At 51.5% G+C, this 139,818-nt stretch overlaps 5 protein-coding genes, 1 long non-coding RNA gene and 1 pseudogene across 6 annotated transcripts; 5 read left to right on the forward strand and 2 right to left on the reverse strand.

Annotated features, from left to right (window-relative positions):
* The first annotated feature begins 684 nt into the window (after positions 1-684).
* LOC135273086 (germinal-center associated nuclear protein-like) lies at positions 685-5,286 on the forward strand. Its single transcript, XM_064372008.1, has 4 exons — positions 685-763; positions 2,292-3,601; positions 4,154-4,377; positions 5,269-5,286. Exons 2-4 carry the CDS (start codon positions 2,383-2,385, stop codon positions 5,284-5,286), a joined length of 1,461 nt encoding a protein of 486 aa, XP_064228078.1. The 5' UTR covers positions 685-763; positions 2,292-2,382.
* Positions 5,287-6,665: 1,379 nt separating this feature from the next.
* LOC135273094 (uncharacterized) lies at positions 6,666-8,486 on the reverse strand. Its single transcript, XR_010340955.1, has 3 exons — positions 8,468-8,486; positions 7,893-8,095; positions 6,666-6,800 (listed from the first exon to the last, which is right to left on the reverse strand). It is a non-coding gene; the product is annotated as an uncharacterized LOC135273094 (long non-coding RNA).
* A 7,323-nt stretch (positions 8,487-15,809) lies between these two features.
* On the reverse strand, positions 15,810-28,152 carry LOC135273087 (germinal-center associated nuclear protein-like). Its single transcript, XM_064372009.1, has 7 exons — positions 27,994-28,152; positions 25,673-25,751; positions 25,174-25,318; positions 22,242-22,423; positions 18,888-19,027; positions 16,725-16,922; positions 15,810-15,833 (listed from the first exon to the last, which is right to left on the reverse strand). Exons 1-7 carry the CDS (start codon positions 28,150-28,152, stop codon positions 15,810-15,812), a joined length of 927 nt encoding a protein of 308 aa, XP_064228079.1.
* On the forward strand, positions 27,663-55,149 carry LOC135273093 (germinal-center associated nuclear protein-like). Its single transcript, XM_064372015.1, has 15 exons — positions 27,663-27,813; positions 28,180-28,293; positions 29,193-29,345; positions 32,309-32,506; positions 33,354-33,422; positions 33,676-33,810; positions 37,447-37,600; positions 42,971-43,229; positions 43,446-43,543; positions 44,972-45,362; positions 46,458-46,715; positions 47,241-47,370; positions 48,968-49,174; positions 53,005-53,155; positions 54,856-55,149. The coding sequence occupies exons 2-15, from the start codon at positions 28,241-28,243 to the stop codon at positions 55,012-55,014; spliced, it is 2,415 nt and encodes an 804-aa protein (XP_064228085.1). The 5' UTR covers positions 27,663-27,813; positions 28,180-28,240; the 3' UTR covers positions 55,015-55,149.
* Positions 55,150-62,001: 6,852 nt separating this feature from the next.
* LOC135273073 (lanosterol synthase-like) lies at positions 62,002-97,832 on the forward strand. The gene is made up of 21 exons (XM_064371995.1): positions 62,002-62,106; positions 62,915-63,053; positions 65,502-65,610; positions 67,168-67,289; positions 69,084-69,180; positions 70,399-70,534; positions 71,102-71,210; positions 71,563-71,681; positions 72,975-73,072; positions 74,093-74,120; positions 76,917-76,973; positions 77,718-77,789; positions 79,009-79,059; positions 79,760-79,909; positions 80,534-80,630; positions 81,353-81,458; positions 93,195-93,260; positions 93,724-93,804; positions 94,817-94,987; positions 96,700-96,778; positions 97,434-97,832. The coding sequence occupies exons 1-21, from the start codon at positions 62,017-62,019 to the stop codon at positions 97,563-97,565; spliced, it is 2,109 nt and encodes a 702-aa protein (XP_064228065.1). The 5' UTR covers positions 62,002-62,016; the 3' UTR covers positions 97,566-97,832.
* On the forward strand, positions 95,181-96,687 carry LOC135273083 (uncharacterized; annotated as a pseudogene).
* A 7,477-nt stretch (positions 97,833-105,309) lies between the features above and the next one.
* LOC135273088 (formimidoyltransferase-cyclodeaminase-like) lies at positions 105,310-116,847 on the forward strand. Its single transcript, XM_064372010.1, has 10 exons — positions 105,310-105,392; positions 106,450-106,633; positions 107,643-107,771; positions 109,666-109,754; positions 109,916-110,095; positions 111,258-111,389; positions 111,540-111,671; positions 115,791-115,852; positions 116,246-116,375; positions 116,602-116,847. Exons 1-10 carry the CDS (start codon positions 105,339-105,341, stop codon positions 116,845-116,847), a joined length of 1,338 nt encoding a protein of 445 aa, XP_064228080.1. The 5' UTR covers positions 105,310-105,338.
* The last annotated feature ends 22,971 nt before the right edge of the window (positions 116,848-139,818 follow it).

The raw sequence follows: 139,818 nt of genomic DNA on the forward strand, positions 1-139,818 counted from the left end.
GGGGCAGATGCCGAGGGGCCTAGGCCTTGGTAGGTGCCGGAGTCCAGGGCCTCTGAACAGGGGTAGGTGCCGGGGTTTAGGTCTCTGTACAGGGGCAGGTGCTGGTGGCCTGGGTCTGTGGACAGGGGAAGGTGCCGGGGGGGGGCTGGGTGTCTGGACAGTGGTAGGTGTCGGAGGGGCTGGGTGTCTGGATAGTGGTAGGTGCCGGGGGGCCTGGGTCTCTGGACAGGGGTAGGTGCCGCGGGGGGCCTGGGTCTCTGCACAGGGGTATATGCCGGGGTCCTGGGTCTCTGCACAGGGGTAGGTGCCGGGGGGCCCGGGTCTCTACCCGGGGCGGGGGCGCCGTTCCCCGAGACGGGGCGGCTGGGCGGTGCGCGCGAGCGCGGCGAGGTGGGGAGGGACAGGGCGGGAGACAGGTGAGCGTGTGGGGCGGACCCACGCGGATGACTGCGACGCTCCCGTTTGGGAGAGTAGGAACCCGCCCGCACGTACCGGGCTCGAGACCCGGCAAAGGGCGCGAGGCGAGGCGGACCCGCCCCACCGGAAACTCCGCCACCTGGCAGGGTGCCGAGGGCGGAACCCGATCGCGGCGGAACCCGGTAGTACTGCGCGAGCCGGAAATCGGTCCGCCGCGTTTTCGGTCCGCCGCGTTTTCCGTCCGCGGTGCGCAGTGGCAGTGTCGCGGCCGCCGGCTGGGCTTGCGCCTCTCGTCCTTTCGGGGGGTCCGGGAGCTGCGCGGGCCTCGGGGTCCAGCGGCGAGACGGTGATCGAGGGTGTTGGGCCGGCCCAGGGCCCTCCCCGTCATCTCTAAGGGAGCGCTCCGTCGTCGGTGGCCTCGGCGAGCCCGGCGCAGGACCGCGGCCTCCGCCTTTCGGTCTGCGCTGGGCGGAATCTTAGGCTTCCGGGCACGCCGTCCCCGCCGGGGTCCGCAGCTCCGTGGCGGCGCCTCACCCTTCGGCCGGCTGCGGGGTCGCCGGGGCGGTAAAGGAGTGCGCGAGGACGCGCTTGGCGCGCAGCCGCCCCGAGGGAAGCCGGTTGGGAGGAGGCCCCGAAACGCTAACGTTCTGGCTGCGTTACGGTCCGGTTCTCCGGCTGTAGAGAGTGCAGGCGGTCGGGAGAAATCCATCTCTTAAGTCGTAAGGAGGAACAGCGTTCATTTTCTTACTGCCAGTGGAGGTTTTTCATGAATTTACCAACTCAGTCATTCGGCCATTTTTTTTTTTTTTTTTTTTTTTAATCTTAAGGGATCACGCTTTATTTTATTTTATTTTATTTTTTATTGCATTTTAGGTTTTGGGGTACATGTGAATAACATGGAAGGTTGTTGCACAGGTGCACACGTGGCAGTATGATTTGCTGCCTCCCTCCCCTTCACCTGTATCTGGCATTTCTCCCCATGCTATCCCTCCCCAACTCCCCACCCCCCCACTATCCCCCCTCCCCTCCAACAGACCCCCGTGTATAGTGCTCCCCTCCCTGTGTCCATGTGTTCTCCTTGTTCAACACCCGCCTATGAGTGAGAACATGTGGTGTTTGATTTTGTGTTCTTGTGTCAGTTTGCTGAGAATGATGGTTTCCAGGTTCATCCATGTCCCTACGAAGGATGTGAACTCCTCCTTTTTAATGGCTGCATAATATTCCATGGTGTATATGTGCCACATTTTTCCTGTCCAGTCTATCATCGATGGGCATTTGGGCTGGTTCCAGGTCTTTGCTATTGTAAACTGTGCTGCAATGAACATTCGTGTGCATGTGTCCTTATAGTAGAACGATTTATAATCCTTTGGATATATGCCCAGTAATGCGATTGCTGGGTCAAATGGAATTTCTATTTCTAGGTCCTTGAGGAATCGCCACACTGTTTTCCACAGTGGTTGAACTAATTTACACTCCCACCAACAGTGTAAAAGTGTTCCTATTTCTCCACATCCTCTCCAGCATCTGTTTTCTCCAGATTTTTTAATGATCGCCATTCTAACTGGCGTGAGATGGTATCTCAATGTAGTTTTGATTTGCATTTCTCTGATGACCAGTGATGATGAGCATTTTTTCATATGTTTGTTGGCCTCATGTATGTCTTCTTTAGGATCACGCTTTAAACCTCTGTAACAAAGTAATTATTTGTACCGGTCTCTACGCCATTCTCTAACAAAAGAACCCGTTGGCTCTCAGAAAATAATAGTCCTTTGTCTGCCTTTGGAATAGTTATCCTTATATGACTGTGTTCAAAAATTCCTTTCTTAATTTTGTAGCAGAACGTAGCTGTGATGATCTGAATTTTTGTCTTTCAGCTTGTTATGAAGACGAAGGGGAGGCTGTTTCAGAACGCCAATTAGTTTTGTACACGTAATACTTATTACCTTCTAATAATTGGATCAGAAGATGAACCCAACTAATCCTTTCAGTGGGCAGCAGCCTAGTGCTTTTTCGGCGTCTTCTGGTAGTTGCGTAACAACATTCCCATCCAAGGCGCCGTTTCGATTTGGTCAGCCTCTTTTTGGACAAAACAGTACCTTATGTGGGAAGAGCTCAGGATTTTCCCAGGTATCCAGCTTTCCAGCATCTTCTGGAGTGAGTCACTCCTCTTCAGCGCAAACATTAGGGTTCACCCAAACCTCAACTGTTGGACTCTTTTCTGGACTTGACCACACATCCACCTTTGTAGCTACCTCTGGGCCTTCAAGTTCATCTGTGCTGGGAAACCCAGGATTTAGTTTTAAATCACCCACCGGTGTTGGGGCTTTCCCAAGCACTTCTACTTTTGGACAAGAAACTGGAGAAATAGTGAGTTCTGGTTTTGGGAAAACGGAATTCGGTTTTAAACCTCTGGAAAACGCAATGTTCAAACCAATACTGGGGGCTGCTGCTGAGCCAGAGAAAACCCAGAGCCAAATTGCTTCCGGGTTTTTCACATTTTCCCACCCAATTAGTGCCCCTGGAGGCCTGACCCCTTTCTCTTTTCCTCAAGTAACAAGTAGTTCAGCTACCAATTCAAATTTTACCTTTTCAAAACCAGTTAGTAGCAATAATTCATTATCTGCTTTTACCCCTGCTTTGTCAAACCAAAATGTAGAGGAAGAGAAGAGAGGACCTAAGTCAGTGTTTGGAAGTTCTAATAATAGCTTCAGTAGCTTCCCTGTGTCGTCATCTGCAGTTTTGGGTGAACCCTTCCAGGTCAGCAAAGCAGGTGTCAGGCAGGGGTGTGAAGAAGCTGTTTCCCAGGTGGAACCACCTCCCAGCCTAATGAAAGGCCTGAAAAGGAAGAAGGACCAGGATCGCTCCCCAAGGAGACATGGCCATGAGACAGCAGAAGATTCTGATCCTCTGTCCAGGGGGGATCATCCTCCAGATAAACGACCTGTCCGCCTGAATAGACCCCGGGGAGGTACTTTGTTTGGTCGGACAATACAGGATGTTTTCAAAAGCAATGAAGAAGTAGGTCGCCTGGGCAACAAGGAGTCCAAAAAGGAAATTGGCTTTGTTGAGTCTGCAGAAAGTGACCACGTGGCTACCCAAGGAGGGAGCCAGTCTCTACTGGCACCTTCCCGGATTGCAGGTTTGAATAAAGAGGAAGAAACTGAAAGTAGAGAAAAAAAAGGAGGTGAGTTCTGAAAATGTGGAACATAGTGTAAATCCTGCTGGCAGTTTCCCAGTAAGTTTCTCTGGGTGTTAGCTTGATTTTTCAGATAAATCTCCTCTAAACATTAGGGATTCTAGGCTGGGCGCGGTGGCTTATGCTTATAATCTCAGCACCTTGGGAGGCTGAGGTGGGTGGATCACAAGGTCAAGAGTTCGAGACCAGCCCGGCCAACATGGTGAAACCCCTCTTCTACTAAAAATACCAAAATTAGCCGGATGTGGTGGCGGGCCCCTGTAATCCCAGCTACTCTGGAGGCTGAGGCAGGGAGAATCACTTGAACCCAGGAGGCAAAGGTTGCAGTGAGCCAAGATCGCACCACTGCACTCCAGCTTGGTCAACAGGGCGAGACTTTGTCTCAAAAAAAACAAAACAAAAAAACACATTAGGGATTCTACATGTCATATGGAGCAGGTCTTACACCTGTGAACATCTTTGCTTTTACACAGGTGGTGCCTCCTGTTGTTAGAAAGTGTTATATCTGATGGTTTAAGTGTCTGTTCTCTGAACCCCTAGATTCTTTAAGAGGAACTCCTGTGCGTCAGAGTAAAAGAAGCGAGAGCACAGATAGTCTTGGGGGCTTGGCTCCCTCTGAAGTCACAGCGATCCAGTGCAAGAACGTCCCTGACTACCTGAACGACAGGACCGTCCTGGAGAACCATTTTGGCAAAATTGCTAAAGTGCAGCGCATCTTTACCAGGCGCAGCAAAAAGCTCGCAGTGGTGCATTTCTTTGATCATGTGAGTATTTCTGTATCGCCATTTGTTACCCTAGATTTGAGCCACGTCACTGTAAAACTTGTTTTTCTTTTTGGGGGGGCCATCATGGTCTATCAGTTATTTGTTTAATATAGGGAAATTACTCAAATATCTTATTTTTTTTTTTTTTGAGACGGAGTTTCCCTATTGCCTAGGCTGGAGTGTAATGGTACAATCTTGGCTCACTGAAACCACTGCCTCCCGGGTTCAAGAAATTCTCCTGCCTCAGCCTCCCGAGCAGCTGTGATTACAGGCATGCACCACCATGTCCTGCTAGTTTTGTATTTTTTTTTTTTAGTAGAAATGGGGTTTCTCCGTGTTGGTCAGGCTAGTCTCAGACTCTGACCTTAGGTGATCTGCCCACCTTGGCCTCCCAAAGTGCTGGGATTACGGGTGTGAGCCACCACACCCAGCCTCAAATACCTTATTCTTTTTTTGACATGGGGTCTTGCACTGTTGCCCAGGCTGGAGTGCAGTGGCAAGATCTTGGCTCACTGCACCCTCCACCTCCCAGGTTCAAGTGATTTGCCTTTCTCAGCCTCCTGAGTAGCTGGGATTACAGGCACCTGCCACCATGCCTGGCTAATTTATTTGTAGTAGAGACAGTGTTTCACTATATTGATTAGGCTAGTCTTGAACACCTGACCTTGAGATCCACTCACCTCAACCTCCCAAAGTGCTGAGGTTACAGGCGTGAGTCACCGTGTCTAGCCCCTCATTTGTTTTTAAAGTCATTTTTTGCCTGTTGCAATGTGCTCATTTTCCCAGCTGAACATTAAATAGTTGATGACCTAATATGTAAATACACTGCCTTTATAAGCAATTCATTGGTACGGACAAAGCTGAACACCCTCATCTCTCCTGTTACCCAAGAGCAGTCCAGTTACCTAGTGTGGTGTGTGTTTTTCTAGACGTTTTTATGAGTATCTACAAGGAGACTAAGAGGTGGTTGGTTTTGTGTGTTTTCTGTGATAAATGGCATCTTGTGTGTTATTCTGCAGCTCCCTTTTACGCTTCATTGTGACTTGGAAAACTTGGTTTCTGTGTATGTAATTAGCTGGTGAAAATCATCTCACTAAATGCCAGAGGCCAAGTTTGTGAGTTCTGTGAGGCAAAGTTGTTAATTCGAAAAAAAGAGCGGAGCAAATAGATGCTTGTGAGACAGATAAGGGAGACGACTGCGGCCACAGCCGAAGGCTCTGCAGGCAGCAGGTGGGGGATGGGGGTATCACTAGTGTACGGAGGACAGGCGCCCCTGGTGCCTTACACGTCTGTAATCCTAGCTACTCAGGAAGCTGAGGCAGGAGACTCGATAGAACCCAGGAGGCGGAGGTTGCAGTGAGCCGAGATCGAGCCACTGCATTCCAGCCTGAGCAACAAGGAGAGACTCCATCTCAAAAAAGAAAAAAAAAAGATGACAATACTACCCAAAACAATCTACAGATTCAATGCAATCTCTATCAAAATCCCAACAGCACTTTTTGCAGAAATAGAAAAACTCATCCTAAAATTCAGATATCTCAGGAGACCCCAAATAACAAAACCATCTTGAATGAGAAGAATAGATGGAGGGGAAATTTTTTTTTTTTTTGAGACAAAGTCTCGCTCTGTTGCCCAAGCTTGAGTGCAATGGTGCGATCTCGGCTCATGGCAACTTCCGCCTCCTGGGTTCAAGCGATTCTCCTGCTTCAGCCTCCCAAGAAGCTGGGATTACAGGGACCTGCCATCACATCCGGCTACTTTTTTTATTTTTAGTAGAGACAGGGTTTCACCAGGTTGGTCAGGCTGGCTCAAACTCCTGACCTTGTGATCCTCCCACCTTGGCCTCCCAAAGTACTGGGATTACAGGTGAGAGCCACCACACCCGGTTTTTTTTTTTTTTTTGAGACAGAGTCTTGCTCTGTCACCCAGACTGGAGTGCAGTGACACTATCTTGGCTCACTGCAACCCTCGGCCTCCTGAGTTCAAGCGATTCTCCTGCCTCAGCCTCCCAAGTAGCTGGGAGTACAGGTGCCCACCACCACGCCTGGCTAATTTTCGTATTTTTAGTAGAGATGGGGGTTTCACCATATTGGCCAGGCTGGTCTTGAACTCCTGACCTCAGGTGATCCACCTGCCTCGGCCTCCCAAAGCACTAGGAATACAGGCATGAGCCACCGGAAAATCTCCATGACACTGTATTTGGCAATGACTTATTGCATCGTGACTCCAAAACACAGGCAACTTTAGTAGAGGAAACTTCTAGAGGACTGGGCGCAGCTCCCCACCACGAGTAGCAGGAGGGGAGCACCAGATGCCACTCACCCCAGAGCAGCAGCCGCGTAGGCAGCGCCTGCAGAGCCGACTTCCTCACAGTCCCCCTGCAGAGCCTCCTGGATGAGCTCATCCAGCACCTGCTCCAGGTCCTGTGGAGAGACCAGCATGGGGTTGAAGGGAACGTCCCACCCAGGGCAGAAATCCTGGGTAACGTTGTCACTGACAGTCTGCAGGTATCTGGTGACAAAAGCACATGACCCCTGACACAGGGTCAGCTAGGCTGCTGCAGGAAAAGTGTCCCCTGGCAAACGGAAAGCGAATGGCCACAGAGCACCCTGGCCCAGACATCTCCAATCTACATCGAGCAGCCTCCGCTTCTGTGGCCACTCTTATGCTCCCACTCAGGACTCCACGATCCCAAGAGGGGCTGGCGCCCAGTGCCTGCCCCTAAGCAGCCAGAGTGGCACAAGCCAGTTCCACAACCATAGAGTTAACAGGCTCTACTCCACAGTAAGGCACTGGTCAGGGGCCATGCCCACCCTGCAGCCACACACATCAAGGGGCACACTCACCCCAGGCCAGGCCCATCAGGGTGCACAGTCACACAGGCCACACACACCAACAAAAACACATCCACCCCAAGGCCACGCCTATCAGACGACACAGCCACCCCAAGCCATGCCCACAGGGGACACACCCACCCAGGCCACACCCATCAGTAGGGACACCCACTCCCAAGTAACACCCGAAGTGGACAAGATCACACCTAACAGTGGGGACACACAACCCCCAGACATGACCACCAGGAAGACACACCCACTCTCAGGCCAGGCATATCGGGGCAGCACCTACCAGGAAGATACATCCACTCCAGGCCACACCCATCGGGGGGACACCCACCCTCAGCCATGTCCATGAGGGACACACCCACCCCCCGCCGGGGGCACACCCACACCTAGGCCATGCCCATGAAGGCATACAATGCTGCCCATGATCCTGTCAGGAATAGACAGGTGCTGAGTTCAGACACACAGGGGCTCAGGCCAGTGCTGAGTGGAAGCTCCCAAGATGAAGATGGGACTCCAGGCTGGGCCTGGATGGCGGGCCCCAGACCTGCCACCCGAGGCTGGCTGACTCTAGCAAGACCCCTCCCTGGACTCTCTGGAGACCAGGCACCACAGCCCACCCCCCAGAGTGGAGACCAAGGACACTAGTGCACAATGACCTAGAAGAGTCCCTACCTCATCAGAGTACACGGGCATGGGCTCTGGAGGCGGCAGCTCAGGCTGCACAGGGGGCTGGAAGAGGCCTGGCGCCGCGGACATGTTCAGTGCCAGGATGGGAGGCAGAGGCACTGGCGAGGGCGCAGGGGCAGGGAGAGGCTGCGGGAGACCGGGCAGGGGCGCATCTGGCTCTGCGCCACACTCCTCTCCTCTCCCTCCACCTGGAAGGAAACACGCAGGAGGAAACGGCGCTGCAGACACAGGGCGCCTGGCACCACGGAGACCAAGGTCTGTGCAGGGACAGCCCCAGGCCACCCACAGTGACCCTGAGAACTGGCCTGCCCTCCTGAAGAGCAGCCACATGGGACACACACCACAGGGGACACGTCCACCTTCAGGTGAAAGACAAGCCCCAGGAGGTGAGGGAGCCCGGAGCCAGGCTTCACGGCCCCTCGGTGCACTCCCAGTGAGCTCTGAGCATGAGGGAGCACCACAGCCCTGGGCCCAAGACAAGACAGATGCTCAGGCTCCTGGGAGGCGTCCTGGCAGGAAAAAGCAGCTAGTCCCCTCACTACGACTGCGGCTTCACTCACCTGCTGTGTCCGAGCCGGGTTTCTGGGTGCCGACGGGCAGCTCTGTGGCCAGGCTCTCCCCAACGTACTTGTTCTGGGAGTTGAAGCTGCACACAGGGGTGTGACGAGGGACGGGGGGCAATGGCCCTCCATTGACAATTTCCCCAATGGACACCGTCAGCTTCCTGCTAATAAACACCGACTTCCTGGTCTTGGATAATCCCTCTGGTTCCAGGAAAGCAGACCGGTTCAGCTCCACACAGCTACCCAGACCACAAGAAGACACCAGAGGGCCGTCACCAGGGAAGAAGGCAGCTTTGCCCTCAGTGCCCCGCCGAGTGCTGCAAGCTGTCAGGCGTGCCACAGCCATGTGTAAAGGACAGAAAGCAGAGGCCCAGGTCCCATGGCCACCCGTCCTGGAGCCTCTGTGGTCCCCGGAACCACTGGGCCCAGCGAGTTAACAGACACACGCTGACTCACTCCTGCCTCCTGGCTGGCTCACCCAAAGCCGCCTGTTTTGTGAGGGCAGACCGGGAAGGAGGAGGCAGGCCGGGGGCAGGTGAGGAGGTGCAGGAGGCAGGGTGGGGACCCAGCAGTGGGTGTGGAGGGTAAGCTGCCGGTGTCTGACAGTGGGTCTCTGAGTCTCATCCTGGTCTTAAAAGACACTCTGCTCAGTAGCAGAGAAGACTCTGGCCTGGCCTGCAGTGCCTCCATCCCAGCTGTCAGAGGTTGCCTGCCGCCAGCTGGCAAAGGCACTCAAGGCAAACAAGAAGCCCTAACTTTTATCTTTAGGTTCGCTGACAACTCATGAAAAGGACTGATTTTCGAGTCAACAAAGAACTTGGTCTGAGCCCTCAATGGGCTGACAGCCAGGGTGCTGGGAACACCCCCAGCTATTCTGAGCCTCGTGTGTTCACCTGTACGGGAGAGGAACACACCTTCTCCAAGCGGGGCAGGCAGGCAGCCCCCCACGGCCCTGTATCAGAATTCGAAAGGAAACAGGAGAGAGGGGCCCGCAGTTCCACGCTCAGCTCTCACCCGTCAGAAATGGTGAGGCCGTGGCAGGTGAGGAAGTCAGTCGCCTCTTCGCAGCCTTGGAACAGCAGCATGCGCACCACGCCATCCAGGGGAAAGATGGCAGATCGCTGTGTGCTCACCGTGTACGCGAAGTTGAGCGCCCGGATGGCATCCTTGCGGATCTGAAAGAAGCAGCCAATCACTGCGGTCTCAGAGAAAGGCCCAATCAGACAAATGCAGTCAGCCTGTGACCACAGGAACGGCCAGCGTGGGGACACGGGCTCCTCCTGGGGCTCAGCCCACCAGAAGGCGCTCTGGCAACATAGAATGACCCAAGCTTAGAGATCGCAGGTGGGCTGCTCAGTGGCGATGCTCAGGAATGCATGCCAAGTAAACACTCTCACAGAGAAGGATAGGCTGGGAAGTTTTTATTTATAAGAAAAATCAGGAAACAAACTGTCCACCAACAAGGCCAGGTGAATTCAGCTATGCAGCATCCACCGACATGAAGGTGCTGCAGAGGACCCCGGAGACTATGGAATGCCAGGAAGAAATGAATCATGGCATTATAACAAAAGCCTTAAAAAAAAAAGAGGCCAGGTGTGGTGGCTCACGCCTATAATCCCAGCACTTTGGGAGGCCAAGGTAGGAGGATCGCTTGAGCCCAGGACTTCAAGACCAGCCTGGGCAACATAGCTACATCCTATTCTCCACAAAAAATAATTTTTTTTAATTAGTGGGGTATGGTGGCATGCACCTGTGGTCCCAGTAACTAAGGAGGCTGACATGGGAGGATGGCTTGAGTCCAAGAGGTTGAGGCTGCAGTAAGCCCTGATCACACCACTGCACTCCAGCCTAAGTGACAGAGTGAGAACTAGTCTCCAAAAAAGACAACGGGGCTGCGTGCCGAGGCTCACACCTGTAATCCCAGCACTTTGGGAGACCAGGCGTACCACATGAGGTCAGGAGCTCAACACAAGCCTGGCCAACATGGTGAAACCTGGTCTCTACTCCAACAACAGAAAAATCAGCTGGGTGTGGTGGTGGGAGCCTATATTCCCAGCTACTGGGGAGGCTGAGGCAGGAGAACCACTTCAACCCAGGAGGTGGAGGCTGCAGTGAGCCGAGATGGCGCCACTGCACTACAGCCTGGGTGACAGAGTGAGACTCCATCTCAAAAAAATAAATAAAAATTTAAAACGACAAAGGAAAAACATAAAAATGCTAACAAAAATTACGCTTGGGTGCTGGGGCTTTGGTGACTAAGCTGTTCGTCCTCTTCCAATGTTCTTTAATTCAAGCAATACAGCGTTTGGCCTGTGCCTGGTACTGTCCTTAATGCTGAGAATACAACGGTGAACAATACAAAATCCCTGTCCCCACGTAGCGGACACGCTAGGGAAGAGAACAATGCCACGGAAAACGAGCACAGACAATACACAAAACGGCAATTCAGCGCGGCAAACGGACGGGGAGAAGAGGGAGCGCTGGCAGAGGCCGACTGAGGGCAGCAGCCAGGCCCCGTCTTGCCTCGGGGAGGTGCTGAGTTCAGACACACAGGGGCTCAGGCTGGAGCTGACAGCACCATGCGACTTTGTGAGCGGGAACAGCAGTGGGAACAGCAAGCACAAAGCCTCTGAGCAGGGATGCACGGGGCTGTGGGGACAGGCGGGTGCCTCTGTACACCACTGCTGGTGAAAACGGTTTTTCCAAAGAAAAACACTTGAATCATCTCTTTTGTTTAAAGTTATTAAAAATGGCCAGACACAGTGGTTCACACATGCAATCCCAGCACTCTGGGAGGCCAAGGCGGGCAGATTACTGAGGTCAGGAGTTCAAGATCAGCCTGGCCAACATGGCAAAACCCCGTCTCTATTAAAAATACAAAAATTAGCTTGGCATGGTGGCACACGCCTGTAATCCCAGCTACTTGGGAGACAGGCTGAGGCAGGAGAATCGCTTGAACCTAGGAGGCAGAGGTTGCAGCGAGCCAAGACTGTGCCAGTGCACTGCAGCCTGGGCAACAGAGTGAGACTCTGTCTCAAAATAAATAAATAAATAAAGTTATTAAAATTGGTCAACATTCTACTAACCATCATCATATATACAGTATTAACTTTAAGTTTCATTTTATCTTTTTTTTGAGAGAGGGTCTCTGTTGCCCAGTAGATCTTGGCTCACCGCAGCCTCAACCTCCCAGGCTCAAGCAATCTTCCCACCTCGGCCTCCTGAGTAACTGGGAATACAGGAGTGTACCACCACACCTGCCCAGCTGTTTTTTTTATTTTTAGTAGAGACGGGGTCTCCCTATGTTGGTCCAGAATTCCTGAGCTCGAGCAATTCTCCCACCTCAGTCTCCCAAGGTGCTGGGATGACAGGTGTGAGCCAAAGCACCCAGCCAGTATTAACTACAAGTGGCAAGTTAAGGAAAAGCTTTTCATTTGCTCCAGAACTTCGGTTGTCTGGCAACCTGCAGACCTGACAACAAGGAGCAAACCTGCAAAAGACTCTCTGACTGCGACATGACTCTGTGTTTAGTCAATTTACAGGAGGCCCTGATGTGTGACCAAAGAAATTATCTGGAGCCAGAGACGGATGGACCTAGGCAGGTCCTGAGGTCTCCCAGGCATCACCGTCCCCACACAGTGGCCACTGCAGGCTTGTGGAAGGGATCTAGGCCACCTCCTTGAACCCACTGCCAGAGTGGGCAGCACAGTGTGCGCGAGGTGAGGCAGTGGGTTCAAGGTGACCCTCTGTAAGGCAGGCGGCGGTCCTGGTCATGTCTACCTGAACTGATACATGGAGGGCCCAGAACGGCAGGTGCCACAAGGGCTGCTCTGTCCTCATCCCCAAGTCCCATGGAACTGAAACGAAAGGACCAAGTGGAAACCCCGAAGACATTGAGTTTCCTCTGTGCAAACCTCAGGAGAGGGACCAGCCTTCCCACTGCTCTGCAGCCCCAGCACACGGCAAAGCACAGACACTGAGGCACCAACTAAAATAAACTTAGCACCATCGGCCTTACTCCAGAAACTTAGATTTAAAACATGAAGAACTTCAAAGTCAGGGATTTTGTGCGTAGATATGACGTTTCTGCTTTTTAGTTAGTTTTCATGGATGATGATAGTGCTGAATTCAAATTGTGTTCTAAAGAGACTTTTTTTTTTTTTTTTTAGACAGTCTGGCTCTGTCACCCAAGTTAGAATGCAGTGATGCGATCTTGGCTCAGTGCAACCTCCGCCTCCCGGGTTCAAGCGATTCTCCTGCCTCAGCCTCCCGAGTAGCTGGGACTATGGGCACCTGCCACCACACTCAGCTGATTTTTGTATTTTTAGTAGAGACAGGGTTTCACCATATTGGCCAGGATGGTCTTGAATTCCTGACCTTGTGATCTGCCTGCCTTGACCTCCCGAAGTGCTGGGATTATACAGGCATGAGCCACCAAGCCAGGCTGTAAAGAGATTTTTCTTATCTGAACCATAAAACAGTATTTTCCATTGCACAGCCTTTCCGGATGGTGTCCAATGGTGCTAACGCTATTAAACAGGGCAACACTAGAAACTCCTCCGTGGGGCTGCCCCAAGGACGACACAGCCTCAGCCTGAGACCTGCTTGGAAAAGCTTGGAAGAGAAAAGTGTTCGAATAGCACAGGAACAACCTGCTTTCTACCAACTCAGCAAGCACAGCTCATTTACTCACCTGATTAAAGTAACAGTGTAAAAGACAAGCATTCAGGTAAGAAGCTGACTGGACCAGTTTGAAAAATCTCACAAAATTATTACTGTTCAACGCAGCAAAAGCCTGAACAGCAAATTTCACCTCGGAGGAGTTTCTAACAGCAGGATGGAACTGTTGTACTTCTCTGTCAATTAAAGGAGAGAAAAGGGGTTGGAATGTTGTTTTTCATAAGACAAAATTTTCATAAAGATAGCTATAATAAATAACAGATTTCGTTGGCCAGATGCTGTGGCTCATGCCTGTAATCCCAAAACACTGGGAGGCCAAGATGGGAGGATCGTTTGAGCCCAGGAGGTTGAGGCTGCAGTGAGCTAAGATCACATCACTATACTCCATCCTGGGTGACAGAGCAAGATCCTGTCTCAAATAATAACGATATTAGATTTCAACCACACTGAGAAGGAGGGTCTTGCTGGTGAAACATGCCACTAAATTCATAGTTTACTAACTTCAAAGCTACCATGCTTGAGCTGGTTTGATAGACAAAGGTCCCTTTCAAAAATATAATGAACAGAATAAACAAATTCAAGAAGCAGTTTAGCCATCAGTTACCAAAAAGTTACTTTAAAGTAATGCCGACTGCCAGCTGTGCTGGACGGTAAAGTCTAAGAAAACAGAAAACTTAACTCTTTGTTCAGAAATGAATTGATTTTGACTGAATTATTCATGATGGGAAACAAATGCTTATCACAAATAAAAAGACAATACAGCCATTCTCCATAACCAGTTTATCTACATGGCTTAATTTTACTTTTCGTTTTTTTTTTTGGAAACAGAGTCTTGCTCTATCACCCAGGCTGCAGTGCAGTGGCACAATCACGGCTCACTACAGCCTCAACCTCCTGGCCTTAAGCGATCCTCTGATCTCAGCCTCCCAAAGTACTATGAGGCCATGGGCCACCACACCTGGTTTTTTTTTTTTTTTTTTTAAGAGATAGGGTCTTGCTTTGTCACCCACACTGGAGTGCAGTGGCATGATCACAGCTCATTGTAGCCTTGACCTCCTGGGTTCAAGGGGTCCTCTCACCTCAGCCTCTCCAGTAGCTGGAACTACAGGGGTTTTGTAGAGTAGGGTCTCACTATGTTGCCCAGGCTATACCAGGCTTAATTTTAACATTTAAAATTGGCAGGGCGCGGTGGCACATGCCTGTAATCCTTACACTTTGGGAGGCTGAGGTGGATGGATCACCTGAGGTCAGGAGTTCCAGACCATCCTGGCCAACATGGCAAAACCCCATCTCTACTAAAAATACCAAAAAGTTAGCCAGGCATGGTGGTGTGCACCTGTAATCCCAGCTACTCAGAAGGCTGAGGCAGGAGAATCACTTGAACCTGGGAGGCAGAGGTTGCAGTGAGCCGAAATCCAGCCTGGGTAACAGCGCAGGACTCGGTGTCAAAAATAAAATAAAAATTTAAAATCATTCACACATCTAGATATTCTTCCACACAGTTCTTGAAGAAAATACAAAGCTAAAAAAATGAGTTTCAGCATCAATAGGGGAATTTTAGAACTGAAGGGGACACTGCCCACCATGAAGTCCAGCTCAACAACACCACTGCTGGACACGGTGGCTCATGGCTGTCATCCTAGCACTTTGGGAGACTGAGCGGGCAGATCACAAGATCAGGAGTTCAAGACCAGCCTGGCCAACATGGTGAAACCCCGTCTCTACTACAAAATACAAAAATTAGCTGGGCATGGTGACTCGTGCCTGTAATCCCAGCTACTCGGAAGGCTGAGGCAGGAGAATTGCTTGAACCGGGACCCGGGAGGTGGAGGTTGCAGTGAGCCAAGATCGCACCACTGCACTCTAGCCTGGGCTACAGAACGAGACTCCATCTCAAAAAAAATAAAAATAAATAAAACCACCACCACAAGCAGGGGCCAGAGAGCTTGCCAGACCTCTCAATGTCAGATCAGACCAGGGTTTTAAATTCATTCATTCTTACTACCCCATTCTTAGCATTTTTGTTGCACACAATTTTTTTCCTCTCATTTGGATCTTTGACAAAACTATCTGGAAAAAGGGAGCTGCTAACAACCCTGCAGGGCAGCTAGAACTCCCTCTCCTGGTTCACTCACCTGTCTCACTAGGATTCCTTCCTCATGTCTCTCACTGCTGAGGAGAAACAGTTCTCGGAAGCGAGTGTGTGGGGCCTACATCAGATGTGCTGGTCAGGTGCACAACCCCATCACTCTTCCCCCAGCTCAGCTCCGCAGACTGCACAGCGAGACCGAGACTCCTATCCTCCCAACACCTGCTACCAGAGAGAACGCAGCACTATCGCTACTGCCAATCCTGAAAGCTCTCCTCCTGCTTAACGCCTGCCTTTGCAGACAAATTCGGATGTGGAAATTCACCTTAGAATGTCTCCCTTGTTGAGACTGAGCAGAACATTGTAGCCCTGGAACTCCGCTTCGCTGGCACAGAAGACACCCTTGTTTCTCAGGTCCTGGTACATTTCCTTCAGGCTCTGCAGGCACTTGGTCAGGTTCTCATTATTGATCTTGGCATCAAAGGAAGACATGGGCTCCTCACACATGAAGTGGGCACAGTGGATGTGAAATCGGGTGCACTTCTCAATCAGGGACACCGTCAGCGGGTCTCAGAGGTGCTGCTGCGTGATATCCTGGCCACAGGTGAGGGGGAGGATCATACACACATTCCCATGCAGAGAGTCAGCTATGAGAAAGATCATGCTATGACCTCAATTTCTCACATTTCAATGTGTAACAAAGCCCATGATGCACGTTTTAATAGGACTTTGGAGTGATTTAAACAAAAGTACTTGTTTTTTTATTTTTTTGAGACAGGGTCTCGCTCTGTCACCCAGGCTGGAGTGCAGTGGTGCGGTCTTGGCTCACACAACCTCCGCCTCCCGGATTCAAGCAATTCTCCTGGCTCAGCCTCTTGAGTAGAGGACTTTATAGGTGTGTGCCACCATGCCCAGCTAATTTCTTTCTTTCTTTTTTATTTTTTTGAGACAGAGTCTAGCTCTGTGATCCAGGCTGGAGTACAATGGCACGACCTCAGCTCACTGCAACCTCCACCTCCCAGGTTCAAGTGATTCTCCTGTCTCAGCCTCCTGAGCAGCTGGGATTGCAGGCACCTGCCACAATCCCAGCTGCTCATTTTTTTAGTAGCGATGGGTTTTCACTGTGTTGGCCAGGCTGGTCTCGAACTCCTGACCTCGTGAGCTGCCCACCACGGCCTTCCAAAGTGCTGGGATTACAGGCATGAGCCGCCATACCTAGCCACACCCAGCTAATTTTTGTATTTTCAGTAGAGACTGAGATTCACCATGTTGGCCAGGCCGGTCTCAAACTTCTGACCTCAGGTGATCCACCCACCTTGGCCTCCTAGAGTGCTGGGATTACAGGTGTGAGCCACTGCACCCTGTCCATAAAGGTATATTTTTGAAACAGATAAAATACGTAACTGAGTAAAATAAAAATAACTATCAGTTTGACTTTGGAATTTGCATGCATTTTTTAGCGTCCAGCTTGGAAGCAGCCAATACCTTCCGTATGCCACGTGTGCGGTTCCACACGAAGTCATACCAGTCCCGCAGGCTGCCCTCCTTCTGGTCCATGATCTGGGTCACCAGGTAATCCATAGTCCTGCTGAGCACTGCCAGGGGCCGCAGCTCGTGGGGCAGAGGCTCCTCCTGATCGGCCGAGGACCGGCTGTACTCTTTCACGGCTGCTGCGTGGTCCACCTAGGGACACGAAGCAGAGATGGGCTGCCCGTGAGAAACACCTTGGGCCAGGCACAGTTATGCCTGAAAATGAGGGAAAATCACATACACACCCACACAGATCAATAGTTGAGAACACATTTTTTTCAACATAAAATTTCTGTTAAAAAGAGACAAAATTCAAAGGCAAAATAAATTGAGAAATTTGATTTGGCAAATACCACAACGAGTTAAGACACGAGTGCGTCACGACAAACAGGAGGAATGTAGGTGAAGGCACATCTGCAAGCTCCAAAGCAGAGACGGGACAGGGAAGGGCCTCGAAGCATTTAACAGGTCTCAGCTCTGCTCACACACCAGCTGAAGTCTACACAGACCAGAAGTGAAACAGAGACAGGCAGTGAGGACTGCTGAGGGCACAGCAGCAGGGGCCAGCTGCCCACCTGGGGCCTGGAGCTGCATCTCCCGCCTCAAAAGGAGGCTGATGACGTGGCCAAGAGGAGACGCAGAGACATCCGCAGGACAAGGCCCTGAGCACGCGCTCTCTGCTGCAGCAGGGGCCCCACACCTGCTGCTGGTCTGGGGACACCGCACTGGGCGAAGGGTGTATAAAGCCACCAGCCACAAAGAGGAGGAGAAGTCCACAAGCAAAATTCACAAAGTGCAAAGGATCTAAATTGGTGCAGCTTCCTGGGGAAACAACTGGGGAAGCTACACGGATAATGTTCGGGAAAGGACAAACCCTCCAATGCAGGAATTAAATTCTCAGGATCGGAACAAAGTAATCTAAACACCAGAGAAACATGACACACAAGATGCCAAACCATATTATTACAAGAGCTAAAAATTTAGAAACAGCCTATCTACTAATGGTAGAAGTGCAGAGTTTTGACAGAGCTACTAAGAAAATATGCTGTCATTTCTACATGCTCTAGTTCAGCATAACGAAGGAAAATGTTCATGACATAATTTTAAGTGGGAAAGAGACACATAAAATTATATCTAGAATATAATCCTGAATGTGCAAAACTTAAGCATAGAAAAGGATAAGAATGATTGTAAAAAGAAAAAAGCCAGATGTGGTGGCTCACGCCTGTAATTTCAGCACTTTGGGAGGCAGAGGCAGGTGGATCACTTGAGCTTAGGTGTTCAAGACCAGCCTGAGCAACACGGCTGAGACCCCTGAGACCCCATTGCTACAAAAAAATAAAACAATAACTGGGCATGGTGGACCATGCCTGTAATCGCAGCTACTCAGTAAGCTGAGTGGGAAGATCACCTGAGCCTGGGAAGTCGAGGCTACAGTGAGCCATGATTGCACCACTGCTCTCCAGCCTAGGTGAAAGAATAAAATCCTGTCTCCAAATAAATAAATAAATAAATAAATATTTTAAACAACTCGATTTAAAAAAATTTGCATCAGGTCAAGCACGGTGGCTCATGTCTGTAATCCCAGCACTTTGGGAGGCCAAGACGGGTGGATCACTTGAAGTCAGAAGTTCAAGACCAGCCTGACCAACATGGAGAAACCCCGTTTCTACTAAAAATACAAATATGAGCAGGCATGGTGGTGCATGCCTATAATCCCAGCTACTCAGGAGGCTGAGGCAGGAGAATCACCTGAACCTGGGAGGCAGAGGTTGTGGTGAGCTGAGATCACGTCATTGCACTCCTACCTGGGCAATAAGAGTGAAACTCCTTGTAAAAAAAAAATTAAAAAAAAAAAAAAAAAGAAAAAAGAGTGAAACTCTGTCTCAAAAAAAAAAACAACAAAAAACTTGCATCTATATCTTATCACGTATAGGTACCAATTACAGAGTGAACATCTCACGACGCAAGAGAGCTGAATATGATTGTTAAGGGCACAAATACCCAATACCCTCTAAAACAAGCAAACACCTAAATCCAGTATGTACAGAATTACAAAAGAAGCCTCCTCCCCTGCACAGCCTGCCCCCACTCCACGGGGAGACGCAGGGCTCTGACCTGGTCAGTCCCGGGGATCACTTCAAACACGCTCAGCTGGCTTCGGGTCTCCCGCATGTACCGCTCCTTCTCGGGACACATATCCAGGCAGGTCCCAACCAAAGTCCTCGCTTTGTCCAGATCGGTTCTTTTCACCCGAGCTAAATGACGTCAAGTGAAAGGTAAGAACGTACCACACGGTCAGCATGAACCTACAGAAGTATGCTCTCATAATGATAAAAAGAAATTAAAACTTAAAACACACCCACATTACAAAGGAAAACAAAAATATCTGTCAGACTCTGAGCCTCAGAGAAAGAGGACTTAGGGTCTATTCTGCCAGGGAGTAGGACATCAAAGCTCCCAAAGACCCCTGGGTCTGCCGCTCTCCAACAGTCACAGACCCTCACTGCAGACTAAAAGTGGGGACGCAGCCTCACTTTCAGCCAGAGTTTTTAACTCCTGTCATAACCTCAATGACAAACTCTCATGGTGCAGGATGTTTACTAGAAGGATTCACTCATTACAACTGCAAATATTCCAAATATTGGCCGGGCATGGTGGCTCACGCCTATAATCCCAGTACTTTGGGAGGCCGAGGCAGGGGGATCACGAGGTCAGGAGATGGAGACCATCCTGGCCAACATGGTGGTGAAACCCCGTCTCAAAAAAAAAAAAAAAAAAAGCCAGGTGCGGTGGCTCATGCCTGTAATCCCAGCACTTTGGGAGGCTGAGGTGGGTAGATCACCTGAGGTCAGGAGTTTCAGACCACCCTGGTCAACATGAGGAAACCCCGTCTCTACTAAAAAAAAATAAAAAAATTAGCCAGGCATGGTGGTGGGTGCCTGTAATCCCAGTTACTCAGGAGGCTGAGACAGGAGAGTCACCTGAACACAGGAGGCAGAGTTTGCAGTGAGCTGAGATTGCATCATTGCACTCCAGCCTGGGCAACAAGAGTGAAACTCCATCTCAAAACAAACAAACAAAAAAAAACAACAAATATACCACTACTCTAAAACTCTGAAACAGTATTCATCATGACTTGAATGTAAAAATCATATAATAGAAGTTAACTGGGTTCTTACCTGAATAAGTAAACTGCTACGATTACACTTAGAATTAAATAGTTATAAATGTATCTTGCAAGTAAAAAGAAATGCAACAACTTCACAACTCAAAATATATACTTCTTGTTTTTATTTTGAAAAGTTCTATAACCTAGGCTTGGTGCAGTAGTGGCTCACGCCTATAATCCCAGCACTTTAGGAGGCCGAAGTGGACGGATCACCTGAGGTTGGGAGTTCAAGACCAGCCTGACCAACATGGAGAAACTCTGTCTCTACTAAAATTACAAATTAGGCCCGGTGCGGTGGCATACACCTGTAATTCCAGCACTTTGGGAGGCTGAGGCAGGAGGATCACCAGAGGTCAGGAGTTTGAGACCAGCTTTGCCAACATGGTGAAACACCATCTCTATTAAATATACAAAAATCAGCCAGGCATGGTGGTGGGCGCCTGCAATCCCAGCTACTCAGGAGGTTGAGGCAGGAGAATTGCTTGAACCTGGGAGGGGAAGGTTGCAGTGAGGTGTGATCACGCCACTACACTTCAGCCTGAACAGCAAAGCAAGACTCCATGTTAAAAAAAAAAATACAAAATTAGCCAGGCATGGTGACACATGCCTACAATCCCAGCTACTTAGCTACTTGGGAGGCTGAGGCAAGAGAATCACTTGAACCAGAGAGGTGAAGGTGAGCCAAGATCACGCCATTACGCTCCAGCCTGGGCAACAGGAGTGAAACTCCATCCCAAAAAAAAAAGAAAAACAGAAAAATTCTAATACCTGGTGTATCACAACTGTAATCCCAGCACTTTGGGAGGCCGAGGAGGGCAGATCGCGAGGTTAAGAGTTCGAGACCAGCCTGGCCTACATGGTGAAACCCCATCTCTCCTAAGAATACAAAAATGAGCTGGGTACGGAGGTATGCACCTGTAGTCCCAACTACTTGGGAGGCTAAGGCAGGAGAATTCGTTGAACCCAGGCGACGGAGATTGCAGTGAGCCAAGATGCACCACTGCACTCCAGCCAGGGCAACAGAGCAAGACTTCATCTCAGGAGGAAAAAAAGAAAAAGAAAAATTCTAATACCTAATGATTTTATTTGGAATACAAAAATCACTATATCAGTGACACAATGTATGATGGCAGCTTTTATTACCAAATAGTAAGGAAACACTGTGATTATTCTAATTATCCACAGCTTTTAAAAAAAGGGATAGCTGAATTTTTTTTTTTTTTTGAGACAGAGTCTCACCCTGTAACCCAGACTGGAGTGCAGTGGCGCAATCTCATTTCACTGTAACCTCTGCCTCGAGGGTTCAAGCAATTCTCCTGCCTCAGCCTCCTAAGGAGCTGGGACTACAGGTGCACACCACCGTACCCAGCTAATTTCTGTTTTTGTTTTTTTTTTTGTAGAGACAGGTTTTCGCCATGTTGACCAAGCTGGTCTTGAACTCCTGACCTCAGGTGGTCCACATGCCTCAGCCTCCCAAAGTGCTGGGATTACAGGTGTGAGCTACCGCGCCCGACCCAGCTGAAATTTAAGACAAAAAAATTGGCAAAGAGGAGTACCTGTGTTTTTCCTTTTATTTTTGATCCCTGCATATATTTTCAGTGTTAATGGAATACTTTCTTTTTAGTAGGTAATACATTCACACAGTTCAACATTCCAATAGGGTAAGGATGTCCTGTCCGAGATGGAACACTCCACCATAACCTCTGCCCGTCAGAAACCCACTCCCTCGGCCAGGCGTGGTGGTTCACACCTATAATCCCAGCACTTTGGGAGGTGGGTGGATCACCTGAGGTCGAGAGTTCCAGACCAGCCTGGACAACATGGTAAAACCCTGTCTCTACTAAATACACAAAAAATTTGCTGGGCATGGTGGCACATGCCTGTAATCCCAGCTACTCGGGAGGCCAAGGCAGAAGAATTGCTTGAACCCAGGAAGGGAGGTTGCGGTGAGCTGAGATCTCGCCATCGCACGCCAGCCTGGGCAACAAGAGCGAGACTCATCTCAAAAAAAAGAAAAAAAACAGAAACCTGCTCCCTCTACAGACATGAGCCCATCCTTTTGCCTGCTCCCACTACTATCTTGTACACACATAAGCAAACATATTTGAACGTATATGTACACACACACAGAGCACTCACTCCAAGGAAGACTGGCCGACCATGAAGCTCAGACACAGCACATCAGAGGCCCTGAGACTCAACAGCAACAGAGCCCACTGGAAAGAAGCAGCTCCCGCTCTGATGGCGCCCAAGAGGACGACCGCACCAGGCCCCAGAACCTCTGCCGCCTTGCCCCATACCTTGCCACATGATCCTGTCTCTCTGGTCAAGCAGGCGGTACTTCTCCTTGGACGTCTCAGCCACGGTGCCTATCAGGGCGCTGAGGGGCGGCACACATGGCCCGAGGCCCTCGGAGCCTGAGTCCAAAGAGTCTCCCTCAAATTGGTGGGCCTTGAGGAGACTTGGCTTCTTCACTGGAGAGCTATAAAGTAAACACCACATTGAGGGCCCTTGTACCGGAAAGGCCTTTAGAGGGTTTTCATTTCTGAACACGTCCCCTCATCTTTCAAGACTTTCTGGTCCTCTGAAGTTGAGAAACTACAACCACTAAAATGAGGAGCCCTGATAAAGATGGGGATACGCACAAAAGCGTTATCCACATGATTCACTGACCTTAATAGGATTCTGAAATATTTCATACTTTTGAAAAACAAAGATAGCCTGGGCAACATAGTGAGACCTCATCTCTACAAAAAATTTAAACATTAGGCATCTGGCATGTGCCTATAGTTCCAGCTACTCAGGAGGCTGGGGTGAGAGGCTTGCTTCAGTCTGGCAGGCGGAGACTGCAGTGAGCTGGAATTGCACTGCTGCACTCCAGCCTGGGCAACAGAGCAAGACTCCATCCTTACCACCCCTCCAAAAAAAACAAGATAGACGCATTTAAACAGCTGAAAGGAACACTTACAAATTTCTATCTCAAAAAAATGAAACTTGCATGAAAAACACCTTTAATATAAGTATTATGCCTACATGTTTTAAAACAGAAGTTTATTTTGGCAGAAGGACATACTGAAAGGAACTGAGCATCCTCTCTCAGCTTCCCCATTTTCTGGTTTTTATCATTTTCTAAACTTGAATGTCAAAGAAGATATGTCAAAGCAGCAACTAAACTGCTCATCACAAAATGGAAAGTAAGAAAAATACATTGACGAAAAGGTAAGAAGACAGATTAAGCTGGAGACCTGTCAAAGTAGGCCTGGTGTGAAAAGGAAAAGCCTTTCAGAACAGAGTTCCCCCGACAGACAAGGCAGCCAGGGAAGCGCACATCACCCGCCAGCTCACACAACTAACACAGCCAACAGCATCTGCTTCGCCGTGATAACCTGCACCTGCAAAAAGTTATGCTGTCCTTCCTAGAAGAGATAGATTTTTAGCGGGGGAAAAAAGTCATGCTGGAAACTGCTAGAAGTGATTATTAAAAATGCATGGTGTGGCCAGGTGGGTGGCTCACACCTGTAGTCGGGAGTTCAAGACCAGCCTGGCCAACACAGTCAAACCGTCTCTACTAAAAATACAAAAATATTAGCCAGCATGGTGGAGTACCTGTAATGCCAGCTACTAGAGAGGCTGAGGCAGGAGAACTTCTTGAACCTGGGAGGCAGAGGTTGCAGTGAGCCAAGATCGCACCACCAAACTCCAGCGTGGGCAACAAAGACTCCATCTCAAAAAAAAAAAAGAGGCCGGGCACAGTGACTCATGCCTGTAATCCCAGCACTTTGGGATGCCAAGGCAGGTGGATCACCTGAGGTCAGCAGTTCGAGAACAGCCTGGCCAACATGGAGAGACCCCATCTCTATTTAGCAAAATAAAAAAGAAGACAGCACTTTGGGAGGCCGAGGCGGGTGGATCACGAGGTCAAGAGATTGAGACCATCCTGGTCAACATGGTGAAACCCTGTCTCTACTAAAGGTACAAAAAATTAGCTGGGCACGGTGGCACATGCCTGTAATCCCAGCTACTCAGGAGGCTGAGGCAGGAGAATTGCCTGAACCCAGGAGGCGGAGGTTGCAGTGAGCCGAGATCGCACCATTGCACTCCAGCCTGGGTAACAAGAGCGAAACTCCATCTCCAAAAAAAAAAAAAAGAATGCATGGTTTATTACAGCCAGTTAGATGTCTTGAGGAAAAAAGTCATTGCTTATACGTTTACATGCCAAGTGGAACTGCACTCAACTGCAGTGGAATTCAGGACAAGATGAGCGAGATTTGCTACTATACCCTGTGAGGCAGGCAGCCACAGGGTGCCAGGCTGCATGTGTCTGTTCCGCAGAGCAGGCACTGTGTGTCCTCAGTGAGCAGCCTCCCCCGGTCTCCTGTAACAGCTGCTGTAGCTGAAAGACCTTCACCAGCTACAGCAACTGTGTGACGAGATTCTCCCATAGAAAATGCCAAGATGGGAACAAACAAAAAGGCCAGCCCCGAAGGAAGGCTTTCTCAGCAGCCTTGACCCAGCCGGCCCCGAAGGAAGGCTTTCTCAGCAACCCTGACGCAGGCTGGCCCCGAAGGAAGGCTTTCTCAGCAACCTTGACCCAGGCTGGCCCTGAAGGAAGGCTTTCTCAGCAGCCTTGACCCAGGCCGGCCCCGAAGGAAGGCTTTCCCAGCAACCTTGACCCAGCCGGCCCCGAAGGAAGGCTTTCTCAGCAACCTTGACCCAGCCGGCCCCCGGAAGGAAGGCTTTCTCAGCAACCTTGACCCAGCCGGCCCCGAAGGAAGGCTTTCTCAGCAACCTTGACCCAGGCCGGCCCCGAAGGAAGGCTTTCTCAGCAGCCTTGACCCAGGCTGGCCCCGAAGGAAGGCTTTCTCAGCAACCTTGACCCATGCCGGCCCCGAAGGAAGGCTTTCTCAGCAACCTTGACCCTAGGGCATGTGAGAACAAGACAGGACAGTACCACTGCTCTCCACCTTCTCTGCAGCTGGCAGGTACCAGTGTCAGAAAATTCTCTCTCCTGGCTGAGAGCACCAGCCCCACACAGACCCACCTCCACACGGCCCATGCTGGCCGGAGGGGCAGGCTCAGGAACCCCTGCCCCTCGACCCTCAAGCATCCCTGACAACTGGCTCTTGTTTCCTCACCACCACCCCCCGACCCCACAGCCCCAACTCAGGTGTCACTGTAGGGCAGTATTTCCTGGTACTTCCCAAATAAGGTCATTAGGAGGGGCCATCACACCTTTTATTCAGCAGGCTGCTAGCACCAGCCCTCCCTGTGGCCTTGCCAAGAGGAGAGTGCTGAAAAGATGTGTCTTCCGGGCTCGGGCTGACCACAACATCACCAGGCTTCTTCTCCTTCAGGGAAAAGGGTTTCTTATTGGGGCCTGAGGACGTAGGAGGCAGAAAAGAGTTTATGCAGTCACAGATCACCTGGTACTAGACTTTGTCAGTTTGTTTTTGAGAAAGTAATATTCTTTTCATTGTCACAGGAGGTTAGAGAAGAGCCCAAGGGAAGAACTGAGATGCAAATCCACGCAGAGCCAGCCTCCCCCACTGGCTAGGGAAAGGGCCCACACTCAAAGGGTTTGTACAGAGCAAGAGAAACCGAAGAGAGGGCCAGGCCACACACAGTGGCTCATGCCTGTAATCCCAGATCAGCCTGGGCAACGTAGTGAGATCTCGTCTCTAATAAATAAATAAACAAAAATAATTTTTTGAAAACAGAATTGAAAACTCACTTATTTTCTTCCTGTGCCAAAAGATCGCCATGTCTTTATGCAAACTTTTCCCCTTCTTTCTAGCCAGGGCTGCAGATGCCTAGAAAACAACCACCAAGTGTGAGTACATCAAGAGACTAAAGGAAATGAGACTGAAAACTCAAACGCAGTAAGCAAAACATCCACCCAAAGGCACCACCATGCCTGGCTAATTTTTTAATATTTTGTAGAGATGCCTTTTGCCATTTTGTCCAGGGTGGCCTCGAACTCCTGGCCTCAAGCGATCTGCCTGCTTCAGCCTCTTAAATTACTGGGATTACAGGCGTGAGCCACCACACCTGGCCAATATTGTTTTAACAATATTAAATCTTCTAATTTGAGAATATCAGATGCCTTTCCATTTATGTAGGTCATCCTTAATTTCTTTCAGGACTGTTTTATAGTTTTCACCACACAAAGTTTTTGCTTCCTTGGTTAAATTAATTAATTAATTTGTTTATTTTTGAGATAGAGTCTCGCTTGGCCAGGCTGGTCTGGAACTCCTGACTTCAGGTGATCCACTGCCTTGGCCTCCCAAAGTGCTGGGATTACAGGCATAAGCCACTGTGCCCGGCCAAGTTTTAAATTTTTTAGAGGCTGGGTCTCACTTTGTTGCACAGACTGGCTTTGAACTCCTGACCTCAGCCTCTCAAAGTGTTGAGATTACAGGTGTGAGCCACTGCACCCAACATTTGTTGAAGATTTGTTTTTTTCTTTGAGATGGAGTCTTGCTCTGTTGCCCAGGCTGGAGTGCAGTGGCACAATCTTGGCTTACTGTAGCCTTCATCTCTCAGGTTCAAGTGATTCTCCTGCCTCAGCCTCCCAAGTATCTGGGATTACAGCTGCTTGCCACCAACGCCAGGCTAATGTTTGTGTTTTTAGTAGAGACAGGGTTTCACCATGTTGGCCAGGCTGGTCTCGAACTCCTGACCTCAGGTGATCCACCCACCTTGGCCTCCCAAAGTGCTGGGATTACAGGTGTGAGCCACCATGCTCGGCCTTGTTGAGGATTTTTATATCCATATTCGTGAGGAATATTGGTCTGTAGTTTTCCTCTTTATTCCTTTTTTTTTTTTGAGCCAGGGTCTTACTTTGTCGCCAAGGCCAGAGTGCGGAAGCACAATCACAGCTAGCTGCAGCCTTGATCTTCTAGGCGAAGCCATCCTCCCACCTCAGCCTCCCAAGTGACTAGGACCACAGGCACGTGCCACCATACCTGGCTAAGTTTTTATTTTTTTGTAGAGATGGGGTCTCCCTGTGTTGCCCAGGTTAGTCTTAAACTCCTGAGTTCAAGCAGTCCTCCCACCTCAGCCTCCCAAAATGCTGGGATTATAGGCGTGAGCCACGTGCCTGGCCAGTCTCTAGCTTTCCTCTAGTGTCTCTGGTCTGTCTTTGGTATTAGGGCAATGCTGGCCTCATAAAATGAGTTAGTAAATGTTCCCACCCCTCAGTTTTTGAAAGGGTTTGAGAAAGATTGGTGTTAGTTTTTCCTAAGTGTTCAATAGAATTTACCAGTGAAACCTTCTGGTCTTACACTTTGCTTTGTTTGGAAGTCTCCTTACTAGTTACAGGACTGTGAGATTTTTCTGTTTCTTCACGAGTCTGTTTTGGTAGATGGTGTGTTTCTAACAGTGGGCTTAGTTTGTATGCTGACAGCCAGACACGCACAGGCTGCTATCCCGTATCCAAAACGCTGGGACGACAGTGTTTTAGATGACAGATACTTTTGGATTTTGGAATATTTGTATTATATCTACTGGTTGAGTATCTCCTACCTAAAAATCTGAATTCTAAAATGATTCAATGAGCATTTCCTTTGAAAAGCATGTCATGCTGTGCTCAAAAAGTTTCAGATTTTGGAGCATTTTGGATTTCAGATTTTTGGATTAGGGATACTCAAGCTGTGTGTTTTTTTCCTTGTCAATATTAGACACTTACTGACGTGGCTTTTTTACTGTGACTTTGAATGCTACCCCCTTTGCTCTGTGTAGTGTTTCTAATGCTGCTGTGGAGGATTTGTTAACAGCTGCAACCACAGGCATTTTGAGGCACATTGCAGCTGAAGAAGTGACTAAGGAAAGGGAGCGAAGAGAGCAGGAGAGGCAGCGGGCCGAAGAGGAAAGGTCGGTGTGTCGTGTCCATGCAGCAGGACAGGAGATGTGTGTGGACCAGGAGAGAATGGACCCTGGCCGGGAAGCCCTTGCTCTTGTGCACTGTGCTGCCATTCAGCCCCTGCTGACCCTCTCAGTGCCCTCATACACTGGAGCCCAGGGAGTGGGTGGAGGTCCCCAGGCCATACCTACCTGTGAGCAGTGGCCTTCCCCAGCCAGGAAAGGCAGGGGCAGGGAGGTGGTGTCGGGAGCTGGAGTCGGGTTGGCCTCCTGGCTCAGGCAGCACAGCTCCGTCCCTGTCTGCACGGCTGGGGAGTAGACCAAGCAGCGCTTATTTTTATTCTGAAACATTACCCTTGTGTATTCTCTTCCTTGTAGGTTGAAACGGGAGAGAGAGCTGGCGTTAACTGAGCTGAGCCAGGGCCTGGCTGCAGAGCTGATGGAACGGGTGATGATGGAGTTTGTGAGGGAAACGTGCTCTCATGAGTTGAAGTAAGTGAGACACTGGTGCCTTGCTGTGCCAGGAGACTGAGGCTGTGTCTCGAGCCACTGAGGATGGGCTATTGGAAATGTGCTTTCTTGTTTAAGCTTTGATTTTGTGACCAAATGTATTTGATAGACATTCGACAAAGAGAATTTTATTACAAAAAATTCTCTTTTATACGAGGGTTACCACCACATGACCAGCGTCAGCCATCCTTAGTAGCCACTGGCATTTATCAGATATTTGACACACTTCCAGTTACAGGTGTCAGATACTGCTGATGAGAAGATTTTCTGGTCGGTTGTCTACATGGTCATTCACAAATTCTAAGCCAGGCATCTGTAGTCCCAGCTCCTGAGACTGAGGTGTGAAGATCACTCAAGCTTGGAAGGTCCAGGTAGTGTGCAGTGATTTCACCTGCAGATGGCCACCGTGCTGCAGCCTGGGCAGCGTAGTGAGACTCTGTCTCTAAAATAATTAATTAAAAGTTCTGACTCTTTTATTAAGATAAAGGTTTCTTTCTTTCTTTTTTTTTTTTCTTGAGACAGAGTCCTCACTCTGTCACAAGGCTGGAGTGCAGTGGTGTGATCTCAGCTCACTGCAACCTCTGCCTCACGGGTTCAAGCGATTCTCCTGCCTCAGCCTCCCAAATAGCTGGGACCACAGGCCCATGCCACCACGCCTGGCTAATTTTGTATTTTTAGTAGAGCTGGGGTTTCTCCATGTTGGCCAGGCTGATCTGGAACTCTCGACCTCAGGTCATCCGCCCGCCTAGGCCTCCCAAACTGCTGGGATTACAGGCGTGAGCACCGTGCCTAGCCAGCTCTTGAACTTTTAAAGCAAGCCTTCAGTGTCTGTGGGCCCTGAATCATGTGCAGTCTTCCATGCTGATCGCCCTGTTTCTCAGGAAAGTAGTAGAGACAGACCAGAGGGTCCGCATGGCCCGTTGCTGTGAGGATGTCTGTGCCCATCTCATGGACTTGTTTCTCGTGGAGGAAATCTTCCAGACTGCAAAGGAGACACTCCAGGAGCTTCAGTGCTTCTGCAAGTATCTGCAGCGGTGAGTCCTGTGTCCCTACAGGCAAAATCCACACACAGGGAAGAGTCTTTTACCAGATTCAAAATGTATGAGCCATCAATTCCTTTATTCAGTGGTGAAAGGATCAGGGAAAATGTTACAGCAATGAATACCTAAAATGGACTCTAATTGGATTATATTGGGTTTCAGAAATACTTGATTATGTGCGACACACACACACACACACACACACACACACACAGAGTATAAACTAAGGTGAAAAGTCAGGAATTAGATTGGGGTGTGGTGGCTGCTCTGTATTTCAGCAGATACTTACAGGGTGCCTGCCATTTGCCCACGGCACTGGATGCTGGGAGATGGCTGTGAACAGGCCAGATCAGATGATGGCTCTGTGCACCAGCAAATGTGAATTCTCAAAACAGGAGTGGTGGGAAAAAAGCAATTAATAGGGAATATACAAATACTGTATATTCATACCAGATCGCTTAGTTTGGATTTTTATATAGTGGTATAACCCTAAAGAAAAGGAGGAAAATAATGATCATAATCTCAGCATAGTGGTTACTTTTGGGAATGGGAGGGCTGCCTCTCACGGTTACAACGTCTCAACTGGATGAAAGTGCATAGGTGCTTGATTATTTATTAATCTTTAAACGGGGCATATCTGTGTTCCGTGTGTTGTATGATTTATTTCACAGTAAAATTTAAAATAAGTAATAGTGTCCTCGACAGTTCTAACAGTATAGAAGGGAGTATGGGGAGAAGTGAGTCTCCCTTCCACAACAGACCTCTGTCCATTGTTCGAGACAGCAGCTGCTTGTGAATCTATCCAGAGACTTTCTGTCCTTTCCTGTGGCTGTCGGCACAGGTGGCCTCCTGACCCCTGCTTTGCTCTGAGCCTTTCTGTGCTGCATCTGATAAGAGGTGGAGGACTGGCTGTAGCAGCATGTTGAGCTCTCAGCATTGCCAGTGGTGTTGAGGTCAGTGCGAGAATGTACCAGTAATGACTTTCCTCGTCCTTGGTTGATGGACTTTGATGTGGCTCTCCTTTTAGCTCTGGCAAAGAGTGTCACAGTGACTCTCCTTGTACAGACATTTCACCCGCTTGCACACAGGCATGTGTATCTAGAGATAAATTCCTGTCAGTGGCGGCTGTGGGTCAAGGGATGTATGTATATCTTTTTTTTTTGGACAAGAGTCTCCTTCTGTCACCCAGGCTGGAGTGCAGTGGTGTGGCGTGATCTCGGCTCACTTCAACCTCCACCTCTCGGGTTTAAGTGATTCTCCTGCCTTAGCCTCCTGAGTAGCTGGGACCACAGGCACCTGCCACCATAACCGTCTAATTTTTTGTATTTTAGTAGAGATGTGTTTCACTGTGTTGCCCGTGTGGTCTCAGACTCTTGAGCTCAGGCATTCTGCCCACCTTGGCCTCCCAAAGTGCTAGGATTACAGGCGTGAGCCACCGAGCCCGGCCAGGCGCATGTATCTTAGATCTCTATCTGCAGGGTGCAGCCCCACAGGGTCTTGTGGGTATTATTTTGTGTGCAGTGACGATAGATCATAGAAGAGAAAGACACAAGGACACAGAGATAAGAATTCAGCTGGGCCCAGGGGACCACTGCTACCAGGGGGTGGAGTCCAGCAGTGGCCCTGAATGCCTGGACTCACTGACATTTATTGTATACAAGGCAGGGGGACAGGGCCGGAGAGTGAATTATCTGACATGATTGCTAGGGGTCAAGCAAATCACTTTCTTTTTTTTTTTTTTTTTTTTTTTTTTGAGACGGAGTTTCGCTCTTGATACCCAGGCTGGAGCGCAATGGCGCGATCTCGGCTCACCGCAATCTCCGCCTCCTGGGTTCAGGCAATTCTCCTGCCTCAGCCTCCTGAGTAGCTGGGATTACAGGCACGCGCCACCGTGCCCAGCTAATTTTTTGTATTAGTAGAGACGGGGTTTCACCATGTTGACCAGGATGGTCTTGATCTCTTGACCTCGTGATCCACCCGCCTCGGCCTCCCAAAGTGCTGGGATTACAGGCTTGAGCCACCGCGCCCGGCCCGCAAATCACTTTCTTAAAATATGGGGGGCCACATGGGCGCAGTTCAGCGGGTCACGTGGGTACAGCACAGAGGGCCCTCCCTCAGGTAGCTGCTGCAAGGAGGGGAGGCACATAGGTCAGTATCTTTCTATGCACTTATCAGAGGGATCAAAGGCTTTTAGGAGTCCTCTATTCTAAGAATTTACAAGAGAGCATCGGGTGGGAAAGTGGACCATGAAAGTGGACAAGGACAGTGACCGTCGGAGCACAGCACCACGGAGAGGGTTTAAGCCCCTGATGTCCGTGGGCAGGCTGGCTAGTGTCAGACCTTCCTTAAGAGCCGGCAGAGCAGAGTTTTCTCTGAACTCCTCAGTGAGAGGGAAAGTGCCCCTCACGGCCTGCTAAGTAGCGGGCGCCTCCCCAGGCACTGGCGCTACCGCAAGGCTTTTACTCTCGCCTCCTGATCACTTCTCACAATGTCCCTTCAGTTCCTAGTTATGTTCTACCCTGTTATTTCTATAGTATAAGGCTAAAAACGGTCCTACACTGTAATACTAAAGGGAAAGTTAATAATAGAGAATAATAATGTAATAAGATTGACTATGTAGTTAATTATGTTTGATATCACTGCTATGTCTAAGTAATCATTTATGATGCTGGGACAGATGTGCCTTCAGTTTCTTGCCATGGCACCTGGGCAGCTTTCTCTGCCAAGCCGGCCTCCAAAGCGCATTCGGCGTTAGTTCTTACATCCAGTAGTTTCGTCGCTCACCACACTCATTTGATGTCATTCCTTCCCCATGCCCGAGTTGTGTTTGTTTATTTATTTATTTATTTATTTATTGTTGGCCAAGTCAGCAACATGCCTGCGTTTTAACTCCAGTTTGTGTATTGGTTTGAAGACCTTGAAAACACTCAGTGATGATGTGTTCTTGTGTCCCCCAGGTGGAGGGAAGCTGTCGCAGCCCGGAAGAAACTGAGGCGCCAGATGCGGGCTTTCCCTGCCGCGCCCTGCCGCGTGGACGTGAGCGACCGGCTGAGGGCGCTGGCGCCCAGCGCAGAGTGCCCCATTGCTGAGGAGAACCTGGCCAGGGGTCTCCTGGACCTGGGCCACGCAGGGAAATTGGGCATCTCCTGCACCAGGTGAGCATCAGCCAGAGGGTCCTCCGAGAGCTCAGCCAGGTGGCGTCGCCTGTCTTGGCGGCGAACCCAGCGGTGGACCCGGCCCCCTCCCCAGCTGTCTCACTGCTCTCCGCAAACATGCTGGGTCCAGCTGTGGCCCAGCACAGGCGTGTGCTCTGCCGCTGGCTGTCCTGCTGCCGCCCCTGTTTCCTTTAGGTCGTTGCTCACCTGTCACCTGACCACCCTGGTGAGACTGCAGCATACACCCCACCTCAGCCCCACCTGGCGGCATTTGCCCACAGTGCCAACACCTCCCACGTGCCAGGCCGGCATTTAGAGATGCTTGAAGGGCAGGATTTATTGCTGAATCTCCCACAGCCAGCACACAGCAGATACTTAATTGATATTTGTGGAATGAAGGAATCCTCTTAACCCGTTTCTTTTTCTTTTTTTTTTTTGAAATGGCGTCTTGCTCTGTCGCCCAGGCTGGAATGCAGTGGCCGCGATACTGGCTCACTGCAACCTCCGCCTCCCGGGTTCAAGCGATTCTTCTGCCTCAGCCTCCCGAGTAGCTGGGACTATAGGTGTGCGCCACCACACCCAGTTAATTTTTTGTATTTGTAGTAGAGACCGGGTTTCACCGTGTTAGCCAGGATGGTCTCAATCTCCTGACCTCGGGATCTGCCCACCTTGGCCTCTCAAAGTCCTGGGATTACAGGCATGAGCCACCATGCCTGGCCTGTAACCCATTTCTTTAGCAGAAAGTTTTTTTCAATCTCCTGGGTACTCCCCAGGGGACACTCACTAGCCAGTCAGTACTTTTCACTAAGCTCCTGTGGGGACCCTGTCATTCTGCCTTCCTTTGCAGGTTAAGGCGGCTCAGAAATAAAACGGCTCACCAGATGAAGGTTCAGCACTTCTACCAGCAGCTGCTGAGGTCTGTCATGCCCCACCCTTCTGTGTCACCGGTACCCTCCCCCCCGCCGCCCCCTGTCTCCCAGTCTATCACACTGACAGCCATTCATGCCTCTGAGGTCTCTTTGCTGAGTTTCAGACATGGTTTCTAGTTTGCAGTTCAACCTCTGACCCTGATTTTTCCCCACCCTGCCCCTTCCTGCTCATAGGATGTGTGTGCTGCTCCTGCTAGGGTCTCACATAGTGGCTAACCCACGGTGGTCTTTTCCTTCCAGTGATGTGGCATGGGCGTCTCTGGACCTGCCGTCCCTTGTGGCCGAGCACCTCCCTGGGAGGCAGGAGCGTGTGTTTTGGAAGCTGGTGCTGGTGTTGCCGGATGGAGAAGAGCAGTCCCCAGGGAGTCCTGGCAGGTCAGGTTTTCCCCTGTGGGATTTCCAAGAGGTGGAGTGGACGGGGGCAGAGCTGTGGGCCAGGGCCGGGTGTTCCTTTTATGTCTGATGGGAACTCTGAAGCATAGGTTTAATGTTTTAATGCTTGGATTTACAGTCTGTTTTGCTCAGGATTTTAAGTTGAAACTTTAGATTTGATTATTTCCATTTTTATTCCATAAACTTGGTGTATTAGTCCGTTTTCACACTGCTTTAAAGAATTATCTGAGACTTGGTAATTTATAAAGAGGTTTAATTGGTTCATGGTTCCACAGGCTGTACAAGAAGCATGGCCGGGGAGGCCTCAGGAAACCCACAATCATGGTGGAAGGCGAAGGGGAAGCGGGCATGGCCTACATAGCCGGAGCAAGAGGAAGAGAGAGCACAGTGGGAGGTGCTGCACACTTTTAAACCACTGGATCTCATGAGAACTCACTGTCATGAGAACAGGAAGGGGGAGATCCACCCCCGATACAGCACCTCCCACCAGGCCCCTCCTTCAACACTGGGGATGACAGTCCAACATGAGATTTTGGGTGGGCACACAAATCTGAATCACGTCACTTGGCAACAGTATTTAAAGCTGTGTTAAGGTATTGATAGACCTGCTTTACTTTAGACTCTTCGGTAAGATAGTTTATGGTTTGTTTACTATAGTTTCATTTTTTTCCCATTCAGAAGAAACTTTTGGCATTTAAATAAAAAAAATTGACACGGTCTTACTTCCTGTAACTAAAATACAGAAGTCTTTTTGAGACAGAATCTCGCTCTGTCGCCAGGCTGGAGTGCAATGACACAATCTTGGCTCGTTGCAACCTCTGCTTCCTGGGTTCAAGTGATTTTCCTGCCTCAGCCTCCCAAGCAGCTGGGATTACAGGTACATGTCACCACGCCCAGCTAATTTTTTTTTTTTTTTGGTATTTTAGTAGAGATGGGGTTTCACCGTGCTGGCCAGGCTGGTCTCAATCTCCTGACCTTGTAGTCCACTCGCCTGGGCCTCCCAAAGGAGGAGTGAGCCTCCTGAGTTCAAGCGATTCTCCTGCATTAGTCTCTTGAGTAGCTGGGATTACAGGCGCACACCACCATGCCTGGCTAATTTTTTCGTATTTTTAGTAGAGACGGGGTTTTACCATGTTGGTCAGGTTGGTCTCGAAATCCTGACCTCGTGATCCACCCGCCTCAGCCTCCCAAAGTGCTGAGCTTACAGGTGTGAGCCGTTACTCCTGGCCAAGAAGTCATAGTTTTGAAGCAACTACAGTTTCTTTCTTCTGAGACAGGGTCTTGCTCTGTTGTCACCTAGGCTGGAGGGCACTGGTGTGATAATGACTCACTGAAGCCTCGACCTCCTGGGCTCAAATGACCTTCTCACTTTAGCCTCCTGAGTAGCTGGAACTACAGGCGTGTGCCACCATGCCTGGCTAATGGTTTTTCTTTTTTGAAAGGTGGGGTTTTCACCATGTTGCCCAGGCTGGTCTTGAATTCCTGGGCTCAAGCAATCCACGTGCTTTGGTTTCCCAAGGTTTTGGGATTACAGGCGTGAACCATGACGACCGGCTTAACAGTTTCTTTTTAAGATAGCTTTATTGAAATGTTATTCACATACCATAAACTTCACCCATTTGAAGTGTACATTTCAGTGATTTTTAGATATATCCACAGGGTTTTGCCACCACCACTGTTAAATTTCACTCAAAAAGAAAGCCCGTATTCTTTTTTTTTTTTTTGAGGTGGAGTCTTGCCCTGTTGCCCAGGCTGGAGTACAGTGGTGTGATCTCGGCTCACTGTAACCTCTATTTCTCGGATTTAAGCAATTTTCTTGACTCAGCCTCCCGAGTAGCTGGGATTACAGGTGCACACCACCCAGCCTAATTTTTGTATTTTTAGTAGAGATGGGGTTTTACCGTATTGGCCAGGCTGGTCTTGAACTCCTCACCTGAGGTGACCTGCCTGCCTCGGCCTCCCAAAGTGCTGAGATTACAGATGTGAGCCACCATACCCAGCCTGAAACCACTGATCTGCTTTGTTTCCATAAATTTTTGCCTATTCTAGACGTCTTGTATAAATTGAATCATATAATATGTAGCCTTTTGTGAATCGTACCTTTCCCCTATGGGATGTTTTCTAGACTTTTCCACGTTGAAGCATATGTTAGTGCTTCATTCTTTTCTGTGGCTGAATAATACTCCATTATGTGAGTATACCTTATTTATCCATTTATCGGTTGATAGGCATTTGGGTGGTTTCTACTTTTTGGCTACTGTGAAAAGACTGCTATGAATACTCAGGTGTAAGTATTTGTGTGGACATGTGATTTATAATTCTCTTGGTTATATAGCTAGGAGAAGGATTGCTAATTGTATGGTAACTATATGTTTAAGTCTTTGAGGAATTGCCAGACCTTTCCATGGTGGCTGCATCTTTAACATTCCTACCAGCGATGTATGAGGGTTCGAAGTTCTCTGAACACATTTCTTTTTAAACACCATTATCTAATTCCAAAATACTTTTTCACTTAAAAAGAAATCCCAGGCAAGCTTGGAACACATGCAGTAAGGAAAAAGAAAGAGAAAGTCATGATGTTCATCTCATAGTACAGCTGAACAAAGAAGAGTGTTGTGGCATTTTCAAAATATTTAAATGGCAATTCATTTTTCCTTTTTTTTTAAATTTTGAGACAAGGTCCCACTCTATCCCCTAGGCTGGAGTGCAGTGATTCGATCTTGGCTCCCTGCAACCTGACCTCCTGGGCTCAAGTGGTCTTCCTGAGGAACAGACTATAGGCACGCACCACCATGCCAGGCTAGGTTTTGTAATTTTTTTTTTTTTTTTTTTTTTTTTTTTGTAAAGACGGTTTTGCCATGTTGCCCAGGCTGGTCTTGAACTCCTGGCTCAAGCAATCCACCTGCCTTGGCCTTCCAAAGTGCTGGGATTACAGGTGTGAGCCACCATGCCCAGCTGAGGATTCATTTCTTAAAATAGCTGTCTTGTGATTTGCTAAGTTCATATATCACTTAGGAATTCTTAAGGTCTCAGATGTGAGAAATTTGATCCATAAAAAATATGTATTTCAAACTCTAGGGATGTTTTCTGTTGCTAAAAATCTTAATGCCTCAGAATCTTAAGTCACATTAGAATGAGCCGGTTCTATGAGTGCTCCCTCCTGCTCAATTAAGAACAAGTAGAAGCCAGGTGCAGTGGCTCACAGCTGTAATCTCAGCAACTGGGCAGGCTGTGGAGGGATTGCTCGAGCCTAGGAGTTTGAAGCCAGCGTGAGCAACATCTGTGTTGTACTAACAAAACTTAGCAGAGGATGGTGGCCCGTGCCTGTAGTCCAGGCTACTGAGGAGGCTGAGGCAGGAGGTTTGCTTGCTACAGTGAGCTGAGTTTGTACCACCGCACTCTACCCTGGGTGACGGTAAGACCCTATGAACAGGTAAAGATCATTGCTCCATTTTTAAATGACAGCCTCTTTTGTGCAGGTCAACTTCATAGTAAGATTTGGTAACTTTGGACCTACATCTGTGTGATACTTCTCTTTTTTCTTTTCCTGGAAGTCTTTATAATTCACATTTAGAATTGGATTCTTAAGTGTTTTTCTTTTTTTTTTTTAATCTATAGAATTCTGGCAAATTGGTTGAAAGTCAAGTTCATGGGAGATGATGGCTCAGTGGATGACACGTGCAGCGATGCTGGTGGGATTCGGACGCTTTCGCTTTTCAACTCGCTTAGCGGCAAAGCGGATCAGATGATTTCTGTAAACGTGTGTATAAAGGTGAATTATAATTGCTTTGTGTTTACTTCTATGTTTTCATTACTTTCACTTACTCCAGGATATCACTAGAATCATGCAAATACTATTTATTCCCTAACGTGGTTTTGAAAGACTATGGGAGGCTCAGAAGCAAGTATTATGTCTGTCATTTCTAGTGTTTTTTAAAAATTATTTTTTTAAGCCAGCCAAATTTAGCAGTGGGCACTGCACCCAGCCTGCTTCTTTAATTTTTCTATTTTAATACTATATATTGAGTTTCCTAAATGTAATCCGTATACAAAACTTTAAAAAAATGAGGAAATGTAGAAGAAATGTAAAGATGATAAGAGCCATCCATGCTTTTGCTGTTCTGAGGTGACAGTAACTTCCTGGTGCACATTCTTCCCTTTCCTGTGATTACAAAGTCATATTTCATCTCCTGGAAATTAGTTTACTGTTCCTGTTACCTTCATTTTCATTATTAATGAAAGTAACGCTTCCACGTACTTAAAAACAAGTCAAATAACGCCACGTGATTTAAAATGAGACACAGTAGCTCCTCTCTCCTCTCAACTCCTTTCTTCAGGGCCTCATTTTTCTCATGTTTCCAGATCACACACTTAACAGCTGTTTCTCAGTTTGTCCATTTCAGTGTTCTCTGCTGACTTCCCATTAATATAAATGTATTAGTTACCTATTCCTAAATAACAAATTACCTCTAACATAGCAGCTTAAAATGACATCTGTTATCAGATTTCTGTGGGTCAGGAATCCAGGTGGCGTCACTTCCTTGCAGGCTGTGGCCAGAGACTTCCTCACTTCCTGCCACGTGGGCCTCTCCCCAGCTGACAGCATGGCAGCTGGCTTTCATCAGAGTGAGCAAGAGGTGAGCCAAGCTGGAAGTCTGAGTGCCTTTATAACCTACACTTAGAAGTGACATCCTGTTGCTTTTGTTGGCTTCTGTCCGTTAGCAGTGGCCAGGCCCAGCTCACAGGGCAGGAGATCACACGTGGGCACGGACACCAGGTGGAGTCGGGGGCCTCGTGGCTGCTGCATACCACACTAGGTGCAGAGTGGCCTCCTGTGCCATCATCCCACTCAGCCTTCCACGTCTTCCCAGGATGGCTACACTGTCACTTTGTGAGCCCACTCCAGCGAATGGGCTCTGTGACTCTATTCGCCTCAGAACCAGTAGTGTTCTTTCTATGACCACAATTATTTTTTTCCTGCAAGAACTGGAGTTGCCTTATTGTCTCACTTAACATAGTTCTCCTTATTGCTTTGATTTTTACAGGGCGGGGTGGGGGGGTTGCTGTATATATCTCAGTAGTTTTCCAGATCTTCTGTCACTTCCATATTCCGATCCATCCATATTCCCTGTGTCCTGGAACCCTCATCTGTGGGCTGGTCTCCATCCAGGCAGCATGTGCCGTCATGCCATCATTGCAAGCACATGTCCCTGCTCCTCCACCTGGAAGCTCTGTGACCTTGGGCAAGTTCCCTAACGTCTCTGCCACCTATGTATGGATAGTTACTTACTGTCCTGTTTTACTCAGCAAAGCCAAAAGAAATTGCCCAAGCCTGCGCAGGTGCTGTGTGCTGGAGATGCTCATCTGGCTCTTGAGGACGGAGTGAGTCTGCACACGCAGACTGCATAGGACAATGCCTGGCACAGGCCAAGTGCTTGCTCAGTGTTGCCATTAGCAGCAGCTGTGGTATTTTTTCTTGGTTCAGCCCCTTGTTGGATGGTACATGTCATGGGAGGGGAATTTTCTGAGTCCTTTCCCTTATAAAAATGATTTATTATTATTTATTGTTTTTCAAAACAGAGTCTTGCTCTGTCGCCCAGGCTGGAGTGCAGTGGTGCGATCTTGGCTTGCTGCAACTTCTGCCTTCTGGATTCAAGCGATTCTCCTGCTTCAGCCTTCTGAGTAGCTGGGACTATAGGTGTGTGCCACCACGCCCGGCTAATTTTTTGTATTTTTAGTAGAGATGGGGTTTCATCGTGTTAGCCAGAATGGTCTCGATCTCCTGACCTCGTGATCCATCCACCTTGGCCTCCCGAAGTGCTGGGATTACAGGCGTGAGCCACTGCACCCAGCAAAAATGATTTTATTGAGAAAATAACTTAGACTGGGGGAAAGAAAAAAAGATTTATTTTATTCTTGTATTTGCTTCGTAGTTTAGCTACGTTTGTAAAATTATAGGTAGGAAATTACTTCCCTGGCCGTACATAGTGGGTTACACCTGTAATCCCAGCACTCTGGGAAGCCAAGGTAAGCGGATTGTTTTGAGTACAGGAGTTTGAGACCCTCTTGGGCAATGTGGTGAAATCCTGTATAAAAAATACAAAAATTCTCCTGGCGCGGTGGCCCACGCCAGTAATCACAGCACTCTGGGAGGCTGAGGTGGGCGAATCACACGAGGTCAGGGGTTTGAGACCAGCCTGACCAACATGGTGAAACCCCATCTACTAAAAATACAAAAATTAGCTGGGCGTAGTGGTGCGTGCTTGTAATCCCAGCTACTCAGGAGGCTGAGGCAGGAGAATTGCTTGAACTCGGGAGGCGGAGGTTGCAGTGAGCTGAGATCGGGCCATTGCACTCCAGCCTGGGCAACAGAGCAAGACTCTGTCTCAAAAAACAAAAAACAACAAAAAAACCCCAAAATTATCTGTTCCTGTAGTTCTTGGAGCTTGGGAAGCTGAGGTGGGAAGACTGCTTGAACCCGGGAGTTCGAGGCTACAGTGAGCCGTGATCGCACCGCTGCACTGCAGCCTTGATTACAGAGGGAGACCCTGTCTCAAAAAAAGAAGAAAATTATTTCCTTTCAGTTTTGCTCCACTGTCACCTAGCGTCCACTGTTGCTGTTGAGGTGGAGTCTGAGACTGTTCCTGTTCCTTTCTGTGTGCCCTGGTATTGTTTCTCTCCAGAAGCCTTTTTTCTCTGTTCATGGCATCCTAAAACTTCACTTTGTCATGCCTGGCACTGGACTTCCTTCTCTGTGCAGGGCTTAGCAGTCATGTTTTTATGACACTCACAGTTTATTTATTTTTTTGAGATGGAGTCTCGCTCTTGTTGCCTAGGCTGGAGTGCAATGGCGCAATTTTGGATCACTGCAACCTCTGCCTGCTGAGTTCAAGCGATTCTCCTGCCTCAGCTTCCCGAATAACTGGGACTACAGATTCACGCTACCATGCCCGGCTAATTTTTGTATTTTTAGTAGAGACAGGGTTTCACCATGTTGCCCAGGGTGGTCTTGATCTCCTGACCTCGTGATCCGCCTGCCTCGGCCTCCCAGAGTGCTGGGATTACAGGTGTGAGCCATCATGCCCAATCTCTGTTTTCTTTTCTCTCTTGAGCCTCTGTTAGATAGATGTTAGACCTCATCATTTGATCCTTTGAGTTTCTTATCCTTTCTATCCTATTTTCAATCTTACCTCTTCCTACTATGTTCTGGAAGATTTCCTTGACTTTATTTTCCAGTAGTTCTACTGATTTTTTTCTTCCATATATATTATTTCCTCTTCTTACGTTGACTTTTTCATAGCATCTTATTTTTTGGATGCATCATCTTATCTTTTTAGGGTTTTGGGGGTCTAAGTTTTCTTCAGTTCATGCATTATCTGGTTCCTTTTTTTTTCCCCGCCCTCTTCTGTTATTCTAGTTTATCTCTTTTATGTTGGAGGCTCTCCTCAGATGCCTTACCCAAGGCTGTCTGTCTATAACTGAGTGAGGCCCTACAAGGCTGGCGAGGAAGTTCTGTGTTTGGGGTGGGGTGGGAGGTAGTTAAATGGAAAGCCAGCCTTTTCGGAGGGACTCCCAGATGTCTGGATCTGCGTGTCTGGTCCCTAGACTGTTCAGGCTTTCTGGAAAGAACTTGTGCCTTCTGCTTCCTGGAGAGCTGCTGGTATTCTCAGGGTAGGGTCGGGAGTGGTTTGACACCGAGTCCCTTCCACTGTGCCTGATCACGCCCCTGTGTCTGGATCCTCTCAGGACTCCTGTTCAGGGGCCCGGGGGACTGGTTGTGCATAAGGTTGCCTGCAGTGGTGGGTGCCTATAGGGCCAGGCTCTGAACTTCACCTTTGGCTCCTGGTGTCTGCAGGGCCTGGATATACAGGGCTTTTGCAGGCTCAGTCAACCTGGCTCCCTCCACACCCACAGCTGCAGCCTTTAGGTGTGGCTTCCTCTGCTTCCCTGACCCAGAGATTGGACCCATCTGCTTGCTGCTTTCTAGAAATGTATCAGAATCCCTCATCTGCTGCTGGCTTGCCTTCCCTCTTTATGTTATTATGGGCTTAAAGTTTTGTTTATTTTTGTAGAGATGGGGTCTTGCTATGTTGCCCAGGCTGGTCTTGAACTCCTGGCCTCACACAGTTCTGCCTCGGCCTCCTTATGTGCTGGGATGACAGGCATGAGCCACTGTGTCTAGTTTTAACTGTTTTCATACCTGTTTAAGGTTAATTAAAATTCTAGTAATATGGTCAAAACACAATTCTAGCTGGAGACTAACTTACCTGTTGAACTGGCCATTTCTTACACTAATTCTGTTGCATTAATTCCGTTGTTTTTGTTTCTACGAATTTAAAATATGAACATGGGCAGGTGCAGTGGCTCACGCCTGTAATCCCAGCACTTTGGTAGGCCAAGGAGGGCTGATCACTTGAGGTCAGGTGTTCAAGACCAGCCTGGCCAACATGGTGAAACCCCATCTCCATTAAAAATACAAAAATTAGTTGGGCATGGCTGTGGGCGCCTGTAGTCCCAGCTACTCGGGAGTCTGAGGCAGAATTGCTTGAACCCAGGAGGCAGAGGTTTCAGTGAGCTGAGATTGTGCCACTGTAATCCAGCCTAGGCGACAGAGTGAGACTCCGTCTCAAAAAAAAAAGAAAAAAATATGAATACGTTTTCTATCTGAAGGTCAGATATAGAAATTATTTTTCTAGGGCGATTGTCCTCTGGATATATGAAGAAAGAATGTTATTTGATACTTCTTTTAAAAAGGAAGTCTGAAGCTGGGCTTGGTGGCCCCTCAAACCTGTAATCTCAGCTACTCAGGAGGCTGAAGCAGGAGGACTGCTTGAGCCTAGGAGTTCAGGACCAGCCTGGGCAACATAAAAAGACCCCCTTCTCCAAAAAAAAAAAAAAAAAAAAAATGTTGGAGGGGTCTTTGCTAACAATTAGATTTAGGGAAAGAGGTGCCAGGAATGAAAATAACTGCAGGAAGTAAGACAACTGTAGGGTATGCCCAGCTGTGCCCTTGGAAGCCTGTCTGGAGTGCAGTCAGTATTTAGCGCATGGAGAGCTTTGGCTGCACTTGCTCTGGGGCAGATGCGTCACTGCTGATGTGTCCTGTGGTGCGTCTATCCTGATGATCTTGATGCGCTTGCAGGTGACCCATGGCGCCCTGAGTGATGGCGCCATTGATGCCGTGGAGACGCAGAAGGACCTCCTGGGAGCCAGTGGGCTCATGCTGCTGCTTCCCCCCAAAGTGAGGAGTGAGGACGTGGCAGAGGAGGACGTGTACTGGCTGTCGGCCTTGCTGCAGCTCAAGCAGCTCCTGCAGGCCAAGCCCTTCCAGCCTGCACTTCCGCTGGTGGTTCTTGTGCCCAGCTCAGGAGGGGATGCCATTGAGAAGGAAGTAGAGGAAGGTTTGTGAAGGAAGTCTTGTTTATGAACCAGCATTGTTTAATAAAGGGGTGGATGCTTGGTCTGAGAATGGTCCAGTAGTGTGGGGTCTGGAATCACTGAGACAGCGACCCTTATAGGACTGTCCACTGCAGGACTGGGGTGGTCAGCACAGTGAGTTGTGTCAGCAGGTGTGCTGAGAGCAGAATGTGTGTGACCTTCATCTCTTTCTCTTAAAGGTCTGATGCTGCAGGACTTGGTTTCAGCCAAGCTGATTTCAGATTACACTGTTACGGAGATCCCTGAGTCCACTAATGATCTACAGGGTTCAACTAAGGTAAGCCTTCACCATTTTTAACGGTCTGTCAAGGTATTTTGATTTTTTTCCCTTTTGCTGTATCTGGAATTGAGCGTATATTAGCATTTGTGTTTTTCTTAAGACAGAGTTTTAATTTTTATTTTTATTTATTTTTTTTTTTGAGACGGAGTTCCACTGTTGTTACCCAGACTGGAGTGCAATGGCGCGATCTCGGCTCACCGCAACCTCCGCCTCCTGGGTTCAGGCAATTCTCTTGCCTCAGCCTCCCGAGTAGCTGGGATTACAGGCACGTGCCACCATGCCCGGCTAATTTTTGTATTTTTTAGTAGAGACGGGGTTTCACCATGTTGACCAGGGTGGTCTCGATCTCTTGACCTCATGATCCACCCGCCTCGGCCTCCCAAAGTGCTGGGATTATAGGCGTGAGCCACCGCGCCCAGCTAAGACAGAGTTTTATTCTGTCACCCAGTGTGGCATGATAGCTCCCTGCAGCTTCAAACTACTGGGCTCACGCAGTCGTCCCACTTCAGCCTCCCAAGTATATGGGACTACTGTGGTATGCTACTGCACCTGACAGCAGGTGTGTGGTTTATAGAACTTTCCAAAAACATAAGCAGAAATCAAAAGATGAAATTTTCCCAGTCCTGCTATCTGCAAATTAAATTGTTCATGTAAAATTTTTTAGTGTTTTTATTTCTATGAATTTAAAATATGAACATATCTTATATTTGAAGGTCAGATATAGAAATTATTTTTCTAGGGTGATTGTCCTCTGAATATATTAAGAAATAATGTTATTTGATGTTTCCTTTGAAAAGGAAGTCTGAAGCTGGGCATGGTGTCTCCTCAAACCTGTAATCTCAGCTGCTTGGGAGGTTGAAGCAAGAGGACTGCTTGAGCCCAAGAGCTGGAGACTAGCTTGGGCAACACAGGGAGACCCCCTTCTCAAAAGAAAAAAAGAAAGGCAGCGGGAGGCTTTGCTAACAATTTAGAGAAGGAAGTGCCAAGAATTAAAATAACTACAGGAAGTAAGATAAATATATGGTGTGACGGCATCTTGGCACATAGTGAAGCTGTTAGTCCTTCCAAAAGTCAGAAGACGTGGCTTCCATTTCCGTGCATGGTGAAGGGGTTGTTCAGGGCTGGTTTCCTGAGGGCCTGGGCCCTTCCAGGGGGGTGAGCATGCAGGTCACATTCCTCCTCAGGCCAAATGGGATCTGGGGGCCCCTCATTAGTTCCTCTGCTGGACATGTCTCCAGAGCCCTAGAAGGCTAAACTCAACTGCAGAGGACACTTCTGTTCCCCTTCTTAGCACAGTTGGGAGCCCGGTACTCTGGTGTTACCTGCTGTGGGCAGCCTTAGGGGATCAAGCTGTTTCAGAAAGCTGTTTTTGAAAAACAGTGTGAATTGTTCAACCAAGTCTTTTCTGAATGTCTTTGCTCTCAGGTTTTGCAAGCGGTGCAGTGGCTGGTTTCCCACTGCCCCCATTCCCTTGACCTTTGCTGCCAGACTCTCATTCAGTACGTCGAAGATGGGGTTGGCCGTGAGTTTAGTGGCCGCTTTTTCCATGACAGAAGAGAGAGGCGTCTGGGTGGCCTTCCTTCGCAGGAGCCTGGTGCCATCATTGAGCTGTTTAACAGTGTGCTGCAGTTCCTGGCTTCCGTGGTGTCCTCTGAACAGCTGTGTGACCTGTCCTGGCCTGTCACTGAGTTTGCCGAGGCGGGGGGCAGTCGGCTGCTTCCTCACCTGCACTGGAATGCCCCAGAGCACCTGGCCTGGCTGAAGCAGGCTGTGCTCGGGTTCCAGCTTCCGCAGATGGACCTTCCGCCCCTGGAGGGTAAGTGCTTGTGCTGGGAGGAGCGGTGAGTGGCTGCAGCCGAGCCTCAGGCTTCCTTCTCACCGTAGTGACCACCCGGCAGGTGTTGGGCACCAGTGTGAGGGTGCGCATCCACCTTCACTGGGCACATGGGGTGTCCCCACGGTGTGCTTGCCTGCACCTTCCTTTGGGTTCACAGGTCAGAACAAGCTGGGTTTTGTGAATTGGGGGCTGTTGGCCTTTCCTGACCGACACAGCAGTCCATGGGAGTTCACTCTCCTCAGGAGGAAAGTGGCAGGTGGTACTGGGAGGAACACCAACCCTGATCCTGTCCTGCCTGCCTCACATGGTCCCTGTTTTCAAAACAGATGAGTCAGGGGCAAAGAGCATGGGGACCATGTAGCCCTATCCCCAAGCCACAGCCATGGCACTCAGTGCCGATTTAATGTTACTTCTTTGTCAAAGAAGTCTTGTTCTGTGGCTCTGGCTGTGCCCCTGTTCCTGGCTGAGGTCTCTGAGCTGCTTTGACACAGATCCTATAGGCCATCTGGCTGGCTCAAGCCCAGGGTGGCATGGGGCTGCTCCTTCCCATGCAGACACTGTCAGCAGGGAATGAGCTGCTTATGTGGTGGAAGTCATGGCATTAGCATAGACACTCCTCCCATTTGGGCCTCAGGTGCCCTTCTAAACTGTGGGGTGTGGTCTGTAGTACCTCTAACCCATACTCACTGAAGGAACCCAAAGGGAAGCGAACCACTCACCACAAGCCCTTAGTGTTCTGACTAGGTTGGGGTTCACCAAAATAAGCCAAGACAACGTATACCAGACTTACCTGGGTGCCTGTTACAATACAGATTCCTAGGCACAAGCAGAGTTTCTGGGTATGGTGTGCCTTTGCTATCAACACTGTTTAGGGGGACTGTCTGCATCCCTCACCTAAACCCTGGGAGCAAGCTGCTCTTGCCCTCAACAACTGTGGTTCCGCTGTGTTTAGAAAGCAGACTTCTCAACTTCACAGTTGCCTTCTCCTAAGAAAATAGAGTTAAAAATATTTTCATACACATTTTCACCTGTACTTTGGCCAAACCTGTAACTAATGAGGCACTTTCTCCCCAGCCCCCTGGCTCCCCGTGTGCTCCTTGGTTGTGCAGTATGCCTCTCAGATCCCCAGCTCGTGCCAGACGCAGCCTGTCCTCCAGTCCCAGGTGGAGAACCTGCTCTGCAGAACCTACCATAGGTGGAAGAGCACGAGCCCCTCCGCAGTCCATGGGGCAGGCCCTTCCGTCATGGACATCCCATGGGATGATCTCATCGCCTTGTGTATCAACCACAAGCTGAGAGACTGGACACCCCCCCGGCTTCCTGTTACATCAGGTAGTTAGACCTCGGTGCAGTGCGATCAGCGCCTCACAAGACTTTCTGGTACAGTCTCTGCAAAGGACGATGTTTACTTGATATTTCTTTTCTCTCGAGTCCCTACCCTTCTTTTCCTTAGGCCTTCCTCCTTCAAGTCAGTGACTTAGAAACATTGAAAACAAGCTAAGAAGGTTCCAGTAGAGCCTGAACTCACCTCCCTGAAACAGGCTTCCTAGGCTGGCTCTTAGAGAGGATTCTGTGGCTTTTGAGTAGTTCTTACCGGCCCTGCCAGTCTGGATATCAGCCTGTCTGGACTTTGAGTGACGCATGGACACTGGGAGCCTATTTAATTAAAGTATGGAAGTCACATAATAATTAATTGAAGGACTTGCCCTTAAATCAGTGAATTTAAGCACATGCCAAATGGCCACCTGCTGCTCTTTATATATTATTTTTACCTGGTTTCCTTTTTGTTTTTTGAGACAGGGGCTTGCTGTGTTGCCCAGACTTATCTCTTTATCTGTTTTTGTATTGTTTTCTCAGAGGCGCTGAGTGAAGATGGTCAGATATGTGTATATTTTTTTAAAAACCATTTGAAAAAATATGATGTTCCTTTGTCATGGGAACAAGCCAGATTGCAGACACAGAAGGAGCTACAGCTGGGAGACGGACGGTGAGATTCATGTTCAGTATGTTTCTGTTGCTTGCTAAACTGTATTTTTCTTCCAAAGTACACAGAAATTAACATCCTACATGCCAAATCCAGTCCATTGTGAGCAGATTGTGACAAACCCTCAAGGAACAGGTCATTCCCATGCAGTAGAAACTCTTCTAGAGCAAAGTTAGACGCATTTCACTTCATTTATCAGGCAAACCTGACCCTGAAATCAACCTAACCAGGAGAATACAGCTGACATTTCATCTCACTTCCAAATCTGGTTCTAAAGCACAGTACCTAAAAAGTTCACAAGTATGCTTTCTCTCAGGAAAAACAGTAACAGTGAAAATCTATTAATGTAATCTGTTGCCAGAATACAAAAATAAGTGGCCATTGTAGCAGGTGTTGAAATACATTTCTTAAAACTTATACCCATTCCCAATAAAATTGCTTTATTTTGGGTCATTTCTTTAGCTTGAGTAAAAAAAAAAAAAGGTCCTAACCTGATAAGGCTACCTAACATAAAACTACCAAAAGGTGGGGGGTGGGTGGGATCATGCTTCTTGGTAGACCATTAGGAACACTGGAGTCAGAACCAGCCTGTTGTCCTGGCTGCTATTCACTATTGTCTTGGAAATTCTGACCAGCACAGGGATGTGGGCTACAAGCACAAACACCGAAAGGAAGGAGAAACTGTCATTTCCAGACACTACGGTTGTCAGTCCAAGATAATCGGCAGTCAAGCCCATAGAACCATTCTGAATTCAGCAAGTTGATCAGATAGACAGACCCACAACATGTAAAAAAAAGAAAAAAAAAGCCTCATTCACAACATACGAGTTTCTCAGGGCCTGCATGTGCAAAGGAAACCTGAGCCATTGAGGTTCAGATTAGGTTGTTTACAGGAGGATACGATGCTGTGAAGGTGTCAGTTCTGGTGTTGATAAGTTCTAAAATTCCTCAGGGTAAGAAAATACTCAACAATTACTAAGAAAGTTTTAAATAAGCCTAACAAGGTTTGCTCAGCCTGGTATCAAAACATAGAAAAAGCTCCAGTACTTAAAACCACGTGGGGAAGCCAGAATAGATGAATGGATCAGAATAAGGAGTCAAGAAACAGAACCATATGTGACAAAAGTGAAATTAGTGCGGAAAGGACAAACACTGGCATATGTTTAGAGAACAATGTTAGATGCCTTCTCTCATCATTTGTAAACATTACTTCCAAAGCTAAATATAAAAAATAAGGACCTTGCCAATATTAGGGAAAAACAGAATCTGGAACCCTGGGGTGGGAAGGAAAACATGAAGCAGAGAAGCTCCAAAAGCTGCCTCGTGAGAGCAGAAGCTTCCAAGAGGAACAGGCAGTCTCGATGCCTCTGTGCATGAGGGTCACCACGGTGCAGGGGCTGCCTTCCCTCTTTGCCCTACTCCCTGACTTGGGGGAAGCTTGGAAGCAGGCCAGGCCAGCATGAGCTGTCCCAGGAGGGCACGTGTCTAAGGCACCTGTTCTTACATGTTAACGCACATGTGCAGTTTATCTATATGCTTTACGTGATGCTGTAGAGATATTTTCTCTTGACCATAAGCGTTTCAAATCATGTACTTACAGTTTGGGAATAAAGACTTTTCATGCTTCTGCAAACAATTTTCCCATACCATTGCTTCACACGGACGGTAACTGGAAGAGGAGCACAGAGTGTGGTCGAGAGGGGAGGATTCCCAGCACAGAGGATCTGATGCGAGGAGCTTCTGCTGAGGAGCGCCTGACGCAGTGTTTGTCGAGCAGTCTGCTGCTGGAGAAAGAGGAGAACAAGAGGTGAAGTCCACTTCCTTCGAATTCATGTGTCTTGTTTAGTCCACTTGATGCTGGGAGGGGAGACTGGCTATTGCTTGATTGATGATACAAGACAACCAGGATGGAGAAGGGCCGGTGGGTTATTAGCAGCAGTTGTAGTGGTGTGACTGTTTAAAAGCTCTTTGAAGACAGAAGCAGTACAATAGGTAGTATGTTTTTAACTGTTTTATATTGAAGTGAATTTCATTTATTATTTATTATTGAAAGTCAGTGTTAAGTTTTTGTGGGAAATTCATGTGGCTGAGTCTACTCAGAAGATGGTGAGTGCTGAACAGTATGGCTGGCCACAGGCACCCTGCCCTTGGGTGGCTCGTCCCATGCTGTGACTAGGCAGCAGCTGGGCTGCCCCTTCTCTGCATTGCCCACATCCCTCCCTCCCATGCATACCTTTGCTTTCATCCGATGGCCATGTTTACCATTTTACTGAGAAGTAGAACCAGGAATGAGGGACCTTCCACAGCTTATCCTCTGCCTTCCCTTCCCTCCCAGCTACATCCAGCACCCTCCCTGTACCCCCTTCCTAACCCCTCTTGTTGCTAGAAGGGAACCATCCAGCTCTTAGTCAAAGTCAGTCCTTCCCTGGGCTGGGATCTCATCTCCTGCTCTCCCAAGGACATTCATTCCATGGGATCCCTCTTGTGTTACCACCCCTCCCCATCCTAATGGTACCATCAGCAACACACAGGCATGAAACATGCCGCATTTCTCCCTATCTTGGGCCCATTTCCCTCTTTAGCCACCACTCCATGTTTCTGCCCTCATAATAGTAAAACTCAGAAACGCTTGTGACACTCACTTCCTCAGCCTTCTTTCCCAGCCTCCTGCAGCCAGCTCAGGGCTGAACATGACCGTGAACTCCAGTCCCTGGCAGCATCCCATACTTGCTCCTCCCCTCCTTGCTCCTAGGATGTCTGCATGTCCCCTCCTACCCTGCTGGTTCCTCCTTATCCCGCAGCTGCCCCCTGGATTCATTCTCTCAACTTCTCTGCATCATCTGTACCTATTCCTCAGAGATTTCATCCAGGTCCATGGATTTTTAAATAACATCAATAGTCTGACAACTCCAAATTTGTATCTCAAACCTGTGAACTCCAGACTTGGAACATCCTACTGCTTCTTTGAAATCTTCATTAGGCATCTGCTGGATGTCTGGTAGCCACTGCAAAGTTAACATATCCCAAATCCAGTTCCTGACTTTCTACTAACCAACCCCTTCCTTTGCTGGTCGTCTCTGTTGATGGCGGCTCCATCCTTCCAGCTGCCTAGATCAGGTGGCTTGGAATCATCCTCTCACATCATCCCACTCACATATCCTGTTGGCTCTATTAAAAATGTATTCACAATTGGACCAGTTGTTACGGCTTCCATGGCTACCACTTGGCTCAAGCCGCTGTCATCTTCCTTCTGGATTATTATAGTAGGCTGTCGTTTAGTCTTGGTAGACCTGGTGGGTGCCTTTCAGGTGAGTTAAGATGGGAGGTTGGGTCACTTGCTTGCTCACAGCCTCTCGGTGGTTTCCTTCTTTTACTGGAATGAAAGGCAGATTTTACAAGGGTGGCCAGGCCCGGAGTGATCTGTCCCACATTTCCTCTCTGACCTCTGCTCCATCCTTGAACATGGCGAGCAGCTCACAGTTGGGCCTTTGAGTTTGCTGTTCCTTTTGTCTGTGATTATCCAGCCCCTCCATTCTCCCCAGCATCCCCATGGCTGATGTCATACGCACTTCAGATCTCTGCTCAAATGTCTGCTTCTGTTAGGCCCTCCTTGCCCATCCCCGACCTTCCTGTTTCCATGGCCCGGCTTTGTCTTTCTCTTCCTCAGACCGTTTCTCTTGTTATGTGTTCCTTGTCTGTCTCCCCTCACTAAAGGATAAATTGCTTAGGGCAGGGCCTGTTTTGTTTCAGTGCAATATTCCTTGTACCTAGGATGATGCCTAGCGTTTGGAGGAGGATTGATAAATATGTGTTGGAAGAATGAATGAATGTGTCCAATTTCTAGAATCAGTGTCTATAAGTGGTTTTGGATGAGATCTTTTCTTCTTTCTTTCTTTTTTTTTTTTTTTTTTTTAATTAAGAGTCTTGCTCTGTTGCCCAGGCTAGAGTGCAATGGCATAATCTTGGCTTACTACAACCTCCGCCTCCCAGGTTCAAGTGATTCTCCTGCCTTAGCCTCCCAAGTAGCTGGGACTACACGTTCCTGCTACCATGCGTGGCTAATTTTTGTATTTTTAGTAGAGATGGGGTTTCACCGTGTTGGCCAGGCTGGTCTTGAACTCCTGATCCACACGCCTCGTCTTCCTAAAGTGCTGGGATTACAGGCATGAGCCACTGTACCTGGCCAAGATTGTTTTTCTTGAAAAGACCGGTATATGAAAGTAGACAGCTCTGGAGTATGTTAGGTGGCAGTGGGATATTATTTTGAGTTAATTGTAAGTTATAAGCAGCAATCCACACATTTGGAAAATGTCAGAATAATTATAGATGCATAAAACCAAAGTAAATAAAAAGAAGATAAGCCAAACAAGACAATTACAAGTAATGTTAAGTAACACACAGAAGCAGTTGTTTTCGGATTAATGCCACCTTTTTCATTAAATATAAATTGGATTTGTAAATTAAAGGGAAGTTTTTTGTTTGTTTTTTTGAGATGGAGTTTTGCTCTCATGCCCTGGCTGGAGTGCAATGGTACAGTCTTGGCTCACTGCAACCTCCGGCTCCCAGGTTCAAGCAATTCTCCTGCCTCAGCCTCCTGAGTAGCTGGGATTACAGGGACCTGCCATCACACTTGGCTAATTTTTATATTTTTAGTATAGATGGGGCTTCACCGTGTTGGTCAGGTTGGTTTCAAACTTCTGACCTCAGGTGATCTGCCTGCCTTGGCTTCCCAATGTGCTGAGATTACAGGCGTGAGCCATCGTGCCCAGCCTAGTTCTTTTTTTAAATTAAGCTTTATCATAGGAAGTTATGAAATTTTCAATAAGTACATTTCTACTTCTCAGTTGATGTCATCTCTTACATTCTTAGTAAAAAGCAAAGGCTTAAGGCTGGGTGTGGTGGCTTATGCCTATAATCCCAGCACTTTGGGAGGCTGAGGTGGGCAGGTGGCTCATGCTTATGATTCTAGCACTTTGGGAGGTCTAGGTGGGCAGATCACTTGACCACAGGAGTTGGAGACCAGCCTGGCAACACAGCAAAACCCGGTCTCCACAAAAATTAGCTGGGTGTGGTGGTGTGCACCTGTAGTCCCAACTACTTGGGGGGCTGAGGTGGGAGGATCATTTGAGCTTGGGAGGTCAAGGTTGCAGTAAGCCAAGATCGTGACACTGCATTCCAGCCTGGACAACAGAGCAAGACCTTTTCAAAAATAATAATAATAAAATTGGCTGGGCACAGTGGCTCACGCCTGTAATCCCAGCACTTTGGAAGGCTGAGGTGGACAGATCACCTGAGGTCAGGAGTTCAAGACCAGCTTGTGCAATATGGTAAAATCCTATCTCTACTAAAAGTACAAAAAATTAGCTGGGCGTGGCAGCATGTGCCTGTAATCCCAGTTACTCAGGAGGCTAAGGCAGGAGAATCACTTGAACCTGGGAGGCAGAGGTTGCATGGACCCGAGATCACCCCACTGCACTCCAGCCTGGGCAACAGAGTGAGACTCCGTCGGAAAAAATAAATTAATTAATAAAATTAAAAAGAAGAGGCTCAAAAAGTTCTCAAGTATATATAGAAGATTAATGAACAATTGTTAACTTCCTGATGCTCAAATATTTTTATGATCATAAATTGTTTCAGGTTTGAAGATCAACTTCAGCAATGGTTGTCTGAAGACTCAGGAGCATTCACGGATTTAACTTCCCTTCCCCTCTATCTTCCTCAGACTCTAGTGTCCATTTTTCACAATATTGAATCTGTGATGAAAATACCTATAACTACTAGCCCACAGGTGAGAAGAAAGTATGTTTGTCATTTACATAAGAATTAAAGATTGAGAGAATGGCTGGGGAAAATTTATCCTATGATGTTGTGATGACCAACAAATTATTAGCTAAAATTAGACCTTTTTTTTAACTTTTATCATATCATTGTTATAGAGACCCAAGTGATTTTGAGTTTCTGCCTATGAAATAAATAATAGAAATGAAATATTCTTAAGAACTGAATAAGACCTGTAGCTGCTGATGTGTAGTTAAGGGCATTAAGGTGATGACAGCAGCTTCTGTCAGAGCAAATTTTGTCTGAGCTTTGGGATTACCCAGAGCTCTCTTCTGAGATTAATTTTTCTATTTTCATTTCTTTTTATATTTTTTTTTGAGATGGAGTTTTGCTCTTATTGCCCAGGCTGGAACGCAATGGTGCGATCTCTGCTCGTGCAACCTCCGTCTCCCGGGTTTAAGTGATTCTCCTGCCTTAGCCTCCTGAGTAGCTGGGATTACAGGCATGTGCCACCACGCCTGGCTTATTTTGTATTTTCAGTAGACGCAGGGTTTCTCCGTGTTGGTCAGGCTGGTCTCGAACTCCCAACCTCAGGTGATCCGCCCACCTTGGCCTCCCAAAGTGCTGGGATTACAGGCATGAGCCACGGTGCCCAGCCAATCTGGGATTAGTTTTTCTTGAGGAAAATTAATGAATGAGGAAGGTAAGCTCCCGGAAGTCAATGCCTCACTCAAGGGTATTCCAGTAGTGAGTGGTTAGGGTTGCTTACTCAGAGCCAGATCCAACTGGCTCCAAACCCTAAGGTCTTTTTACTTACTTACCATTCTTCCTTCAGTAGTTAAAGATGCAAAAACAGAGTTTTAATCACAGATATGTGCCACCGGACAGGTAAAAACTGTGTTCCTGGACTGGCTTTAGGAAGCTCTTCAGTAGGGGGGAAAAGCAAATTAAAATGACATACTGTTTCCATTTATCAGTTTGGCAGATATTTTTAAAATATTCATACCCTTTGAATTACCAATTCTGACCTAAAGAAATTAGCAGATATTCACTAAAACTAATGTATAAAAATGTTTACTATAGTATTAGTTATACTGTACAAAAGTAGAAAAAGACTAAATATCTGAAGATGGGAGTCTGATTAAACAATTATAATACATTCATGCGATAGAATACTTCACAGCCCTTGACAATGATATTTTCTAAAAATGACTGGCTGGGTGCGGTGGCTCATGCCTGTAATCCCAGCACTTTGGGAGGCTGAGAAGGGAGGATCACTTGAGCCCAGGAGTTTGAGTCCAGCCTGGGCAACATAAAAGAGATCTCATCTCTACAATAAGTAATTAGCCAGGGCATGCCTGTTGTCCCAGCTACTCAGGAGGCTGAGCTGCGACGATCACTTGAACCCAGGAGTTTGAGGCTGCAGTGAGCTATGATTACACCACTGCATTCCAGCCTGGGTGAAAGATGACTGACACTGGAAATCGTTCATGATAGAATACAAAGGCAGACGGTCTATGTGCAGATACCAGCTGATTGTACAAGCTAAATGAGGCTGGAAGGATGTACAATTGGTAATTTTTCCCTCTAAAAAATAAATGACTACTCAGATGAGGTTTCTAACATGATCCAGATCTACCCACTTCACAGAGAATAGGTCGTGGTTTATTGACATCCCAGAACTCTTTAGTTTCTTTTTTATTCAAATAGAATGACACGACAAGGGAGCAACTGCAGCTGTCAGAGGTGACAGGAACATGTCTGACCGAACGGCTAACGCACCTGGAAAGGCTGATCCAGAGTTCAAGGGAAGAGGAAGTCGCCTCTGAGCTCCATCTCTCTGCATTGCTAGATATGGTGGACATTTGAGCAGCCTGACCTGTGGGGAAGGGGGGTCTCTCCAGAAGAGTTTGTTTTTACTCAAAATAATGTTATTCTCAGATGCTTGATGCACTGTTGGAAGTGTGATTGTTAATCATGCAAATAAACCATTTAAATGTCAAAGTCTCCCAGTTTTTCATAATGAAAAGTTGTTGACCTTGTGGGACATCTTCAGTATTCTATTTTCATGACCTCGGCAGACTGTCACCCACCAGCATATGCTCTGAGGCAGTTTGGAGCTTACATTTCCATGTGTAACGGGCGATTCATTCTCTCAGCAAACTTGCAGTCCTTGATGTGTCAGACATCAGTGATGCAGAGATGAATTAAGGCACAGGGCCCCTGCCTGCTAGGCTCACCCAGATTAGGTCCAGGAGAGTGAGCAGGTGTATCTGTACATAACTCTCAGAGAATGTACACAAGGCATGGGCCTGAACTGGTAGCAGGGAGAAAACAGGATGGAACAGGGTCTGGTTGGGTAGAAGAGAAAGCAGGATTCCTAGAGAGGCGTGCAGGGGTGTGGCTGGGGACAGTGTACTTAAGAAGAGGACATGATGAAAGCTTGGAGGTACCAGTTTGGTTGTGTGGCCAAGTGAGGGGGAACAGGCCAACAGGGTGAGATTGGAGATTGTTGTTGCCTTGTTCTAAGAGCTGTGAGAACCAGTTGTTGAATGTTAGGCAGAGAAAAATGGCATTTGGGGCAGCAATCTTGAGAGGTGGGTGCTGCAGCCATCCAGGTGAAATTCAAAGGGAATAAGCCTGAGCTCGCTAGCAATTGGTGTGAAGAGGGGTTGAATCTGAGCCACATACAGAAAGAAGTATTAATGGACTTGGTGACGTTGAATATGACCACCAATCTTAAACTGGCACTCAGCATCTCCTGACTGTAATCCTCCATCCCCAGACTCAATTTCATGTCTTCTCATTCTCTTCAAACCACCAACATTCTTAGATCATGTCCTTGTTTCACTGAAAAAACAACAGCACTAAGAAGAGAACCTCCTCCACTCCTCCACCAAATCCACCATCCAATCCCTGCTTCCCCAAACACACATTACTCAACTCAGGGATCTTCAGTGATTAACTTCATGTAAAAACTTGAATAATGCTATTTTTTAATCTTGACTTTAGAGATGGTTGACTTCCTACAATGGAAGGAGTTAGCTTCTCTTAACTGTCTTTCCTGCAACGTGTAATCACCCCCACCCTCGACACCCACATTTCCTCTATTAGTCTCCCTAAAGAGTTTAATATAATATTGGCTGAAACCTGCATTCACAGTTTAGTGTAACTATGTTTACCATTTGCTGTTGAGCCCTTTATTAGTTTATGACTATATTTCCTTTAGGTATAATTGTTGATTTTTCCTGGAGTTAATAATTGAATTTTTTTTCATTTGATTGGTTTTCTATGCTCCTGTCACTACTTCACTTCCCTAAGTGTAAAGCTCTTCCCAACAAAGTCATGTGCATCAGGCAGTATGCTCCACTTTCTCTTAGAGATGATCCTCTGGGAACCCTGTCTTCCTGCCGTAGCTTGGACATTTCCTGGATTCTGAATAATATTTTCCTCTTCCTTGGTTTTCTCTTGATAAAGCCTGTCCTTTAGTAGCCTTCTGAGCTTGAATATCTATAATGTCTTTATTTCTACTGTAATATTATCAAATATATATTTGGTCTTTGCCTCTGCTTTCTGACATGCAACTCCTAAAATCCTTGGAATCTGCAAAATGTCTTTTTATATGCTAGTAAGATGACTGATGGCTGGCAGCACCTATGTAGTTTCAGGATAGGGACTGGTCATCTGAAAGACCAGAACATGATCTAGAGGGGTTGGAACTTTGAGCCCACCCCCTAAACTCCCAGAGGCTGGGGGAGAGGGACTGAAAGTATGTTGATCATCAATGGCCAATGATTTAATCCATCATGCCTGTGTAATGAAGCCTCCTAAAAACCCAAAAGGACAGAGTTCAGAGAGCTTGTGGATAGCCAGATGTGTGGGGGCTTCCAGAAAGGTGGACGAGAACATGTCCACATGGCGGGAGAAGGGCACACCCCAGCTCCTTGCCGACAGAAGCTCCTGCTCTTGGGACCCTTCTAGACCTCACCGTGTGTATCTTTTCATCTGGCTGTTTATTTGTAGCCTTTATCCTCTGTAATAAACGTGTGTTTCCCTGAGTTCTGTGAACTGCTCTAGCAAATTAAAGCCAAGGAAGGGGTCATGGGAACCCAGAAGGACAGGTAAAACAACCTGGGGCTTGTGATTGACACTGGACGTGGGGCTCAGTCTTGTGGGACCAAGTCCTCAACTTGTGTGATCTGCTGCTATCTCCAGATACATGGTGCAGGACTGAAGCAGATACCTGGCTGGTGTCTGCTGCAGAACTGATTGCTTGCTTGCTGATGGGAAGAAATCCTTTACATCTGGTGTCAAAAGCATGTTGTGAGAGTAAAGAAATGGGTTTTCTTTTTTTTTTTTTTTTGACTTATCCTTATGTTTGATTCATCATTTGAATGGGAACAGAATTTTAGATTGCAAATCATTCCCTTGTGTTTTTGCTTTTTTGTTGCCAGAAATTCTTGAGATCACCCCTATTCCTGGTGGTGTCAAATTTCTCAACAACATTACTTGATATGTTGCCTCCCCACCCCCTCACCAACCCCTGCCCAATTTATTGTGCTTGGTATTTTGTAGTCCTTTTTCCTAGTTTTTATTGCTATTGAACAAATTATCCAAATATAGTAGCTTAAATTTGCGGAGGATTCAGCTGGGCAGCTTTCTCTTGGGATCTCTCATGCAACTGCAGTCAGGTATTGCCCGAGGTTACAGTCATCTGAAGGCTTGACTGGATCAGCTGTCCACGATGGATCACTTGCATGGCTGGAGGTAATGTTGCACTGTTTTCCTCAAATGTCTGGCTCATGCTGATGATGGGGCTCTAAGGAGCTTGTTGGAAACTGTGTCAATGGGTACACAGCCTGACAGCTAATAGGTTTCTGTTTTGCTACTGGGTCATAGTTGCCAGTGTTTGCAGGATGTTTCTTGTGGACCAGCTGCTCCAGAGGAATCCTTCCACTTCTATCTCATGCTATCTGGCTGAGTGGGAGAAGTGAGCCTGGACCCACATGTGTAGACTTTCACTTAATTCCTCTGCTTTCAGTGGCCCTCAGCTATGCCTCATGCCTGAGGTCACATCTACTCTGATTCAACTGCAGGCTTCCTCCACCCAAGAGAGGGGAATCTATGGTCACACTGTTCCTTACAAAAATTTTCCACCAGTTATTCCAATTTCGACACCTTCCTGGTGTTCGCTGGCAGGACTGGTCTCTTTCTTCTTGACTTCACCCACAAATATTAAGTTTCAACTTTGTCTGGCTAAGTCAGTTATAACTTCTTCATCCATTCCCTGCCTCTGTAATTTTGTTGACTTCTCTTGCTTACTGGTGTCTCCTCTCCCATTCTTTGTGGGTTTTTATGTCTTTTATTACTTAAGTGAGTAGGGTTTGGGCAGGAAGTGGAAGTTAATGCCTATGCTCAATCTGCCATGTTTAACTGGAAATTTCTTTTAAAACTGCCATTAGAGTTTTCTCCCCATGTCTCCTGAGATAGCTCGTCAGTCACCAATACATTGCTTTGTTACATCCAATAATACTTCAGTCTTCATTTTGCAATCCCTTCAAAGCCTCAGCAAAGATCACCATATCTTCACTTATATTATGTCTACATATTCTTCTGGTTTTCCTTCTCTCTGTGGCCACTCCTCTATACTGGAAAAGGTTGGTGCCCCAGGGCTCCTGCTGGAATTCTCTTTTTTGTATGTGCATTTCCTAGTTGATCTTGTCCAATCTCATGATTTCAAACACTACCTGAAAGCAGATGACTCCCAAATACCTGTCTCTAGCATTATCTTCTCTCCTGAATGCCAGCCTACTCAGCATTTCACTTGAATATCTAATAAGCATCGCTAGTATAACTTGTCCCTACTTAAACTGAACTTTCCAATCAAACTTTCCCTATTTTAGGCCAGATGTGGTGGCTCATGCCTATAATCCCAACACTTTGGAAGGCTAAAGTGGGAGGACTGCTTGCGGCCAGGAGTTCGAGACCATCCTGGACAATGTAGTAAGACCCATGTCTCTAACAAACTTAAAAATTAGCCAGGTGGCCGGGCGCGGTGGCTCACGCCTGTAATCCCAGCACTTTGGGAGGCCGAAGCGGGTGGATCACGAGGTCAAGAGATCGAGACCATCCTGGTTAGCATGGTGAAACCCTGTCTCTACTAAAAATACAAAAAATTAGCTGGGCATGGTGGCGCGTGCCTGTAATCCCAGCTACTCAGGAGGCTGAGGAAGGAGAATTGCCTGAACCCAGGAGGCGGAGGTTGAGGTGAGCGGAGATCGCGCCATTGCACTCCAGCCTGCGTAACAAGAGCGAAACTCCGTCTCAAAAAAAAAAAAAAAAATTAGCCAGGTGTGGTGGCACAGGCCTGTAGTCCCAGCTGTTCGGGAGGCTGAGCCCAGAGGATCACTTAAGCCCTGGAGTTTGAGGCTGCAGTGAGCTAATGATTGTGCCACTGCATCCCCACCTGGGTGACAGACTGAGATCCTGTCTCTAAATAAGTAAAAGACACCTTCTCTATTTTAGTAAATGACCAGCACCATATACCCAATTGTTCAGACCAAAATCCTCAGAGCCTTAGAATCTGGCTTAATAAACAAGCTGGATGTGGCAGTATGTAAGCAGATAGAAGCATTGTTTTTTCTCATGACTGCCCCTAGAAGCTTACCTGTGTCAATTCTCAGACGTATTTTACAGTTTTTTCTTTTCTTTTAAATATGAAAAAGGTGGGTTATTTTACTCATAAAAAAGTCCAGTCCACTAAAATATCAAAACTAAAACTCTTTTCCCATTGAAACCTCTTCCCTCACCTAGCTTTGCCAGATTCAGAGTCTGAGATTCCATGCAGGCTGAAGCCCCTTATTCCTCCTCTTCATGTTTCTACATGGAGGGATTTACCTGGAGAAAAACTTTCAGTCTCTTTCTGCTTCCAGAGAAGTGGAGTGACTATTTGGTTGTATTTCAGAGAACAGATAGGGTGGAGTGCGCTCAGGTCCCTCTGAGTGTTCTTTCTGGGGTCTGTGGTTTGACTGGGGCGCGGGGCAGAGGTGTCTTCTAGTCGGCACTCAATTGCATAGAGCTTGATGAGGCAGCTCTATGGCCCAGAGGCTAGGGGATAGTTTTTCTGATTCAGGGGTGATTTCGTAGCCTGAGCTCTTGCTTTTTTAAATCTTGCAGATTTAACCTTTGTCCTTCAAACTAGCTTTTTATTTGTGGCAAGGCTGACATTTTGATATCCACCCATCTTATTGCTGTGTCTTTTTCATTTGTTTCTGAACTGGGATAGGAAGAGTTGAGTATCCTCGATTGTGTAAACCCGCTATTCCACTGCGGGAAGGTGCCTGTGGGTGGTTTTCCTTTTGTCCACTCTCCCTTCCAACTTTCGGGCAGGAATTGAGAGGTGGCTGCAGAGACGCTCATTAGGCTGGGGCAGTAGTGACCGGATGTTAGGGATTCTGTGGGGCAGATGCGGACGCGCTGGGGTCTTCCGGGTCCTTGACCTGACTTCGGGCCCACGGTTGCAGCCTGCAGACGTCGGCCACGTTTCCAGCAGCCACGTTTCCACGCCACCCGACAGCCCTGATGCGCCTGGCTGTCCCTTCCAAGCGCGGTCACCTCCTTCTGCTGCTCAGGTTTTCACCTTCAGTTTCTCCTGGGGTCCCCCCGAACTCCAGCGGCCCCGTGAGCTCTCCCGCGCTTGGCCCCGGCCGACGACGCAGCCCTTCCCCGCCCGGGGCTCCAGGGCTTCTGGCCCCTCGGCCTCACCACGACGCACACGCGCCCCGGGCGAAGACCGCGCCGGTCTCGGCTTCCCAGGGACGCCCGGCGGCGCCCTCCGCTCCTCCCCGCCCTCCGCCTGGTCTCGCCCGGGCGCCTCCTGCCCGCGCCCACTTCGCCTTAGTGCGGCCTCCCACCCCCACCCCCACCCCCGGCCCTGGCGTCCCGGCAAATCCTGCGGCGCAAGAGCGACTCCCTGCCACCTGACCTCCGCACCGTCCCTCGCTCGAGCCTCGCTCCCCACATCGTCCTTCCCTCTGACCTCCGGCGGGACCCTCCTGACCGGACCCTCAGAGATACCCTCACAGAGCGCGGCGCACCGGGCTAGGCTCCCGGGACACACTGCCCCTGAAGGCGCGCGAGAGGCCCCGCCCCCTGCCGCCAGTCCCACCCACCTTCCCCGCCCCACGCCCCACCCAGCGGCCCCGCCCCACGCCCCCCCACTAGCCCCACCCACGCCCCCCCACCGGCCCCGCCCCTCCGCCCCCGCCAACAAGGCCCTACCCACCTCCCCCCGCCCCGTCGGCTCCACCCACCAGCCCCGCCCCTCAGTCCCCGCCAACAGGGCCCCACCCACCTCTCCCCGCCCCGTCGGCTCCACCCACCACCCCGCCCCCACCGCCCCACCCACTAGCCCTGCCCCTCATGCCCCGCCCCACTCCGCGTGGGGCGCCGCGCGCTCAGCCACTGTGGTCGCCTGGCACACCCCGGGCGCACGCTCGCGGGGCTCTGATTGGTTGCGCGGGCATCGGCCCACCTGGGCCTGAGCGTCGGCCGAGGCCGGCGCCTGCGTAGTGCGCGTGAGGGAGGCGGGGCCGGGCGGCCTGTCCGGGAGCGGGCGGTGTGTGGCGTGCGGCGTAGAGCTCGGCCGCGGCGATGGCGGACGGCACGTGAGTCCCCGCGCCCCGGGCCCCTGGCGAATGCGGGGCGGTCCTGGGTGCTGAGGAGAGCGCGCCGCGGGCAGTGGGCCGGCGGCCGGGGGGGCGGGGCCGGGGTCGCTGATGGCCGGTGGCCCTCAGGTGTCTGCGGCGCCGAGGGGGCCCCTACAAGACCGAGCCCGCCACCGACCTCGGGCGCTGGCGGCTCAGCTGCGAGATGGGCCGGCAGACGTGGACCTACCTGCAGGACGAGCGCGCCGGCCGCGGGCAGACCGGCCTGGAGGCCCACGCCCTGGGGCTGGACACCGTAAGTGGCTTCCGCGGAGCGTCCGCGAGCGCTGGGACCCCGCGGGGCGCTGAGCGGGGAGCCGCGAGGAGCTGGTTTCTCTCGGAAGGGTGGGTGCTGCGAGCGCCCGGGAGAGCTGCGAGCGCGGCCCCTTCGTCTCCATGCCACGCACAGGACACTCCTGATGTTGTTTTTTAGCATCTTATTTTGAGAGAATTTCTGACTTACAAAGACACTTGTAACTTTTTTTTTTTTTTTTGAAGACGGGGTTTCACCATGTTGATCAGGCCGGTCTTGAACTCCCGACCTCAGGTGATCCGCCCGCTTTGGCCTCCAAAGTGCTTGGATTACAGGCGTGAGCCACCGCGCCCCGCCGTAATTTTGTTTTTATGCACAAAAAGTTTTTGGACCCAGTGTCTTAGTTTCGTGCGTTGTAAGAGATTTGGCTGGTCTCCGCCAAGCCCTGGCCGTCGTGGGAGAGGCTGTGCCATCCTTTGGGCCCTTTCTGAGAGGCTCGAGTCCAGGACCCAGGGGGCATCCGTGCCCCGCCCCACCCTTTGGTGCCTGGTTTATACAGACATCTTGGAGAAGTTGTGAAGAATCCGTGACTGGAAAGTAAAGCAATGAAAATGTGGAACTGTCCCTTTACTTTGCTGAGATGTGATACGCGCATCAGAGTTTCATACTTTTGATGGAAACAGCTGAAACTTTTGCAGTAATTTAGATTCACTATTTTGACTTGGGCTGTGTGTGAGGAGGGCTCCTCTGGCCGGGCAGCAGGACCCTCAGCTTGCTCTCTCTCTTTTTTTTTTTTTTGGTCTCTTTACAGAAGAATTACTTTAAGGACTTGCCCAAAGCCCACACCGCCTGCGAGGGGGCTCTGAACGGGATGACGTTTTACATGGGGCTGCAGGCTGAGGATGGGCACTGGACGGGTGATTACGGTGGCCCACTTTTCCTCCTGCCAGGTAGGAGTGTGCTGCCCCAGCCTGAGGGTGCGGCCACCCTGGGTCATCCTTGGGATCCTGGCCCAGCCTGGTCTAGGGTTTTGATGAAGAGGTGAAAATCCGGGAGCTTACATAGGAAAGGACTAGCAAACTCTGCCCCGTGTCAAAGTCCACGTGCTGTCGGTGCTAGGGGATCAGCTAGCCTTGGCCATGTAGGATGACAGGCCCTCTGATAAGGGAAGCAAGTGGTTCTCTAGGGGTCTGTTGCCTTGAGGGAGGAGGAAGGTGGGCTTTGAAGTCTCAGCACAGAGTGGGATGGGCATTCCAGGTGGAAGGCCCAGCCTATGCCAAGGGGCTGTAGGTGGGCCGAGTGGTGGGTGGGAAGCTGATAACTGCTGTGAACTTATCTTGAGCTATTGCAGGGGAGCTCATGCAGGGGAGCTTCAGGTTCAGGCCAGTGAGTAGGAGGGGGATAGCAGTTGGACTGCCTGGGTACTGAACTGCTTTGGCTACACGAGACTATTTTGCATCCTGGGAGTGTTTCTTCACAGAAATCCTCAGCCTTGTAAAATGGGAAATTCCCTACGCAATAGGACCTCCTCCCTAGGACTTGTGATCACATTGTTCCACTGACGTGAATTCCTACATAAGTAGGGTTTCTTTCTGTGATAACTCATTGATACGTCGTTTTCTTTTACCACGCTGTCGATTTAAAGTTCTTATATACCTTCGTCGCCTTTCTTTTTAAAATATCTCTTAGCTGTGTCTATCCATTTACTCATCCAAATTGCCTTTATCCTGATTCTGTCCCAGAATAAAACCTGTTGGGACTTTGAATGAAGTTGCATCGGGCTTACGTGTTAGTTTGGGAAGAGTTGGCCTTTAATGTTAAAAATGGTTCCATGGTGTTTACTGCAGTCCAAGCCCTCCTCAAGGCCTGCTCTTCTTTTAGTCCTTAGAATAAGCCTAATGGGATCCATTAGGAAACCGAGGTTTATTTATTCCAGGCCACCAGACTAGCAAGATGAGCACTGGGATTCCATCTCTGCTTTGACTCCCAGCCCTGCTGCCACCTGGACTGTACAGCACTGAGTTTTTCTGTCCTGGGATTTGAGGGCCTGTCGTTAGGGGAAGTTGAGGTGCTCTTTCTTCCCTTGGCTCATGGTAAGACGATGACCTAGAGTTGGTCAGGAGATGAGTCAGCCTCACTTTGCCTCTGTAGCCTCATCTGTGACTGGATTGGAATCAGGTTTGGTTATGTGCAGTGTCAGGCACGCTGTGGTGTTTGGTCAGTGGGGTTACTGTGTTGTTTTGTTCTTGCTGCTTTGGCTCTGGGCTTAGCTTGCTGGGACCCTTCCTGTGGGCTGGCTGTGAGTTGGGTCTTTTCTTCCTTCTTTCTGGACTTTGGAAAATGCTCCTGGAGTCCACGATCCTGTGTAGACAGCTCCCGTCGAGTGTGCCTGTGTGGCACTGGGCAGCACTGTGGTGAGCACTGAAAGGGCTCTGACCTAGCCCCACCATTTACTGGCTGTGCCTCAGTTTCCTTGCCTGTAAGATAAGGAAGATGCTGGCTCTGCAGACCGGCTCTGCTCCTGTCTGCACATTTCCCTGTCCTAACAGCATCATAACTGATAGGAAGAGACGGGCGTGTTTTGGGATAGCTCATTTTATGTGAACCCGTGCAGTGTTTCTCAGCCCATCTCTCCTTCCAGGGCATGTCTGTATGCTTTGTCCACTAGGGCTTCTGATGCTCTAAGCCAGAGTCAGGCATTCATTCCATGGCACATGTGGCTGGGGTCTGCCCTGAGACCTGCCCCATGCCAGGCTCTGGGGGCACATGGCTGATGGAACCAAGCATGGGGAGTGGAGGTGGAGGGTGGCCTGTGAGCACCGTGCCTGAGAGGACCAGGCTGGGGACGGAGGTTCTTAGTAGATAATATTTATTGTCGCTCCCTCCCCACTGACATTTGCAAAGCGGCATATGCTTATAAAAAATCTATGAAACAGAAAAATATGAATAAGCAAGTAGGTATTACCCCATCCAAGGGTGAGCAGTTCTGTATTTTTTTCCCAGCAGATGTTAAAGCAAGACCAACACTCTCCCCTCATGGAGGGTCCACTGATCTAAAGTGCTGGTTCCTTTTGGACCTTCGGGGCACTTGGGGGAGGCCTTCCTGAGGTGCTGTGCAGTGTTTGGTGTTTCTCTGACCCAGAGGGTCATGCGAGCCAGGCGTGGCTGAGTGGGCTCTGCAGGCCCTAGGCAGGGAGCATCGCCTGTGCTGTGGCTGACGTCTTCTCTGGCCCTGTGCCCAAAGTGCCTGTTGGCCTGGGAGGAATTGCCTTTCCAGGGGTGTTTTTATGGGAAGTAGGTAGCTCCCTGTTGGAGTGGGGTACTCAGGAGGAAAGGGGCCTGGTCTTAGCAGCGATGCCCACCTCCCCAAAGCGAGGAACATCTCTCCTGCCACACAGGCCTCCTGATCACTTGCCACGTGGCACGCATCCCTCTGCCAGCCGGATACAGAGAAGAGATTGCGCGGTATCTGCGGTCAGTGCAGCTACCCGACGGCGGCTGGGGCCTGTGAGTGTGCCTGCCCCGGTGTCACTGCACACGCACGTGTGCGTTCTCATGTGGGAGATGCTTGGGTTTCCAGGCAGCTGCCAGGGGGGTAGGAGGATGGCAGCTATGGGCCTGGGGTGGGTTGGGGAGAGCCTACCAGGACGGGAGTGGGCTGAGGCTGTGCAGGTGGGGCCTTGGCGTCATAGTTATTCCTATATATGGTCATAAAGAATCCCATAGCTATTCACATTAATCATAAATATACGTATAGACAATCGTGTAATCTTTAATCTCACTGATAAGTCTCAGATCAAGAAGTACGGAACCGAAGTGGTGTTGGGAAAGAGGTGACCCTAAGGTAGATACTCTAAGCCCTCTGTCACGCCCGCATAAGGGCTGCTGGAGGACGCCTCGGCCGTGCGGCAGTGCCAGTGCTGGGAAAGTGCCTGCTGTTTAGCCAGCTACGGACGGAGACGTCCAAGATGGCCGAGACGTCGCCTTCCTCGGGGGAGTGAGGAGAAAACTCCACTTCTCCAAGCTCTTGTGGTAGGCCTGGCGGCTGTCAGGGAGGCCCGCAGACGTCCGGGGGACTTAATTGTCTCTGTGTGATGCTGTGCCTCAGCGGTCACGTTCCACGTCTACTTTCACGTTCTGCGTCAGCACCTGGTTCTTCTCTTTCTTCTCAGATAAGAATTAGTAATAGTAAAATAAATTTTAATGTCCTTGATATTCTTGACAAGTGTGAAAAAAGTGCTGACGCATTAGGTTTTCTCCTCGCCTCGGCTTCTTGAAAATCCTGAGCCCCTGTCTCCAAGACATGTGACTTACCTGACCCTGTCACTGACCACCATTGCCTCAGCCTTTCTACCCTGCTTCCTGCTTAGTACTCAGTAAAAGTCAGAGTGTCCAGGCCCTCGGGTGCACCGCCGGTCTCCAAGATTTGGTAGCGGTGGACCCCTGGCCCAAACTCTCTTTTCTCTATCTCTGTGTCTTGTGTCTTTATTTCCACAGTTTCTTGTCTTCACACCTGGAGAGAAGGACTACTTCATGACCTGAGACTTACTAGTAAAATTAGAGATGATATGATTGTATGTATGTATATATTTATGATTACATGTAAATAGTTATGTGATTATGATTATATATAGGAATAACTATGTAACTATATCTCTAATTCTTTTCTAATTCTGTATTTATATGAAAACTGACTGAGGCCTCAGACTCTTGCCTCAGCTCTTGCAGGGCTTCCCCACACGGACTCTGGGCTGGCAGCAGGTGGCGGCAGCTGGACAGCTTTCCTGCAGCGTGGCACACACTGGGAGCAGAGCCGTAGCCCAGAGTGGACCGCCCTCGGGAAGGTGTCGAGCAGGCGGGCTAGGTGGATGGAGCGGGGCTCGGGTGGCGTGGGAGGTGCATGAACTGGAGAGCGGCCGCTCAGGTGTCTCCTGTGTTGGCGTGTTATGTCAGGGTAAGGGATGTTGGCATTCTTAGTTTGCTGAGGAAACTCCAGAAAGTTTTGCTTTATTTCTTAGAAGTAAGGACAGATACCAGTTTCCCACCTGTGCTCTGCTCCCGTAGGCACATTGAGGATAAGTCCACTGTGTTTGGGACTGCACTCAACTATGTCTGTCTCAGAATTCTGGGTGTTGGGCCTGATGATCCTGACGTGGTACGCGCCCGGAACCTTCTTCACAAGAAAGGTATGCCCCGTGCAGCACGTGCTGGGTCAAGGGATCATGTCAGCTCTATAACGAGCTCTCACAAACGAGATATAGAAAGGTGCACCTCCAGATGAAACAGTGGGCAAAACACATCAACAGGGAATTTGTCAAAGCAGAAATAGGCAGAAACTGTTTAACCGATGCATAATTTCTTAAAAAGCAAATTGAGAGCCAGGTACAGTGGCTCATGCCTGTAATTCCAGCACTTTGGGAGACTAAGGTGAGCCTGGGAGTTTGAGGCCAGCCTGGGCAACATAGTGAGACCCTGTCTTTACAAAAACAATAAAATATTAGCCAGGTGTGATGGTATGCACCTGTGGTCCCAGCTACTTGTAGGCTAATAAGGCAGGGGGATCACTTGAGCCCAGGAGTTCTGGGTTGCAGTGAGCTGATTGTACCACTGCACTCCAGCCTGGGTGGCAGAGTGAGACCGTGTCTCTTAAAAAAAAAAAAAAGCAAAGCAAATTAAGACAACCAGGTAATTATTTGTTTCCTGAATTGACCAAGACTTAAACGAAACACATTAATATGTTGCTTGAGGAAGAACACAGGAAGCCACCTTCTGGGGGCAGCCTGGCTGCAGGCGGGGGCAGCCGTGCAGCTTGCTCCTGTCAAGCCTGGCCTGGCTACCTCTCCTCTTGCCTGTCGGCCCTGACGGTGATTTCAGCCGAGGGAATCCATGGCTCCTGCTGCTCCAAGAAAGTCTAGCTCATGTTGTGGCTCTGCAGAGCCTGGCCTGGTTTTTGCCCCCGGCCTTTCCCAGACCTTCCGTAGCCCATCATGCCTGCCTGCTCTCTGCTGCATGCACAGGGGTGACCTGTGAGCTCCTCAAAGGTCCTTACTACACCAGGGCTCACCATGCACTGGAGCCTCTTACCTTCCACTCCCGCCCCGGTGGCTCACAGTTGCAGTGTTACTTCTTCGAGGGCCCCTTCCTGACCTGCCGTGCCAGGTGGAGTGTCCTGTAATGCATTCCCATGAGACCCTGCCTCCTTCCTTCATGAGCTTGTCACTGTTGTCATCAGTTCACTGTCAGCCTTTGGTGTCTTCGATGCTGTGTTCCCAAGGCTGCTGACTGGTTCCCCGCCACAGTCCTGGCGCCTGCCTGGTGGAGGAATGTGCTCAGGCTGCACTTCAGCAGCTTCGTGGGTGTTGCTGGCTTTTGCATACCCTTTGGGGTTTGGAGCAGGGACTCCTCAGCAGTATGTTTAGACAGCATGGCTGTGCCGGAACTGAGTGCTGCTGGAAGTGGCTCTGGCACGTGGGGCCAGTGTGCCGGAGCTGCTCTGGAGTCTGGGGCTTGTCATTGTTCCCGTGCAGGACCAGTCTGCCAAGTGGACATGACAGACTGGGGCAGCTCAGGCTTGGCTCAGAGTGCGAGGCCGAGTGCGTGCTCTGACTGCCGCTCGTCGCCTTCTCCAGGCACGTGTGCACCTGGGCCCCTCGCTCGCCTGAGCACTGAGGTGTCCCTGGACCTTCCAGGTGGCTGTCTTCATGTGCTCCTTCCTGGGGCCAGGGGTTGGAAACACCTCTCCTGGGGCTGGAAACACTCCCAGGAAAGCCACTGGTTTCACCTAGGGGCCGTGCGTCCAGGGCATTTCTGAGCACTCTGGAACCTGCTTCTCACATGGGCTTGCAAGATCGCATGAGGCTGCCCTTGGCTCATGGAGAGGGGCACGCTTGACTCCTGGAGGGCGAAGCTTCCCAGCTACAGACAGCGTGGGCTCTGCTGACAAGAAGCAGATGACACGGGCCTATTCTCTTTCCTCTCAGGTGGTGCTGTGGCCATCCCCTCCTGGGGGAAGTTCTGGCTGGCTGTCCTGAATGTTTACAGCTGGGAAGGCCTCAATACCCTGTTCCCAGAGATGTGGTATGCCTGCTGTTGGCTTGGTCGTCGGGTGGCTGCTGCTTCCCTGAAGAGTAGAGTGACAGGGACAGTGGTCAGGTGCAGGCTGTTAGACAGAGAGGGGTGGTGGTTCTGTGGGTGGGTGCAGTTAGGCTCCCGGCAGGGTCCTTGATCGAGCTGAGTCCTACAGGGATACAGAAAGGGGGTTCCCAGCTTGGCAGGAAGGCGGCTGTGCTGTGGATGGGGGTACCCTGAGTCAGGCTACAGGCAGGGTGGGGTGGCTTGCATCTTGTGGGAAACTGAGCATCTGTAGAAGTAGAAGGAGCTGTCCCTCCTGCAGCCTGCGCAGGGGCGTCCCGTGCTGCTGTTGCTGACCTTGTCTCCTTTGCTGTGGAATGTGAAACGTGTCCCAGCGTCACACCTCACCTGCGGACCCAGTGTGCTTGCCTTTAAAAGATCAGTGTTTGTTTTTCTAAACAGAACCGAATGCTTTTAAATACCCAGCAAAGCCAACATTAATTTCTTACTATCTAGTGTCTTTTTTTTTTTTTTTTTTTTTTTTTGTGACAGAGTCTCGCTCTGTCACTCAGGCTGGAGTGCAGTGGCATGATCTCAGGTCACTGCAACCTCTGGCTCCTGGGTTCAAGTGATTCTCCTGCCTCAGCCTCCCAAGTAGCTCAGACTACAGCCATGCGCCATCGTGCCCAGCTAATTTTTGTATTTTTATTGGAGACAGGGTTTCACGATGTTGGCCAGGATGGTCTTGATCTCTTGATCTCGTGATCCGCCCACCTCAGCCTCTCAAAGTGCTAGGATTGCCTAGCCTAAAAGTAAACTTTAAATTTTGGAATAGTTTCCAATTTCTGGAAAAGTTGCAAAGAGAGCCAAGAGTATTCGCTGGGGCCCTCACCCCATATTCCCCTTGTTGATGTTTTACGTTACCAAGGTATGTTTGTTGCAGCTAAGAAACCCACAGACAATCCTAAGCATTTAGGAGCTCCCTCACCTGGCTGTAGGGTACAAAATGCTAACTGAACCAGGAGGTGCAGCTCCCTGGGGAGTGCACCGATGGCTCGACTGTCCCCCTCAGCAGCACGGTTGAGAAATGCCGCAGGTGCACTGATGCGGTGGGGAACAGCCACCCACCTGTGTCCGTGCTTGGAAGGGCCCAAGGTGTGGATCCTGGCGGAGTGGCAGGCTTCAGTCTTGCGGGTCTCCCACTGACTCCTGCTGTTGCCCCAGGCTGTTTCCTGACTGGGCACCGGCACACCCCTCCACACTGTGGTGCCACTGCCGGCAGGTCTACCTGCCCATGAGCTACTGCTACGCTGTTCGGCTGAGTGCCACGGAGGACCCGCTCATCCAGAGCCTCCGCCAGGTAGGACCTCATCAGGGAACAAAGCGAAGGCTTCTGGGGCTGGGACCCATAGGGCCTGGGGCTCCTGGAATCTCACCACACCTGTCCGCTCACCTGGGGGCCCTGTGGAACCGAGAGCCCTGTGAGCACAGTGGGCCTCCACCTTCCTCCAAGCTCTGCCCAGAGGGGACTCGTGCTATGGGACAGGCAGCAGCCGTTGCCCGGGGTTCTTAGGGGGACATCCAGGACTCAAGAGATGCAGGAGGCAGATGTGCACTGTGTCCTCAGGAAGCAGGCCCTGAGGCGGGGTTTGAGGTGCAGGATGTCTATCAGGCCTGCCCTGGGGAAGGAGGAGGGGCAGAGGGAGGAAATGAGCTTCTGGGTAGGCCTGGGGCTCATGGAGTTGGGGAACTCCACAGAGTGGTCCGCACATAGCCACAATGGCCAGGCCTTCATGTACCTTCAGGGTCAGTTGCTGGAGGGCCCCCCGACACACACCCAGGAAGGGGCTGGTCCAGGGCCCTGAGGGTGGGTGGTGGGAGACTGCCCCTCCCGGTTTGAGCCAGGCTAGCCAGCTGCCCCCACCAGGAGCTCTATGTGGAGGACTTCGCCAGCATCAACTGGCAGGCGCAGAGGAACAACGTGGCCCCAGACGAGCTGTATACACCGCACAGCTGGCTGCTCCATGTGGTATATGGTGAGTGCCTCCTGAGGGGCTGGCAGGGCAGCCCGTGGTCGGGCTGTCCCACTCATTCATGAACTCATCCCCTGCCAGTGGCACTGGGCCATCTTTGTGCCAGGCCCCAGGAGGCGGGCCCTTCCACCCCGAGAACCGGCAGGGCTGACTTCCAGTCTCAGGAGCTCATCCCGAGCAAGGGTGTGTGTAGGAGGTGTGGGGCGCCCCTCCTGGGCAGGGAAGGAGGAGCTCAGCAACCAAGTCTGGCGGTGGGGAAGGGGAACCCTGGGGAAGGGCAAGTCCAGGTGCGCGGGGCTCCAGGCGGAGGCCAGGGTCCTGGTGCCTGGCGTCCACTGACCCCCGTCCCCTGCAGCGTTCCTCAACCTGTACGAGAGCCACCACAGGGTCCGCCTGCGGGAGCAGGCCGTGCAGCAGCTGTATGAGCACATCGCGGCTGACGACCGATTCACCAAGAGCATCAGCATCGGCCCGGTCAGTGCCTCCGCCGGCCTCCGGCTGCAGCCGCTGGGGGTTGGGGTCCAGAGTAAAGTCCATGAGCTGGGAGTAGGGTCTCCTGGAGCCTAGTGCACCGCCATCTGGGAGGTGGCCCTCAGATCCCACAGGCATTTGAGGACTTCTGTCCTGGTTCCCTGCACGCCCAGCTCAGCGAAGCCGCCCCCCTACACTCGACCCTCCCTCCTGTTCTCCAGTTGCTCTTGTCCTGGGGGGTGCCTGGTCCTCTCCTGGAGGCCCTTCCTGAGATCTTTCTGGCCAGCTGGGAGGGGCGTTTTTTCTCACTTGGTTCCTTCCGAATTCCCCTCCCCAAATAGTTGATTATTTGTCCTTCTCCCAGGGGGTTTAGAAATGCCCAGGGTGGGTGGGAGTAGCAGGGTCCTCGGGTTCCACTCCTGATTCCTTCTGCCTAACCAGGGACTCGGACCTCTCTCTTCTGTGGGGCCCGCGGGGGGCCAGGTATGGGCTAGTTCAGTGGCCTTGGAGGGTGCAGTCCCCGGGCTGTGCTGGCGCAGGGCCGCCTCCTGACAGAGTCAGCAGCCCCTGGGCTGTGCCGTAGCTGCTGTGGTGTAGTGGGTTGGCCTTGGCATTCTCTGGATGTACCCCGGTGGCACTGGGCCACTGAGTCCCACCCTGATGCCGCATCTCGGGTTTTCTGGGCCTGATGCCACCTCAGTGAATCACAAATCCCGACTGACCTTGCAGCAGGTCCTCTGTTTTCCGGTCAGCAGTGACGTGGTTCTGTGTGGGTTTCGGTTCAATCCCATATAGAGCACATCTGTACTAAGCACATTAGAAACATGCTTGCAATTGGATCTTGACTTGTAAGATCCATAAATAAGAAGTTGGGGCCTCTGGAACAGTCTGCTCTGAGGAAGGAGGGGAGCAGACATTTCCTGCTACTGCAGTCCCATGTCCACACCTCTTCCTAGGCCCCTCGGGCCCTGCCTCTGTCCCCTGTGTTGTTTCTAAGGCGCCTGACAGCCCATGCCCCTCTGGTTGTGGGCTGGCCCCTGTGGCTTCTCCTGGAACCCTTCACTTCTCACTGATGGAGTGTGGTCCCTCCTCATCCTAAGCCAGGCCATGGCCTTAGCTGACACTGCCTGTGTCTGAGTCGGGTCCTGGGTACACAGTTGTTGTCCATCCTCGCTCGGTCCCGCCCGTTAGAGCAGAAGGCCCCTTTCCTGGCCCTGAGTGAGCTACATGGGACCCTGTCCCTGGGGGCTGCTGTGGGTCTGGATCAGAGCCCTGACAGGGCCGTGTCTCCGGCAGATCTCGAAAACCATCAACATGCTTGTGCGCTGGTATGTGGACGGGCCCACCTCCCCTGCCTTCCAGGAGCACGTCTCCAGAATCCCGGACTATCTCTGGTGAGTGTGGCTGGGATGTGCTGGTGAGGCCTCTCAGTGCAGCCACACGAAGGCTGGATCTGAGCCTCGGCCGTATCCCAGTGAGGGGGCCACCACGGTGCCATCTGGGAACACCGCCAGGGAACACCACCAGGGAGCACCCACCACCAGGGAACACCACCAGGGAGCACCCACCACCAGGGAACACCACCAGGGAGCACCCACCACCAGGGAACACCACCAGGGAGCACCCACCACCAGGGAACACTGCTAAGGAACACCACCAGGGAACACCAACAAGGAACACCGCCAGGGAACACCAACAAGGAACACCGCCAGGGAACACCACCAGGGAACACCACCAGGGAACACCGCCAGGGAACACCGCCAGGAAACACCGCCAGGGAACACCACCAGGGAACACTGCTAAGGAACACCACCAGGGACCAGTAGTGTCACCGAGGGTTGTAGAAGCCACCGAGGGTTGTCTTTGACTTGGAAGATTTGCCACCCAGTCGAAGAGTGGGGTGGTCCTAGAAGGTAGAGTGAGGAGGGGCGTGGTGGGCAGCAGGGCAGATGCAGGTTGGCGTCAGGAAGGTCTGTGGACAAGGGGAGCTTGTCAGCCATGGAGTATGCCCTGAAGGTGGGCCCCTGTTGTGGATGGCACAGCACGGTCCCACGGTGGGAAGCCCTGGTTGGTCCCATGGTGGGAAGCCCTGGTTGGTCCCACAGCACCGAACACGGGCAGCAGGGCTGAGGCGGCCTGGGGTCGGGGGTCGGGGGTTGGGGAGCCTCCTGCCGCCCTTTGGCTTGGGTGCGCCCTTCCTGGGTGAGTGTGTCCTGTCTTCTCTAGCGTGTGGGCCTCACGCCCAGGAGTCTAGCAGCCCAGCAGCCCAGCTGGGGCGGCATCCAGGCCAGTGCCAGGCCTTGGGGGAGGGGACAGATGCCCTCCCTGGGACCTCCCTGAGTGCAGGGTCTGGGTAGCCGGCTGGGCTTCCAGCTTTCTCCTCGTGCCTGACTTGGGCATTTTTGTCCTCACAGGATGGGCCTTGACGGCATGAAAATGCAGGTAAGGGCTGCAGGACTGCGGCTGCCGGATTCCTTTGCAGTCATTTCTACCCTTCATTACTTTTCCTTCTGGGTTCATTAAGATGCAGAAATAACTCCTCCTGGACCAAGTCCCGGCAGCGTGTGACCGGACGCTGAGTCAGTCGAGGCCTCTGGCTGTGTCCCCGTGGGTGCCGTCGGTCCCTGTGTGGGTGCCCACAGTTCTCGAGTGTCTGTCTGCAGCTGTCCTGTTTGCTCTTTGCCCTGATGGTCCGAGTAGGCCCACCCGTGTAACGAAAGACCTGGAGCTGCAGACGCTCTCCTCTTGTTACCGTGGCAGGAGGCGGCTCTGGTTAGTGGGGGCCTCTCCTCCATGCACTCTTTTTGCTGCTGTTGTTGAGATGGAGTCTCGCTCTATTGCCCAGGCTGGAGTGCAGTGGCTCAATCTTGGCTCACTGCAACCTCCACCTCCCAGGTTCAGGTGATTCTCCTGCCTTAGCTTCCCTAGTAGCTGGGATTACAGGCATGCAGCACCACGCCCGGCTAATTTTTGTATTTTAGTAGAGACAAGGGTTTCACCATGTTGGCCAGGCTGGTCTCGAACTCCTGACCTCAGGTGATACGCCTGCCTTAGTCTCCCAAAGTGCTGGCATTACAGGCGTGAGCCATTGCGCCCAGCGACACTCTTAAGAGGCTCCTTCTTAAGGTTGTGGGTGCACAGGACAGGAGCCTGGAGGGCCGTGGTGGCGTGTGGCTGGGCCTGGGAGCTGCCTGGGAACTTGCCCTGAGTGGGCTGGAACCCAGTCATGAGGGGCACCAAGCACGAGGGAGGGAGGCAGGCAGCCATCGCCACGTCCAGGGAGAGGAGGAGCAGGCGGGTGTGCTGGACACTTGGCCACGTGGCGATAGTCGGTTTCTTTCTGGATCCTTCCCTGAGCTTTTAGAAGATACACTTGTTTCCAGGCACGGATGCCTGACCGTGTCCTTGCCCTCCAGGGGTTGTGCGTCTGCCACCACTGTGGGGGAGGCCCGAGGTGTCTCAGATTTCCCAGAAGTCTGTGGGCTAGAGTAGCCGAGAGCTGCGTTAGGAAGGGCCAGCGCTGTGTTCTGCTATACGGTCTGTGACGTCGGAAGCATCCGCCTGGGTGTGGCCTGCTCCGGGTGGAGGTTGTGGTGGTCTCCAGGTCATTGCTCTACGGAGCGGGTTGGTCATCGAGGTGGGAGGAGAACAGCCCGCTGCACAGGAACCGTGGGCTCCCTGCCTGCACTGTCTATGCCGTGTACTGCGGGTCCTTCTCTACGCCGTCCCGCTCAGCGTCTAGATTTTGTAGATGGTGCTGTCCTGGGTGTGGCCCTGGGGGCAGCAGGGCAGTGTTGAGGGCGGGGTCCTGGCTGACCCTGGTCCTGTCCTGGCTCTGGGGGCCCTGTAGACCCCAGTTCTGTCCAGCTGGGCTGAGCCTGTGCCCCTTTGTGCATTATCACAGTGGGTGTGTCAGAAGCCCAGACAGTGTTGCCCTGTGTGTTGTGGTCTGGTGAGGGTTATGCCCTGCGGGTCTGTCTTCTGTCCCCCACCTGGTTCAGTGTGGAAATGTGGAGTCTCCAGAGGTGTCCGGGGTGTCATGTTTGGGATGGGCACACAGGGGCCCAGCACTGCCCGCCCCAGGGCTACCCTTGGTGCCAGGTTTCCCCAGCCATGGGCTTTCACCCAGCTGGCCTTGAGCTCCCCCGAGGCTCCCTGGACACGGTCCATGTTTTGTGAAATGGTTTTCTAAACACATGCAAAGTGGATCAGTTACATGAGTAACGGCCCCAGAGCAGGCCCTGGCCTCCCTGTCCCTCCCTGACCAGCCCCCCGCTGCGCCCTCTCTTCAGTGCACCTAGGGCTAATGAGGGCCTCTGTGTTTTTACAGAGTTGCTCTGTGGTTGTCACACCCAGCAAACTTCACGACGGTTCCCGGGTATAGTCCTCACGTTGCCGTTGGTGCGTGTGAGTCAGGGTTCAGGCCAGGCCCACACGGGCCTTCGCGTGTTGGTATCTGAGCTCCTGTTCGTCCACAGCAGTCTCCCGTGGCCTCTTTTCTCCTCCCTGAAGGGCTTCACGTTCTGGATCTGACCGGTTGCTCCCTCTGTTCTCTGAGTTTTTGTGAACTGGCCATGCACTGAGGCTTTATCCCGTTGTGTTTCTTTGGCGAGAGTGCTTTTCTGGTGGTCGCTGGCTCGTTCCTCCAGTGCATGACGTCTGGATGCCTCTGCCCCCTGCCGCCCCCTGCCACCATCCCCATGTCTGTTGCGGTCAGTGTCCAGCTCTGTCTCACTGGGGTTTGGTCACTGGCCCTTTGAATTGAGACCAGCGTATGTATCTGGGAGTCCAGGTCCGGGGTGACATTTGAGGTAGGGCCTTCCCAGCCTTGTGCGGAGTTTCCATCACCTCAGGTATACTTAGAAATGGGGTCATTTCCAGGCATCACCATGACTGAGGTGCACTGCTCTGACTGGGCGAGGGCAGCTGGATGCTCTGTGTGTGGGTGCTTGAGCCTCTGGGGGATTGTCCAGTCCTACAGGTGTCCTGAGAGGGACACTGTCCTGCCTGGTGGCCCATGAAGAAAGGTGGGGTTCCCTGACCCATGTCTGCCTGCAGGGCTCAGCCTTCTCTGAGGCCCTTGTCAGCCATGAGGGGTGCACAGGGCTCAGAGCCTGAGGTTGAGTGTTGGCTGGATAGGAGCCCCCGCACCCAGCCCTCGGGCCTGTTGGCTCCTGGAGGCCGTAGGTGGGAGTGGGGGAGGCTGCTGCTGCTGTAACGCCCGTCTTTTGTGTGTAGGGTACCAACGGCTCACAGATCTGGGACACTGCCTTCGCCATCCAAGCTCTGCTAGAGGTTCGTGGCTCATTCTCTTTTCTCAGCCTCAGCTGACCTTCCTTCCTGTGCACATGAGCCCTCGCGTCCACCTGAGGGCAGCACTGCTGGCCACACACTTGTGGCTCCTTGAAGTTTCCAGTGACCTGGGCTCTGGCCTCTGGTTTGAGATGGTGGTGCTGTGGACGGGGCGGCCTTGCCCAGCAGCCCTGGGTGTTGGGCTGGGTCAGAGGCTTTGGGAGGGCAGGAGCTGGAGGCCGTGTGCGCAGGGGAGCCTGGTGAAGGCTGTTTCTCAGCGTGGGCAGGAGGGGGACTCCAGCCTCTTGGAACTGGAACTGCTCATTATGGGCATTCTCCAGCCAATACTGCAGAGAAACAACAGTGGATTTTTATGCTGGTGGGAATGAGGTTGGTGGGATTCTGAAGGTGTTTCTGGAGTGCCCTGAGGGCTGGGCCATTCAAAGGACCTGCCCACGCCGGGGTGCTGGAGATCCTCTGGGCATAGACGTTCGCTGGGCAGGTGGGGTGCTGGCACCCATAGATGGTCTCTTCTGCTCCCTTCCGTCTTGTCATATCTCATGGATCTTTGATTTTTTGTCTTTAAAGGTAAGTGCAGCAAGAAACTCTGGCACTCTCTGGAGATATCTGCCAGTTTCATTCTGGTTCCCAGTCGGGGCAGGATGTGGCCAGGACCATCGGGGACCCACTCAGCCATGGTGGCCGTGCAAGGGCGGCTCAGCCTCTCTGTCCTGCTGTCTCTTCCAGGCGGGTGGACACCACAGGCCTGAGTTTTCGTCCTGCCTGCAGAAGGCACATGAGTTTCTGCGGCTCTCACAGGTGAGGCCTGTGCCTGGGGCCCTGAGGGGGCTGAAGAGGGGGATCAGGGCTGGGATCTCCTACAGGCAGAAGTGCCCGCCTCACCTCCACCCTGCCCCATTCCCTGCACTGGTTTCTCAGGTTGCCCCTCCCCACCCCTGTTCCATCCACCCGTCCTTGGGCTGGCCTCACCCGGAGCAGCTCTGTGAGGCCTGCGGGGTGCCTGGGGTGCTGGGGGTGCTGGCAGTTCTGCATCCTGCTCCCGTTGGAGCCATGGTGTGCAGGAGCCAGGCACAGGTAGGGGCCATTTACCCTGAGCTGCGCAGCCTAGACCCCACCTCTGGGTCTCTGAAGCACCTTCTGCCCACAGAGGTGATGCCAGCCTGTGGACGTTCCCTCCTGAGACTGTTTGCAGCGAAAACCCCTGTCCATCCTGCTAGATCAGCTGCCCACAGACGGTGCCCCAGCCCCTAGTTTGACCTCAGTGTCTCACACACGCCTACACCCCAGTCTGCAGCCACAGTCATCCCATACATGCGCCCTAACCTCCCATGTCTCCCACTGTCCCTGCCACGGCCTCAGCCAGTGTCCTTCTGCCTGGAACAGCTGCCCCTCTCCCCCCCAGCCCGTCTCACCATGTCCCTTCAGATGTCATCAGGACGTTGCTTCTGCAGGCCCTCTGGGTGTTCCTGGCCTCCGTGTGGCCAAGGCTGGCACCTGTCTGGGGCTCAGGCAGGGGAGGGGCGTTGTCCTGCTGTGGCTGACCCTACAGCGGACTGCTCCTGCCTCCTGCCTCCTACCCAGGACTTGCTCTGGTTGATGGAGACTTGGGGAGGTTGACTGAACCCTACTACAGTCCAGGCCTCTTCCCTTCTCATTGAGGCAGGAGAGACGGCCCAGGAGCTGAGGTCCACGAAGCTGGGGTTGTTCAGGAGGCAGCAGGAGCCCCTGGCAGAGCACACCACAGAGGCCTGGGCCACCTCCTTGCCTCCCGGCCAGTGGGGAGATCACAGGGGAGGCACGTGCCTCCCGTCTGGGCTAGTTTCAGCCCTTGCTGGCCAGTCACGTTTCCCAGCAGCAGTGGGTGGTGAGCTCTCGGTTTGGGCCCTTGGTGCCTCGCAGCACCAGCAGGGGCTGTGGCTGGCACGTCCTGCCTCTCCAGTCCTGCCCCGTCTGTCTCAGTGATGTCCCCGGTGCTGACATGTTCTCTGCTTCCACATTCGCCCTCCATGCTGCCCAGGTCCCAGATAACCCTCCAGACTACCAGAAGTACTACCGCCAGATGAACAAGGTATGCGGGAGCCGGCCCCGTCCCTGCCCCGTCCCAGCCCCGTCCCAGCCCCGTCCCTGCCCCGTCCCAGCCCCGTCCCTGCCCCGTCCCTGCCCCATCCCCCGGGGAGGCTGCCCTCAGCAGGTTGGTCCTTCCCTTTGAAGGCGGGACTCTTCCCTTGGCGTCTTTGGGTGTGCCTGGCATAGGGGCCCATGCCTCATGTTGCTGAGCTGCCTGGCACATGGGGGCACCATTTGCTTGCACATGTGGCCGTGCCTTAGAGCGGTTCAGGTGGTCATGGCACATATGGGCTTCAGGACGCCCTGTAGCCAGGGCGTCCGGGGAAGGCAGAGGGAAGAGACCTCAGCCGGGGTGGGCTGTGACCACAGGTGCGTTCTGTTCTGTGAAATTAGGCATGAGCACAGCTGCTGCTGCATGTTTACAGTGGGGGTGGGGGGCACCTGTGCCCCGTCCTGTCCCGTCGTGAGATCTGAAGGTGTTGAGGGTGTGAGCTGCTGCCCTGAGGGTCTCTGTGCTGGAAGCTGGAGTTCCATCTAGATGTGCCCAGCTTGGGCCCCTGGCCGCACCCACACCTTTGGTGGATAGGCCCCCGTCCTGACTGGGTGCTCTGTGGTGGGGAGTGATGTGTGTGGCTGTGGGGTGGCTCCGAGGACTGGGGTGTGGACACCCTCAGCCTAGGGTCACGGGTCGTGTTCTGCAGGGCGGCTTCTCCTTCAGCACGCTGGACTGTGGCTGGATTGTTGCTGACTGCACGGCTGAGGCCTTGAAGGCCGTGCTGCTCCTGCAGGAGAAGTGTCCCTATGTAACCGAGCACATCCCCCGAGAGCGGCTCTGCGATGCGGTGGCCGTGGTAAGGCTGTGGTCCTAGCAGTCCCGTCCACAGCTCATGTCTGCAGATGAGCTGCGTGCTCACCTCCACCCCCACGAGCCCCACCCCCCCACAATCCGGCCGGGCTGTAGGAGCTTGTCCTTGGACGGCGTTTGCATGTGGAGAACTGTGAGCTCTGGCTGGACCCCTAGGGCTTGCTGTGCTGTTTGCACAGGGCCCTGCACAGCAGGGCTGGTGTCCAGCTCAGCGCGATGCTTGCGGGAGCCGGTGTGGCCCCCGGGTTTCTCTCTGGTGCTTCCCACTGGGTGTCTGAAGGAGGAGTTTCCGTTGGTTTTGGTGCCACATTCTTTCAGCACATCTGGCTGTTGCGTGTGTTTCTGGCAGCAGCACACACTTGGTTTCTAAGTCATGGGCACGTGTAGGGGCGTGTTCCCAGGTGGCTGCGCGTGGAGGCCCTGACGGCTGAGGTTGCAGCTGCTGCTCGGGGCACCCGAGGGCTTGGTTAACATGGAAATCGGCTTCTTGCCCCCGTTCCTGCCCCACTGGTTGTCAGCCCTAGTGTTGCCTCTAGAAAGCTCCACTGTGGCCTGGGCGTCTGCGTGTGCTCATCATGTGGGTGAGTTCTCGGGTGCTCTGTGATTTCAGCTGCTGAACATGAGGAATCCCGACGGAGGGTTCTCCACCTACGAGACCAAGCGTGGGGGGCGCTTGCTGGAGCTGCTGAACCCCTCGGAGGTCTTTGGTGAGTGGTCGGCCAGCACCGTGGTACACAAACCCTGGAGCCAGCTTTTCCCCCTTGCCCGAGGCTGCAAGGGCCCAGGTTCACCAGCAGATCTGTCTGGAGTCCTCCCTCAGCCCAGGCTGTTCTGTGTTCCTCCATCCCTGGGGGTGTCCGGATCCCTGTGTTGTGGATAGGAGGGCATCAGGTCAGGCCTAGGGGATGGGATGGTGGAGGGTTCCAGTGAGGTGCACAGCCTGGGCTGGCTCCTGCTCAGTCCACAGGGCTTATGTTCTGTGGAGGCTGCTGTGTGTTGCGAGCCCACTTCGTGGATCCCAGAGCGCCTGCAGGGAGGTGTCTGTGGGGACTGAGGGGACCCACGTCATGGGCTGGTAGGCTGCTGTGTGTGCATGGCTGCCATTGTACTGGTCTGGGGGCAGGATCTCACCCCTGGTCCACCTTTGGGCACCTCACATGCCCCCTTCCTGGTCCTCTACCCATCACACATAGCTTTTTGGGCTGGGATTGCAGCTTTCTGCTGCATTCCCCTCATCTTTGCTCTCTCGTAGTACAGATGTGTGTCCTGGGCCGGCCAGTGTTTGCTCTGGAGGTTGGTCGGGGAGGCAGCATCCAGGCACGGGTTCTGCACACAGCGACACTCTTGCTTGTCGTGATTTGGCCTGAGTTGTAGGCCCTGGGCAGCCAGGGTGAGACTCAGCACCTTGGTTCTTCCTTCCCTTCCCCAGGGGACATCATGATTGACTACACGTATGTGGAGTGCACCTCGGCCGTGATGCAGGCACTTAAGCATTTCCACAAGCATTTCCCAGACCACAGGGCAGCCGAGATCAGGTACGCAGGGCCTCGGCCCAGGATGCTCTCACTCAGTGTGGGGGCTGCCAAGTTGGGGGCCAAGGCCCTGACGCAGCATTCTGTAGCACAGCCCTGCAGCCCATCTCAGAAACAAAACTCACGTAGACGTGGGAGCCTGCAGAGGTTATTGAATGCAGTTATATGCCCTAAAGCCTACAAAGTATCTACTGGGGCTCAGAATAGCATAATTACAACACAAAACTGGATTTTCTCCCTATCTTTTAATAATGTTAAAAAGACATTTCATCCGCGGCTCCACCTGTGTTCCAGTAGCAGTTTTTAAGGGTGGCAAATATTCAGGAAAGTGCACAGGTTGATCTTCTGAAGCAAACAGGTCCCGGTGCCAACATCGAACATGGCGATGCCACCAGAGCCCTCAGGCGTCCCCATGAGGGGGCCGCCCGCACGCCTGCCAGGCTGTGGGTTTCTGTTGCTCGCTCTGAACCTTGTCTAGGTGGAATCCTGAGGTGTGGACTTCGTGTTGCCTTCTCATCTGCTCGAGGTTAGCCAGGTGGCTGGGGTAGCAGCAGCGTCCTCTCCCTCGGGCCTTTGGTTGAATGCAGGTGCCTTGCTGTCTAGCTGCCTGTCCTCAGCACCGGGGAGGATTTCAGTCTGGGTTTTTACGAAGCGTCTCCTGTGAACACTCTTGGCTCCTGGGTACTTATTTCTCACGGTCATGTACCTCGGAGTGTCGTTGCTATGTCACAGGGTACGTTAAAGGGCATGTGGTTTTTGCGGGTTCTTTATCCTACTATGATTACAGTTTTTACTTTTGTTAAACCTGGTGTAGACTCACCTTGGTCATGATGCACTCTTTATATATTGCTAGATTCAATTTGAGGAATATTTTGTTAGGAGTTTAACAGCTCTGGTTACTAGAGACAATGGTCTATAATTTTCTTTCTTTTTTTTAAAGATGGGGTTTCACCATGTTGGCCACCAGGATGGTCTCAATCTCTTGACCTTGTGATCCGCCCACCTCGGCCTCCCAAAGTGCTGAGATTACAGGCTTGAGCCACAGCGCCCGACCTCTAATTTTCTTTACATAAAATTATATGAAATTTTCTTTACATAATGTCTTTGTGAGGTTCTCCTGTTAAGATGATACTGAACTCAGAAAAGCAGTTGGAAAATGTTTTTTAAAATACTCTTTGGAAGAATTTATGTAATGTTTGTAATATTTTTGCCTTAAATATTTGGGAAAAATTACTGGAAATGTCAGTTGGGCCTGGAGTTTTCTTTGAGGAAAGGTTTTAAATTAGAAGCTCAATTTCTTTTTTTTTTTTTTTGAGATGGGGTCTTGCTCTGTCGCCCAGGCTGGAGTGCAGTGTAATTTCTTTAATAGTTTATAGGACTGAGTAGATGTTCCATTTTTGTGTCGGTCTGGGAGTCTTCCTTTTTCCACTCAGTTTTATACTGATGGGCGCAGAGTGTTCCGTGTCCTCTTAGATGGCTCTGAGCTCAACGCTGACATCCTCTTCTTTCTTCTGAGATCTTATGCCGATCTTTTGAAAAACAAAAACAAAAACCGTCTTAGTCTTTGATTCTGTTTTTTAGGAGAGTTTATTTTTTGTGTCATCAATTTCTTTTCTTTGTTCTTTTCTTTTCTTTTTTATATTTTTTGAGGTGGAGTCTTGCTGTGTCACTCAGGCTGGAGTGCAGTGGTGTGATCTCAGTTCATTGCAACCTCTGCCTCCTGGGTTCAAGTGATTCTCCTGCCTCAGCCCCCCGAGTAGCTGGGAATACAGGTGCTCGCCACAATGCCCAGCTAAATTTTTGGTATTTTTAGTAGAGACAGGGTTTCACCATGTTGGTCAAGCTGGTCTCAAATTCCTGACCTCAGGTGATTCACCTTCCTTGGCCTCCCAAAGTGCTGGGATTACAGGTGTGAGGCACCACACCTGGCCTTTGCTATTTTCTTTCTCCTTTATTTTTCTAACTTGAATGCTTAGATATTTGATTTCAGGTTTGTATTGAAATATGCACTTGAGGCTATAAACGAGTTTTGATATATCGTTCAATTAAAACTGTTGTTTGGTGCTGGCTGCGGCAGCACAAATACTGAAAGTGTTTTCTGTTTCTACTGTTCTTCTCTGAGCCTGAGTTACGTGGGAGTGTGCTGCTTCATTTAACATCTGAGGATATTCTGGTTGTGTTTTTGTTGGAAGCCGTGGGTGGAGCAGGGGTTTTCTTGTGCTTCGCAGGTGCAAGCACTGTGTTCATTGTCTTCCATGGCCTGGCACGGCCTTTGGCCACGTGCTGCCCGGCGGTGTGGAGTGGGGTTGGCCTGGCACGGCCCTTGGCCACGTGCTGCCCGGCGGTGTGGAGTGGGGTTGGCCTGGCACGGCCCTTGGCCACGTGCTGCCCGGCGGTGTGGAGTGGGGTTGGCCTGGCACGGCCCTTGGCCACGTGCTGCCCGGCGGTGTGGAGTGGGGTTGGCCTGGCACGGCCCTTGGCCACGTGCTGCCCGGCGGTGTGGAGTGGGGTTGGCCTGGCACGGCCCTTGGCCACGTGCTGCCCGGCGGTGTGGAGTGGGGTTGGCCTGGCACGGCCCTTGGCCACGTGCTGCCCGGCGGTGTGAAGTGGGCGTGCGTTGTCCTCAGCCACACTCACAGAATTGGCCTTTTAAAAAATATATTACCTTTTAAAAATCACTGTAATAAAAGTAAAGCAGGTGCTTTACAAACAAGACTTGCAAAATACAGAAAAATGCAAAGAAGAGGCTAAGTTGCCCCCTCCTCGCCCCTGAGTAAGAATCTGCCGCTGCTGTTGGTCTGCACATTTCCATGGTGGTCTGCCGCCCCTCTTCAGGCCTGGCCCACTCTGTGCCTGGGTGGGGTTTCTCAGAGCCCCACCATTGAGCGTGCTCCTCCAGCACAGGCGTCGTGTCATTTCACTCGGTAGCCTCTGGGCTGTTTTTCCGTTTTCATTGTTGTTTTTAGCTTTTTCCCCAGTTTAACCTTAACCGGTATTTTCTTGGTAAGTATGTATTCATGACCATTATTATTCCCTAGAGCTGTATGGCTTGGGGTCTGCCTGCCTGGGTGGGCCCCCAACCCTCCCTCTTCCTGGCTGACCTGGCCTGGTCACTTCTCTGCTCATCTCTTTCCCTGCCTGCATGGGCAAGAGTACAGCCTGGCAGAGTGGAGGGACTGTGAGAGGTGCCAGGGAAGCGCATGTCAGCTGTTGTCACTGTGTAGAAACGGATCCTGGATGTGGCACATGGGGGGCCGTGGTGACTTCATCATGGGTTTCCTCTGCATTTCTTTGGTGACTTCCAAGTTAGAACATTTTTTTTATAATTTATTTTTTTAGACAGAGTCTTATTCTGTTATCCAGGCTGGAGTACAGTGGTGAAATCATGGCTCACCACAGCCTCAAGCTCCTGGGCTCAAGCAATCCTCCCACCTCAGCCTCCTGAGTAGCTGGGAATAAAGGTGCATACTGTTATGCCTGGCTAATTTTAAAAATGTTCTGTAGAGATGGGGTCTAGCTCTGCTGCTCAGGCTGGTCTTGAATTCCTGGGCTCAAGTAATCATCCTCCCACCTCAGCCTCCCCAAATGCTGGGATTACATGGTAAGCCACCACCCCCAGCCATTTTTAAAATTTTCACTAGGATGGTTTTTCTTTCATTTTTAAGCACAATAAAGTATTTGTGTATTATGTTACAGATATTTTCTCCTCAATTTCTTTGTTCTTTTTATCACTTTAGGGTGTTTGAACGTAAGTGTTAAACTTTTATTTATTTATTTTTATTTTTATTTTTGAGATGAAGTCCTGCTCTGTCGCCCAGGCTGGAGTGTAGTGGCGCGATCTTGGCTCACTGCAACCTCCGCCTCCCGGGTTCAAGGGATTCTCCTGCCTCAGCCTCCTGAGTAGCTGTGACTAAAGGTGTGTTCCACCACGCCCAGCTAATTTTTTTTATTTTTGTATTTTTAGTAGAGATGGAGTTTTACCATGTTGGCCAGGATGGCCTCGATCTCTTGGCCTCGTGATCCACCTGCCTTGGCCTCCCAGAGTGCTGGGATTACAGGCATGAACCACCGTACCTGGTCAAGTTTTTAACTTTTAAATGGTTAAATATATTAGTCTGATTTTTATATTAAGATTTTAGATTTACCTAGAGAATTTTTGAGATGCAGTATGGGGTTGCCAGTTACTTTAACACTATTTATATGGAATATTCTGTTTTACTACGCAGACTTAAATTCTCCCCTAAATTTACAAATTTATAGAAAAGTTGCAAAATCAGTAAAAAGTGCTCCTGTTACCTCTTACTAGGATTCCTCTCCTCTGAGGCTTCACTGCCTTCCCTCCCTCGCGCTCGAGATGCTCTTTCTTGAACCACTGGAGAAGTTGCAGAGAGGATGTACTGTGTTTCTAACTGCATGAGTATTTCTTTTGTGCAAGTGTAGGTCAGAATGTTAATGTTGATGCAGTACTAATCTGCAGGCCTTATTCAAATTGGCCTAATTGTTCCAATAATGTCCTTTGTGGCAAAATTTTTCCTCAAGCTTTAATCCGATATTTAAGGTTGCATTTGTTTATTTTTTTTATTTTTATTTTTTTGAGACAGAGTTCCATTCTGTCACCAGGTGCCAGGCTGGAGTGCAGTGGCATGACCTCGGCTCACTTAATTATTTTTCTTTTTTCCTTATCCTTCTTTTTTTTTTTTTTTTTTGCAAAAAACAAAACAAAACAAAAAACTGCTAAAAATATTTTTCATTATCTCAGAAGCTCTTATTGCATTTTTTTTTTTACTTTTGTGGCTTTTCTTTGTGGGGGATATCTCCAATATAATGTAAAATAATCAGTTAATTTTTGTGTTCTGGATTCAGTCATCTTTACTACCATGTTCAATTACTTCTAAGTCATATATTTTTTTCTCTACATTTTAGCATCTCTGAAACTAGAATGCATTTTTCGATTAAGGATGTATCACAGTTTAATTGGCAACATTTCTTTAGTGGTAGAAAAATTAACAAAGTCCTAGATTTTATAAAATGTGGCATTTTATTTTTATTTTATTTTATTTTTTTAAAGAAAAAGGAAGAAAGAGAGAAAGAAAAAAAAAGAATGAAGAAGAGGGAGAGAGAATGGGAATATTGCTTTATTGCCCAGGCTAGAATGCAGTCTAAAAATGGGAATTGAAAACCTCTTTTATGCCAATAATTGTGCTTAACAATGGAGACAGGAAGGAATAAGGGAAGAAAATAACAAACAAGCAGCCAACCAATATTTCATTTAAACCTATGAAATGCTATGCAATTACTGAGAAGTGATTTACTTCCAATTATGTAGTCACTTTTGGAATAGGTGTGATATGGTACTGATAAGAATGTGTGTTTTGTGTATTTAAAGTGGAGAGTTCTATAAATGTTTATTAAGTTTACTTGTTCCGGGTCTGAGTTCAAGTCCTGGATATCCTGTTAATTTTCTATCTCGTTGATCTGTCTAGTATTGACAATGTGATGTTACAGTCTCCCACACATTATTTATTTATGTTTGCTCTCCGTTTGGTTGGTAAATCTTCCTCTGTCCCTTTGAGTCTTTGTGTATCGTTGCATGTGAGATGGGTCTGGATACAGCGTACCGATGGGTTTTGGCTTTTTATCCAGTTAATAATATATATGAGTTTAATACTGCCATTTGATGCTAGCTGGATATATTTTTGGAAAGGCTGTTACTGGTTGTTCGTTTATATGTGTAGTGCTTCTTTCAGAAGCTTCTGCAAAGCAGGCCTGGTGATGGTAAAATCTCTAAGTACTTGCTTGTTTGCAAAAGATTTTATTTTTCCTTCACTTGTGAAGCTCAGTTTGGCTGGATATGAAATTCTGGGTTGAAAGTTCTTTTCTTTAAGGATATTTAATGTTGGCCCCCACTCTTTTCTGGCTTGTAGGGTTTCTGCTGAGAGATCTGCTCTAAGTCTGATAGGCTTCCCTTTGTGGGTAACCTGACCTTTCTCTCTGGCTGCCTTTAGTATTTTCTCCTTCATTTCAACCCTAAAAAATCTGGCGATTATGTGCCCTGGGGTTGGTCTTCTTGAGGAATATCTTTGTGGTGTTCTCTGTATTACCTGGAGTTGAATATTGTCCTGTCTTACTAGGTTGGGAAAGTTTTCCTGAATAATCTCCTGAAGAGTATTTTCCAACTTGGATTAATTCTCTTCGTCTCATTCAGGTACACCTATCAAATGTAGATTAGGTCTTTTCACGTAGTCCCGTATTTCTTGGAGCCTTTGCTCATTCTTTTTTATCCTTTTTTCTCTAATCTTGACTTCTCGTTTTATTTCATTAAGTTGGTCTTTGAACTCTGATATCCTTTCTTCTGCTTGATCAATTCGACTGTTAAAACTTGTGCATTCTTCGCGAAGTTCTCGTGTTGTGTTTTTCAGCTCCATTAATTCACTTATATTCCTCTCCAAATTGTCTATTCTCGTTAGCATTTCGTCAAACCTTTTTTCAAAGTTCTTAGTTTCTTTGCATTGGGTTAGAACAAGTTCTTTTAATTCACAGAAGTTTCTTATCATCCACCTTCTGAAGCCTACTTCTGTTAATGGAACGCACTCGTTCTCCATCAGGGCTTGTTCCGTTGCTGATGAGGAGCTGTGATCACCTGTAGAGGGAGAGGCATTCTGATTTTGGGTCTTCTCAGCCTTTTTACGCTGGTTTCTTCCCATCAGTGTAAATTTATCCACCTGTCGTCTTTGTGATTTCTGACTTTCAAATTAGGTTTCTGAGCGGACGTCCAACTTGTTGATTCCCAGCGCCGAAATCTGAGCAATCCACTGCGCCGGCCAAAACAGCAGTGTTAAGATTGATGGTGCTTTTCTGCCTGGGAATCGGCCAAAAGGGGACCCAGTCCCGCTCACTCTGCACCAAGAACTGCCGTGCTGAGGCGCCAGCAAAACCGCCGCGCCGGCCACAAGAGTCACGCTGGCGACCCCTGGGGCTCCTCCGCTGGGAATCTCCTGGTCCGTGAGCAACAAAAATTCGTCTGAAAGTGCGGCGTCCTCTCGTTCTCTGCACCTTCACCAGGAGCCCCCATCCCAAGCCGCTGGTGGTCGGCCATCGTGGATCCCCTCCTTCCTTATCCTGCTTACTGTGCACATGGGTTGCATTTAGTTATAACACTGACACTCTTTTAACCTGGAATAATTCCTTAGTCTTTCCTTGTGTTTGATGACTATGTCATTTTTGAATTGTTCAGCAAGTTATTTTGTAGAATATTCTCAGTGTTTTTTTTCTTTTTTTTTCTGGTGTCTCATGATTAGATTTGGATTATGAAGTTGTACATTTTTGTCAGGAATATTGCAGAAGAAGTGGGGCCTTCTCCTGCATCTTACTAGGAAGCACACATCCACTCTGGCCCCTTGATGGGGTGGTGGCCACTGTACTTAGTTTCTCCACTGTGAAGTTGCTGTTTTTTTATTGGGAGACAGTTTTAGGCTACGTAAATGTCCTGTTTCTCATCAGACTTACACCCGTTACTGTTAGCATTTGATGATGTTTCTTGCCTGAATCAATTATTTGCGTAATGCTTGCAAAATTGTCATTCCCCATATGTGTTGGTTGGCGTTCTTCCAAAAGCTTTTCCTTCGCCTCTGTTTATTTACTTATTTATTATCACTGTGGATTCATAGATTCCTATGCAATTGATTTTGATACTGATCTCATAGCTAGACAATTTGCTAAACTTTAAAAAAAAATTATGGCTGGGCATGGTGGCTCACGCCTGTAATCCCAGCACTTTGGGAGGCCGAGGCGGGTGGATCACGAGGTCAAGAGATCGAGACCATCCTGGTCAACATGGTGAAACCCTGTCTCTACTAAAAATACAAAAAATTAGCTGGGCACGGTGGCACGTGCCAGTAATTCCAGCTACTCGGGAGGCTGAGGCAGGAGAATTGCCTGAACCCAGGAGGCAGAGGTTGCAGTGAGCCGAGATCGTGCCATTGCACTCCAGCCTGGGTAACAAGAGCGAAAGTCCGTCTCAAAAAATAAAAATAAAAAAATAGAAAGTATGCTCTTTATCTTTTACAGCAGTTTTAAATTTACAGAAAATTTGAGTGGAAGATGCCATTTTCCCGTAAAGCCACCAACTCCTCGCACCTTCCACCAAGTTTCTGCTGATACTAACATCTTGCATTAAACTGGTGCCTTTGCTAGTTGATGAGTCGACGTTCATAAACTATTGTCGTCCGAAGTCCGTTGTTCACATTCAGGTTCCTCTGTATGTCGTTCATCCTGTGGTTTTCACAGATGTGTAATGCATGTGTCCACTGCTCCAGAGTCCACTGTGCTCCACGCGTCATCCCCTGTCCCCACCTCCGGAACCCCTTAGTAGCAAACACTGATATTTTTACTGTCTCCATGGTTTTGCCTTTCAGACTGGCCTCTTTCACTTAATAATAAGCATTTAAGGTTCCTCCGTGTCTTTCTATGGCTCGATAGCACATTTCTTTTTAGTGCCGAATAATGTTCCATCGTCTGCGTGTGCCACAGTTTATCCATTCACCTGCTGAGGTGAGTGCCTTACTTGCTTCCAAGTTTTGGCAACTATGAATAAAGTTGCCATCCATGTTAGCGTACGTGGAAGTTTTCAGCTCATTTGGGTAAATGCCAAGGAGCGTGATTGCTGGATCCCATGGTAAGAGCGTGTTCTGTAAGAAGCTACCAAGCTGTATTCTAAAGTGGCTGCGCCGTCTGCATTTCCGCCAGCAACGATGAGCCTTCCTGTTCCACATCCTCACCAGCACTGGGTGTTGTGTTTTGGGTTTAGCTGTTCTGAGAGGTGCACAGTGCTATCTCCTCGTTCAGTTTGCAGTTCCCAAGTGACGCTCTGTTAAAATCTTCTCATACAGTATTTGCCACCGGTGTATCTTCTTCAGTGAAGTGTCTGTTAAAGTCTTTGGTTCATTTTTAAGTTGGGTTTTCTTATTGTTGAGTTTTAGTTCTTTGTATATTTTGGCTGCCAGCCCTTTATCACCTATGTCTTTCGCAGATGTTTTCTGCCAGTCTGTGTCTTGTTTCTTCATTCTATTAATAGTATCTTTTGCAGAGCCAGTTTTTATTTTAATGGAGTCCCGCTTATCAGTGTTCTGTTTCATGTATCATGTTTTTGGTGTTGTATCTGAAAGCTGCTGCCAAGCCCAGGTGCCTGGAGTGTTTGCCACGTTACATTCTAGGAGCTGTCAAGCTGTGCGCTTTACATCTGGCTCCATGGTTCCTTTTGAGTTCGCCGTTGGGAAGGGCTTATGGCTCGTGTCTAGATTTGGTTGCATGCGGATGTCCAGTTGTTTTGGCACCATCTGTCCAGAAGACTTTTTTTGCGCCATTTTGTTGCCTTTGCTCCTTTGTAAAAAATCAGTTGACTGCATTTACGTGGGTCTATTTCTGAGCTCTCTGTTCTGTTCCACTGGTCTATTTGTTCTTTTCGCCGGTACCACTCTGTCTGGGTTCCTGTAGCTCTGTAGAAGGCCTTGAACTCAGTGTCAGTGTTCTCTTTCAACAGTGCATTGGCTATTCTGGGTTTTTTTCCCTCTCCATATACATTTTAGAATCAGTCTGTTGATATTTACAAAATGCTGGGACTTTGGTTGGGAATCCATCGAATCTAGAGCTCAAGTTGGGAAGATCTTTTATTTCTTTCATCAGAATTGTGTAGATGTCATCATATATAGATCTTGTACATATTTTGTTGTTTATACCTAAGGATTTCAATTTTTTGGAGCTAATGTAAATGGCATTGTGTTCTTCTTTTTTTTTTTTTTGATATGGAGTTTCGCTCTTGTTACCCAGATTGGAGTGCAATGGCGCGATCTTGGCTCACCGCAACCTCCGCCTCCTGGGTTCAGGCAATTCTCCTGCCTCAGCCTCCTGAGTAGCTGGGATTACAGGCACGCGCCACCATGCCCAACTAATTTTTTGTATTTTTAGTAGAGATGGGGTTTCACCATGTTGACCAGGATAGTCTCGATCTCTTGACCTCGTGATCCACCCGCCTCGGCCTCCCAAAGTGCTAAAATCTAATTGTTCATTGCTTGAAGGAAAGCAATCAACTCTTCTTTTTTTTTAAGAGATGGGGTCTTACTCTGTTGCCCAGGCTGGAGTGCAGTGGTGCCATCATAGCTCACTGTAGCCTCAAACTCCTAGGCTCAAGGAATCCTCCTGTCTCAGCCTCCTGAGTAGCTAAGACCACAAGCATGCACCATGCTCAGCTAATTTTTAAATTTTTTATAGAGATGGGGTCTTGCTCTGTTTCCCAGGCTGGTCTCACACTACGCTGTCTGCTTTGAGATGATTATATATTTGTGTCATTTGTTAATTTGTAGAGGATTATTATGGATTTTTCTAATGTTAAGACGCCTTTGTATTTCTGAGATAGACCTTCGTATTGGTCTGTATTTAAGACAGTATTCAGTTTCTCAGTTTTAATTTAGAGTTTTGCATCTGTGTTCATGAGTGAAATAGCCTGAAAATTTCACTTTTCCATATCTTATTTCTCTGGGTTCCTGGAACGAACTAGAGAGTGTTCCTCCTCCTTCTATTCTCTGGAAGAGTTTGTGTGAGATTAGAATGAGTGTGCCTGATAACTTAGTCGCATTCACTTATAAAATTCCTAGGCCTAGAGTTTTTTTTCTGGGAAAAGTTTAGATTTTGACTCATTCTTTTAATAGTTTTAGGACTGTTTAGATTCTCTGTTTCTTGATTGAGGCAGTTTTGATAAGTTAATTTTTCTAATTTGTACATTTTGTCTGAGTTTTCAAATGTAATACATAAAATGTTCTTATTTCTCGCCATATCTGTGTAGTCCTGTCGCTTCTTTTATTGCTTTTATGAATTTGTACGTTGACTCTGTTTCACCTATTGCTGGGTGACAATGTTAGTACAAACCTAGTGGCTTAGAAGAACACACATTTATTACTTCACCGTTTCTGTCAGTCAGAAGTCCAGGCGCAGCCTCGCAGGTCCTCGGCCTCAGGGTCCCGCCGGAGCTTCCAGTGAGGAAGGCTCTGCCTCTGAGCACTCGGGGTCCTCGGCAGGATCCCCTTCCTCAGCTGGAAGCTGCTGACTGCCTTTTGCTGCAGGGGCCTCTCTAGATGGCATCTCACAAAAGCCAGAAGGGAGAGTTGGTAGAGGGAGTTGGCGAGCATGATGGGAGCTGCAGTCACATGGACCTTAGTCCCAGGACCGACACCCATCAGTCCTGCTTGACCTGCTGGTTAAAGATGAGTCTCACGTCCCGCAGGCTGACACCAGAGTAGACACTTCACTCCAGCCTTTTGGAGAACCGGTTGTCTTTGGAAATACCAGTTAGATTTAGGATGGGTCTTCTTTGTCTTCTAAATGTGTTGTTTTCTCTCTAATTGATTTTTTCCTGTTCTTACTAGTTCCCTTTGTTTGCTTTGCTCAAGCCTGGGCTGCTGGGTCTCAGTGATACTGCTCCTGTTCGCAGCCGTGTCTGCGGGGCTCCCCCCGGGGCCTTGCTTTCCTTGCCATCCCTTTTTCAGACTCTGCCAGTCTGCTTCCCGCTCTGGTGTCCTGTACTTGCTTCGTTTAAAAACCCTCATAGGTCTGTGTAAACTGTTTATTTTTATGTGGTTTTTAAGGGAGACCGTGCTCATTGTTTTGAGACCCTGAAATGGGTGGAATTGGGATAGGCAAACTGCCGTTTTGCCGGATTGTTCATTGGGCCAATCTCCTGTGTTCCAGGGAGACCCTCGAGCGGGGCTTAGAGTTCTGTCGGCGGCAGCAGAGGGCTGACGGCTCCTGGGAAGGGTGAGTGAGCCCCGCCCATGAGTGCAGACACGCGTGGGATCCGGAGGTTTCTGCTGTCACGCGCTGCCTTCATAAATGTTGGGTGGTATGCTGGTGCTGAACCAGACGTTTCTGGAAGTGCGCTGCCAGGCCATGACCTCTGGGGGACCTTGTTCCTTTTTGGCATGCCTGGCCCCCGCCTTGGTGAAATTGCTTGGCATGTTGCTGGGTGCAGCCAGGCTGTGTTGGACGTGCACTGTCGCCTGAGTGTGGCTGTTCCCCTCCACCCTCACTGCTCGTTCTCGGGTGTCTGGCTGGTGGGCCCAGCAGATGGAGCTGCTGTCTTCCGTGGCCCTGACGCCTGAGGCACTGGAGTTGGTGGGCTGGCTGGGCACGTGTGAATGTCGCAGAATGCCTGTGGTTTCATCACACACCGGCTGTGAACGCGGGTTGAAGGGCTGAGGCTCTCCTCGTCTCCCTCCAGGTCCTGGGGGGTGTGCTTCACCTATGGCACCTGGTTTGGCCTGGAGGCCTTCGCCTGCATGGGGCAGAGCTACCGAGATGGGTGAGTGAGTGAGTGCCTGTCCTCTGGTGGGCGGGGGTCTCAGCCCAATCCCCCGACGGGAGTGTTGTTGGCTTTGATGTTTGATTATAGGGGTGGTTTTTTCTTTTTCTTTTTCTTTTATTTTTTTCGAGACAGAGTCTCGCTCTGTCAACACGGCTGACATGCAGTGGCATGATCCAGGCTCACTGTAGTCTTGAACTCCTGGGTTCAAGCGATCCTCCCAAATAGCTGGGACCACAGGTGCACGCCACCACACCTGACTCATTTTTTTCTTTTTTTTGTTGCACACCTGATTTTTTAAAACTTTTATGCAGACACGGTGTCTTGCTGTGTTGCTCACACTGGTCTGGGCTCAAGCAATCTTCCTACCTCGGCCTCCCAAAGTGCTGGGTTACAGGCATCAACCACTGCGCCTGGCCTGTTTTTAATATTTTTAAACAGTGAGATAAGATTGGTTTCTCAGACAAGGTCCCAGGTTGAAATGAGGATGCTTCCCTGGTCCCACGGCTCTCCAGAGCTTCCTGACGGAGCCCCTCCAGGCACACAGATACCTCCCAACCCTGAGTAGGAGGATTAGGGTCCAGGCGCCCCCAGACCGGGTTAGAAGGCAAGAGGCCTCCGGTCCCAGCCCTGTCTCCAGCTGCCCTGCTTTTTCCCATATGGGTGTTTGGGGGTGGGGAGCACTGTGCTTGCCTGGATGCAGCTTATAAGGCACTGCTCCCAAGCACTGCAGACCTCACTCAGTCTGACACGTCTGTGAGGCCATCTGCAGTACTCGCATGTCCCTTTGTCACCCTAACGACTCTGGGAGCCAGGAGTATCTGTTCCCAGTTCACATCTGTGGAACTCAAGCTCAGGGGTTTCAGTAGTGGTCCATGGCCCTCACATAGGGCAACCCTATAGCGTAGGCTCCTCCCCACACCCTAAGGCAGCCTGCCAGGGTGAGAAGCTAGGGGTCCTTCCCTGGGGCCTTCCCTGGTGTGATGGTGTCTACTGTCTCTGGTCTCTACAGGACTGCCTGTGCAGAGGTCTCCCGAGCCTGTGACTTCTTGCTGTCCCGGCAAATGGCAGACGGAGGCTGGGGGGAGGACTTTGAGTCCTGTGAGCAGCGGCGTTACGTGCAGAGCACCCAGTCCCAGATCCACAACACCTGCTGGGCCCTGATGGGGCTGATGGCCGTTCGGTGGGGATGACAGGCCCCATCCCTGAGCCCTGGGTTTGGGTAGAGGAGGGACACTCAGCTGTGAGCAAGTGGCCTGGGCTGAGTGAATGTAGAGGGGAGTAGGGGAGGCCTGTGGGCCAGGGGCGATTCAGCTGCCACTCAGGGAACAGAGACGTCTACCAAGAGCCACGTGCCAGGTTCCTGGGGCAAGGAGATGGGTCGCTCTGACCACATGGGGCCCTGCAGAGAGGCTCGCCTCTTAGAAGTGAACCACCCACCATTAGCAGTGTTGGTAGCAGAGCGTCAGCATCAGGGACCCCTGGAAATGGTGAGGTGGGCTGTGATGAGGACGCTGCTTCCTAGTGTGGTAGTGATGGCGGCCGTGGCAGCTGCTCTCTGTGGCCCTCCTGTGTCCACAGCTGGTGCCAAGCCACATGTGTGCCTGGTACATACATGCGCAGCTGCACGCAGGTGTTCATGTGCACACACTGATGTGCACACACAGACATACGTACATGGAGACAGATGAACACAGTACGTATGCACACACGTACACGTGCACAGGCACCTGTGTACACACACAGATGCACCCACAGCGTCCCATCTGTGCCACACACAGAGATACGTACATGGAGACAGATGCACACACACACAGTATGTATGCGCACAGGCACCTGTGTACCCACACACACACCCACAGCATCCCATCTGTGCCGCACACAGAGATACGTACATACATGGAGACAGATGCACACACACACAGGTCTATGCACACACGTACACGTGCACAGGCACCTGTGTACACACACACACACCCACAGCGTCCCATCTGTGCCGCACATAGATATACGTACATACATGGAGACAGATACACACACACACAGGTCTATGCACACACGTACGCGTGCACAGGCACCTGTGTACCCACACACACACCCACAGCGTCCCATCTGTGCCGCACATAGACATACGTACATACATGGAGACAGATGCACACACACACAGGTCTATGCACACACGTACGCGTGCACAGGCACCTGTGTACCCACACACACCCACAGCATCCCATCTGTGCCGCACATAGACATACGTACATACATGGAGACAGATGCATACACACACAGGTCTATGCACACACGTACGCGTGCACAGGCACCTGTGTACACACACACAGATGCACCCACAGCATCTCATCTGTGCTGCCCTATTAGGTTTGTGGCCATCTGGGGAATCTTCCTAAAAGCTAGAGCAGGTCTGTTTGAGCAGGAGCAGCAGGGTCTGGGGGACCCCTGAGGGCAGCACAGTCAGGGACCCACAGTTAAGCTGGGCCCGCTGAGCCCTGGGTCCTGCTTGGTATCTCGTCCTGGCCAGCAAGCAAGTGTGAGCTCCTGTGGCTTCTGGTCTCCAGAGGCCCATGAGGACCAGTGGGCCGGGTGGGAATAGTCTTGGGCTCCTCTTTGGGGGGAACAGAAGAGCATCTTGTGCTGGAGCCACTCAGGGCAGGCCTCAGGAGGCCTGTGTCCCCAGCCTGTCGTCACCGTGGCTCCGCTTCTCAGGGAGCCTAGGACAGGTGCGGCAGGAGCCCGAGGTGCTGACTGCGCCTGGTGGGGCCTGTGGGTGTCTGTTTGGGTGCATCCGTTCTCACTGCAGCATTCCAGGGCTTGTCCTTAGACTCGGCCGCGTGAGGGTGAGGATGATGCTCGGGGGCGTGTTTCAGCCTCCTCTTCTGCCAGGCATCCTGACGTCAAGGCCCAGGAGAGAGGAGTCCGGTGTCTGCTTGAGAAACAGCTCCCCAACGGCGACTGGCCCCAGGTATGCTACCAGGGGCCTGAGCACATAAGGCCCAGCACCAGCCTCCATCGTGCGCGGCTGTTTCCACATCCTCTTGTTCTGTGTCTTCTTTGGGGTACTTCGGACGTTTGGGGGGCGTCAACTCTGCCAGCGAATGCCAGAGTTGGTGGCAGGTCTGCGGTAGGTTGTTGGGTCCTAACGTCCAGGTCTTGCTGTTTTTGCAAGTGATGCTTTGGCTGGGGGAGGAGCTGGATGGGAGAAGCCAGTGGATGGGAAGCCCTTTCATTCCAGGACAGACCCTCCAGCTCCAGACGACCTGGTGGCCCCTCACTGAGCCGGAAGGGCAGGAGGCGGCCTTTTTTTATCCCTGTAGTGTGGGTGTCATGAGATCCTGTAAGGCCAACTACCCTCCCCTGGGATGAGGCTGAGTTGGTGGAAGCTGACGTGGTCGTGAGGGGCTGGTGACCCCGGCTCAGTTTGCTGCAGGGCGGGGAGTCTGAGCTGAGCTGATGGTGCCTGACTGACGTGGGATGCGCTACCTGCTTTCCCATGTTCTCGCTTAGTCGACCCTTCCCAGGCTCACCCACGAGCCAAGCCGGCAGCCAGGGTGCAGTTCAGGGACTAGCCCTCAGCTGACCGGTGGAGCCTTTGTGTTTATTTCTCTGTGTTCTTTCAGGAAAACATCTCCGGGGTCTTCAACAAGTCCTGCGCCATCTCCTACACGAGCTACAGGAACATCTTCCCCATCTGGGCCCTTGGCCGCTTCTCCCAGCTGTACCCTGAGAGAGCCCTTGCTGGCCACCCCTGAGAACATGCCTGCCTGCTGGGTGCCATCTGTGCGGTCCAGTAAGGCCAAGGGGTCCTGGCCGAGTGGGGGAGCCCTCCCATAACCCTGTCTCTGGCTCCAGCCCCTCAATCTCTGCCTCACAGATGTGAGTCTGGGGACCAGGCTGGAGGCAGGGATGGGGACAGGGTGGGTGTCTTAGACTCTTAATTTTTACCATAGGTTCATTTCTGAGAGTAGCTTGTCAGGCTTGGGTGAGGAGGGGGCGCAGGAGCCACAGCCCTGAGGAGGCACAGTGCCTTTTGCCGCCTCTGGGCACAGCCTCCCCAAGGGAGTGAGGCTAGCAGGGTTTTTCTGACCAATAGCTGAGTTGGGAGAGGAATGGCTGTACCTGTGCGATTCCTACCTGGCACTGTCATGTGGGCTCTGGGTTGGGGTTGGCCCTGGGCACCTTCTGTCTGCCAGGCTGAGGGACACGAGGGCGATTCTCACAGTGGCACGTACAGTGCGCATCCGTGAACAGCCCAGTGCAGGGGGTGCTCCTGGAGCATCTCGAGGCTGTGCAGCAGGGAACCCCGTGCCCCTGGGCCGGGAGCTTGCCTGCGGAATGGTGGGTGGAGCCTCCATACCCCTGGGTTGTGAACTCACCCGCGTGGAATACGGTTTGTGAGGTGCCTGCAGGGTTTATAGTGGCCTTATCACAGAAATGCACACGGGAGGCACAGCATAACCAGGGGTGAGGGGCAGACAGCAGTCGTGGTCACTATCGCAGGGCACTGCTCTGTACAGGGACAGCCAGCGCGCAGCCCATCACCGCTCCCTGGGCTGGCTGGGCAGGATGGCACCCTGGGGGCCTAGCATACGCCCAGGGCTCCCCTACAGCTGCCGCCAGTCTCACGCCCAGGCAGGTGCTCTGGGCTGGAGTGAGGGCCAGGTGTTGGGGGAGGCTTCTCTGGGTGATCCTCGGAGCTCCCGTCTAGCTTCTGACCCAGCTGCTCTGGCTTGCATGGATGTAGGGCTTAGGATAGGAAGTTCAGGTCCTGGCTATGCCTTTGACTGATGTGGATTAGCCATTCACGTGCTCAGGGCCACCCTGAGACTGTCACTGTTCTCCTGGCCGTCTGGAGGAGTCACTGAGAACTTCCTCACCACTGCTGCCTTGCCCAGGGCACACCCTCCGCCTCCTCATCTGCTCTTCCTCCCTCCCTGCCGCCTCCCGGCCCCTCCCCCTGGCTGACTGTCCTCCCTCAGGCAGTGGAGGTCTGTGTCTGGACACCCTCAGAGCCTGTCATTTCCTGCCTGGAGTCCTTCAGGGCCACCCCTGTGTCTTGGTGCGGGGTCCAGGGCTCTCACCCAGGCCCCGTGCCCTCTGGGGTCTCCTGCCCAGCTCCCTTGACCCCTGGGCTGTCACTTACCCTCCTTGGGACTCGCCTGCCTACCCGGAGCATGCAGGGCCTGGTCGGCTGCACGTGCAGGCAGCTGCCTGTAGAGTGTCAGTGCTTTCCTACACATCTTGAAACTAGGGTTTAGTTTGGCTGAAGGACTGTGTTGGGACCCTTGGCATCTGTCAGGTTTGTACGTGCTGTTTTTTTCCTCAGCCCATGTGTTCTCCCTACCTGGGGCAGCAACAGGACAGACAGTGGATCCCAGAGCCTGCCTGCAGCAGCGGCTGCTGTCCCTGGGCCTCCTAGCCACGGCCAGATCACTGTACAAAATACCAGTTTTCCGGAAATGAAATGTAAATCCATCTTTATACTGAAAATGTTATTGAAGACACTTTTATGAACAACTACTTTATAAACAGCCATTAGACATTTGATTCCCTTAGCAGAAGCCTGTCATGCTGTGTTTCTTTCATCCTGGGGAGCAATGGCAGATCTGGGGTTTCTGGCTGTCCTGCCTCACCCGCCTGTGGGATGAGTGGGATGCCCAGCCTGGTTCAGGGAACAGGAGTAGGGTAAGGAATCGCAGGGCGCGTCTCCAGTTATCCGAGGAAAATATGTCTCTCTTTTAAGAGATAATAGCTAGCCTATCTTAGTATCTTTTAAAGCCTGTAAATATATCTAGAAAGATAAATGAGAGACATGTCCACATAGGAGGAACTTTCTTTCACTGCATTGTTTTCCTTCACAGTGGCCTTCAAGTCACAGGACACAGCGGTTCCCTGCCACCTTCAGTGTTACTAACACATGCAGGACTTCAGTGTCACTGTCCTGCCCTGTCTCCTCCTTTATAAATCACATCCGTGTTCAGTCTGTTGTTTAAAGCGAGTGTATTTTTCCTGTCCCACGAAGAGGCCTTCTTGTTCACAGTTGGATCATGATGCAGAGGAGTCTGTTCCCCCCCCGTCCACGTCTCGGTGCCGGGAGGATGACCTGTCCCAGAGGACTCATCACCGTGATGTGCTCTTGGCAAAGGAAGCCACCAGGAAGAGATGGCGGCTGCGCCTGTGCAGCCTCTGTCTGAGGGGATACTTGCCTCAATGTGATTAAAAATCAAGTTTGCTATCCTGAGTAACTCATTAAAGATTTTTGAGTTCAAATTATTTTTATCAGGGACAGATACTGAACATCCTGAAATCTCTTCCCTGGTGCCATCGGAGGTTTTCTTTGTTCGCTATGATGTAAAGTTTCACTCTTGATATTCTTAATATCAACATAGACTGTAGGACAAGGAATGATACCAGAAATAAGAGATGATAAGAGGATCAGTTTATCCGGACGTAACAGTCCTAAGTGTATATGCATCTCATGACAGCTTCAAAATACATGAACAAAACTGCAGAATTGAAGAACATGACATAAGTTCACAATTTTAATGGGAGAAACAACATCATTACCCACTGACACAGGCATGGGCTATTGAGAGGATACTTCACCCAACACTGGTGAAGCACACGCTTTTCAAGAGCCTGTGGCCCGTGTGCTCAGGTGGACCATGAGATGAGTCTCAGGATGCTAGAAAGGACTGACGTCACGCAGGGCGTACGTCCCACCGCGCCGGACTTAAGCTGAACTGAAAATCAGTGGCAAAGGAGCAAAGGCAATTCAATGGTGAAAGGACAGTCTTCCACAAATGATGCTGAAACAACCGAACTCCATTCAGCCCCTGTGCTCAGCCTCTGGCCATGGGTCCTCTGAACAGCCTTGGTGTTTTCCAGGCTCTCGGGCTTGGCTTGGAGTGGCCCCTCGGGCTTTGGCTGGGGCGGTGCCATGGCTCACCCTCTGTCCATATAATGGGGCCTAAGGTGTCCACTGTGCTGGGCCAGCCTGGGGAGGCCCAGTGGTCAGAGGCTGAACCCCACCTGGCAGTGCCACCCCCTAGGCTGCAGGTGCATGTGGGACTTTCTGGAGGGCTCTCCTGCAGAGAGGGTGGAGCCCATGCCTGGACTTTTTCTTACTGTGCTATTAAAATGAGGAGAAATGGGAACGGGGCGAGGAGGGTGGCCCTGGGGTGGCTGGTGTGGCCGTGTCTTTTGGGGTCGCACCTACACCCTGGACACCCATCTTTCTGTCTGTAGATGGGAGGGCAGTGAGCTTCTGGGGACAACGTCCGCCTGCTGGGACGAGGTGGGCACCGGCCCAGGTGAACTCTGGGACTCTCCTGGTGGGACACCTCTCTCCTGCACACAGGGGCTGTATTCAGTCATTTACTTATGGCACCACAATGTCTGTCTCATACTCTGGGCTAGAAAAGTGCTCTGGGCTCACTGTGTGTGACCTGCCTGGCCGGGAAATCAGGAGCCCTGCCTGGCCACTGGGGAGTGATGGTGGAAACCCTGGTGTGGGCACGGCTGAGATTCTTTCTCCTGTAAGTGGGGTCCCTTAGGGCCCCCTATTCTGGAGCTATTTACAGCACCTGCCAGCATTTCTAATGTCTCAGAGCTGCCCCCGAGAACCAGCACTGGCCTCACGACGCCCCGTTTCCTCTCGTGTGTGTTCTCAGCTGTAGCCAAGCCCTGGCGAAGCCGCTGGGTCGGAATCCCTGCCGGGGCCTCCCGCCCCCAACCCTCTCTCCTGACAGGCGATTTGCTGGGCCCGAGGACAGGGCCAGGTCTTGGTGTTGGCGCCGGGTCATGAGCAGATGGTTCCGGTCACTCCGCTGTGGCGCGAGGATGAAGGTGGCGGCCCATGTGGGCGACCCTCGCAGCCGGCATGTTCCAACGTCCCGCACCTCGGGACCTTGGATACCTGCCACTGCCGTCACAAAGTACCACAGACCCAGCAGGTTAGACCACAGAAATTTATTCTGTCACAGTTCTGGAGCCCCAAACTACAAGATCAGAGTGTCTCTGTCCGTCTGAGGCCTCTCTGCTTGGCCTGCAGGCGGCTGCCTCCCTGCCTGTCCTCTCCTGGTCTTTTCTCTCCCGCTTCACCTCCCCGTCCATCGCCACATTCGGTTCAGTCTGCAGTGCTGGGGGTCAGGGTTTCTGCAGATGGTTTCTGGAGGGGATGCAGTGCAGCCCTCAGCAGACTCCATCCTCCCCTCCCGGCCTCCACAGAACCCTGACCCATCCTCCCCTCCCGGCCTCCACAGAACCCTGTCCCATCCTCCCCCCCGGCCTCCACAGAACCCTGACCCATCCTCCCCTCCCGGCCTCCACAGAGCCCTGACCCATCCTCCCCTCCCAGAGTCCAGACATGGATCTCTGACCCCATCCTCCCCTCCTGGCCTCCACAGAGCCCTGACCCATCCTCCCCTCCCGGAGTCCAGACATGGATCCCTGACCCCATCCTCCCCTGCCGGCCTCCACAGAGCCCTGACCCATCCTCCCCTCCCAGCCTCCACAGAGCCCTGACCCATCCACCCCTCCCGGCCTCTACAGAGCCCTGACCCATCCTCCCCTCCCGGCCTCCACAGAGCCCTGACACATCCTCCCCTCCCGGTCTCCACAGAGCCCTGACCCATCCTCCCCTCCCGGCCTCCACAGAGCCCTGACACATCCTCCCCTCCCGGCCTCCACAGAGCCCTGACCCATCCTCCCCTCCCGGCCTCCACAGAGCCCTGACCCATCCTCCCCTCCCGGCCTCTGGACATGGAGCCATGGCCAGGGAACTCTGTGTGCCCCTAGCCTCTGAAGGTTTCTGGGCTTACATGGCTCCTCTGTCATCCCAGTCACCCTGAGTAGCCACAGAGGTGGGGTCCCTTAGGCCCCCGTGGCTGGGGGTTCCATTAAGAACTTCAAGTGGGGCTGGGCTCAGTAGCTCACACCTGGAATTCCAGCACTTTGGGAGGCCAAGGCAGGAGGATCGCTTGAGCCCAGGAGTCTGAGACCGGCCTGGGTAACATGGCGAGACCTCGTGTGTATTAGTCTGTTCTCATGCTGCTAATAAAGACGTACCCAAGACTGGGTAATTTATAAAGAAAAAGAGGTTTAATGGACTCACAGTTCCACGAGGCTGGGGAGGCCTCACAGTCATGGCAGAAGGCAAGGAGGAGCAGAGGCACGTCTTGCTAGAGTGCGCAGGGGCCTGCCCTTGTAAAACCAGCACACCTCACAAGACCGTTCACTATCAGGAGACCAGCACGGAAAAACCCGCCCCCATCATCCCCTTACCTCCTACCGGCCTTCCTGCGACACGTGGGGATTGTGGGAGCGACACAGCCAGACCACGTCACCGTGTCTACAAAAACTGAAAATTTAGCCGGTGTGGTGGTGCGTGCCTGTGGTCCCGGCTGCTCAGGAGGCTGAGGTGAAAGAATCGCATGAGTCCCAGGGCCAAGGCTGCCGTGAGCCGTGACTGTGCCACCGCCCTGCAGCCTGGGCGGCAGAGTGTGGCTTTGTCTCAACAACAACAAAAACGAGAAAATAACGAAAGCAGTGCAAGTGGGCAGCGGCCAAACGTGGAGACGCGAGGTCTCCCTGGTGCCACTGACGTTGTGGGGCGCCTCCAGCCGGGGGAGCAGCTGCTGGGGAGAGCTGGGGCCTCAGCATCATGTCTGCCCACGCTCACGTGTATCCACCTCACTCTCACATGTGTGCTCCCTGCCCCACACTCACGTGCATCCAGCCTCACATGCACGTTCCCTGCCCCACGCTCATGTGTATCCACCTCACTCTCACACGCGTGCTCCCTGCCCCACGCTTACATGTATCCAGCCTCACATGCATGTTCCCTGCCCCACACTCATGTGTATCCACCTCACTCTCACATGCGTGCTCCCTGCCCCACGCTTACATGTATCCAGCCTCACATGCATGTTCCCTGCCCCACACTCATGTGTATCCACCTCACTCTCACACGCGTGCTCCCTGCCCCACGCTTACATGTATCCACCCTCACATGCATGTTCCCTGCCCCACACTCACGTGTATCCACCTCACATGCATGTTCCCTGCCCCACGCTTACATGTATCCAGCCTCACATGCATGTTCCCTGCCCCACACTCAGGTGTATCCACCTCACACGCGTGCTCCCTGCCCCACGCTTACATGTATCCACCCTCACATGTATGTTCCCTGCCCCATGCTCACGTGTATCCACCTCACTCTCACACGCGTGCTCCCTGCCCCACGCTTACATGTATCCACTCTCACGTGCATGTTCCCTGCCCCACGCTCACATGTATCCACCTCACTCTCACACGCGTGCTCCCTGCCCCACGCTTACATGTATCCACCCTCACATGCATGTTCCCTGCCCCACGCTCACGTGTATCCACCTCACTCTCACACGCGTGCTCCCTGCCCCACGCTTACATGTATCCACCCTCACATGCATGTTCCCTGCCCCACGCTCACGTGTATCCACCTCACTCTCACACATGTGCTCCCTGCCCCACGCTTACATGTATCCACCCTCACATGCATGTTCCCTGCCCCACGCTCACGTGTATCCACCTCACTCTCACACGCGTGCTCCCTGCCCCACGCTTACATGTATCCACCCTCACATGCATGTTCCCTGCCCCACGCTCACGTGTATCCACCTCACTCTCACACGCGTGCTCCCTGCCCCACGCTTACATGTATCCACCCTCACATGCATGTTCCCTGCCCCACGCTCACGTGTATCCACCTCACTCCCACGCATGCTCCCTGCCCCACGCTTACATGTATCCACCCTCACATGTATGTTCCCTGCCCCACGCTCACGTGTATCCACCTCACTCTCACACGTGTGCTCCCTGCCCCACACTTACATGTATCCACCCTCACATGCATGTTCCCTGCCCCACGCTCACGTGTATCCACCTCACTCTCACACGCGTGCTCCCTGCGTTGTGCTCATGTGTATCCGTGCTCACTCTCACACGCCTGCTCCCCTGAACACTCCTGTCTGAGCTGAGCTGAGCTTGGTTGGGTGCTGCAAGCCAGGGCCTCACACCGGCCTCTCGCCCTCCACGGCCTTGAGTTCCAGGCTCCTTCAGGAGCAAGCGCAGGCCCCAGGGGTGGCCTGGAAGGTCTCTCGGAAAGCAGCACAGGGTCACAGGGGTCACTGGCAGGGGCACAGGGAGGCCTCATCACGCCGGGGTTCCAGCCAGGCTGGCCTGATGCTCCTGGGGGCCCTCAGCGCCCACCCCTCCGCCCCGGCACGTGCTGCTTTCCGGGGAACCCACACTGGCTGAGTGGAGCCGCCCCCTCCAGGTGGACAGCACCCAGCGTGGCTCTGCAGCGCCCGCCCCGTGCCTGCGCAGGGACCGTGGCCCCACTGCTCCTCGTGGTGACTCGCTGGTTAATGAGCAGCTGTGGGAGGTGCTGCCGGAGGCTGTATAAAGGTCCTGGCTGTGGCTGGGAGCCCTGGCCCCTGCTGCTGTCTGCCCCAGAGAGTAGCGTCTAGATCGAGGTACTGGCCATGTCCCAGCTGGTGGAGTGCGTCCCCAACTTCTCCGAGGGGAAGAACCAGGAGGTGAGACCCCGAGGAGTGGCTGGAGCATCCAGGGGCCAGTGGGGCAGCTGAGGCCCAGGCCGTGGAGGGGCGGTGGGCTTGGTGTGGCGTGGCCTGGCAGGGGAGGAGCCGCTCTCCATGGGCCTTAAGGATATCCTGTGGTTGGGGGGACGTGGGAGTGCCTGACCCAGGGGTAGGTGGAACACGACGGCGGGCTGTAGGCGCTGAGGCCTGGCTGTGCTTCCCGTGGGGGTCTGGGCAGATCTCTGGGCCTCAAAGGGCCTTGTTCCCCTACTGAAAGTGAAGCCCCTAACGCTGATGAAAAGGGCTGCATGGGGTCACATGAGGCCACCCTGCCTCCACTGGGGCTGGCGTAAATGACCGAGCCCCCGCCCTGAAGCCTGGTGAGGCAGCTGCCGCCACCATCCCCGCTGGACCCAAAAGGAGACAGCACAGAGGGGTCAGGCAGGCCCCCAGGTCGGGCCTCTCGCCCTCCATGGTTCTGAGGTCCAGGCTCCTCCAGGAACAAGTGCAGGCCCCACAGGCCGCCTGGAAGGCCTCCCGGAGGGCAGCGCCGGGTCACAGCGGTCACTTGCAGGGGTTCAGGGAGGCCTCATCACGCCGGGATCCCAGCCCCCACCAAGGCCCGGGGACGTGGAGATTTGAGGCCGAGCCCCTGCTCCCAGCTGTCCTGCCGCCTGGAAGTTTCCAGGCCCTTCTGGCCCCTCCTCTGCTCGGGGGTTGGGGCCTGGCCCTCTGTGCCCTGTGCCTGTGGTCACCTTCTTGCCTCCAGCATCTGCCAGTGGGGACAGAACCTGGGGCGTTTCTCCTGGAGGCACGGCCTGCAGCGCCTCCTTGTAGGGGCCGGGCTTGGGCCCCTGTGAAAGTCCCGGGGCAGCCGCTGTTTGCGGGGGGAGCAGCAGGTGTTTGCGGGGGGAGCGCAGCTCGTCGGGGGGTCCCCAAAGGCTTGGCCCGCCTCCTCAGCCCACGTTTGGGTGTCGGGGTGCGGCCACCTCCAAGCTCCTTTTCCTTCTTTCAAATGGGGAGGCTGAGGTGTGGGGGCCGGGCCTGTGTCCAGGTGATCGATGCCATCTCGGGAGCCATCGCACAGACCCCTGGCTGTGTGCTGCTGGACGTGGACGCCGGCCCCTCCACCAACCGCACCGTGTACACCTTTGTGGGGCCGCCGGCGTGCGTGGTGGAGGGGGCCCTCAACGCGGCCCACGCTGCCTCCCGGCTCATTGACATGAGCGAGCACCGAGGTGAGGCTCCAGGCTCTCCCGTGGCCGCCACGTCGCGGGGTGTCAGGGCTGAGCCCTGTCCCGGTGTCCTGGGAGGGGAAGGAGGCCCAGGGCCCAGGCACGGAATGTGGGGTCCAGCGGGGCTGGCTCTGGCTCTCCTTGGAGGACCCTGGAGTGTGGGGGTCACAGTCCCCCGACTGCAGGCTGTGCTCTGGGGACCCCAGGTCGCCAAGCTCCAAGGCTGGGTGGGGGAGGGGCCGTGCCGGGGAAGGTCTGTGGGCCCGGCCACCTGCCCACACGCCAGGGGGGCCGAGAGCCGGTCTTGCAGCAGGCCCTGGATGGGGAAGGGCTGCCCGGAAGCTGACCTGCCAACAGCCCACAAGCCAAACACCTCGGTGGGCGGGCAGGGTCAAAGGTGTGTGGACACACGGGCGCTGGCCAGGGGCTGGGCGGTGGGCTGCTCCTGAGAGGCCGGGGCTCACAGTGACCCCTAGAGGTGGAAGGACGAGAAGCTTATCGCAAAGCAACCAGCCCCGGGCAGTGGAGGCAAAGGCGAGGCTGGCGTCCAGGGGAGGGCTCTGCCCCACAGGCTGGTGTAGCCACAGCAAGGGACTCGGCTAGTGAGAAGAACGCTCGGGAAACAGTGTGGCTTCCCCGCTTCAGGGAGTCTCTAAGCCTGGCCAGGGGCAGCCGTTAGAAAGTTATTCTTGTGACTTAGGAGAGGGACAGGTTTATCCCAAAGATGCCAAACCGCCTGCTCAGGCTGCTGCTTCTGGACCGAGTGGCCTCCGACACTGGCTGGGAGGACTGTCCAGGAATGTCCGTTGTCCCGGAGGGACTGATGCTGCCGCTGGGGCAGGGCTGGGAGTGCCCAGGGCCGGCCTCCTCCCTGTGGTCAGCGTGAGCTGCTAGCTGGGTGTGTGGATGGGGGGCTGCCCAGGCCGGAGAGGACAGAGGGTCTGAGAGCCCCGTGGGGCTCCCACCCACGGCCACTCCCAGCCTCCTGCCCGGCCTTGCCATCTCTCTGCAGGGGAGCACCCCCGCATGGGGGCCCTGGATGTCTGCCCCTTCATCCCCGTGAGGGGCGTCAGCATGGGCGACTGTGTGCTCTGCGCCCAGACCTTTGGCCGGCGGCTGGCAGAGGAGCTGGCCGTGCCAGGTGAGCTTGCCCCACCCTCCGCGCTCCCTCCCGTCTCATTGGCGCGGGTTCAGTGCCCGCAGTTCTCTGCCCTCGACTGCTCTTGCCAGGGCAGGTTGTTCCAAAACGCCAAGCTGCAGAAGGGCAGCTCCCTCAGTACCGAAAGAAACGCAACCTCACCTGTGGCCACGCGGGCCCGGGGCCCCTGAAACTGTCCCGCGGCACAGCTGGGCCGGCGAGCCAAGAGCCTTCTAGAGTACGATCATTTCACCTGGAGAATTCAATCTAAGCGAGAAAATGATACCGAACACACAGAGACAAACCCGGGCGGAGTGCACACCCGCCCCTGGGCTGAGAAACCCAGCGCCCCCTGGAAGGAACCCCGAGGCAGGGGCATACGTCACTATCACACTGGCATGCAGGACATATGTAACCCACATCACATCACACAGGCATGCAGGGCACATGTAACCCATGGCACTGTCACGCTGCCATGCAGGACACACGTAACCCATGGCACTGTCACGCTGCCATGCAGGGCACACGTAACCCATGGCACTGTCAGGCTGCCATGCAGGACACACGTAACCCATGGCACTGTCACGCTGCCATGCAGGACACACGTAACCCATGGCACTGTCAGGCTGCCATGCAGGACACACGTAACCCATGGCACTGTCACGCTGCCATGCAGGACACACGTAACCCATGGCACTGTCACGCTGCCATGCAGGACACACGTAACCCATGGCACTGTCACGCTGCCATGCAGGACACACATAACCCATGGCACTGTCAGGCTGCCATGCAGGACACACGTAACCCATGGCACTGTCAGGCTGCCATGCAGGACACACGTAACCCATGGCACTGTCACGCTGCCATGCAGGACACACGTAACCCATGGCACTGTCAGGCTGCCATGCAGGACACACGTAACCCATGGCACTGTCACGCTGCCATGCAGGACACACGTAACCCATGGCACTGTCAGGCTGCCATGCAGGACACACGTAACCCAAGGCACTGTCAGGCTGCCATGCAGGACACACGTAACCCATGGCACTGTCACGCTGCCATGCAGGACACACGTAACCCATGGCACTGTCACGCTGCCATGCAGGACACACATAACCCATGGCACTGTCAGGCTGCCATGCAGGACACACGTAACCCATGGCACTGTCACGCTGCCATGCAGGACACACGTAACCCATGGCACTGTCAGGCGCCATGCAGGACACACGTAACCCATGGCACTGTCACGCTGCCATGCAGGGCACACATAACCCATGGCACTGTCAGGCTGCCATGCAGGACACACGTAACCCAAGGCACTGTCACGCTGCCATGCAGGACACACGTAACTCATGGCACTGTCACGCTGCCATGCAGGACATATGTAACCCACGTCACAGTCACACTGGCATGGAGGGCACACGTAACTCACGTCACATCACACAGGCATGCAGGGCACACGTAACCCATGGCACAGTCACGCTGCCATGCAGGACATATGTAACCCACGTCACATCACACAGGCGTGCAGGGAACACGACTTTTTCCTTTTCGCTGTGGTTATATTTATGTGGTCGCTTGTCGTTCTGTTTATTATACAAGGAAAACAGAAGCGTGAGCGTCCGGCGTCACCATGTCCCACGTGTTCTATCCTAACCCTGCAATTTGACTTTTCAAGGCCTTGTGAGCCGGGGGGTGGGTGGGGGTGCTGGCTGAGGGTCCACCGGGACCACCCATATCCATCCAAGGTGGACAGCGGGTGCAGCCGGGAGAGGGCATGGTGGGGCCCATCCCCAGGTTTAGGCTGGAGAGAACCCCTCCGCCTGGGTCCTCCAGGAACTGAGTCCTGGACCCCCCGGACTGCCTGCCAACGCCTGACCGCTGGGCTCTCCTGCAGTCTACCTGTATGGCGAGGCGGCCAGGATGGACAGTCGTCGGACCCTGTCGGCCATCCGGGCTGGGGAGTATGAGGCCCTCCCTAAGAAGGTGCCCCCACCCCAGCGGTTGAGCCTGGGAAGGAGGGGGACCTGCCCCTTTGTCCTGGCTGGGGTGGCTGGGCTGAGCCCCTCCTTCCCGGGAACTGGGACCCTGGTGGGGCTGCTCCCTCCCTTGGGGGTCATTTCACCCCGGGGTGAACTTGCCCACAGCTCGAGCAGGCCGAGTGGGCACCTGACTTTGGCCCCTGCTCCTTTGTCCCCAGCTGGGGGGCCACGGCCACAGGGGCCAGGAAGTTCCTCATCACTTTCAACATCAACCTGCTCAGCACGAAGGAGCAAGCCCACCGCATTGCCCTCAACCTGCGGGAGCAGGGCCGTGGGACGGACCAGGTGACCCCCTCACAACCCCCACCCAGCCCGTCCACCTGTGGGAGCAGGGCCGTGGGAAGGACCAGGTGACCCCCTCACAACCCCCACCCAGCCCCTCAACCTGCGGGAGCAGGGCGGTGGGAAGGACCAGGTGACCCTGTTCACTGACCCCCACCTGGCCCCTCAGGAAAGGGTCAGAGGCTGAGTGCCTCAGGCAGGGTGGTCGGGGTGTGGACGGGGCACTGGCCAGACAGGGCTCGGCCTTCCCCTTCCAGGCTGGCCCAGCCTCAGCGTCCGCACCCTGCGGGGGCAGCACAGGTCCCCAGGTTGGCAGGTCAGGGGTGGAGTGAAGCTGAGGACTCCGGCTCCAAGGGGATTTTCCATGGAAGGAGGCAGGGCTTCCTTTTGTTAAAACGAGGCAGCATTTCCATCCTCCTGGGAAACAGCTACTTCCAGAGTCACAGGTGCCCTCAGGGGCCCCCCACATCCCTCCAGATGCCTTGGGGGCCCCAACACCCCTGCGGACCTTCAGGTGCCCCCAGGCCTTTCTCCTCCAAGTCTGCACAGCAGAGATCACCCTGTCTGAGCGTCACCCTGGCACAGATGGTGTAGATATCTGGAGACAGAGGTGGAGGGACTCCCTGCCCACCTGTTCCCCACTCAGAGACCCGGGTCCCACAGGCAGCTGAGGTCCTGGGGCCCGGCTTCCCAACCTGCGGACTCAGCACAAAAGCATAGTGACCTCCAAGTCCCGCTTCATGCCCCAGCCGAAGGCGGAGGTCAGAGTCCCCCCATGTGGACTGAGTCGCCGTGAGGAGTTCGGGACTGAGGGGACGTGTCGGGGAGCAGGTGGATGGGAGAGCGGCGTGGTGGTCCATGGGGCCCCACCCTGCAGCATTTCCCCACATCTAGGGCAGAGCGTGGCTGGGAGGCAGGGCCTGGGCTGAGCGGGGCCTGCAGGGGTGGGTGCCGGCGTCTGACCCTTGTGGTCAGTTTCCCTGTGGCAAGCGAAGTCTCTCTGCCCCTCCCTGGCCAACTTGGGGCGGGAGGGAGGAGAACCACAGCATCCACCCGGGCACAGGCTCTGCCCCATCCAGTTGGGGGATGCGAGCACCAGGAGAAGCTGGCAGGGCCAGGCAGGACGAGCTTCTAGCCCAGGCTGAGGAACGCTCTTCCTTTGCAGCCGGGACTTCTGAAAAAGGTTCAGGGCATCGGCTGGTACCTGGATGAGAAGAACCTGGCTCAGGTGTCCACCAACCTCCTGGACTTTGAGGTCACGGCGCTGCACACGGTCTACGAGGAGACCTGCCGAGAGGCACGGGTGAGCCCGCCAGGAGCAGCCACTGCTGCTGTGAGGGGCGCGCAGATCCCTCCTGTGGGCAGGGCGGGGGCCCCACGTCCCCGATGTCCAGCCAGGGCGGTTCTCCGCCTGCCCCACGTGCTGACACCACCTGTGCTTCGGCAGGAGCTGAGCCTCCCGGTGGTGGGCTCACAGCTGGTCGGCCTGGTGCCCCTGAAGCCTCTGCTAGATGCAGCCGCCTTCTACTGCAAGAAGGAGAACCTCTTCATCCTGGAGGAGGCGCACCGGATCAGGCTGGTGGGCCGGGCTGCCGAGGACGGTGGGGGCCCGCGGGAGGGTGGGCGGCGGCTGCGGCTGCTCACATCCCCGGGAGGCTGCGGCCGGCGCTCACACCGGATCAGGCTGGTGGGCCGGGCTGCCGCCCCGACGGGTCGGACAGGGGCGTGTGGGAAGGTGGGGAGGCTGCGGTGGAGCTCACACCCCTGGGGCCCAGCTTTCCTTCCCCTCCCTCTCTTCGTTTTATTGACTCGTGTTCAGAAGATGAGATTCCACTTTTCATTTTCATTTTGGGAACTTTCCTGAGGTTTTTTTTTGTGACCTATAATACGCTCACTTGTGCAAGTTCCACAGAGAGGACAGCACCCCTCTCTGCCGGGTCTCGCCTCCTGGGCCGGCTGTGCTCCCGTGGAGGGACCTGCGCCTCCTCCCACCACCTCCACGGGGGCTCCCTGCACCCCCGGAACGGGCGGCTTATGGATGTGTTTGGCTCCAGCTATGGGGTGCAGATCTCCTCCCATGGAGCGGCTCCTTCAGAAAGTGATTCCCATCATCTTGTGGACACCTAGGCCTCAGGCCCCCGGAGTCTGGGTTCCGGGGGACCCAGGTCCTGCTGGGGTGTGGCAGCGTCTGCAGAGACGCTCTCCACCCTTATCTGTCCTTTCACTCGAGGCCACTTCGTTCCAGGTGTGTTTTTCACAATGAGCACAATCCGCTTGACGGGATGTTTGGGAGAGCTTTTGCTTTTTGGCGGTTGGTTTTGACCCTGCTCGTGTCTTACTGACGTGGCTCTCGTGGCTGGTGGACTCCGTCCTTGCGTCGGCTCAGGCACGTTTTCTCCTGTGAGATCGGTCGCTGAGCCAGTTACTTAGTACTCTAACGTAGGGACACTGCGAGCCCACAGCAGCTTCGATGTCGCCTCTGCCTCCGTCTTCACGCCTCTGCACCTCTTCCTCCTGCATTCACAGCGCTTTTCTGAAACCCAGCCAGCCTCTCCATCACGGCACGTTTGTGGCATAGTCTACTGTATTCCTGGCTGTTACAATGTGTTTTTTTTGAGATGGAGTCTCGCTCTGTCACCCAGGCTGGAGTGCAGTGGCACGATCTCGGTTCACCGCAACCTCCGCCTCCCGGGTTCAAGCGATTCTTCTGCCTCAGCCTCCCCAGTAGCTGGGATTACAGGCGTGTGCCACCTCGACCAGCTAATTTTTTATATTTTTAGTAGGGATGGGGTTTCACCATGTTAGCCAGGATGGTCTCGATCTCCTGACCTCGTGACCTGCCTGTCATGGCCTCCCAAAGTGCTGGGATTACAGGCGTGAGCCACTGTGCCCGGCCGCAGAATTTTTTGTGACTTTAAATTTTGTACAATTTCTCACAGAGAAGATACGGGTGGCTCTCCACTCCTGCCCTCCACCCATGTTTTCCAAGTGCTTGGATTTTGCCCCATGTATTTGTGCATCATCATATTATATTTTTTTCTGGACTATTTAAAAGTTGGGTTGAAGACACTGTGATCTTTTACCCCTAATTTATTAAGGCTGTGCGTCTTAAGAACAAAGACATTCTCTTACATAACCACACTGTAATGATCAAAATCAGGAAATTCAACACTGACACAATCCTACTACCTAGTAACCGTCAGGCCGCAACCAAATCGCATCAGTGTCGGAGTTATTCGCATCATAGTGGTTTCTCCTTCAACCCGCCATCCAGCTCCCGGAACACAGAGCACTGAGCCGGCCTTGCCTCCTGTCGTCCAGAGCTATTCCCCGTCTTCCTTGACCCTCACTGGCCTTGACATAGTTTAAAAGGACAGGCTTTTCAAAGCGCCTCAGTGAGGACCGGTCTGACGAAGCTTGTGACCAGATGTAGTTGTGCATTTTAAATTTAAATTAAATTAAATTAATTAATTCTTTTGAGACAGGGTCTTGCTCTGTCACCCAGGCTGGAGTACAGTGGCACAGTCACAGCTCACTGCAGCCCCAACCTCCAGGGCTCAGGAGATCTTGCCACCCCAGCCTCCCAAATCCACTCCTGGCTAACTGTGAACAGATGGGGTTTTGCTGGTCTCAAACTCCTGGACTCAAGCAATCCACTCACGTCAGCCTCCCAAAGTGCTGGGACGACAGGCGCGCCCCACCACGCCCGGCCAGTTACGCACTTCCGGCAGGAAGAGCATAAATGCTGTGTGTTCCCCTGAGAGAAGCCAGCTCCCCACGACGCGCGTTTTCTCAGGGTGCCCACGTGGACCAGGCACGTGGTCAGTGCGGCGCCCTTCCTCCTGGGCCCTTCACTGCAATGTTACTGTTTTTCCTTTTGCCATCATCACTTTGTGGGAGTACTTGAAGGTGTTTAAAGTATCGTGTAGGTAGATAAATGCCTGTTTATCTGCTGAAATTCCAGCCTAAGTTTTAGTAGCCAGTGACAGACAGCCTTCCAGCGTCGTCTTCTCTAAGCAGCAGCTGTTGCTCCTGCACACGGCCTTGTCTTCCTACGTGTGAGGCCCCCTGTGCTTTCCAGCACGGGGTTTTGGGTTTTGTCTTTTTTTTTTTTGAGACAGAGTCTTGCTCTGCCTCCCAAGCTGGAGCGTGTAGTGGCGCGATCTTGGCTCACTGCAACCTCCACCTCATGGGTTCAAGCAATTCTCTGCCTCAGTCTCCCAAATAGCTGGGATTACAGGCACCCGTCGCCACCCTCGGCTAATTATTCTATTTTTTTTTTTTAGTAGAAACGGGGTTTCACCATCTTGGCCAGGCTGGTCTTGAACTCCTGACCTCGTGATCCACCCGCCTGGGACTCCCAATGTACTGGGATTGCAGGCGTGAGCCACCGCGCCCGGGCCGAGTTTTGTCTTCTTTCCCCGAAGGGTCCCGGGCCTGCGGCCTGCGCGCGTCTGGGGGCGCCCGTGGCTCCATGCTGCCTCCTGGTGGTGAGGCTGCTTCGCGTTCTGTCCTGTGAGTTTTGCTTGTGAATGCGGGCTCCTTGGAATTTCATCTGTGCTAATTCCTGGACACAAGATTGACCCTCCTCCAAGGAGGGTTTGTGCGAGCGCTCCCGGACACTGCGCCACAGACCCCGAAGCTGAGCTTTCGGCTTGGAGCCTTGGAACCACACAGGAGCGAACTCCGTGTCGGGTGAGGCCCGTAGCCCTGTCGGAGATTTTTTTTTCCTGCTTCACCCAAAGGGAAGGCAGGGACTGGGAAGTACCTCCACTGCTTCCTCCGGCGGGTGCTGTTTCTAATTCATCCTTGGGAATGTGACTTTCCAGGGGTCTCCAGTGGTACTCCACTCTGAAGGCCGAGACCCCCCCCCACTCATGGGGGGCTGCCAGAGGGGGGCAGTTGCCCCAGAGCGGACCCAGCTCCAGGCTAGCGGGCCGTTCGGACTCGCCTTTCTGCTCACGCCTGGTCCCGGATGATTTCCTGTCTTTTAGCTTGGCCGAGCCTTTAAAAGACCGCGCGTCTTCCTGGGGTTTCCTGGCAGGAGGCTTTGCCTTGGGGCTTGCTGGTCTGTGGCCACCAGGGAGGCGGGGGAGGCGGCCTCCACCCACCGGGCTCCAGGCCGCAGGAGCGCGGGCTGCTGTTCCCCTCTGTGGGGTGGGGTCGCATAGCCAGCGCGTTCTGAATGGGTTTCGCAGAATGAATTCTAATCTTAAATGCGACTGTTGCAACTTTATTTTGAATGTGGGTAAAATTCCCTTTTCTGGGTAAGAGTTTCTTTGTGGGTGACGCGGGGCTGTTCCGGGCTTTCAGGACTTGTTAGACGTGAAGACGTGGAGAATTAAGCTGTTTGCCCGCGGCTGACAGCGATGGGCTGAGCGGGGTGGGGGAGCGGTGAGAGATGAGTGGCAGTTAGCTTAGGGGTCATCAGGGGACGACTCCTTTCTCGGGGCCTCAGTTTCCCCAAGGGCAACCCAGGGTGAGTGTCTGTATGGGGTGCCTGCTGGGGGGACACAGGGCTCCTGGTGGGGCAGGGGTGAGGGTGGGGGGGTGCCAGCCACGCTTCTGCCCTGCTCCCCGCAAAGCGCTCGTGAGCTCAGGACGGGGGCGGCTGCAGCAAGGGTGGGACCCGCAGGGTGGAGGCTGTCCTGGGGGTGGAGACGCGCCGGGCCGTTTCTACTCCAAGCCGCTTTTCCAGGTGGTGAACCGGCTGGGCCTGGACTCGCTGTCCCCCTTCAACCCCAAGGAGCGGATCATCGAGTGAGCCTCTGCCCTCCCCGCTCTTACCCCTCCCTGCTCGGCGCCCCCTCCCCCCACCCGGCCCTGGGGGCGCCGGGTTTCCGCGTGGAGACGGCTCAGTCTTCCCAGCGCCTCCCCGCGGGCGCCGCCTCCGCGGCCGGTGCCAAGCCCGGGTCTGGGGGTGAGGGGGGCGCAGAGACTCCGCGGGTCCCACTGCTCCTCCCCTGAGGACGCGCTCCCCCTACACCCCTGAGGACGCGCTCCCCCCACACCCCTGAGGACGCGCTCCCCACCCCACATCCCGAGGACGCGCTTCCCCCCCCAGAGGACGTGCTCCCCCCCCGGCAGAGGACGCGCTTCCCCCACTCCCCTCTCCGGGACCCCGCCCGCCGCTGAGCCGCGCTCACCCCGCAGGTACCTGGTCCCTGACTCCGGCCCTGAGCGCGGCCTGGGCGACAAGTCCCTGCGCGCCTTCGTGGACGAGGTGGGCGCCCGCTCGGCGGCTCCCGGGGGCGGCTCGGTGGCGGCGGCCGCTGCGGCCATGGTGAGCCCGGGGGTGGGTGGGGGCAAAACAAGGTGGCAGGGAGGGGGCAGTTGTGGGGGCGGGTTGGGGCCCCCCGGGCGGGCGGAGACGCTGGGCCACACGGGCGGGACCCTCGGCCGGACGCAGCAGGGAGCACGCGGGTCCCTCTCTGCTCCTGGGGCGTCCCGGGCGTCTGGGGTCCCCGCGCCCCCCGCAGCCGCGCCCCCCACAGTCTCCCCTCCCGCAGGGCGCGGCGTTGGGCTCCATGGTGGGGCTCATGACCTACGGGCGGCGCCAGTTCGAGCCCCTGGACGCCACGATGCGGCGCCTGATCCCGCCGTTCCGCGAGGCCGCGGCCAAGCTGACCGCGCTGGTGGACGCGGACGCCGAGGCCTTCGCCGCCTGCCTGGTGAGTGGCGCCCACAGCAGCGCCCCGGGGCGCCCCTGCCTCCCCAGGCCCAACCACAGCGAACCCCCCGCCGGGGCCCAGTGAGAAGCGGGTCAGCCTCCGGCCGGGGAGGGGCTGGGGGGTCACAACTGGCGCCGTCTGGGCCTCGACAACCAGCTCCGCCCTCACCCCTGCGAGTGCGGGGCCCAGCGGGGTTTGAGGGTTTGGCCAGGGTGACCCCACACTCACGGGCCGTGGCCGAGGTACAAGGGACAGGCGCCTCCCGGAGGGGAGCCCAGGTTTGGGGGGCAGCTCTCTGCCGTGCGGAGACCTGACCGCACAGACCCGGGGCGGTGACCGCACCTCCCTGCAGACGGGTGCTGGCGCTCGGAGCCCAGGGCAAGGGCCAGAGAGCCCGGGAAAAGGCAGAGAAAGGTCAGGAAGCCTCCGGAGCAGGGCACTGCGGAGCCCCACGGACCTGTTTGAAGGGAGGTGTAGACGCGGAACACCTTTTCCAGCCGTTTTTAAGCTCAGGTTCATTTATTTACTTTTACAATGGATGGGCCTTCGGGGGGTTCACCTTCCCGTCCCTGGAGTTTTCAGAAGCACCCAGCGGCGACGCTGCTCACGGAGCCTCTTGTTCTGGGACGCGCTTCCCTTTACCAGGGAGGTAAAGCGTTTTCCAGACGTCAGGATACGTTTCAACCCGTTTCCTCTTAGGTATCCCTTGGGCCTTTCCCTGCGTTGTGAGACTTCTTTATTTACTGGGGGAACCAGGCCTCGTTCTGGGTTCAGCTCCCCACCCCCCGTGTGTCCTTCATCATCGTTGGACTTTGCTTGTGGGGGCTTCTTAAGCTTTAGGCCGTCAAATGTACCAATCCTGACTCTTTTCCGGGTCTTGTATCACAGTTTAAAAGGCCTCCCCAGGACAACATGATCTTTTCTAGACTTTAATGGGTTGATGAACTTTAGACCTGGAGAGGCATTTAAAAACAGTCACCAATTTAAATATACATATTAGAAATAGGCTAGGCGTGGCAGCTCACACCTGTAACCCCAGCACTTTGGGAGGTCAAGGTGGAGAAGCCCTTGAGCTCAGGAGTTTGAAACCAGCCCGGGCAACCACGTGTCTCAAAAAAAAAAAGGCCGAGGGTCGTCGCTCACGCCTGGAATCCCAGCACTTTGAGAAGCGGAGTCCGGTGGATCACGAGGTCAAGAGATCGAGACCATCCTGGTCAACATGGTGAAACCCCGTCTCTACTAAAAATACAAAAAATTACCTGGGCACGGTGGCGAGTGCCTGTAATCCCAGCTACTCAGGAGGCTGAGGCAGGAGAATTGCCTCACCCCGGGAGGCGGAGGTTGCGATGAGCCGAGATCGCGCCATTGGACTCCTCCCTGGGTAACAAGAGCAAAACACCGCTCTTTTTCTTTTTTTTTTTTTTTCAGGCTGGAGTGCAGTGATGCGATCTCAGTTCATTGCCACCCCCGCCTCCCAGGTCAAGCCATTCTCCTGCCTTAGCCTCCTGAGTAGCTGGAACCACAGGCATGCACCACCCCGGCCAGCTAATTTTTTTTTTTTTTTTTGAGACGGAGTTTGGCTCTTGTTACCCAGGCTGGAGTGCAAAGGCGCGATCTCGGCCCACCGCAACCTCCGCGTCCCGGGTTCAGGCAATTCTCCTGCCTCAGCCTCCTTAGTAGCTGGGATTACAGGCACGCGCCACTGTGCCCAGCTAATTTTTTGAATTTTTTGTAGAGACGGGGTTTCACCACGTTGACCAGGATGGTCTCGATCTCTTGACCTCGTGATCCACCCGCCTTGGCCTCCCAAGGTGCTGGGATTACAGGCGTCAGCCACCATGCGCAGCCTTTTTTTTTTTTTTAGACAGAGTCTTTCTCTGTCTCCCAGGCTGGAGTGCCGTGGTGCGATATCACCTCATTGCAACCCCAGCCTGCCAGGTTCAAGCGATTCTCCTGCCTTGGCCGCCTGAGTAGCTGGAACCACAGGCATGCACCACCACGGCCAGCTAATTTTTTGTTTTTTTTTTTTTTTTTTTTGAGACGGAGTTTCGCTCTTGTTACCTAGGCTGGACTGCTATGGCGCGATGTCGGCTCACTGAAACCTCCGCCTCCCGGGTTCTGGCAATTCTCCTGCCTCAGCCTCCTGAGTAGCTGGGATTACAGGCACGCGCCACCGTGCCCAGCTAATTTTTTGTATCTTTAGTAGACACGCGGTTTCACCACGTTGACCAGGATGGTCTCGATATCTTCACCTCGTGATCCACCCGCCTCGGCCTCCCAAAGTGGTGGGATTAAAGGCGTGAGCCACGACACTCGGCCTTTTTTTTTTTTTTTTTTTTTTTTGAGACAGAGTCGTACTCTGTCTCACAGGCTAGAGTGCACTGGTGCGATCTCAACTCATTGAAACCCCGACCTCCCAGGTTCAAGCGATTCTCTTGCCTTGGCCTCCCGAGTAGCTGGAAACACAGGCATACACCATCATGGCCATCTAATTTAAAAAAAAAAAAAAAAAAAGGCCGGGCATGGTGGCTCACGCCTGTAATCCCAGCGCTTTGGGAGTCCGAGGCGGGTGGATCACGAGGTCAAGAGATCAAGACCTTCCTGGTGAACATGGTGATACCCTGTCTCTAGTAAAAAGACAAAAAATTAGCTGGGCACGGTGGCCCGTGCCTGTAGTCCTAGCTACTCAGGAGGCTGAGGCAGGAGAATTGCCTCAACCCGGGAGGCGGAGGTTGCGGTGAGCTGAGACCGCGCTATTGCACTCCAGCCTGGGTAACATGAGCGAAACTCCGTCTCTAAAACAAAACAAAACAAAATTAGCTGGCCATGGTGGTGCATCCCTGTGGTTCCAGATACTTAGGACGCCAAGGCAGGAGAATCGCTTGAACCTGGGAGGCGGGGGTTACAATGAGCTGAGATCGCACCACTGCACTCCAGCCAGGGAGACAGAGTAAGACTCTGTCTCAAAAAAAAAAAAAAAAAAAAAGACCGGGCCTGATGGCTCACGCCTGTAATCCCATCACTTTGGGAGGCTGAGTCAGGTGGATCACGAGGACAAGAGATCGAGACCATCCTGGTCAACACGGTGAAACCCCGTCTCTACTAAAAATACAAAAAATTAGCTGGGCACGGTGGCGCGGACCTGTAATCCCAGCTACTCAGGAGGCTGAGGCAGCAGAATTGCCTGAACCCGGGAGGCGGAGGTTGCAGTCACCCGAGATCGCGCCATTAAACTCCACCCTGGGTAACAAGAGCCAAACTCCGCTCTTGTTTTTTTTTTACTTCCTGGAGTGCAGTAGTACGATCTCAGCTCATTGCAACCCCCGCCTCCCAGGTTCAAGCGATTCTCCTGCCTTGGCCTCCTGAGTAGCTGGAACCACAGGCATGCACCACGACGGCCAGCTAATTTTTGTTTTTTTTGAGACCAAGTTTCGCTCTACTTACCCACGCTGGAGTGCAAAGGCGCGATATCGGCCCACCGCAACCCCCGCCTCCTAGGTTCAAGTGATTCTCCTGCCTTGGTCGCCTGACTAGCTGGAACCACAGGCATGCAGCACCATGGCCAGCTAAATTTTTTTTTTTTTTTTTTTTTTTTGAGACCGTATTTCGCTCATGCTACCCAGGCTGGAGTGCAATGACGCGATCTCGGCTCACCGCAACCTCCGCCTCCCAGATTCAGGCAATTCTCTTGCCTCAGCCTCCTGAGTAGCTGGGATTACAGGCACGCGCCACCGTGCCCAGCTAATTTTTCGTATTTTTACTAGAGACGGGGTTTCACCATGTTGACCAGGATGGTCTCAATCTCTTCACCTCGTGCTCCACCCGCCTCAGCCTCCCAAAGTGCTGGAATTACAAGCGTGAGCCTCGACCCTCGGCCTTCTGCCCCCCAGGCTGGAGTGCAGTGCTGCGATCCCAGCTCATTGCAACCCCCGCCTCCCAGGTTCAAGCGGTTCTCCTGCCTTGGCCTCCTGAGTAGCTGGAACCACAGGCATGCACCAACATGGCCAGCTAATTTTTTTTTTTTTTTTTTCTTTTTCAGGCTGGAGTGCAGTGGTGCGATCTCAGCTCATTCCAACCCCCGCCTCTCAGGTCAAGCGATTCTCCTGCCTTGGCCTCCCGAGTAGCTGGAAACACAGGAATGCACCACCATGGCCAGCTAATTAAAAAAGAGAAAAAACAAAAAACGCCGGGCGTGGTGGCTCACGCCTGTAATCCCAGCACTTTGGTAGGCCGAGGCGGGTGGATCACGAGGTGAAGAGATCGAGACCATGCTGGTCAACATGATGAAACCCCGTCTCTAGTAAAAATACAAAAAATTAGCCGGGCACGGTGGCGCGTGCCTGTAATCCCAGCTCCTCAGGAGGCTGAGGCAGGAGAATTGCCTCAACCCGGGAGACGGAGCTTGCCGTGAGCCGAAATGGCGCCATTGCACTCCAGTCTGGGTAACAAGAGCAAAACTCCGTCTCAAAAAAAAAAAAAAAAATTAGGTGGCCATGGTGGTGCATGCCTGTGGTTGCAGCTACTCAGGTGGCCAATGCAGGAGAATCGCTTGTTCCTGGGAGGCGAGGGTTGCAATGAGCTTAGATCGCACCACTGCACTCCAGCCTGGGAGACAGTTTAAGACTCCGTCTCAAAAAAAAAAAAAAAAAAAAAAAAAATTGCTAGCCGTGGTGGTGCATGCCCGTGGTTCCGCTGCTCAGGAGACCAAGGAGGGAGAATCGCTTGAACCTGGGAGGCGGGGGTTGCAATGGGCTGAGATGGAACCACTGCACTCCAGCCTGGGAGACAGAGTAAGACTGTCTCAAAAAACAAAAAAAAAAAGGCCAGTCGTGCTGGCTTACGCCTGTAATCCCAGCACTTTCGAAGGCCGAGGCGGGTGGATCACGAGGTCAACAGATCGAGACCATCCTGATCAACATGGTGAAACCCCGTCTCTACTAAAAATACAAAAAATTGGCTAGGTGCGGTGGCGCGTGCCTGTAATCCCAGCTACTCAGGAGGCTGAGGCAGGAGAATTGCGTGAACCCGGGTGGCGGAGGTGGCGGTGGGCCCAGATCGCGTCATTGCACTGCAGCCTGGGTAACAAGAGCGAAACTCCGTCTCAAAAAGAAAACAAAAAAAAAAATTGGCTGGCCATGGTGTTGCATGCCTGTGGTTACAGCTACTCAGGAGGCCAAGGCAGGAGAATCGCTTGAACCTGGGAGGCGGCGGTTGCACTGAGCTGAGATCGCACCACTGCACTCCAGCCTGGGGAACAGAGTCTGTCTCAAAAAAAAAAAAGGCCGAGGGTCGTCGCTCACGCCTGGAATCCCAGCACTTTGAGAAGCGGAGTCTGGTGGATCACGAGGTCAAGAGATCGAGACCATCCTGGTCAACATGGTGAAACCCCGTCTCTACTAAAAATACAAAAAATTACCTGGGCACGGTGGCGAGTGCCTGTAATCCCAGCTACTCAGGAGGCTGAGGCAGGAGAATTGCCTCACCCCGGGAGGCGGAGGTTGCGATGAGCCGAGATCGCGCCATTGGACTCCTCCCTGGGTAACAAGAGCAAAACACCGCTCTTTTTCTTTTTTTTTTTTTTTCAGGCTGGAGTGCAGTGATGCGATCTCAGTTCATTGCCACCCCCGCCTCCCAGGTCAAGCCATTCTCCTGCCTTAGCCTCCTGAGTAGCTGGAACCACAGGCATGCACCACCCCGGCCAGCTAATTTTTTTTTTTTTTTTTGAGACGGAGTTTGGCTCTTGTTACCCAGGCTGGAGTGCAAAGGCGCGATCTCGGCCCACCGCAACCTCCGCGTCCCGGGTTCAGGCAATTCTCCTGCCTCAGCCTCCTTAGTAGCTGGGATTACAGGCACGCGCCACTGTGCCCAGCTAATTTTTTGAATTTTTTGTAGAGACGGGGTTTCACCACGTTGACCAGGATGGTCTCGATCTCTTGACCTCGTGATCCACCCGCCTTGGCCTCCCAAGGTGCTGGGATTACAGGCGTCAGCCACCACGCGCAGCCTTTTTTTTTTTTTTAGACAGAGTCTTTCTCTGTCTCCCAGGCTGGAGTGCCGTGGTGCGATATCACCTCATTGCAACCCCAGCCTGCCAGGTTCAAGCGATTCTCCTGCCTTGGCTGCCCGAGTAGCTGGAACCACAGGCATGCACCACCACGGCCAGCTAATTTTTTTTTTTTTTGAGACGGAGTTTCGCTCTTGTTACCCAGGCTGGAGTGCAAAGGCGCGATCTCGGCCCACCGCAACCCCCGCCTCCCAGTTTCAAGCGATTCTCCTGCCTTGGCCGCCTGAGTAGCTGGAACCACAGGCATGTAGCACCATGGCCAGCTAATTTTTTTTTTTTTTTTTTTTTGAGACCCTGTTTCGCTGTTGCTACCCAGGCTGGAGTGCAATGACGCGATCTCGGCTCACCGCAACCTCCGTTTCCCGGGTTCAGGCAATTCTCTTGCCGCAGCCTCCTGAGTAGCTGGGATCACAGGCATGCGCCACCGTGCCCAGCTAATTTTTGGTATTTTTAGTAGAGACAGGGTTTCACCATGTTGACTAGGATGGTCTCAATCTCTTCACCTCGTGCTCCACCCGCCTCGGCCTCCCAAAGTGCTGGGATTACAGGCGTAATCCACCACACCCGGCCTTTTTCTTTTTTTTCTTTGAGACAGAGTCTTACTCTGTCTCCCAGGCTGGAGTGCAATGGTGCCATCTCAGCTCATTGCAACCCCCGCCTCCCAGGTTCAAGCGATTCTCCTGCCTTGGCCTCCTGAGTAGCTGGAACCACAGGCATGCACCACCACGGCCAGCTAATTTTTTGTTGTTTTTTTTTTTTTGAGACGGAGTTTCGCTCTTGTTACCTAGGCTGGACTGCTATGGCGCGATGTCGGCTCACCGAAACCTCCGCCTCCCGGGTTCTGGCAATTCTCCTGCCTCAGCCTCCTGAGTAGCTGGGATTACAGGCACGCGCCACCGTGCCCAGCTAATTTTTTGTATTTTTAGTAGACACGCGGTTTCACCACGTTGACCAGGATGGTCTCGATATCTTCACCTTGTGATCCACCCGCCTCGGCCTCCCAAAGTGGTGGGATTACAGGCGTGAGCCACGACACTCGGCCTTTTTTTTTTTTTTTTTTTTTTGAGACAGAGGGCGATCATGATCATCGGGCCTCCTCTCTCTGACCTTCTTTTGTGCTTGGAATAAAACTCCAGGTGATTTTCAATTGGCTGAGGACATCTGCAAAGACGGAAATTCAGCTCATGCTGGAGGCAGTCAGAAAAAACTGGTTCATACCGGTACTGCTGAGCTGCTGGGAATCCCCAGGAAGGAAAATGCCCGGAATGCAACTCTGCATCCTTTCCCTTAAACATCTTATCCCATGCATCCCACTTCACTCTCCAGTCAGCTCAGCTCCCACACCACTCGGGGAGCACCCTGCCCCACCTTCAGACAAAGAGCCCACTCCTGTCTCCAGGACTGGGTGAGCCTGCACACCCAACAACAGCAAGCTCTCTCTGCACCAAGACCTGGAGGTATACTAAAAGGTTTTTGAATTTGAGTGATAGAATGTTTTGTATTGAGTGTAGTGACTGCATACATTTGGCAAAACCTACCGCACTAAACACTTAAAACAAGTGAATTTTAATGTATGTAAGTTAAACCTCAAAAGAGTTTATTCAAAAAGGCTTTGAAAATGAAGGTCATTTTTTTGGCCTGCAGGCTTCACCTCCCAAACAGATGTGGCAGAAGGAAGCAAGGCCTGCCCAAGTGCCAGAGCTCCTAGCCACCCACTGACCCCACCCCTCCCTGTATGAGTCACTAATGGGGCCACTTCCTTCCTGGCGGGGCCCAGATGCCACAGTCCATCCCCGACTCTTTCTACCTCCCTGTTGTCCTGCAACCCTGCATCTCTCTAACATCTTCCACTCCCCAAGGAGATGCCTCTGACCAACTCTTTGAACTACCCACCCCTGCCTCGTCCTCTGAACACCTGAATCTGGATCTGCCTTCCATGACTCCTGGGTTTAGGTTCCAGGGAAACTGCAGAGGCCTCCCTGCCCACCTGCTCCCATACCCCCACACCACGTTCCTTCCTTTCCTTGGGCCTGGCAGCTACCTTTCTTCGTCATGGGATGTTTGTCCTTTCTCTTCACATGGTCGCTTACCTTTGTCACTATCTGGGAGAGATTTCCCTGCTGATAATCCCAGCCTTTACTGTACATTCATCTCAACCTGAGATCTCTCCCTTGCTGTATGTCCCCATTCTGGGGGATAAATTAAGATGAGGTTGAGTCGTTGACCAGCCAGCACAAGGGGAAGCCCCTCCCAAATGAAGAGAAAGCTTCTAGAAGAGAGAGCCAGAGTATGTCCCATCTAATTCCCATGGAGCATGAAGAGACATCTGGATGGGACAGAAGGCCACTCACTGGAAGGTGGCACCTGGTGGCTGATGGCTCACTGAGAACCTGAGCTGAGTTGGCCAACCCCCGCTTTTTTTTTGGGAGACAGAGTCTTGTTCTGTTGCCCAGGCTGGAGTGCAGTGGCTCACTGCAGCCTCCACCTCCTGGGTTCAAGCAATTCTCCTGCTTCAGCCTCTTGAGTACCTGGGATTACAGGCAATCACCACCATGCCTAATTTTTTTTTTTTTTTTTTTTTTTTGAGATGGAGTTTCGCTCTTGTTACCCAGGCTGGAGTGCAATGGCGCGATCTCAGCTCACTGCAACCTCCACCTCCTGGGTTCAGGCAATTCTCCTGCCTCAGCCTCCTGAGTAGCTGGAATTACAGGCACGCGCCACCATGCCCAGCTAATTTTTTGTATTTTTAGTAGAGACGGGGTTTCACCATGTTGACCAGGATGGTCTCGATCTCTTGACCTCGTGATCCACCTGCCTCAGCCTCCCAAAGTGCTGGGATTACAGGCGTGAGCCACCGCGCCCTTTTTTTTTGTATTTTTAGTAGAGATGGGCTTTCACCATCTTGGCCAGGCTGTCTTGAAGTCCTGACCTTGTGATCCACCCACCTCAGCCTCCTAAAGGGTTGGGATTAGAGGCGTGAGCCACTGTGCCCGAACCCCAGCTCTCTTAATGAGTGAGAAAAATAAGCCTGTTGGTTTAAGCTACCTCAGCTGTGTTTTCTCTTTCTTCCAGCCAAATTTATTCCTATTTATCCCTTGCTGTTGCCTGGATATCTTGAAACTACAGTCTGATGTGGGCAGGGGCAGTGACTTCTACTTCTGGAAACGTTCCAAGTGACAAAGCAGAAGTGAAAAGGAGAAAACACAGTAACTGGCCAACGGAGAAAATCAGACTTAAGAATACCACAATATAATAAATAGCAAGCTACCATCAAAAACACAAAGACAAAAGTTTCCTATAGTAGTTTTTCACTCATGAGAAATGGAGGCAAAGTCAGACTTTGACTTCTTTATGAAGTAAGTGTGGTATTTGGCCCTGACTGTAGAACTTGGCTCAAGGTGGTGACATGGACTTCTGAGTCACAATGATGTACTGGGTGTGCCCCACTCCACCCCAAGGGGCAGGCCATTACTAGTGTCATTCACCTCTTCAATCTCTTAATTGGCTTCTGTTGCACAACTAATAATGTAAGGAAAATGTCTCTCCCTTTACCTTGCCTCAAATGTACAATCACACACAGTCAATTCTGACCAGCAATGATAACGTCACTGGTAAGAGGAAAAAGGTTAAAATGTTAAGGTAGGTTGGCAAGGCTGTAAATGACATTCAAGGGGCAAGAAGCTGCCAGAAAAGGTGAGCCAGAAGGAGTAAGGGGTCCTGGGCCAGGGGAGGGGTATGGGAAAGTACTGCTCCCGGAAGGCCAGCTTCTGAGCCCTGCAAAGAGCTAAGGAATTCCGATGAAGTTCTTACCACACATAAGCATTTTCCTAAGAGTGTCAGATGTATGCAGGATGTACCATGTGAAAAAATGAATACTTTTTTTTTTTTTGAGACAGAGTCTAGCTCTATTGCCTAGGCTGGAATGCAGTGACATGATCTCGGCTCACTGCAAGCAACTACCACCACCCCCCACCCCCAGCCTGGTTTCAAGTAATTTTCCAGCCTCAGCTTCCCCAGTAGCTGGGATTACAGGCACCTGCCACCACACCTGGCTAATTTTTTATTTTTAGTAGAGATGGCTAAGAAACCAGGCTGGGAAGGTGGGCTGGGACCAGGCTGCAGGTGAGTGAAAAAGAACATGGGAGATTAAGGAGAAAACCATGTTGGCCAGGCTGGTCTCAAACTCCTGACCTCAGGTGATCCACCTGCCTCAGCCTCCCAAAAAATGCTGGGATTACAGGCGTGAGCCACCATGCATGGCCAGTGAATACCATTATTTCTAAAAATCCAATAATTCTCATTCAATTCAACAAATATCTATTCACTATATGTGGCATACTATAAGGTTTGAAAACAAGAAGATTACTAAGATGAGCTTACTCTCAATAAAAATGAGAAAAACAAGGAAACATGTAAATTCACAGAATGATTCAAGTGCTGAGAAACCAAGAGTAAGACGAGTGGGGTGGGAGAGGAAAGCAAGGCTGCTCTGAGGAGGGAGCCACGGTCTGAGCCCTAAACGTCATGGAAGGCCTGTGGAGCCTGAGGAGCAGAAAGAAGACATCTGGCCAAAGAGAACAGACAGTGGGAGCACCTGGCCAATACCTGTCCACCATGTGTGAGATCCATGGTACTGCCAGATGCAGGGTGTACAGATGGTTAAGAAACCAGGCTGGGCAGGTGGGCTGGGTCCAGGCTGCAGGTGAGTGAAAAAGAACAGAGGAGATTAAGAAGAAAACCATTAACCACCCCCAAGGGGAGCAAGCCCCTGACCAGGGTAGTGGCTGACCTTTGCCACCAAATGGCAACAGAGGGAGGGGTGGTTTGCAGGCAGGGAGCTTGTGTGCTCCCCCACCCCATCCACCGCCAACTTCCCATGAGTGGGTTTATGATCATCAACTTGTTGCTGAGATGACTTAAACATGATAGACTTCAGGAGTAAATAATTTTCACATTCTGGATGAAATGAAACCAGACCTCCTACGTAATTTTAGGTAACTAAAAGCACTTAGCTGTAATAAATGAGGCTGTTTTCCAGGCCAAAAGTCATTGCTCCCCTGTCTCCCACAAACTCAGAATTCTATGCCACCACAATGAGCTTTCCTCACAGTGACCTCAAAGGAAGCTCTTCAAAGGCTGGAAACACCTCGGTGCTCTCTACATGTGGCAGGTGCTCACCTAACCTTTATTGAATTAAATTAAGATGGTATTCAGCCTCCTTTCTGGGGGAACAGCCTGACAAGTTCCACCCTGGGAGAGTCCAAGTCCAGGGCTGCCCCTCACTGCTGAGGCGCTGACCTCAGCAGGTGCCACTCTCCCAACCCAGGAGCACTTGTCTGTTTCCACACGTCAACAGCTACAGGCAGCAGACTCTGCCCTTCCTGAGTCAGCAGTTGCAGCTGGGAGTCTCGAGGGCCAAGCTCCCGGCAAGTCCCGGGTTGTGAGGTTTCCAATAGACAGGGCTTCCTATTTCTGAGGGCAGCAAATATACCAACTGACATCCCTTCTTCCAGCAGTAGCTGACACCCATCGTCATGTAAGATGGTGCTCTACAGCCCCTCAGTGCCCACTCACAGACCAGAAGTACTGACTGTGGCCACGTCCGGGGTCCCCCAGGTCCTAGATGTGCCTCCCATGGGCTGCATGAGGATTCGGGAAGTCACTTCAGCTCTCTGGTCTGTTTTCTTGTCCATAAAGTCTCAGACACAGGCTACTTAAGATGATGACCCTGCATTTGCACAGCTTTTTAAAATTTAAAAAGTCCTTGCACATATACTTGCATTTGTTCAAGAAGTTGATGAGGAACATGAGGAGAGTGTTACAACTCAGCTCAAGCTCTGTGACGATGGGTGGCTCAGGACTGACCAGACCGCTTCCTCTCATCTATCTATAGCCCCTACAGATGGCACTCCTACAGCTACCCTCCCTACTCCACCTCAGCCACAGAACAATCCCATCCCAGCCCAGCTCACCCACGTAGCCACCCTTGGTCAGCACATTAGTGCCACCTTGTCCAAATAATCTGGGGAGTGGGTGAGGCAGGCTCTGGTCTCCTTGCTGCATGGGGCCACACCCAGGCTCAAAGGCCATCACGCAGCTGATACAGCTGATAAAGTGATGAGGCCCAGCACTATCCACACAACCTCACTTATTAAGTTCTGACACTAACAATGCTTTTTAATTGCTACAAATATGAACTACATGGCACCACATGACCAATGAACACCGGCGTATGGCTCCTTTCAGCTCATTCTAATCTAGTCAAGCTGATAAAAAGTCAGCTGCCCCCTGAGCATCCCGGGCACCATGTGACCAGCCAGCCTGGAGTTCAGCTGGCGCTGCTCTGAGGGGCAGGCTTCCCATCCCGGCCTCAGTGTACAGATCAACAACTCATTTCTTCCCTGCACACAAGACAGTGCAGGCCTGCACGACCTTTACCACTCCTTCCAAAGCTGCCCATGAAATGGCCCTACACTTGTGGAAAAGAGCCTTTCCTGACAATATCCTAAGAACAAGATTTAAAACCCATATGTGTGACTGTCCTGAATGTCCAAACAGGGCACTCCCTTTTGGGGAGACCTGTGGATGGAATGCCCACCTCCAGACCTCCAGAGCCTTTAGCAAGTGATTCCTGCTGTCGGGCTAAGGACAAGTCTTCAAAGAAAACATGCAGATGGTAGAGCTGGATCCTGGACCCTCCAACCATGCAGGCCTTGCTGAGACCTTGCCCAGGCCAGAGCACCACCTACCATCATTCTGCCTATGAAGCAAAAACAAAATAGGGTACTGAGATCCAGGCCTGCTGACCTGCCACTACAAACTGTATAATACTGAAGCCAGTTTAAGAACGTGCTTCTAGGCCGGGCACGGTGGCTCACGCCTGTAATTCCAGCACTTTGGGAGGTCGAGAGCAGCCTGACCGAAATGGAGAAACCCAGTCTCTACTAAAAAATACAAAATTAGCTGGGAGTGCTGGTACATGCCTGTAATATAGCTACTCGGGAGGTGGAGGCAGGAGAATCGCTTGAACCCAGGAGGCGGAGGTTGTGGTGAGCCGAGATCATGCCATTGCACTCCAGCCTGGGCAACAAGACTAAAACTCCATTTCAAGAAAGAGAATGGGCTTCTATTTAAGGTATTCTTCAATTAAGAAAACCACATGAACACATGCTCCACTATAGCAATGCTTAGTCATGATAGGTGACGGAATATTTCTTAACAATCTCTATTATCTTCTCTCTTTACAGGTATGTAAATAAAATATCAATAAACTTCCAAGATTAGCAAAGAACAGCTGCTTCAGCCCTGTCCTATGGAATCTACTGATATCAGAATGCTATTCGCTGGGACTCTGCACCAGACTGAAGGTGGCTGCTCTATCAGATCTTTATGGAAAGGGCTGTGGAGGGCTGTCCAGTGGCCACACCTTCTCCTCTCCCCATAAGGATGTGCAAGAAGCTGTCTGTGACTTGCTCTGACCAAGGTAATGGGGTAGGGAGTAGCAGTGTGTGGTCTGGACCTACGCCTCAGAGGCCCCACAGCCTCTCCTTTCCCTGTCTGGAGCTACTGAGACTTTTTGTGCAGGAATCACTCTGGTCTAGTGGACGACGGCAGGGCCCAGTAAACAGCCAGCACAAACTGCTAGACGCATCAGAGGCCTTCAGGACTTCTAGCCTGGTCTGAGCCTCAGCTCTAAGGGATCTGGCAGTGGGAGGAATACCGAAACCTAGCCAGCCCACAGAGTCAAGAGGAACGCTACACTGGTGCCAAGTTTTGAAGTGGTTTGTTATACAAACATTCACGGAAACCAGACTTTTTACTGCATGAAAAGATGACATCCAAGATACTGTGACCACTTTCTCACACAGTCTTTCTGAATTCCCTCAGGAAATGAGAATAGTTAAAACTCTACCCAGATCTGCACACAATGGCAATTTTATCAGCTCTCAGAATTGCAACAGTGGTTGTCTGGGGTCACCTGTGGTCGTCTGGTTGAGGCCTCACCTGAGGTCAACTATCGATCTCCTCTGTCTTCAATAACTATGCAACCCTATTTGGGGGAACCTCAGCCCAGCTATGCGAAGCATCTGCTACAGGGTTTCAGACCAAATACTGCCCGACTGACCACTCAAAGAGAGGGTTCTAAAGACTATTTCCTCACCTCACCATCCAATCATGGACATGAAGAGATATGAGGATCACAAAGCCCTCAGACCTCCCTCCAAGGGAGTCTTGGATGGGGAGGGGAGCCAGAGAATAGTAACCTAGAGACTAAAAAGACTATTTTTTATAACAAGATGACTTCATCTAAAAAAACTGATGTAACTTCTCACTACCACCCAGCTTTAGACTGCACGGGGAGGCTGAGCTGCCTCTGCCTTACAAAGCATGACTCTTCCATTTCCTCAAAGGCAAGCACCTATGGCCATCTGTGCTTCAGAAAGGAACTCACTGGAACAATATACTCCTTTTCACTCTTGGAGTCTACTTTCCCATTAAGGTTTTTTTTTTTTTTGAGACAGAGTCTCGCTCTTGTTACCCAGGTTGGAGTGCGATGGCGCGATCTCGGCTCACTGCAACCTCCGCCTCCTGGGTTCAGGCAATTCTCCTGCCTCAGCCTCCTGAGTAGCTGAGATTACAGGTGTGCGCCACCGTGCCCAGCTAATTTTTTGTATTTTTAGTAGAGACGGAGTTTCACCATGTTGACCAGGATGGTCTCAATCTCTTGACCTTGTGATCCACCCGCCTTGGCCTCCCAAAGTGCTGGGATTACAGGCTTGAGCCACCGCGTCCGGCCCCCATTAAGGTATTTTTGATCTCTCTTCCCTTTCCTTTAATTTCTGACATTAAACAATTTTTTTTTTTTTTGGCTTAAAGTACAATACAAAAGGATAATAATTAAAAAACATCTACCAAAAAAAAAAAAAAATCTACCTGGCACACTGGCTCACACCTGTAATCCCAGAACTTTGGGAGGCCAAGGCAGGAAAATAGCTTAAAGCCAGGAGTTTGAGACCAGCCTAGGCAAAAAAAATGAGACCCTGTCTCTACAAAAAACTTAAAATGTTAGTCAGGCATGGGGGTGTGTACCTGTAGTCCCAGCTACTCAGAAAGCTGAGGTGTGCAGGGGTGGCAGGGAGTTGAATCACTTGAGCCCAGAAGTTTGAGGCTGCCATCATGGCGCCACTGCACTCCAGCCTGGGTAATGGAGACCCTATCTCAAAAAAAGAAAGCTCCAAAAGATGCACTGATCCTCATTTAGAGTAAGCCTCTCTCTTCCCACCAGCCTCAGTGACCTCTTATGCTTGCTGGCCTGGCCTCAGACCAACCTGTTCTTGGTGATCCCAACTGCTCCTGTACCACATCCTCAAACCTGCTCTCCTTCTACCTGCTGAGGGGGTCCACGCTCCCACAGCACATAACAAAATAAACACACACTCCTTGGTTTAATCTTGGAACCTCTCCATTTACTCCACAACCCAAACTTTTGGTCTTTTCTTGGTGTGTCTGGCTCCTGGCGTTGAACCCTGCATCCATCATCCTGCTGAGGGACTGTGAGCCCCTGTTGGGCTCCTTCACAGCACAGGCACCTGCCCTGGCCAGCACCTTCCTCACCTTCACAACTCAGCATAATGTACTTCCCTTCAGAAGCTCAGTGGGTTCTATTAGAATTTAAACTGTTTTAATTAATTTATTTGTTTTTCTTTTTAAGGGTGCAGGGAGAGAGACAGAGGAGAGGAGAGATGGGTGACAAGAGAGAGAGAGGAGAGAGCGAGCGAGCTAGAATGTTAACTTGTTTAAACTTATTTAATCATCCTGCTAGGATGACAGGGCAGGACTGCTTTTCCTCTTGCAGCCGCCACTCAGCACAGGCTTTGAACACAGCTGTCATGAGCTGCAAACTACCATACAAGTAAAGGTGGTGCTTCATGTTTCCTGTTGTTTCAAAGAGGTTAATTTTATCATGCTAAATAAACCATAAATGCAAACCGCTTAAGAATAAAACACTGTGCTAAAGTTGGAGAGGGCGCACTTAGTCATTTTAACTGATTTAATGCAAAAAGCCACAAGACCTGAGATTACTCTTAACACGTGAAGTTAAAGATCACCAGTGGTAGGGGGAGGGTGGAAGGGGAGTGAGGGTTAAAAAATTACCTATTGGGTACAATGTTCACTATCTGGGTGATGGGTACACTAGAAGTCCAATTCCCACCATTACTTAATGTACCCATGTTACAAACGCACACGTGTACCTCCTGAATCTTCAAAAACAAAAAATCATCAAGGGGTAACTTCAAAGCTCATTGCTGAAACCCCATTTACGTAGACAGTTTATGTATACAGTCATCACTCCGTATCTGTGTGTTCTGCAGCCATGGATTCAACCAAATGTGGATTGAAAATAGGTGGGAAAAAACTGTCTGTACTGAACACGTACATTTTTTTTTCCTGTTATTATTCTCTAAACCAGGGATCCCCAACCCCTGGGGCATGGATCAGTACTGGTCAATGGCCTGTTAGGAGCGGGTTGCACAACAGATGAGCAGTGAGCGAGAATTATTACCACCTGAGCTCTGCCTCCTGTCACATCAGCGAAGGCATTAGATTCTCATAGTAGTGCCAACTGTATTGTGAACTGCGCACACGAGGGATCTAAGTTGCTTGCTCCTTATGAGAATCTAACTAATGCCTGATGATGTGGGGTGGAACAGTTAGTTTCACTGTGAAACCATCCTCCTCTGATCCCGCAATCTACGGAAAAAGTGTCTTCCACGAAACTGGTCCCTGGTGTCAAAAAGTTGAGGACTGCTACCCTAAACAATGAAGTATAACAACTATTTGCATAGCATTTACCTTGTATTAGGTATTATAAGTAATACAGAGATGATGTAGGGTATATGGGAGAATGTGCATAGTTTGTATTTCATTTTGTACAAGGGACATGAGTATCCTTGGATTTTAGTATCCTCAATGTGCCCTGGAACCAATCCCCCCACCAGATGCTGAGGAATGACTACATGTATTTTTGATAAGTCATTCATAAATCAATTACATAAAAGATTAAAATACTCAAAATGTATTCTAACCACCCAACTGGCATTGCCTAAAATGCCTTGTGAATTATTCCCAGAAATAAACAACTTGAGCAGCACCAAAGATTTTTCAACACAGCTATTCCTTGTCATGTGAACACAGCAGACCTCCTTATGAGCACATCAGACTTCCACGTACCCCGCTGTGGGGAAGCCCCTTCACTGCACATGAAGCGGCTAGGAGGGTAACTTGGAACAGGGCTCCTGCCATTGGAGGAGCCCCAGGCCAGGACAGAACCATTACCACAGTCCTATTTTTCAAAGTGCAGCCAAAGCAGTTTCAACACTGCAGAGTGAAAAGGCCCACATAACCCCATAATGGGACAGTGGGTGTATCTGTGCTTTTCCTCCACTTAGTTTCACTCATAGAAAATACCAGCACTGTGTTCATAAGCATGGAAGGGGGAAGCAGAACAGTCTGGATAGAAGAGCAGTAAGGTCAGACTTAGTATTGGGCCAACAGCCTGCACCTGTAACTTGAACGCACAGAACCCTGCCCTCCTGCAGTGACCATATGTACACACTTTAGGAGCTGACAAGTGAAAAGTACAAGAAAAAAACATCAAGAAATGGGCATCAGGCCAGGCATGGTAGCTCATAGCTGTAATCCCAGCACTTTGGGAGGCCAAGGTGGGCAGATCACCTGAGGTCAAGAGTTCAAGACCAGCCTGGCCAAGATGGTGAAACCCCATATTTACTATAAATACAACAACTAGCCAGGCATGGTGGCGCACATCTGTAATCCCACTACCTGGGAGGCTAAGGCATGAGAATTGCTTGAACCTGGGAGGCGGAGGTTGCAGTGAGCCTAGATTTCACCACTGTACTCCAGACTGGGTGGGTGACAAAGTGAAACTCTGTCTCAAAAAAAAAAAAAAAAGAAAAGAAAAGAAATGGGCATCAGTTAACAAGAACAGGGAGGTATGTTTTAGGGAGGTGGGCAGGGCAGAGGAAGACACAGAGCAGAGGAAGAGCCCTGAGGTACAAAGCAAGCTGTGGGAAATCCAAATGGCCAGGAGGGTCTAAAGAAAAGCAGGGCCAATGATGGCACCCTCAAGGCAGCCGCTGGAGGCACTGTTGGGAGGAGAACAGGCCCCAGCTCCTTCCACTCCTGCAAGACTGAATCCTGGCTCTTCCTCAGCAGGGCCAGAAGCTGGCAGATGCATCACAAGGAACTTGGCACCACACTACAACTGTCGGTGGACACCGGTCCCTAAGAAACAAAATGAGATCAATACCCAGAATCACGGGGACTTAGCAGTTCTCAATTACCTGTTTGTCTTAACAAGGATAACTTAGTTTTGACTGTGTTTTAAAGACATAAATAAAAGTAAGATGTCACCATTTGACATGATCTCAAACATGCTGAGACCCTAATGAGGAAGGCTTCATATGCTGACAGCCCAGGCCACCGCTAAAGGTTCTTAAGAGGGGTTAGCGAGGAGCGCGGACCAGAACAGAGACCAAAGACTAGGACAGGACCAAAGGTAGGAACAAAAGGAAGATGGCAGATGGGCCCAACACAGAGACAGACCCAGGTTAGCCAGTTAACCGGATACTGCTCTGGGAAGTGGGCTGAGGGTAAAAAAGGTACTTGCAGCTCTGATTTGCTCAAATATTTTAGCACAAATATAATTTTCACAAGTAACATTTTAAGAATAAAAGGTTTTTTTTTTAAGAGGCTGGGCATGGTGGCTCATGTCTATAATCCCAGCACTTTGGGAGGCCGAGGTGGGAGGATTGCTTGAGTCCAGGAGTTCAAGACCAGTCTAGTTAACATAAAAAGACTCTGGCTCTATTTACTTTTTAAAATTTCTTTTTTAAGCTTTTTTTTTTTTAAATAAAGACACGGTCTCACCCACGTTGCCCAGGCTGGTCTCAAACTCCTGGGCTCAAGCAATCCTCCCGCCTCAGCCTCTCAGTGTCAGGATTACAGGCATGGCCCCTACTTATATTAAATTTTTTTTTTTTTTTTTTTTTTTAGACGGAGTTTCGCTCGTTACCCAGGCTGGAGTGCAATGGCGCGATCTTGGCTCACCACAACCTCCGCCTCCTGGGTTCAGGCAATTCTTCTGCCTCAGCCTCCCGAGTAGCTGGGATTACAGGCATGCGCCACCATGCCCAGCTAATTTTTTGTATTAGTAGAGACAGGGTTTCACCATGTTGACCAGGATGGTCTCGATCTCTTGACCTCGTGATCCATCTGCCTCGGCCTCCCAAAGTGCTGGGATTACAGGCTTGAGCCACTGCGCCCAGCCCCAAAATTTTTTTTTAATTAAAAAATAAATAAAATTTAAAATAAAAATAAAGAATACAACAATCAATTATAAAGTAGAGGACAGGTGCGGTGGCTCATGCCTGTAATCCCAGTACGTTGGGAGGCTGAAGTGGGCAGATCATGAGGTCAGGAGTTCGAGGCTAGCCTGGCCAACATGGTGAAATGCTTTCTACTAAAAATACAAAAAAAAAATTAGCCAGGCATGGTGGTATGTGCCTGTAATCCCAGCTACTCAGGAGGCTGAGGCAGGAGAATCGCTTAAACCCAGGAGGCAGAGGTTGCAGTGAGCCGAGATCACGCCATACTCCAGTCTGGGTGACAGAGCAAGACTTCGTCCAAAATAAATAAATAAATAAAGTATAAAATCAAATGTAAAAGAGCAGCTTTAAGAGAAGAGTAAATATTTAAACATAGACTGAGAATTAGATTCTATTAGAGAATCAGCCTGTTAATTTTGTTGGGCGTGGTTATGAAAACATTTACTTATCAGTTAGTTACACTGATGCATTTATGCCAGAAATGACACAGGTCTGAAATTTGCCTTAAAATACTCGTGTCTACTCTTCAAACCCCAAACAAACCAACAAATAAAAAAGTTAGTGGGGCAGAGAATAGATTTTTAAAAGACTGGCAAAGGTAGACAGCTGTTGAAGCTGTGTGACCAGTCTCCTCATAAGGTTTATCATCTATTCTTCTCTGTTATGTATGCTTGGAAACACTATAAAACACAGCTTTAAAAATAACAATGGGGGCCAGGCATGGTGGCTCACACCTGTAATCCCAGCACTTTGGGAGGTCTAGGTGGGCAGAGCTCTTGAGGTCAGGAGTTCAAGACCAGCCTGACCAACACGGTAGAACCCTGTCTCTATTAAAATTACAAAAATTAGCCGGGCGTAGTGGCGCATGCCTATAATCCAGTGACTCAGGAGGCTGAGGCACAAGAATTGCTTGAATCAGGAGGTAGATGCTGCAGTGAGCCGAGATCACATCACTGCACTCCAGCCTGGGCAACAAAGTGAGATCCAGTCTCAAAAAAATAAATTAATAAAAATAACAATAACAATGGGAAAGTAGTGCTGAAGGGCAGGAGGGGAAGATGTTGAGTTCGTTCCTTTTTTGCTGTATATGAGTTTAGTTCTTGCAGCCCCCCATAAGCTCTCTGAAAACAACTACAGGCCGGGTGCGGTGGCTCCCGCCTATAATCCCAGCACTTTGGGAGGCCAAGGCGGGTGGATCACGAGGTCAAGAGATCGAGACCATTCTGGTCAACATGGTGAAACCCCGTCTCTACTAAAAATACAAAAATTAGCTGGGCATGGTGGCGCGTGCCTGTAGTCCCAGCTACTCGGGAGGCTGAGGCAGGAGAATTGCCTGAACCCAGGAGGCGGAGGTTGCGGTGAGCCGAGATCGCACCATTGCACTCCAGCCTGGGTAACAAGAGCGAAATTCCGTCCCAAAAAAAAAAAAAAAAAGAAAAAAGAAAACAACTACAGAATCTGACCTCAGGACATTCCTGATGTTTAAGTGGAAGATGACAGATGATCTATCTAAATCCTATAGCACTTCTAATTTTATTATCTCTATTTAAACTGTGTGTTCTAAAATAAGAGCGCAAATAAAGTGAAATAGCTCAAAGGCTATGAATCCTAATCTTTCATGGGTGACAAATGCTTTGAAAATCATACAGAAGTTATGGATTATCTCCCTTGAAAATATGCACACACGACATATTGGGCCTAATTCAACTTAAAGAAGACCCACCTTGCCATCTGGGATGGTAGAGGAGTGATGAAGTCTCTGCTGGATGAAAACCAGGATTGCTGGAGGGCATATCCACTGATTTAACCATCCTGTCCCCTCCCCTCTACAAGCAGGAAGGGGCAGAGCACACATGTGATTCCCACACTGTGCCCCCTGGAGACTCCTGGCAACAGAAACAGGCATAAAGACATAAAGCCAGCATGCCTCCACAAAAACCAACTTCAAAAGCTTCCAGCAGGAGCAGCTATGACGGCAGCAGGCCCAGCGTCCACAGCATTGTGGCCACACTGCCCACAGAGTACACCTTTTACCCACGGAACCACTCACAGGACTAAACCTTCACAAGGACATGCAGTCTCAGCCAGGTGCTCTTCACCTTTGAGGCACAAGGCACTGTCATTTAGGAGGTACTGACTCCAAATCCTAACATCGCTGAAAACACTTGGTTGCTTCTACAGAAAGGTTACGTTTGAGAAAAGGAAAGCAAAAGAATAGGCATGGGCACAGAACAGTCCTTGATTCTGAAACCTCCGGGCTCAGTTTTATTCTAGATATAATCTGCAGCTGTAGTCGTGTGTGTGTGTGTGTGTGTGTGTGTGTGTGTATGTGTATGTGTGTGTGTGTAAGTGAAATCTGCCAGAGTCTGCAACCACAGTCTTCAGTAACATCCACGACATCAAAAGCAGGGGCCAGCTTCACAGAGCACTTCTTTTGGGCAATTTGTTTACAGACTAGGGAACTAAACTACAAATTTCTTACAGAAAATCAGGTCTCACCTTGCCCAGGAAGCAATGCTGCTACCAGGCTGTCATGGAAACAGGGAAGGACTGGGCTAGATCCCCACCACTGCTGGGCAATAGGCCGAGATAAAGTGGCATTCCTAAAAAAAATGGGACCTGGTGGCTCAGCAGTCATATCTTTTTTTTAATTTTTAAAAACATTTCCGGCTGGGCATAGTGGCTCATGCCTGTAATCCCAGCACTTTGGGAGGTCAAGGTGAGTGAATCACCTGAGTTCGGGAGTTGAAGACCAACCTGACCAACATGGAGAAACCCCATCTCTACTAAAAAAAAAAAAAAAATACAAAATTAGCCAGGCGTAGTGGCGCATGCCTGTAATCCCAGCTACTCGGGAAGTTGAGGCAGCAGAATCACTTGAACCTGGGAGGTGGAGGTTGCAGTAAGCCAAGACTGAGCCATTGCACTCCAGCCTGAGTAACAAGAGCAAAACTCCCTCTCAAAAAAAAAAAACAACCCTTTTTAAAAAAAAAAATTTAGGATGTTTTTTAAAAAAAAACTCCAGGATGGAGTGCAGTGGCACAATCATAGCTCACTGTAACCTCAAATTCCCGGGCTTCAGTGATCCTCCCGCCTCAGCCTGTGGAGCAGCTGGAACTGCAGACGTGTGCCACCACACCTGGTTAAATTTTAAAAAAACAATTCCTAAGTGTCACTAATACTTACAGGGAAAACTTGTTTACAGGAGCCCAGTGGAAACAGACTACCTTTTGGTGATAAGCACCCAAGATTCAAGAGTAGGAAAAAAGCCAAATTCATAGTGAGGATAAGCAATGTTGGCTGGGCACTGCCTTTGAGCTGACTGCCTTGCTCATGCCATCTCCTTTCATTCTCCCAACCACCTACAGATTAGGCACAGGAGCTTAGAAACACTGGGACCCACTCTCTTATTACTATACTATAAACTACACTGCCTTCCCAATTCCTTCAGGAGGCTGGCTGCTTTCCTTGAAAATCAAGGAATGGTTATCAAAACCTATGAATATTCAGTGCCCCAAAATAGAATAAAGAAATTCTGTCACAAGGCATGACTTGGCCGGGTACGGTGGCTCATGCCTGTAA

The sequence above is a fragment of the Aotus nancymaae genome, unplaced genomic scaffold (assembly GCF_030222135.1).
Source record: "Aotus nancymaae isolate 86718 unplaced genomic scaffold, 86718_ANA_hifiasm-v0.15.2.pri h1tg000260l, whole genome shotgun sequence".
Classification (NCBI taxonomy): domain Eukaryota; kingdom Metazoa; phylum Chordata; class Mammalia; order Primates; family Aotidae; genus Aotus; species Aotus nancymaae.

Coding starts and splice junctions, on each gene's coding strand:
- LOC135273073 (XM_064371995.1), top strand. CDS start 62,017: ATGGGCCGGCAGACGTGGACCTACCTGCAGGACGAGCGCGCCGGCCGC. Junction 79,910..80,533: donor TCTGCGATGCGGTGGCCGTG/GTAAGGCTGTGG, acceptor CTGTGATTTCAG/CTGCTGAACATGAGGAATCC. Junction 93,261..93,723: donor GCTGACGGCTCCTGGGAAGG/GTGAGTGAGCCC, acceptor GTCTCCCTCCAG/GTCCTGGGGGGTGTGCTTCA.
- LOC135273088 (XM_064372010.1), top strand. CDS start 105,339: ATGTCCCAGCTGGTGGAGTGCGTCCCCAACTTCTCCGAGGGGAAGAAC. Junction 106,634..107,642: donor TGACATGAGCGAGCACCGAG/GTGAGGCTCCAG, acceptor ATCTCTCTGCAG/GGGAGCACCCCCGCATGGGG. Junction 109,755..109,915: donor ATGAGGCCCTCCCTAAGAAG/GTGCCCCCACCC, acceptor ACTTGCCCACAG/CTCGAGCAGGCCGAGTGGGC.
- LOC135273093 (XM_064372015.1), top strand. CDS start 28,241: ATGGAACGGGTGATGATGGAGTTTGTGAGGGAAACGTGCTCTCATGAG. Junction 47,371..48,967: donor CTACAGCTGGGAGACGGACG/GTGAGATTCATG, acceptor ATGTACTTACAG/TTTGGGAATAAAGACTTTTC. Junction 49,175..53,004: donor GAGAAAGAGGAGAACAAGAG/GTGAAGTCCACT, acceptor AAATTGTTTCAG/GTTTGAAGATCAACTTCAGC.
- LOC135273086 (XM_064372008.1), top strand. CDS start 2,383: ATGAACCCAACTAATCCTTTCAGTGGGCAGCAGCCTAGTGCTTTTTCG. Junction 3,602..4,153: donor AAGTAGAGAAAAAAAAGGAG/GTGAGTTCTGAA, acceptor CTGAACCCCTAG/ATTCTTTAAGAGGAACTCCT.
- LOC135273087 (XM_064372009.1), bottom strand. CDS start 28,152: ATGTTTCAGAATAAAAATAAGCGCTGCTTGGTCTACTCCCCAGCCGTG. Junction 16,923..18,887: donor TGATCCCCGGGACTGACCAG/GTCAGAGCCCTG, acceptor TCGTGTCCCTAG/GTGGACCACGCAGCAGCCGT. Junction 15,834..16,724: donor GCACACGTGGCATACGGAAG/GTATTGGCTGCT, acceptor ACCTGTGGCCAG/GATATCACGCAGCAGCACCT.